The following is a 102,837-nucleotide window of genomic DNA, read 5'->3' as shown; positions in this document are numbered from 1 at the left end:
ATGTTGAAACTAAAATCCTGACAATTTCTGGTTAACAGATCAGGATCTTTGTTACTTATAGTGCCAACATGAGTGGAAGATGTCAGGTTGAGATATGCTGGTTTACAAAGTTATACTGAATTGCCTGGTAGAACATTAAGTCATAAGATAACCAGAGCTTATCCAATGCCATTTTCCTGCAATGCTTAGGCAGGGAATCATGGGAGGAGACAGCAAGTTTTCAGGAATTAATTTTGCTTTGCTGAGTCATTGCTGGGCTAATTTCCTAAATTAGGAAATTAGGAAATTCCTAAATTTCTAGTTTCCTAAAAGTAATTGGATTCCTATATTGCTGTTTTTCAGTTGTTCTGGTCTTTTCCAGCCTGTTTCTTGCTGTTAGTGCTGGATGCGCCTCAGTCACTCGGGGAGACACGTGACCTGCTCTCTGCTCTGAGACACTGGCCTGGCCCACGCTGCAGCCAATGCCGCTGCTGTTGCCAGGCGTGAGTGGAGCAGTGTTGCATTGTGGCTCCATGTCATAATGGGCTCCAGGAGGAGGAGGAGGAGACCCCATCTCCCCCATTGTGAAGTGCGTTAAATTTCACTGTGCTGCGCAAGGCGCTGCAAGAGCAGCGGGTAGGCCACAGAGGCGGCAACAGCAGCAGCAGCGGCCACTTCTCTTCGCAGCAGAGGGATGAAAGGAGGGAGCCGCAGCAGAGAGTTAAAAGAGCCACATGTGGCTTCGGAGCCGTGGATTGCTGACCCCTGATCTAACCTAACTAACCTGATCTAACTAATCAAACAAACAAACATTTGATTTAATCTCTTTGTTACTAGTGAATAACTTGAAAGATACAGCATGTATGATTGTTCGCATATATGAACAATTGTAGCTGTAACACTAAGGAATCTCTTTTCCATAATTTCTAAAATCTAATTTTTTCAGTGAAATGAACGCAGGCATTCAGCTACTGCCAACCCTACTTTTACAATGATTGAGGAACAATGAAATCATAACTCTTAGACTTTGATCAGTGAAATGTTTTATTGTATTCTGGTTTTTGGCTTTAATCTCGTGCTGTGCCCCACCCAGAGTTGCAAATATAAGATTGATGACTATATAAATTGATGAAATACATACATAAATTATGTCAGGGCACCCTAGGTAATTTATTCAAAGCTGATATACTTAGAACTGCATTTGAATTTGTAAGTATAATAATTTATAAAACACACTGTATCAGCATCTAAGTCTTGCTACAGAGTAAAATGAAAAATATGTTAACCTCAATTCTTTATAAAATGTACAGAGAATTATATTTGAAAACAACATCCCTTGGTTTTTATATTTGTACCGAGAAAATATGATGTGATTTTTTTTTTTTTAGAGTTGGCCCCAATTTTCCTGCCTGCAGCCTAACATGAAGCCCTACCCAAGAAAGCAAGGCTCTGCTTGTTTTTGCATAGCAGATGGAAGCCGTCATGGTAGAAAGTCCATTCTGGGAGAATATATTGAAATTGAAACACATAATAACCAGCTGCCATGCCAGCAAATAAATAAAATAACACACAGTATTAATATTTATCTTCATTTGTAAATAAAGTGAAGAATGGCATATTTAAAAGGCAAGAGCAAATGAGTTCACTCTCTTTGATCTTTAATGTATTTCTTAAATTGAATTAATCCCTATGAATTGAATTCTATTTAGTTTAGCAACTTATTCCCCTATACACATAATTTAGAACTCCCCAATTACTCTGGGCTGCATCAACTTCCTATTCAGTGAAAAAGGCTTTGCGTCTCCAACCACTCATTGATTTTGAGTTTTCTTTCTTGGGAAAGGGATGTTTGCAATATTTGCATGTTTGCAATGTTTGCATTTCTTACATTCCCATGCAAGGGAAAGTTAAGTATCCCTAGTTTTCTGCAGCAGTTTTCCAGATTCCTCCTGTTTGTCACTTCACCTGTTATGACTCTTGTTAAGAAAAAAAAAAACCTTATATACAAAACCAATCTTGTATAACTCAATAAACCCAAGTCAAAGAAAGCACATTGTAGTTATTTCTGTGGAGGGAAATAAAAACAGTTCCCACAAATAGTCCATTGTTAAATCTTGGCTAATATTTCTTCATTGAAAGCTCAGGGATTCCAGTTCACTGAAACAGGATACTTGTTTTGATCCAGGTATTTATAATGTGTCTTAAAGTTGTTTTATTGCTCAGGTGCATGAAAATGTATAGTACAATTCAACTGCTATTATTGTAGAAAAATCCTCTATTAATAAATCTGATAAATTGGAAAAATACAACCCAGAAGACAGAAGATTTATTCTGCATGCCAAATGTCCCATGTTCAATCCTGGTATCCATAGCAGGACTGAGACCTCCCTCCTACCTGAAACTGAAAGCTCTCTACCAGTTAATGAAGCCAATTCTCATTAGAGGGTCTGTCATACAATGAGTTTTCTATGTACCCATTTCCAAAGGCTTTATTATAATCTTAGCATTATTCAAGGGGGTGGTTCACTCTGCCACTCAACTTTACATAAGGTCCAAAATTCCATGCAGCTTAGGTAAGTGTATTTACAGATTGCTTCTTAAGAAGCTGAATAAAAACAATTGAATGGTATTATACAGAATTTTGGAAAGCACTCAGAAGAGATGTCCACCAGCGTTGGTTGTTACCTTTATGATCTGAAATGATTATCTTGACGTTATGTACTTTCTTCACTAAAAAAAATGAATGTCCCATTTATTGCAAGAAGTGTGCACTAATAGTTAATAATGTTCTTGCTCTAGAGATTGCATTTCTAACTGACACATTTCCTCATTCGGTTTTGTGCTGCTTCCATATATTGGCCAAATGCATAAATAGAAAAGTTCATAGCTCAAAGATTCTACTGGGATGTGAGTGGGATTTAATATTAAGTGCTGCTAAATTTTATCTTTCTCAAAATAGAAAATATATTTTAGTTATAATTTCATTTTACTCAGTTACAGATTCAAATATTAATTCAGCTTTTAAACCCAACTTTGTTTAACTGCTGTCTTTTTAATCCTTTGTTAATCTGACGTCTTTTGAAGGCCCACAAAGAATATGGAATAAATAATTAATTTAAAGACCAATTTTAGGTAGTTCCTTGGACTACTACAAAATCTGCCTCTTTGGCTTATTCTTTTGTAAGAGATCCCCACTGATGTATTGTTAATGGTTTCTGATTTGAAACTCCCTACTGTATCAAGGTTTATACTATAGGGACAGTGCAGAGGTGAGATTTTTCTATCTCTGAAAAGGCTATCAAGAATTTATGAATTAATATAATTGTTAGAATCCAGTCCAAGGCAGTCTATACATACAAGGGATAATTTGAACTGGTTAACACAATACACTACTTGTTTTGCTCCTTGTTCCTGTTTTCCTGCAAACAGAATTTTAGCTTGTTTAGATTGAAATGAGGCCAATAACTTGATCCTTTAAATATGCTGGAATGAGTATAACTTTATTCAGGCTCTAAGATATGAGGATTCTCTAAAAAGGAGTCAGGACAGGATAAAAACTGAGTCCATACAGGACTAAAATCTATGAAATTTTAATTAAAAGCAATATAATCATCCTTTATAATGGTCCACTAAATGCCCATAAAAATAGAGTGCCCGTTTGCTTGTATTCATTCGTTTGGTTTATTGTTTTATATTCTATCTGTTTCTTTGCTCACCCAAATCAAAACCCATAAAAAGGCAGGACAGCCAAAACTTTTTTTCCAATGTCATCCTCTTGCAACAGGCAATTTACTAATCGAGGGAGTCCATGGAACGATAAGTGAGTTCATAAATTGCATAATTTGTGTTGCAACATCATTACACACATGACATTCTCATGGCTTATATTAGATCTCTAAGACTGCAATTTTGATCTGAGCAAACACAGCTGGCAGCCATCATCCAGGAGGGCTATTTATCTTGAATCAGAGTGAATTAACAGTAGCAGTAATAATATAAAAGAATTAAAGTCCCCCTATGGGACCCATCAGCAGGCCTTCTCTGTCACATTACTGTCTTCTGGAATGATGTACCCCCAGAGATTCAGATGGTCTCCACCTATTCACACAAGCTCTTACAACTCTTGCTGCTCCCCCAGATTTCAGGCTAGCATGGGTGATACACACCTGTGGAATGTTTGCGTTTATAATATTGGTATTATTTTCCCCTGATGTTTGGTTCTGTATTTAAATTGGTTCAAATTGTATACCCCTAGCTCCATGATGGAGTCAGGCAGTCTATAAACACATAAAAATTGAAATACATTTTATTTATTTATTTATTTATTTATTTATTTATTTATTTATTTATTTATTTATTTATTTATTTGAATTTCTATACCGCCCTTCTCCTTTCGGACTCAGGGCGGTGAACAGCCAGATAAAAAACATCTATACAAACATCACAGTTAAAAAATAAAGTTAAAATAATTTATAAATTTGGCCCATAATTTAAAACTTGTCAATTAAAATAAATATTAAAATTTTTAAAACTAACCCTAAAATCAGGACAGACCGGCTAGCTGAAAAAAATAAGTTTTTAGGGCCCGACGAAAAATCCGGAGGTCGGAGATCACTCGTATCTCTGGGGGTAGATTGTTCCATAGGGTAGGTGCCACCACAGAGAAGGCTCTCCTCCTGGGGGTCGTCAGCCGGCATTGTCTGGCCGACGGCACCCTGAGGAGGCCCTCTCTGTGGGAGCGAACCGGCCGGTGGGAGGCTATTGGTGGCAGAAGGCGATCCCGTAAGTACCCTGGCCCTAAGCCATGGAGCGCTTTAAACGTGATCACCAACACCTTGAAGCGCACCCGGAAGTCCACCGGAAGCCAATGCAGCTCGCGCAGGAGAGGAGTCACATGGGAGCGCCCCGTCGCTCCCATAATCCCCCGCGCAGCTGCATTCTGCACCAGTTGGAGCCTCCGGGTGCACCCCAAGGGGAGCCCCATGTAGAGAGCGTTACAATAGTCCAGACGAGAAATGATGAGTGCTTGAGTGACCGTGCGTAGGGAGTCCCGGTCCAGAAAGGGGCGCAACTGGCGTATCAGGCGAACCTGACAAAAAGCCCCCCTGGCCACCGCTGTCATATGCCCTTCTAAAGACAGCCGCGCATCCAGGAGGACACCCAATTTGCGGGCCCTCTCCGTGGGGGCCAATGATTCGCCCCCAATAACCAGCGATGGCGTCAGCTGGCTATACCGGGACGCCGGCAGCCACAGCCACTCGGTCTTGGAAGGGTTGAGTCGAAGCCTGTTTCTCCCCATCCAGACCCGCACGGCCTCCAGGCACTGGGACATCACTTCCAAGGCATCATTGGGATGGTCTGGGGTGGAAATGTACAGCTGAGTATCATCAGCGTACTGATGGAACTCCACCCCAAAACCACGGATGATCTCACCCAGCGGCTTCACATAAATGTTGAACAGGAGGGGCGAGAGGACCGACCCTTGCGGTAAGAATTCATAGTATTCTAATCAGCTAACTTTGTTAGCCACTCCCAGCTCTGCTAAATTAGAAAGGGTTTGTGTATGTGTGTTTATATACACAATACAAATTTTATTTTTATTTGTAGCAAACTAAAAGAAAAAAGCAATACATAAAGATGTGATTATATAAATCTAAAAAATAATCTAAAATAATATGAAGACTTGCTGAGCAATCAGATTAATTGCTTTTGCTCCAATTTTGAAATTGTACATCTGAAAGTTCAGTGTTTACTTTAAAACATCATTTACATTTTTTCAATAACTTGAATATTTTGATCTGGAGCCAGTTAACAATCTGAATTCTCTGTTCTAAGGCCCAGAAATTAGAGCTGCTCTGTTTACAGAGTACTGATTATTCTTAGCTCAGTTGCCATGGGAGAAAGCCTGGTTAAATCCCTGCGCTGAATCAAATACAATCCCCTCTTTTGAAATCCTTTTGCCTCTTTCATTGCAACTTCCAAGCCAGCATTTCAACACAAGGAATTGTCATATCAGTGAAGCTGAGAAAAGATCTACATGACACCTACATTATACAACTGTACATCAACCATTTTGAATAAAGGCCTATACTCCCCTTCCAGTCCCACTTGCTACCACTTTTTAATTTATTTCGTTGATTCGTTTCATTTTGTTTGTTTATAGTTTATCCATCAAAATAAAGTTCTGGGGTAATTCACAGGTTAAAAGTAACTTTAAAACCCACCCAAAAAAATAATAAAAATACAATCAATTATTATAGGGTGAATCTGAACTTGGACTTATCGCAAATGGGGTTTCTCCTGTTCATTGAAGGGATTCCACTGGCAGAAGAATGTCATTTTTGCCGATTTGTCATTCTTCTTGAAGTTCTTCCACTGTTCTGGCCACCTGCTTTGCTAACTCTTTGGAGCAGGCATTTGGGAACACAAGGGAGGGCTCGCAGAGAGGCACAGCACAACTCTGCTCAGATGTTCATAGGAATAGAATAGAATAGAATAGAATAGAATAGAATAGAATAGAATAGAATAGAATTGAATTGAATTGAATTGAATCGCGTAGCATAGAATAGAATAGAATAGAATAGAATAGAATAGAATAGAATAGAATAGAATAGAATTCTTTATTGGCCAAGTGTGATTGGACACACAAGGAATTTGTCTTGGTGCATACGCTCTCAGTGTACATAAAAGAAAAGATACATTCATCAAGAATCATAAGGTACAACACTTAATGATAGTCATAGGGAACAAATAGGCAATCAAATCATATTAGGAAACAGTCAATATAAATTGTAAGGATACCAGCAACAAGGTTACAGTCATACAGTCATAAGTGGGAGGAGATAGGTGATAGGAACGATGAGAAGATTAATAGTAATGCCGACTTAGTAACTAGTTTGACAGTGTTGAGGGAATTATTTGTTCAGCAGAGTGATGGCGTTTGGGAAAAAACTGTTCTTGTGTCTAGTTGCAGTGCTCTGTAGCGTTGTTTTAAGGGTAGGAGTTGAAACAGTTTATGTCCAGGATGTGCGGGGTCTGTAAATATTTTCACAGCCCTCTTTTTGACTCGTGAAGTATACAGGTCCTCAATGGAAGGCAGGTTGGTAGCAATTGTTTTTTCTGCAGTTCTAATTATCCTAGCAGAACAGTTTGAATCCAATCCAATTGCAATGCCACAATAAAAAAGGAGATATAATCAAAACTTACCAAACAGAGGTGTTTTTCACATAATTTTACTACTGGTTTGCTGTGCACCGAAAATGTGACCCAGATTGTTGTGGGCAATATGCTGGCTGTGTAAAGTGTAAACCACCTAGAGAGGGCTGTAAAGCTCTATTTATTTATTTATTTATTTATTGGTTCGATTTATATGCCGCCCTTTTCCGGAGACTCAGGGCGGCTTACAATGCGTTAAGCAATGGCCTTCATACTTTTGTATATACCTGCTTAGTAGGGCTTTCACCCCCCCCCAAGCGGTGTTCTTTTTTATACAAAGTCACCTTATTGCCCCCATAAACTGGGTCCTCATTTTACCTACCTCGAAAAGATGGAAGGCTGAGTCAACCTTGAGTCTGGTGAGATTTGAACTTGCAGTAATTGCAGGCAGGCTGGTGTTACTTAACAGTGCTTTAGTCTGCTGCGCCACCAAGGCTCAGCATATAGTAGACCAGTGATGGCTAACCTTTTTGCCATCGTGTGCCAAAAGCGGGGGGAGTACGGGGGGGTCGCGCGTGAGCATGCCAACACCCATAATTATATGCGCCCCGCCCCCGCACATGTGCACACTCCTCCCCCGCTCCTCCCGCACTTCCGTTTTTTGCTCTCCCTAGAGCCTCTCTAGGAGTCTGGGGAGGGCAAAAACGGCCTTCCTCACCCCCCCGGAGGCCCTCCGGAGGCCAGAAACTGTCCGTTTACCAACTTCCAGTGGGACCAGAAGGCCGTTTTTTTTGCTCTCCTCAGACTCCAGAGCCTCTCTAGGAGCCTGGGGAGGGTGAAAACGGCCTCCCCCCTTCCCAGGCTCTCTGGAGGCAGGAAACAGCCTGATTCCCTACTTCTGGACACCTTTTCAGAAGGTCCGAAAATCAAGTGGAGCTGAGCTCGGGTGCCCACCCATATGGCTCCGCGTGCCACCTGTGGCACGCGTGCCATAGGTTCGCCATCACGGTAGTAGACTATATGAAGTGGTATATAAGTCTAACTGCTGTTGCTGTTGCTATTTTTTAATTGAAATAATAAAAGAATAACAGCCACAATAAGCTTTAAACTAGCCAGAAAGCATAGCATGATTATAGCTGTATTATGATCTTCATAAGCTGTTGTTGGTCCTTTAGGTATGATTCTCTTGCACGGCATGCTTTTAAACACTGGGTGCAAATGAAACTGTGGAAGATTTGTGATAAATGCAAGAAGAAAGGCACTCTATAATAGCAATCTGAGAATTCAAGTGTAGAGATAGAAAGGGTTTCAGTAAAATATCTGAGGTAAATTTTTTGGGATAAATTAATAGAAAAATATTGGGGCATGGAATGAAATTTCTTTTTCATTTGCCCTGGTTTCTTTAAACTGACTAACCCCAGTTCCTAAGTAGGGAGCTATTGTTAAATGTCTGCAAGCTTTCCATATAGATGCTTATGGCATAAGTAACTAGTATATTTAATCTTGCTCACTTCAAAAGCTAGTACCAGCAATCTCAGTGTAAAGATATATGACCAATACACTGAGCTACAACTGCTGTGTTCTATGAATAGTAATAATTGGCCAAAGACAAAAATAGGTGAATACATGTGCACCACCTTCCATTACAGATTTTGTATTCAAAAGTCACCTATTCATTATTTCCAATGGACCTTCATACTCATTATTGTCAATTATTTTTGGCATGACAATTTCTGAATGTATTTATAATTTATTTATTTATAAAAGAGTCCCTTGGGAGTTGGGCGGCATAGAAATGCGACAAAATAAATAAATAAATAATAAATAATCATTTTCCATCTTAAAGAAAATTCTTTATGTTTTTGAATGAGTAACGCTCAAGATTTTTGGATGATAGCTAAGCCTATTGTTTTTGAAGTGTTAATATATTCTCTTTAGAAACAACTGAAAATAACATCATGAACAGGCTCCAAGGGTTTGCTGAAAATTGTAAAATAGGTATTTGAATTCTACATTTTAGTTTAAAACAATTTAAAAAATTATTTTAAATAACTGTCCAGCAATGCAATAGTAGGTGAACTTTTGTCCTTTAAAAATATTGGTAATATTTTCTCTCTCTCTCCCCCCCCCCCCTCACTTTGCAGGGCTCTTGTAGGGAAAATAGGAAATATTATGTACGTTTCTCAGCTTGAGTTATTTATAAAAAATAAAGGCAGGATTAAATATGAGATATGATGAAAGAAAGAAAGAAAAGAAAGGAAGGAAGGAAGGAAGGAAGGAAGGAAGGAAGGAAGGAAGGAAGGAAGGAAGGAAGGAAGGAAGAAAGAAAGAAAGAAAGAAAGAAAGAAAGAAAGAAAGAAAGAAAGAAAGAAAGAAAGAGAAAGAAAATTTATGGCAGAGGGGAATCATCATAATCTTATCTCCCAGTGATGTAGTTCTATGAAAGAAAAGTATTACTATTTGTAAACATGTAATACCTGAAACAGGGTCATTCACAGAATGATCTACTATATGAACCCCTGGAGTCTTGAAAAAAATCATCTTATGTCAAGAGCAAGAAATAGGACTTTTTCTTTGTTGATCCCAGTATTATGAAACACTCTTGTTAGAAATACGCCTACACCTATGACTGTTCTAAATTAGATTCTTAAAATTGGTTCTTTAGAATAGCTTTTAGTTTAATTGAGATTGACTGTGGCTATTAAAGGAAGATTACAATCTTCTTGCCAATTCTCAGCAAATTTTGAAGTTTTTACTATGAATTTGTATCTTATTTTTATTTTAAATGTTTAGATTTTAATATGTGAACAGTCTTAAAATAATTCTGCCACTGAAAGAACTAGAACAGTGTTTTATATATGGTTATCAATATACCTTCCAAAGTATGTTACAGGTAGTTCTTGACTTACAACCATTTATTTAGTGACCATTCAATGTTACAACGGCACTGAAAAATGTGACTTACAACCAGTCCTCACACAACCAATGCAATAGTCACATGATCAAAATTTAGTTGCTTGCCATTCAGTATGTATTTACAATGGCTGTAGCATCCTGGGGTATGCGGCCATTAACAACCTTTGCAATCAGCTCCTGGCAAGCAAAATTAATTGCGAAAGCGGGATTTGCTTGAAGACCGCAGGGCACACTTAACAAATGCAGTGATTCACTTAACAACCATGGCAAAAAGGTCACAAAACTCACTTAACAACCATCTTGCTTAACAAAAAGAAATTCTGATCTCACTTATAAGTTGAGAACTACCTGTAGTAGGCAGAGAACTTGCTTATTGTATAGCTATTAAAAATGTAGCAGACCAGTGGTGGGTTCAAACCGGCTTTACTACCGGTTCTCTTCGTGCGCACGCTTTGCGCAAGCGCGTTAGCAATATTCCCAGCTGAGGTGCGGCAATCCACTCTGCCGCACCTATCAGCTGGGCTAAAACTAAAGAAATATAAGGTAGGAATAACACGGGGGAAGGCGGGAGGGCCAACTCCCAGACAAAGAGAACCGGTTTGGTGACGTCATATCGTCACCGCTACCGGCTCAGCTGAACTGGGCCGAACCGGGAGGAACCCAGTACTATAGCAGACCTTTCCATTAAAACACTCTGCATAGGCAGGTGCCAATCGGTGCTTTTGAGTAATTTGGTATCAAGAAATATTTTGCTTTCCCCACAATGTCCTGAAATCCAGGTTTAATCTGCCGATAAAAATAGGAGATATACAAGAGACTAAGGCCATCCACTCCTTCTGTTTGGCAACTGAAGTAACTCCAATCTTTTCCTAAAGCCAAAACTTTAGTCATAGTAAAAAATGAGTAGTAGTGTTATATATAGTCAGTCATAGGAAGAAACATCATTACATCTGAATTAATGCTCCATTGCAAACAACATATGGGCTGAAAGTAAAAGTTACATAGCTTGCTCAGTAGCTAAATATTAAAACATTCCATTTATATTCATTGTTTAGAAGCACTTACTGTTCCACAACATTGAAGCCAATCTTGTTTAGAATAAAGGATCCCTGAGTGCTTTTGAGAATACTTCTACAAACAGAAGTGGCCAGTAGTGAACATTCTTAAGTGTTCTGGCATTGCCTGCCTACGCATTCCTTTGCAACAAAATTTGACATTCTGATAAGTCTTTTGGATTCTGTTCACAGATAAAACTATTTAAATGCCAAATAGAGAACTGATGTGCTATATATGAATTGTAGCACTAAAACTTATTTATTCAACCAAGGTGATTTTATAGCAGTATGTTAGATGTCAAAGGCTTCTGTTAAGTTTTTGTAGATTCCAACAGATTCCAAGAATTGTGTGTGTGTGTGTATAAAATGCTTGGTGCCTATGCACTGTGTGTATAAATATAAAAAATTCTAATTGTTTAGATTTTCTAAAATAATTGGTAATAAATTTTAAACTACTGTAGTGTATATAAAGCCTATTAACTGATGACTGAAAATATTCATGAGCTTATGGAGAATAAATGAGAAAACAAATATAGCTTCACAGTTGGCATATTTTTTTCAGTTATGCAATTTGAATTTAGATATTTTAGACAAACTAACAAGCTATTGATAGTTTTTATGAAATCGTTAGGCCCTTTTTGAACTGAGACAATTCCCACAACACTGTCAAAGTACTTACTAAGACTGTATTACTATTATTCTTCTCTTCCTTCGTATTACCTATCTCCTCCTACTTATGACTATAACCATGTTGCTTGTATTTTTACGATTTATATTGTTCTGCTTGTTTCCAAATATGATTTGATTGCTTATTAGTAACCTATGACTATCACTAAGTGTTGTATCTTATGATTCTTGATTAATGTATTTTCTTTCTTTTTCCTTTTATGTACCCTGAGAGCATAAGCACCAGACAAATTCCTTGTGTGTCCAATCACACTTGGTCAATAAAGAATTCTATGCTATTTTAACATACGTATGCTCTGTTGGTGGTCACAGAAATTCCAGATTCTGTTAAGTTTTTAGAAGCTAAATTAACAATTTAACAAATGAAGGCTTTTATAAGTTAATAATGTACATGAAATTTGGAATACTTAGGATACCTGATTCTAAGTCAACAGCCTCAGACTTTTAAAAATGTTTCGTATTATCTTAAGATGAAACTAATTTGGGGTGACATTGGACTCCTCAGCAAATATTTAAAAGGATTGGCCTTCTATGTTGAAAGAAGTTTTGACTTGGTCATGCCCTCTGGTTGAATATTCTTAATATTGTAAGTAAGTTTTTAGCAAGTGTGTTAAGATTCAGATATCTGAATGTTTCATTGTATTCCTAAATTGTTATTACAGAATTACTACAACAGCAAACATTACATGGGAAACCTTTTTTCTTGGGAAAACAAATAACCACAGTGCAGCCATTATTTTGTGTAGCTGGCTTGCTCTATTTTCTGGTCGTTATAAATAGTTTCACTCATTGCAATAAATCATGATTAATTGGTTGTATTGGTAATAAGCCATAGTGTAGTTAGTTTGGGCTTGTTTATTATATTAATTCAGCTATTGTGATTTGTAAACTATTTATAAAATAGTACAATGTGGATCCAGCTAACTGTTAAATACAAAACACTATTAACAGAACAAACGATAATTGTAATTGGAAGAGTCAAAGTAAATCAGTTACATACAACAGCTAATACACTGCATGTGGTTTACAAATTGCAGTGGTAAAGTTCCACAATACACTAAATCAAAACCAAACAAATGACATTATTATTTAGTCAGTATGTCATCTAAGTATTTTTAAATATTTTAAAATTTAGGTATTTTAAGTATTTTTCTATTTTGTACTAATTAGGAAACAAACCACTTAGCTGTGATGCAAGCCAGAAACTATATATCGTGGATCTCTAGCAGAATAAATTAAAGATACTTGTAGCAAGCATTACAAGTAAATTATCACTTTTTATATAACTCATATATATAATTTATTAATTTTTTATGCTGTCCATCTAACTGATGTAGTGGGTCTGGGCAGGGTAAAATATCTAAGAGCCAAACTCCTTCACAAATATAATTCTTAAAAGCCAATCAATGTAGCTTTTTTAAAAGCCATGTTTTAGACATTGAGAATTGGTACACATTACTTTATTCTCATTATGTAAATCCTAAATCCAATTTCTTTCATATCTTAACTCAGTGAAACATGACAGATTACTGAAATGGTTTTTAGTTTAAAATATTTGCAAGTTCTAGGCAAAGAGCATGGGAACAAATATGGTAATGCTATAAAAGCTAAGATTACTTCTACATTTTTTTAAATCCAATTATTGTTCAAAGCATAGTGATGCTGTTACCTAAGTATCTCTAGGTGCAAGTAGAGCTCTTACATAATCTTTAGGCTTTAACATTTAGCTGCATATAGTCTTTGATTACGTCAACATATACAGAATATGTCATTATCTCTTTCTATTAAAAAAAATCCTGGTTTTGAAGTGACAAATACAATCCCTAATGAATGAAAGGCTGCTCACTAGCACAATTTTGCAAATTCTTATGATTATGAGTTCATCTTATGCCATTATGAACTTCTATACATTTTGCATTAGCAAAGTATCTTTGGTTTTATTTTTTGCCTATAAAGCTGTAATGTAAAAAATAAATACGACTGCCTCTAGTAGTAAAAAATTATGTTTGGATTTAACTCAATATATCCAAGAACACCACCAAGCACTGAAGTATCGAAAACTGTGATCTAAATGTTTTCTCATCTCAAAGTACATCAGCCAGAAACTCTAATCCCCCACCCCCTAAAAACATATTGAAGCCAGCAGCTCTGTACAAAGCATATTATAGGACAATATATACAGTACTAGAATTGTATCTTGCTGCTGCATCTGACACCATTTATATTGACATTGTATACTTATTTAGAAAATTGAGATCATCTGTAATATTACTGAATGTTATATAGAATCTGAATTTGAATCAAGCAGCCCTGTATTACTGTAAACAATGCTGGAAATATGTCGATGGAACATCAGCTACACATACAAGTGAATAATTCCAAAACACAATTTTTTTTATTGTTAAATGAAAATTCCTTGAAAGCAAGACAACACATATACACTTCCAATACATTTGACGGTACTTTAGTTATTTTACACAGGTTGTGTTCTAAATACAGCAAGAAAAATCTTAACTATTTCAATAACCTAAGCAATTCATTGAAATGGGAACTCAAGTACATATTAAAAATCATAACAACATACAACTGCAGGCAAACAAGATAATTTCATGCAAGGTTGTTTCAGGATTCTCAAAATACAAAATTGGATTTGGTTGGATAAATTGCTAGAATTTCATTTTTCCAGCTGAATATTTTCCATTTTTATTCCTTTCTGTTTTAAAAGTGACATTCTGTGCAATCTAGAACAAGCTTATTAATTTGGCAGTAGTGCTGCTATTTTGGTAATTATAAAGGTTACATTGCAACACAGTTAAGCAAACACAAAACTGTTTAATTAATTAGTGTCTTAAATGTATTTAACGATGCATCAAATTGTTGCCATCACATTTACTGTATGCTGACATAGTTTTATACACTGAAATTCAGCATCAGTGTCTACATTGCCAATGCAATATATTTGGAATTTCTTAATTTTCAAAACCAAATTCATTCACTTTGCAGTTCATTAAGGAATTCTTTTGATGGTTCAGCATTCTCCTCTGGCACCTTACCAGCTTCTTCACTCTGCTGGCTCTGATTAGGTGGCTCAGAAGCAATTTCCAACTGTTTTTTATTGACTTCTTCACTATGGCGGCTTTGGCAATGGGTTAGATGTTTCTTAAACCCTCTAGGGAAATTCGACTCAAAATTGCAACGTGGACATTTAAGCAAACTCTGACTATGAGCAGCAACATGATTCTTAAGGTGAGATTCCAAAAGAAATGCCTTTCCACACACATCACATTTGTATGGGCTATGCACATTATGTTTATTAACCAAATGGTGCAAAACAGCTCCCTTTTTCATCGCGCGGCAGCAACAGATTTTACAATAGTATTTCCCTTTGCCACGCTTCATATATTTTGCTATCTCTTCTTCTGAGATGAAAGCTTCCTTCTCTTCTGTAAACTGCAGCACACACTGAGGCTGAGTAGGAGTAGTATCAACTTTAGTTTCTTTATTTTGGTCAAGAGACTCTGTATCAAATTGTTCCTGATCACTATTGGATTCCTGTTCCTTTATGTCTGATGTTTCCATCTCAGTATTTCCACTTTCACTACTATTTAACTCTGTATTAGAAATCTCTGGATTTTCTTTCTTGGCTTTCTTCTTTGGACAGGTATATATTTCTTCTGTAGGTTCCTTGGGTTGTATGGGCTGTTCTTTTGGAATTAACAAACTACTGAATGGATTTTCTCCTTCGGGAGGCTCAGTAAAGAAATCTTTATTACTAGATTCATTATGAGTTTGCAAGTCTGAAAAAACAGGTGCAGCAGGCTGACTGAAATCATTGATAGTTTTGTGAACTTCTGTGCCTGTTGTTTCAACTGGTTTGTGGGTATCTGTATTCTGTATTGGCTTCTGATCTGAAGGAATTGATTTCTGGATCTCAGGTGAAAGTGAATGTTTTGGGGGTTCTGCAAAGAAACTTTGTTTCTCGAGGGAATCGGGAGATGACTTCTGCAGTTCAGCAAAGGTACCATGTTTCTGGATTTCAGGAGAAACTGCAGGAGACTTTAGCAATTCATGTGAGAGACTAGGTGATTTCTGAGAATCTGAGAAGGGAGCATGCTCCTGAATTTCAGGAGAAACAGCAGCATGTTTCTGAGAATCTGGGAAGAAGGAATGCTTTGGAGCATCTGGGGAGACAGGAGTTGGTCTATGAGATTCTGAAAATACAACCTGTTTTGGGGTTTCGGGAAAAGGTATGTGAGCTTCATGGAAGAACGAACGTTTTTGTGTGTCTGTGGAAACAGGAGGTACAGATTTTTTGGATTCAGGAAATAGGGCCCGTTTTCGGGATTCACAAAACAAAGCACGTTTCTGCAACTCAGAAGAAACAAAAGTAGTTGGCTTTTGAGTCTCTGGAAAGAAAGGAGATTTTCTGGACTCGGAGGAAAATTTCCAAGGATCAGGAGATACAGGAGGAGCAGGCTTACGTTGCTCAGAAAAGAAGGGCTGTTTCCAAATGTCAGATGACACAGGGGGGCCAGGTTTCCTCAGCTCTGCAGGCATTGGAGGAGGAGCAGGTGGTGCTACAGATGGTGATGGCCTCCATGTGTCAGGAGACAAAACAGGTTTCCAACCTTCAGGATAAACAGAAGAAATGGGTTTCCATGGTTCTGAGGAAGCAAGACTAGATTTTGGAGATTCAGGCATGGAGGTAGATTTCCAAGTATCCGGCATAAACTTCTGAGATTCTGGGGTCATCATATTTCCAGGCCTTCGGGGTTCTGAAGCAGGTTTCCTGGGCTCAAGTGACATTGATGAAGGTGGTTTTGGGGACCAAGGTGAAATAGTGATAGATTTCTGCTGCTCATGTGAAATACTACCAGCAGATCGCCAGGTTTCTGGAACAGGTCTCCAGGGATCTGGAGACAATGGAGGGTCAGGTTTACGTGGTTCAGGTGAAAGGGCTGAAGCAGGCCTCCTCATTTGAGAAATATGCCTACGAGGTTCTGTGGATAGACCAGCAATAGGTTTCTTAAGCTCTGGAGACACAGCTGGTGAGTGCCTGCGGGGCTCTGGAGACACAGCAGGTGAGTGCCTACGGGGCTCTGGAGATACATTCGGAGAGTGCCTGCGGGGCTCTGGAGACACAGCTGGAGCAAATTTCTGTGTTTCAGACATAACCACAGGTGGAGATGCAGGCTGAGCAGACTTTTGGGCCTCTGGCGATAGAGGTGGGATGGGTTTCTGTGGTTCTGAAGATATAAAGGAAGCAGGTTTTTCTGATTCTACAACAGGGAAGGATTTTTGTGTTTCAATGTATGTGGGTGTCACAGGTTTCTGTGGCTCTAATGATAAAGCAGGGAGAGATTTTGGTATCTCTGCAGTCTCTACTGAAGCAGGCTTCAGTGGTTCTGGAGTGACAGAAAGAGGGGGTTTCAATGTTTCTGAGGACACAAGTGGAACAGGAGTTGGAAGTTCTGGTACAACAGGAGCAGGTTTTTGTGCCTCCAAACATGCAACCGAAACAAATTTCTGATGTTCAATGGTTGTTGCTGAAGTAGGCTTCTGTGTCTTGGAATGTAGTCCCACATCAGACTTTAGCAGTTCAGGGGGAGCAGGCTTTTGAGAATCGGGAGACCCAGTACATTTTTGTGTTTCAGGAGACTGAGAAGGCTTTTGGGGTTCCACAAGGACAGGCTTTTTGAGGGACTCAGTTTCCAACACACTTTTCTGGTTTTCCTTCTGTTTGTCTGATAATGAGTGTTGTGCCGTGATATGATAATAGACATTACAGTACATTTTGCTGGTAAAAAAGCATTTGTGGCAGTGGAATAGCTTTGCACTTTTCTGGTAAAATATTAGTTTCCCCAATCCTGCAGTATCCATTTCATCACAGAACTCAGGGTGAATAGTACCCATATGAATTTGTATGTTCTCATAATCAGAGCCTCTGAAATTACAGTGATCACATTCTAGGCGTTCAGTTGTTTTATGCAAAATCTTCAACATGTCCATTTTTCTACTGTCAGCTTGCATAACACTACACATGTTCCAAGCTGCAAACTGCACTATACCTGAAATAAAAGGTTTTTTTTAAAAGATTAGTTCATAGATTGTTAAAATATAATTTGACTCTTAAATGATTGCTCAATTATTGTTAAAATATATATATTTTTTAATGACAGCCCACCCAAAGAAAAAAATTAACTGTTATACTTCCACAGCCCAACTAGAGAGGAACATGTTAATATTGTCAACCTTTCGTTCTGTATACAAAGTTTTAATATAAATCTCTCCACTGTTTACAGAAGCATCAACATGAATTTAAGCTGTTTTTACCAGCTCCACAGGGCTCACTTCGTTGCAGAAAGACTAAAAAGCAAACATTGTATAAAGAACACCCAGCTAGTTCTAGTCTCTAAAAGAAAAAGAAAGAAGCTATTATTAATAGATTGCTCTTTATCCATTGATTTAAATACGTGGGTTGTGAATTAGACTTAAGAATGTTGTTCTCAATTTGCCTGTTGATGTACTTTATACTATTTTTGGAGGGGGTCATATAAGCAGCCTGATTTAATGTTCCATAAACAAATCCCAGATGGATTAATATATAACAACTAATTTTATGTTTGCAACTTGCACTCAATACCAAATATATTTAAAAGTATTATATTTGATTTAAAATAGTGAAACATATTTTGATGAGACCTTATTTCAGAATTGGCAATTATAGCTAAAAAACCAGATTATTTATTTAATGTTTATATTGCTTCAAACTTATCCAACTCTATTAGAATGGATACCATAGTGCTTATTAGCACAACATAGCAGATTCACAAGGCAGAATGGAGATGGAAGGGAAAAACAGAGTGTTGGATTGCAGAAATAGAAATCTACTGATGCTATGTTAAAAATAATAAAAAATATCTAAATTATTTTCTGCAATTATATACAATGCATCGTTTTATTATTCAATATATATTACACAATGTGTACTTATCTTCTTCAGAAGGTAAGTAATATATACTTCACATTATTAATGTACACTCAAGTTAAGTGGAACTTGAGACTATATGAACACTATATACTATATAGACCAGACACTGTATCTGATTGGATGTTCATTGCTTATCTGATAGTCTTATTTCAGCATTAATAAACATTTCATGTTAACCAAATGACCTTTGCACCATAGCCTTGCTTCAGATTCAAAAGAATATCAAAATGGTCAAAAGTTTTGAATTTTTTGTTCTCCTTTACAGAAGAAATACTGTTTCTTTTACACAGTTCAACCATTTAGAGATTAAAGCATTTAAGAGTTTAATTTACAGAAAACAACTGTAAACAGTTTAGTTTACAGAGAACTGTAATGAGCACTTTCAGTTACATTGCTATTTATAATGGTTTTGCTGAAAATTAGTGTTTACTTGCGGTGTCCGGCAAAAAATAGCCCATATAGGTTTGCTTAATGACTGCAGCATTTGCTTAACAACCACCATATAAGTCATAAAGGTGGACTGGAGTCACGTGATGATCCATTTTATGACCATGACTTAATTCCATAATTGCCAGGTTCATTTATAGTCATAAGTTGAGGACTATCTGTAATAATAATAATAAAAAAACCCTGCCCAGTTAAACTTCTTTTAGATTGGTTTTTTTTTAAAATCAGACTGTATTTGGAAATTATACTTCAGTTTACTTTTTTGTTATGACAAATTTTTAAAAGATTAATTTTAGTATCTTGAATGTTATCATAAGCAATAAAATAATGCAGCCATCTGGAGAAACAGCATATAGATCGTCTAAATATGTGAGGCTGTATTATGTGCAGAGGACAATTGGACAGGAATTGCTGGTAGTGGTAGACGAATGCTCAATATCTAATACCTGAAAATGTTTCCAATAAATTTATGCTATTTTGGCACCATCAAATTAATTCCCACACGTTGGCTCAACAGGTTTAGAAATGGCAGGGTTCAATGCCCCAAACATTTCTCATTCTTTGCAGATTGGTAATTGATCTGCAGCTCAATTTCTGAGTCCTCTGGAAAATCAAATAAACTGTTTCAGATTATGAGCTGTAAAATACTAGACAATATTTTAACCACATTTGCCTTATGGTTAGCTTTTAAAATATAATTAAAATGTTTTGAAACAGGGATAAATCTGTTTTTTCCTAAGGAGTTTTTGGGGAGAGGCAAAATGTTGAGAATAGTAGAAAGGTGTGCAATATTATACTTTAAAATATTTTAAATATTTGCTGTATGCTGCTAAACTATGAGTATATAATATCATTTTTGCCTGCTTAGGTAAACATTTAAAAACAGAACACTGTATCTGAACATCAACACTGCAGTAAATGAAAGAAAGTTATATATTCCAAATTTTAATTCTCCATGAGATTTTTTAAAGACTTGGTTTAAAAAAAAAGATAAACCACAGAAAATACATTTATAATGTAAGATATGTCAGACTAACTTTCCGAATCATTATCATTTTCTACTTTTTGTCTTATTTATTTTGAAGATTTGTCTACTCTATACTGAGAATAGTTTCTGTTCCTTCATATTACTTTAATTCTTGTGATGGGGTAATTTCACTGCATAGAATAATGTATTTCATTATCTTTACGAATCATTTAAAACAAAATTAGAAAAGATTTAGTTTTCCCAAAGTTTTCAGTTTTTCAGAAAACAAACAGAGGAATGAAAGGAAGCCCCATTTTCCTTGTATTCCTCTGTATCAATATGAAAATTGATACAGGGATATATCTAGTCTTAAAATTAATATTTTATACTGCAAATAGACTTGGAAAGAATGTAAATTTTTCACATAAGCAATACTAGGTTTGAAATTTCCAAGTGTTAATATCTAGATAACCTCGATCTCAAAAAAACGTTAAGTACTGTAAATCATCCTAGTTAGTGCTTTACTGGGAGACTGCCTATAAACTAGATTAGGAAATCATGAAAACATCCTAACAGATAGGAAAGGCAAACCTCGATTCTGCACAAAAGAAAAATATTCATATCCGTGTAGCCACTAAGAATAATTTAAGGAACATTTTAATCAAGTTTTCAAGACTCAACCATAAAGAAATAAAGTAGTATTTTTTTGTGCATATGTATGCACACCTTGGGAATCATTCTTCATTCTTAAGGACTATCTAGACAACTCCCTGCATTTTCCTTTTTTAAAAGTGGTTTGTCCTTGCTTTCTTCTTAGGGCTGAGAGGAAAAGTTACCTACCTGGCTTTGCATTTAAGACAGGACTAGAATTAGTGGTTTTCTGGTTTTTAGGGAGATGCAAAATATTGTATACAAATTGTTCCAAGGGCAGAACAGTCAGTTTTGAATAGTTCAGGCCCTACTAAAATATACATAGTTGAGGCTGGATCCAGGCCGGGAATAAAATGGGGTTATTTTAATCTGAGCAGATGTAGAGATGGGGAACAAGGATACTGGTGGTTAAAAGAGGGAGTAAAAAGTGCTAGGAAAGTCAGGGATTTGCAGCCTGGTGGGATATGCTGTGCTAAAATATGGACAGAGCATGAAGGAAGGGAAGAAAAGTCAAGGGAAGATCAGAGGTGGACGAGTTCGTGGGATATGCCATGTTGGACACTGGTGACAACCTGGGAAAGGGAAAGTAAGTATTGGAATGATGGGGGTTACATGAGATATTATGACCCATTGAAAGCTGATGAGGTGGAAGGAGGTTTGACCTAGTCTCTCACCTGAAATTTGCTTCCCCCAAACCCAGAATAAATAAAGCATTCCAGGTTCAGTTCTGCCAAAACAAAGCTGAAGTTCAGCAAAAGTCCTGTCGTTTGACATTTGACCTTAGCTTTTGACTTTTTTCACCATTTCTGCAAGTTACATTATTTTTTAAAAAAACCAAGTACTCAGGTCAACATAATTTAGTGCTTATATACCCAATTCTGCAGAAAGTAACATTTCTTTTTAAAACAATGGATACGCGTGGTTAAAAATAGCTGATGGAAGCCAGGTTTAAAGGTTTTTTTTTTCCCCCATATGTAACGGCAACGGATCCTAAAATATTTGTGACTTCGCCTAAGAGTAATTTAACATATAATTGATCATATATGCATGATAGTTTAAACCAGGAGTCCCCAAACTTGGCAGCTTTAAGGCTGGTGAACTTCAACTCCCAGAATGCTCCAGCCAGCATAGCTGGCTGGAGAATTCTGGGAGTTGAAGTCCACCAGCCTTAAAGCTGCCAAGTTTGAAGACCTCTGGTTTAAACGCTGCCTGAATCCTTGCGCCCTCCAGATACGCTAGACTAGAGCTCCCGCGTTGGTTATAACATGGCTCACCAAGAAGAACGAGGGGAGCTCTAGTCTGGCGCAGCCGAAGAGCCCCCAAAGCCAGAAAATGTTTCTTATACTCTAGATGCAAGAGAACATGATGTAATCTGACACCATTCTCCTCCCCCCCCAACCCCCAGTGTCGGAAATCTTATCAATCGCGCCGTCCGGTTAAATTTAAACTCATATTGAATTCTAGCAGGGATCCGATACGGCCCTGCATTGAGGGAGGGGGGGGGAGTAGCGCTCCCGCGACTCCTGAAGAGAAAACGGGAGGGAAAAAAAAAAAACAGCGCCTAAACCTGGGCAGTTTGCGTACAGAACGCGCTCTGGACGGAAAAGCGAAAGGGACAAACCTGGCGCGGTGGGAACGCGAAAAGCGGAGTAGGGCGGGACGGGGGGGGGGGGTGAGGTGCGGGAGGGAGAGGGAGACTCAGAGCCACGCTGAGTCCGAGCTTCGCAGAGGCGACCTTCCCGATTCCCTTTTCCCCAGGCAAGCGAAGGGCAATCAATATACCTACCAGGAGAAAACGACAGTTTACGGAAGATTGGGGAGAGAGACAGACGCTCTGACCGAACAGCCTGTCGACAATGGCGACAGAATCTACAGAGCAGGGAGATGGGAGCTGGGGGCGGGGAGCGGGGGGCGACCGCAGTGGATGGGACAAAGAAAAAGAGGGCTGACGCGACCGAAGAGCCGTTTGTTGATTGGCTAGCGGCGCCCACTTGATTTCACCCAACGGCGGCGGCTTGGAAGTTGCCCCTCCTCCGCTATGAAGCTTGGCGCAGGCGTCAGGCAAAAGAGGACAGCGCCCCCTGAGGGCGAAGGAAGCTCGTGCGCCTTTTGATGGGTGGCTGGGTGGGTAGATGGGAGGCCGTGTGGGGTCGTGTGAAGCGTGCCTGTTCAGCCCGTGGGTTTGTTATGTTCACGGGGTCAGTGTATTCTGGGGACCCTGAGCATTTGGGTTCATGAAGTCGTATTTAGGAATCGTACTGAGCACCTCGTGTGAATGCCGTCGTAGTAATGGCCATCAGTTTGAAAGCTTTTAAAAAAACGATTAGAGAAAATGAAGAATAAGTTTTTCTCGAGGAATATTATTATTGATGAAACTCCTCATGAGCTGAATACATTTGAATCCAAGTATCCTAAACAAGGCTTGCCATGCACCAAGGCGAGATACTTAACGTTTCATTGGTGAATTCACTAGTATTTAATTGGGGCTCTATTTTCAAATTATATATGTATGAATGAGGTGCTAATTAATGCTTAAAAGCCCATTAAAGTTTATACCACAATAAATTTTAGTGTTTTAAATGTCACTCTGCTTTGGTAACTTCGCACAAAACAATTTTACACAATGAAGATTTGACTGGCTTACTACCAGTGTGCCTCTAGAACCTGCCATTAAAAAAAATGAACATGACAAAAATGGGGGGGGGGGAGAGTTTAAATATATTTTAAAATTAAAGCTAGGGATTTTGTCCCATCTGTTAACTATTCAACTGCAACCTCATGCAGTTTTACAAATGCAATATATTCAGAGTGCAAGTGTGGCTCATGCTCTAGAAAAGTTTGTTTGTTTAGTTTGATACATGAATCCAAAATTGTGGCTTATAGCAAATGAATTAGCAAGCATATTGTGCAAATGCAGGAAATTGTATACAGGTGGTCCCTGATTTACAACCACAATTGTCAAGGGGTTGGATGGAATCAAGTGAGCCTTCAAGTGACAATGCCTGATTATATTAACATTTTTGCTGTGGTTATTCAGTAAATCGGACTTCCTCTATTGACTTTGCTTGACAGAAACCCACTGGGAAAGTTGCAAATGGTAATCATATGACTGCAGGAGGCTACAACCACTATAAATGTGCAGGTTGCCAAGAACCCAATTTTTGATAATGTGATGGCAGGGGGTGCTGCAATGGTCATAATTATGAGGACTGGACATAAGTCACTTTTAACACTGTCATAGTTTTGAATGGTCACTCAATGAATGGTCATAAATTGAGGACTACGTGTATCAAGGCTGGCTTTCATGGTGTGAGCATCAATCCAATGGCAACGAGTTCCATACCCAATTAGTCCGGAAGCTCATCACCTTTGGACCAGCAAATTGAGGGGGTGGTGGTTAAACCTTAGTAAATGGATTAGCATAATGTATTAAGCCAATCTATTTAGGACTGAATTGTAAGGAAATAAATTCAGGGAAAAGGAAAGAAAATCTGGTTTCATGTATCACTCAAGAAAATTTAAAAGATAATCTCAGAATTCTGAATAAGGACTAATTGCTACATAGAAACTCCATTTCAAATCTGGAATAAAGTAAAAGCCTACACATTTTTTTTAAAAAAAAGACAGTTGTATTTTCCAAGGCTTGTAAAACTGGTATGGCCATAGTTACTATGGTTAATTTGGTTTTACTTTTCCTTTAGGTAAAGAGGGTTATCCAGGTTTTTTTTGGTCGACTAAAGCATAGTCTGCTGACCTCTAGTGGCTGACAACTTTACAATCAATAGTAAACTACTAGAACTGAAGTACTGTACAGATTGGTCTGAGAAATTAGATACGCCTATTAAGAGATTTTTTTTCTCTTTTACTTAGATAAAACATTAAAAGAAAAAGTATGTGTCAGTGTAAACAAAACAATATTCAAAGTGTAGAAGTCACATATATGTCTGGACCTGAGAATTATTGTAAGTCCCTTTTAAAAATATGCTATGATTTATTTTATTTATTTATATCCCACCTGTATTATTTTTACAAATTAACTGAAAACAGCAAACATATCCAACACACTTTCCTCTTCTTATTTTCCCCACAACAACCCTGTGAGGTGAATTGGGCTGAGAGTGTGTGACTGGCCCAAGGTCACCCAGCTGCCTTTCATGCCAAGGCGGGAGTTGAAGTTACGGGCCTTTGCTTTCTAGCCAGGTGCCTTAATCACTAGACCTAGGCTCTCTTATTAAAGTCCATAAACTTATACCATATGAGTGAAAGAATTATTGTAACTGGAAGACTATGAGTTCTAGTCCTGCCTTGAACACATAGCCAGTCAGATGATCTTATGTTGGTCACTTTCTCTCAGTCCACTTCTGAAAAACCTTGCCAAGAGCCTTGTCTTAGCAATCTCCAAAAATTGGACATGATTGAATGGAAGAAAAAAAATCTATTTGTGTATTGCCTTTCTGGAGTTCAAGATAATGTTCAAAGGATTCATATATTTTTTTCTGAAACCACCTCCCTATGACGATGGTTAGGTTGAGAGTGACTAGCTCACACTCTCAGTGAGTTCCCATGGCTGGGGTGGAGCTGAAGGTAAACCTGGTACTTATCCAAAACCATTCTAGAAAATATTTCTAATCCTAACTACAGCAACATAGAAGAGAACTATTGATATGATTGAGCCAAGGTTAAATATTTCAAACTTCCATTGATTTCAATGGAAGCCATCAACTACATGCAATTAACTATGTCAAAAGTTGAATTGGAAGAAAGAGCCCATGAACTCAGTAGCAAGTTCAGGCAAGTTTGTTTAGCAAATGCTAATTTGGTCTGCAAAGTTGCCATTTTAAGTTTCAAGGTTTGAGTTGTATCTTACTGTAACTGGGAATCTCATATTGTACTGAGTTCCTTAAATAAGCAGTTTATTTTTCCCTCCACAATTCTTGGAGACTGCTTGGACAAGACTCTTGGCAAGGTTTTTCAAAAATGGTTTGCCATTGCCTCCTTCTGAGACCTGATCTTAACTAATTATTTAATTTTCTGCATCTATGTAAGAAGATGGCCGCTGTGATTAAAAGTATGATTATGAACCATCATTCCAAACATTCTTCTAACTAAGCTAAACCAGCTAGCAGTACCTGAACACACTTGTAAGTGGATCATAAGCTTCCCAACAGACAGGAAGCAGCAGGTGAAGCTAAGCAGAATCACATCAGATACCTGTACAATTAGCACAGCCCCCACCCCAAGGCTCTGTGCTCTCCCCACTTCTCTCTATATACCAATGACTGCATCTCAAACAATCCATCTGTTAAACTACTGAAGTTCGCAGATGACACAACAGTGATTGGTCTCATTTGAGACAATAATGAATCTGCATACAGATGGGAGGTTGAACAACTAGCCTAGTGGCGCGACCAGAACAATTTGGAACTGAACATGCTCAAAACAGTAGAAATGGTGGTAGACTTTAGGAGAAACCCTCCCCTACTACCATTTCTTACCATACTAGACAACAGAGTATCAACAGTAGAGACCTTCAAATTTCTAGGTTCTACCATATCTCAAAGGGATGTGGTGGCTCAGTGGCTAAGATGCTGAGCTTGTCGATCAAAAAGTTGGCAGTTCAGCAGTTCGAATCCCTAGTGCCACGTTGTGGCCCGTCAGCAGCCTATGCAGCTAGTAACTGATTCCAACAGCGAGGAGGCTGGTGTGGTGCTGCGCCAGTAGCCTGCGCAGCTGGCACTCGAGTTGGACACTGAGGAGGCTGGAGAAGATGTGGTACCAGAGGCGGGGATTCAGCCAGGGCCTTCAGAACCTCCAGAAGCTTCCATAAGTGAAGAGGAAGAAGAGGAGGAGCCTCTTCTCGATGCATGGGCGCGCAGAGCTGCCAAAAGGCAGGAGTGGCTCCTCAGGAGGAGGTCTCCTCAAGAGTAAGGCTTGGGACTAATTGGCCACTCCCTTAGCCTATTTAAGGAAGGAGGATTACTGCAGGGAACAACTTTCGTTCACTCTCTTTCGCATCTTGATCTTAGTTCTCTGCAAATTGCTTCTGGACTTTCTGCCAACCATAGTAAGATTACGATTGTTTATTCTTTGGATTCTTGTAGGCTGTTAAGAAAGTTAATTAACAGCCTTTGTTTGAAAAAGACTGATTTAATTTAGTAAACTAAGGTTTGTACAGACTTTGTGTGTGCTGCATTCTTTGGGGTCCATAGCTGGGGCAGAACACACGTAATGGGGTGAGCTCCTGTTACTTGTCCCAGCTTCTGCCAACCTAGCAGCTCGGAAGCACGTAAAAAATGCAAGTAGAAAAATAGGGACCACCTTTGGTGGGAAGGTAACAGTGTTCCATGCACCTTCGGCATTCAGTCATGCTGGCCACATGACCTTGGAGATGTCTTCGGACAGCGCTGGCTCTCTGGCTTTGAAACGGAGATGAGCACCGTCCCCTAGAGTCGGGAACGACTAGCATATATGTGCGAGAGGAACCTCTACCTACCATATCTCAAGATCTAAAATGGACACCTAACATCAAAAGCATCATAAAAAAAACACAATAACGAATGTTCTTTCTGCACCAACTCAGAAAGCTCAAACTGCCCAAGGAGCTGCTGATACAGTTCTACAGAGGAATTATTGAGTCTGTCATCCGCACCTCTATAACGGTTTGGTTTGATTCTGCAACCCAACAAGACAGATACAGACTTCAGAGGATAATTAGAACTGCAGAAAAAACAATTACTACCAACCTGTCTTCCATTGAGGACCTATATACTGCATGAGTCAAAAAGAGGGCTGTGAAAATATTTAAAGACCCCTCATATCCTGTACATAAACTCTTTCAACTCCTACCCTCAAAACGATGCTATAGAGCACTGCACACCAGAACAACTAGACACAAGAACAGTTTTTTCCCGAATGCCATCACTCTGCTAAACAAATAATTTTTAAAAGTGCCAAATTAAAACACTCTTCTAGACATTGTTAAAATGCACAATACATTCCCTAGGCTTATTCTGATCCCGTTTTGGAATGACAGTCAACAGCAGCTTCTAGGAATAGCTACAGTTGCTTGTTTAAAGTGTTTTAATAGCTTGTGACTGTTATATCTACTAAAGGTACCCATTTTGTCACTGGAATATGGCCAGTGAAAAAGAAAGTGGTTTTGGGTAGGGAAAGGGGATTGAAACTTTGTCTGGTTTCTTTCTGCTTGCTTGTTTTAGCTGTGTTCAGCACACATTTGGTACATCTTTGTCCAATGAAATGGATATTTTAGATAAATTTTGAAGAACTGGCTCTTCCACAGATATTGGGCTAAGACATGGTGGGGTTCAATTTTTTTTTTTTTTGTTAACAGTATTTGCTATCTCCTGTTTGAACCTTTCATTTTTGATTGTTGTCTGACTTATGTTTTGAATTTGTACATACCCAGAGTCACTTTGAGTGGTTGGTCTACAAATGTGATAAATACACATATGTTCCCTAGAACTGGGTAACCTGGAGCAAAACACTATTTCTCAGCCGAGGAAGCAGGCAATGGCAATCCACATGCCAAGAAAACTGACAAGTCCAGGTAGTCAGGAATCAAGATTGACTTGAAGGCAGGCAGGCAGGCATTACTGTACTGCATGGTGTTATTTAAATCCCCCCCCCACGGCCAATTCAAACATTAAACCGACCCATAGCTTTTCTTTTTTGTTTTTACTATTGCCCAACTGGTGATGAAAACATTCACTGGAACCCTCCTTAGGTAAAGAAACAGGTCTCAGTAACGTAAACACAAGCCAGCCATTTATTTCTTGAGCATATAAAATAGGCTGAGTTCAAGCTCTACAGAAGGCATAGAAGCAACTTTGGGACACAGAATGTCTTCACTACTGCAGGAGAAACTTTGTGAAATTCAAACTCAGGCTCCCGCTCCACAGAAAGATTTTCACTACTTCACCATCACAAAAACTGAGGTAAAATGGCATAGATCTCATTATTCTGAAATTAGAACCTTTACTGTATATTTGAAGAAAAAAGTGGAGATATGAGAAAACTGCACTTTTTGATCTTCTGTATAGTCAAGCATCTGTTAAGTCAGTTAAGAGACCAAAATCTTAAGTAAAAGAGATAGCAGTTCCAAACAGCCATTCTGGCAGATATGTCGAGTTATGTCTATATATATAAATCTGGTGGTGGGTTGTAGTCATGGACTCAAAAAGAAATAACGGCATTCGTGTGTCTTACCACTCTTTTCCTACACAATGTAATTCAAACACAAATGGTTGCAAATGATGTTCTCAATTTCTTGCTTTTTGTTTAGATTTTTTTAAAAATAGGAAAGGGATAACTTACTGTACTCTTTTTAAAATTCTCAATGCTGTAGGTTATCTGGAGATCATGGCAAATTACTTACCGACCTAATCAAGAAAAGATTTTCCCAAAGGAATTGAAGAGGACACACAGAAATTTTCTATTGGATGAACAATTACATAGCAAGTATTAAGCAGGAAAATAATTGTGTATCTCTCTTTATTTCTCTATACATGCACGCACACACGGTCACACTGCATTCACTCAAGGTTCCACTTTTAAAAACCCAAAGCCAGCTCGGCAGAACCTCTGTCAGCTCTGGAAGCCATCTTTTCTTTCGATCTTCAGGGCTGCCACATTTAGTGCTGTCGGAAACTGGGAGGGGGGATTGTGTGGAGTTGGGGAGATATCTAGCCATAATAACATTTTCTCTGAGAGTCAAGGACATTCTGCCCTGCACTTGGAGTGATGTGACTGGGAGGCATCTCCAGTTGGGATGGTTCATTGATTGGACCATGTGATGGACATGTGGGTGCAAGAACTTGGAATTTCTTTTGGGTGGGGAAAACCTGGAAGCTTTCAGATTCGGGTTTTCCCAGATGTGCCAATATGACATCTCTAATAAAATGGAACTTTGAGGAACTTCTAGCTTCAGAGTCTTCTTTCGTTGGGGATGTTACTTGGAAACCTGACAACCACATTCCTAAAATGAAATTAGAACTCAGTTTCCTAGCTTCTAGCCTGATGCCTTAGCCATTAGATCAGACTGGTTTTTTGTTATTGTTTGTTAATGTTATTGTTTGTAGCACAGAGATTTGATCTTTGTTGCGCTAGGATTGCTGCAGGAGGTAAAGTCAAACTTCCTACATGTTCCCATATAAATCACTCGAAGAAATTTTACCTTCTGAAGGTACACATAAATGTAAACGGCATTTACCAGCATAACTCATCTTTTCTATAACTCATCTGAACTTACGAAGATCTATTTTTGCATACTATTTCTACTTGTCTCTTATTCTTGTCACTTCTTATAACACCTAATTTCTTTTGAAGCTGTTTTATGTTATTTGTAAATCTGGGCCTCATGTTTTAGTTTAGTAGTGTATGAAACAGCAGTGGCCCAGCAGCATTAAAGCAAGCCACAACTCTCCCAAATTTCCTTCCCTTGGGTGTCACAGATCCTGGATTTTGGAAACATTTTGTAAGTTAGCCTATTTGAACTACCTAGGTTCAAAAATTGTTGCCCTACAATGTAGTGTTTTGCCCAGGTAAAGGAGTTTCAGTAATGTATAGATAGGATATTTTCATCTATTAGCTACTATAGCAAGATGGCCACCATATAAATCTTATTAAATAAAAATTTAAAAAGTAATGACAGAATATATATATTAGCAAGCCTTATTTCTTCCAAGAACTACTTAACACTAATGAAATGCAGTGCCAAGCAGTTAGTAGATTCTTTCCATGGAGTTCATTTAATTTTTTTTTAATCTCTTTGTTTCTGGGGCACTTATTCATTCCTTTTATAGAATCAGCTGTTTGTTCTGCTTATGTACTTAATGACTGGTGCTGCCCCTGCACGGGGGTGGTTACTATAGAGAAATCTGTTCATCATTCCAAATATCTTAAGTACATATACTGAAGCAAAGTCTTGAATCTTTCATGATAAATATTGTAATTATACTTCAGGACAAATTCATTTATATTTGAAACTTTAAAACTCTCAAGAGTGCAAAGTACTGCTGTATGTATATCTGTATTGCTTATGTACAAGAAATGCTTTAGTCATAATTATCCAAGGATAAGAAGAAAACTTTCATATGAAGTACACAGGCAATCCAGAGTTAGCATTTTCTTTCATCAAGATCATGACACTTTGCTTTTTATGTAGTGCTAATATGTTTCCTTATGTATATGTTAATATATCTTGGGTGGTTTTGGTACTAAGATATCTGAATTTGGTATTTATATATCTAAATAATATTTGAATAAATAAATAAATAGGCTTTGTTCTGACAGATTTACAGGAACATAATTTCCAACAACTTGTATTAAATCATTGTATTAAACCATCTGATGGCAAATGCCAAATAGGGTGAAGCAATTGGCTTGTACACTGATGACCACAGATTATAAACTATAGAGATATCACTGGGGGCACGTCTGATCTAGCAGAGCATCTTAAGATGTTATTAATATAAGACCTTGACTATAAATGCTGTTGAAAAGCAAAATTCACCCACTGTATATAAATGGCTTGAGTCTTACAGTCTTATAGTTTCCAGCAGGTACTTTTTTAGATTATTAATGGCTTTTCTAGTAACTGGAATCAAAAATTCTTATCAAGAGCTATGTCCTTGCTCTGCCTTCAAGCCTTCTAGTTCATATCAATCTAAGTGAGGCTTGACAATCTGGCATGTTTGTTTTTATTTAACTTTTATATCACCAATATTTTATTCTACACTGGTGTACAATAAAGGGTTGACATAAAAATGCCCTATTGAATAACCATATCCCATACTAAAACTATCAATAAAAATATCTGTGATTGACTAGGTGTCAAAAATCTATTTAAAAATATAGGTTTCCATCTCAATATCTCCTTGAAATATGGTCATGGTATGTATATATAACTAAATATATTTTAGATTTCTTTGCCATGATAAGTCATACATTTATTAGAGTATTTATAGTAAAGGGGGAACCTACTGTGTCATCTTTCATACCACTTTTTACCAAGTATTGGTAAAACACACATAAGACATAGAAAAGGTAGGTTCTATCTCATCTACTCAGAACGACAATTAACACTTTATGTAATAATAAAATTCTTACAAACAATCATATTTGTAAACATAATTTTCCAGTTCTCCAAATTTCCCCTTCCAATTAAAATTACAATTCTGTTTGATATTATGTAATTACAATATGATATAAGTTGCTTTATCATTGAAGGGACACACCAAGATTTCTTCATGCGAATTGGACACAACTGAGACATCAAATAAAACTGATAAAATTTAGCTTTACTAACTCTTTAAAAGCAGTCTTAAATCAAGTATTATATATATCCTAATGACTAGTCCCTCCAGAGTTCTCATCTCCCCCTCCCCACTAATAGGATTCATTTTATATCAATATCAGGTAGTCTTAAACTCTTCAGATCTACCAAATAACAATAATTCCAATCATTACAAGCAGAACAACTCTTTCCATTCAAAAATAAACCTCATTGTGTTCCATGAATCTTATTCTTTTGTAAATACAACCAAGTTTTATTGCTGTCTTCCATCTTTTAATATAGTAGAGTTTTTTCTCTTTTCATTCTTTGTAGCTTCTTTTTCCAAATTATTTCTCCTCAGTTGTAGATATTTAATTAGGAAGGCTAACGTATCAAAGTTGAAAAAAACAATGCAGTACAGTTATAGTTTCATTTAACAACCATCTCCACAATTTATGAGATGATGAGTGTTTTGCAATGACCTTTATTATTAGAGTATGAATTTGCGCTATGTTGCTCTAACCATAATACACAGCCTTAATAGTGTTTATTGTTGCAGCACATGTGCTAAAAGTGTCTCCCCTTCCCCCTCTATTTACTTCATTCAGAGCAAGTTCAAAGCATTTTTGGGAAAAGCATGCTGAAGTACACTCTCAACTTGTGTCAAGGACACTACGATTTCCTAGTTCGAATGCCTGAAAATTTGATTGTTCATATCATGTCATTTCTTAATCTGGAGGATATTGAACAGTTGTCAAAAACCTGCAAAAAGTTTCAGCAGGTAACAACTTTCATTGTTATTTTAAAATAGATTTGCCGTTTTAAATAATTGCCATAATATAGCCTATAATTTATACGGTGTGGTACAGAAGTTATAAGTTAAGTCAACTAATACTATAATGTACAAAGAGAAAACACTTAGCTTTGAGATATATCAAAAAACTAAGAATTAATGCAATGGAGATGAGGTATAAACATCTATTTTGATTAAGATGATAATTTGATTTACTCATAAGTAGCATATAATAAGCATTGTAGATATTTATCTTTCAGCTGTGTAACACCGATGAATTTTGGGAAAGAATAAAAAAATTGCAAGATAAATATACTCTTGATCTACAGTCAGCCAAATTTCCAGCTTATGAAAAGCAAAGGAATTTTCATCAAAGAAAAGGCTATCTGACACAGATGCAGAGAAGGCACACCACATTCTTCTAAAATGTTGAGTTCATATCTTCTTAATAAAGACTGTACTATTCAGACTGCATAACATCACTGGACCATAAATGTTTCATAGCACCTGTGACTTCTGCCCCTTTCTTCTTCATTCTTCTACTGTATACGCTTCTCAAGATACATCAATTTATCTTTTCAGATGCCTGTATTATAACTTAGAATTTTAATCCTTTAGCTGTATTAGCTTGGAATTCTGGGAGATACAGTTTCATACTATATAAAGGGTGCCCAGATAGCCTATTGTGTTTAGTTTCCAGTTAAATGAGAAATGATTTTCCCAGTTAAATGAGGATGACTCTTCAAGAGCTTATAATTCATATTTTTTTAAAAAAAATTATGATCAGTTCTTTAAACAGAAACATTATGCACTACAGGACAACTCAACATACAATGGTTGTATCATCTCCCCCAGTTAAAAGAGAGAACAGCTATTCAGAAAACAAGAAATTATATAAACAGCTAATGGACAAGTTCATCGATCCTATAAATTATTTTCCATACACATTTTTGCACCAGAAGTTAAAAAAACAAAGCAATCCAATATTTGGATGACTAGATTTCAGTTTAATCTTCCAATGACTGAAATTAACAAAAATGTATTTTATTTACATTAAAACAAATGTTGATAATACAGTAATAAAAAATCAAAAGATTAAAAAGTAGTTAACATTATCAACATTTTTGATTTTATGACTTGCCCTTATGATATAATTTTTTTCACAAAAAATGAGAAGATATATCTTATCACAATGTATTCTAATAGCATAATGAACAGAGGGAACCTGTGGCAGGTACAGTGCATTCTGCTGTATAATCTATTTATAACCCAAAATAGTTCCATCAATGCCATGTAAAAATATATTTCATGAAATATTTATATACAAAAAACAACTAATAAATCCACATATTGAAAAAAGGCAAAAGGTTTTGAAAATGTCATTTCATGAAAGGCCAATGTTGCATTATAGATTCAGACTTGAGTCAGCCTTTTTTCAGGTAATAGAATGAAAGGTAAATGCAGTTTAAGAAAGTTAAAAATAGATTTGACACTTACCCAACATTTTATGACACTGAAAAGAGGCTAAATATGATAGGGTAGACCCATTCATCACAACTCTGTTTTCTCTGAAGTCCTATAAAGAATGGCCAGAAGCTAGTGCTGACCCTTCCCTTGTCCACATACCCCCCATTGAAAACTATTTTGCTTAAATTGTTGCTGTTCTCTTGGTGGATGTATGAGGTTGGAGGGCAGAGATGAAGGTCCTGAAAGAAATAAGCCTTAAACAGCTCTTTTAATCACATGAATGTTGTGCCATTATATCCTTGCAAACTACCTTCATCAACCTCTTTCTGTAAAGGTATCTTTTAACCATGATCCTATAGCAGATTAAGCACTGTCCTACGATAATGATGCAAACATTGCATTAATTATAAACATATTGATGATTCATATTAAGAGTTGTAGTTGCTGTAATTATTACATATTGGGACAAAACTACTGACAGGACCAAATCTAAGATACTGTAATTTCTTTCTTCCACCCACAGATATAAATATATTTTGTACAACACTTTTTTGTATATACATACAAATCTGGGAGTGTGAAAATGTCTATGGAAACATTTGAAACGCACCTTTGGGACTGCAAGTGTATAGTTAATGTAATTTGTAGAAGATAGTAAATACATTTCAGTGAAAATGTCTGGAAATAAATATCTTATATATTCCTTTTGTTTAGCAGATGTGGCAATTTCTTAAAAGTTTTATACAAAACACAGCAATTTAAAATATGTTTGGGGTTACTAGAACTTCCAAACTCTACCTTCTAAAATCTAGCATAATTTTCAGCTATATTGCCTCAAAATCACTTCCCTATGTCTCAAATCAAAATACCCTTTGTGTATATAGAAAAACAATTTCCATTATGCAAAGAGATGCACATTTGAATGTGCCAGAAGTTAGTGATGCGTATAAAATTAATCCTAGCACAAATACATACAATGACCATGTATGTATCTATAGACATTTTGAAATCATATTTTTTCCAAATATGCTGACAGCATACTATTCTCATACATGGAAAAAGAAGAGAACCACCTTTAATTTGATTCCAAGGCTGACAAATCCTTTCCTTTTTTAAAAAAAAATCACATTCATATTTACTTTATGTGATGTTTCATGAGGTCCAAACTCCGTACAGAAAACTTTAAAAAGGAATGAAATTGCTCTACTAGAATTTTCTTGGCCATGCCGGCCAAGTTCTAAGAACATTCAGTTCTCTGTAGGGCACTAAATCTTAAAGCTGAATGTCCATTTTATTCTACATCTTCACTCTTCTCAGAACTACCACCAGCTGAGTTGTCTGCCTCATACCTCCTGTCATAAACTTCTTGAGAAGTTTTTTCAGCACAGTCATAGAACCTACTTGTAGGTCCCATATGTGTTCGAATGCGAATTCCTGGTTGGTACAGCTGCATGGCTGGGCGATCCTGTGCAGAAAAAAAAAGAATAAAGAAAGAATATAAAAGCTCTGAGAAAACTATTTAATTACACTGGGGATCTCAATGCAGCCTAGATGAATGAATATATAAAGAAATATTTCTGCTACTACTTATATTTAATAAGAACTAGTCTCTCTCTCTCTCTCTCTCTCTCTCTCTCTCTCCCTCCCTCCCTCCCTCTCTCTCTCTCCCTCCTCCCTCTCTCTCTCTCTCTCTCTTTTTACCACTGAGAGGCAAGTATTCAAGCAAACTAAAAAGATTTTGGAGAAAACAACCTAAGAAAAAAGTGGAGGACAAATGGCACCAAACTAACCCATGGAAAATTTTTGAGTACCCACTCATGCTCAGTAGAACAATTGCTAGTTAAATTCATACAAATATGGATATAATAATATTCAAACAAAAAATACTTAATAGTTTCTGGCACACACAGTTAACAATTGCAAGCTAATCTAACATTGGCCTGTCTAGCTAATAAGCATGGAGATCAGGATATAAGAGTGCTACAGAAATGTATCATCTTGCAGCTTTTTGCTCAGTGCTGAAGAGTCTTCATAATGGAATGGAGGAGAAAAACAACAACTCCGATGTAATCCTATAACCAATGGTGTAAGATTAATCCACAATTTAAAAGACACTTACTTGAGGTGGGAATGTACTTCTTGGAATCAGTTAGATATGCTTCTCAAAAAACATGTTTAAAGCAAAGCTTCACATTCCTGATAAATTAACTCATTATAATCAGGTTGCAACTGACAAAGTTGCGTGATCCACAATGGATAGTACTGTCGTTGCTGCTACATCATCAAGGCAAGGCATTCTTTTTGCTGCAGCTGCATACAGCCAAAGAATAAAGTGCCATATCAGAAAATACCCATCTTCTAAAAACAGAAGTATCAACAATAAGGCTCTTACGGAGTAAGTGTTCTTTTAAAACGTTTGGAAAAATAAATCTCTGCCTTTTTTTTAAGGGATAATTTGCCCTGGCACTCACATGAAATTGCTTTGTGCTTTGTTATTTATCAGCACCAGTGTTATTAGACTACTATGGCTAATAGGCTTTTTAGTAATAGTGTATTAATAGGTAAGGTCAGGATTTTTTGGAGTGGATTAGGTCCTGGTAAATTCTCATTAAGACAGCAAGCACTCAGTTGTGTATAGCAGGTGAATATATTTTTTTCTTTTAGGAAGAAAAAAAAATCATAAGAAAAAGGCTTTGTAATAATTTTATTTTAAATGTAAATAAGCAGCAGGGGTATCTTAACTGCTTTAGTTTATAAAATGTGGATTTTTTTCATGTTATTTTAACATAGTTGTTAAAAGTTTCATGCTGAGATGTCAAAAGCAAATCCTCTGTGCCCCTGATATAATTTTACTAATGAAAGATTATCCTAAATGAATAAAAGAACCTTATTTCTTATGCGCTCCTTTTTGGATGCCATGTCATCACACTTGTCCTCTTTACCCAGTTTGTCTACTGTGTCCACAGTGAAGCTGTAGTTGTAGTTCACTTTCTTTCCTCGGTCTTGGTTGTACCCTTTCTCCCACTTCGGTTCATCTTCATTCCGTCTCACATATTTGTCAAATTCATAGTGAGTTCTGTGCTTTCGGCCATCTTCCAACCGATACCTTTGTCTCTCAGGTTCTTTTTCACGAAATCTTCTCTCTGAATCTCTTTGTTCTTTATCACTGTCATTTTGTGATCTGTGTTTTAAAGATGAGTAAACTTGAACAATTAATCAAGTGAACATAAGTTTGGTTATATTATAGTTAGTGATGCCACAAAAGGAGAAGCTGTTGGCTGGAGATGGCTGGTGCAATAACAGAGAAGGCACCACCACCTTTCAACTCCAAACCTGTGTTTTTTTCTTTTAGTTTGTTGTAATCTTTTGTTATTTTAAACTCTTTTTATATTTATAATTATTTTTATAGTCGTATGTTTTATTACGTGGCTGCTCAAAGATACCTTGAACCTCAAGTTGAGCAGCATATGAATTTAATGAAGAATAATAATAAAAGGAGGTTTGCCTGCATTTAATTTTATATTTTGCATTCAGTTGAAAAAGGAAATGATAAAAAATAAAGGTGTATATTGTAAATGCTCATTCCAGAATTTAAGCATTTGGTTAAATCTTTTTTGTAATACTTTTTTTATTTTTCTTTCTAATCCTCTGATATTAAAAGCTATGGAACTGACTGAAAAAGCAAAAGAAATTGTGGTAGTCTAATGGGTAATACCAAAATTCCCATGATCAAGCAATATTTTTGCTAGAGTCATCCAACTTTTTAGTAAATAGTGAGCATCTTTTTGAATTAATAAGTACTGATTCTGAAGAACCCAATTAGAAATTACATTCTAATTTCATTTATTCCTAATTAAGATAATGTCCCACTATAAGTTGTCAGAGAAAGGGACACTTTACTGAATCAGATAGTAAGGAGACTCAGGAATAGTATATAAAGATACCTGGCAATTTAAAAAGGTAAATTAATCTAGATTTTTTTTAAAAAAAGTAAATCAATAAATAAAATAAAATAAAATAAAATATAGAGGTACGGTATCATATTCTTCTAATAGAATGTGCAAATATATTTTAATCTGGAGGAGCTAGTTAAACAGTTTTGAGATAGAGAGATGAAACAAGAGATTGCTACATTCATTTCTTTTCCTTAAGAAGAATGTTTTTGCTTGAAAGAAGTTAAGATTTGGCATTTTCATTACAGAATTCTAATAACCACACTTCTGTACTTCAATACAGTGGGATACAGCTTCTGCTTCATATCTATGCAAAAATTTGAAAAAGAGAAGAAATGTGCTAGAAGGAAAAAAATTCAACAGACTACATGCCGATTGTGAATTTTAATGTCTACAAGTGTCTTACCGCAATCAGGCCAATGACTGAGATCAGTTAACTAAGCTTATTTTAAAAAATTATACCCCATGTTTTAGCTGGAAAAGTTCCCCCTACAGTTTACAGATCAATAAAAAATATTTCTGCCTACATGTCTTAAAATAAACGACGGAAAAAAATAAAACACTGAAATGAGAAAAGGGAACAAATGTTCAGGTACCAACTCTTAATATTGTAAGAATCTTAGCACCTCTCACCATCTATCCAGCCGTCTGTCCATCTGTCCAGCCAGCCAGCCAGCCATCCTCCATCCTCTCTCTCTCTCTCTCTCTCTCTCTCTCTCTCTCTCTCTCTCTCTCTCTGATAAGTCTAGTCTAGTAGAATGACTCTTGAATTATTATTGGACTGCCAAAGTGTAATTGAATCAACTTCATAAAATGGCAACAATTTTACTTTCTTTCTTTAGCTCTGCTACAGATCTGATGGTTGAAGCATTAAGTACCAAATATTTTTTTAAAAATGAACATTTTCTTATTTTCATAATGTTTCTTCATTGTAATCAGTCTGCAAAGTGACATATAAATTATCAAATATTCTATAATCATGAAATGAGAATTGTAGCTTTACATTTCTATGATCTAGGCCAGGAAAATAAAAGTTAGCATATGATGGCTTCTTCTGCCACTCACCATACAAGAACTTCAACAAAATGATTTACTGTAGGAGTTAAATTAATATATTGCTGTGCAGTTTTAAAAATTTAATTTCACAGGATTAAAGGAATTAACAAGATTTAAAGCAGCGATCAAAAGTGTCCAATAAAGAAATACTCACTTTTCCTTAAGTTCCTTTAGAGGAACTTCCAATGGCTTGGATTTTAAACTCCCATGTCCTGGTGATTTCTCCCATTTGTTGTCTTCAATATCACCTTTTTCTTTTTCTCTGTGCTTTTCTGTAGTCTGTTCATCTCCCTTTTCAGGTTTCTTAAGAAGCTAAAGAATATTTGAATATACATGTAGTTATTATATTTATCAAGTAGGTAACAAGGCAGTAAACCATAACTGAGATGAGGTTCAGGGGATAGAATTGAGAGTCCTTTCTTATACCATCTGGGTGTTTTTACTGATCTTTTTCATGTGTTTCTTATAAATACGCATAAAACTGAGTTTTATCCATTGCTTTTGGTGAAATTAGTTATTTGTTATGTTGTCACTATTTAGTATTATTTGCCAAATAGTCTCCTAAACCCCATACATACAAAGAAAACAGCTCTACTGTAGGCCAGATGTAAGTAACCATTAATTCAATTGTTCCTCATTATTCCCTCTGACAGCCAATTCCATAGATTTCTGGAAACAATGGATTTAAATTGGTAAAATTAAGATTCATCTGGATCTCACGGCCAAGCTCATCTAATATATACTCTACAGTTTGTCCTCTAGTATCCATTTTTTTTGTGTTAACAATACCTTGAATGCTAGGATAAATGACTTTTTAAAAATAAATAAAATGTTCCAGTTGCCATTTTTCCACCATTGTCACCTGAAATGCCTCTAATGAAGCATTTGAGATGAAGGAAAAGCAAAGTTGGAAACTTTTTCCCCATGAGCTCTCTTAAATTAATTTATCTTAGAATGCAACTCTGCCTTGAGTAATGGGACTTTTCTATAAAACTCCAATGCCTCATCCTCATCCTCATTCAAGAAGAGTAGACAGGAGGAAGGATAAGAATACACTGAAATAAGCTCATCTTACAAGCTAAACCAGCCCTGTGATACTTGATATTCCAAATCCTACTGAATTCTCCACAAATCTTTACGATTTGTAGAAAGTTAACAATATATTAATAACATAGAAAATAACAAATACCATGTTTCTCTGAATTCCCGTCTTATATTTTTTTGAACCCTGAAATAAGCACTTGGCCTTATTGCCATGCGCTCAAAAGCCCGATTGGGCTTATTATCAGGGGATGTCTTATTTTGGGGGAAACAGGGTAACATAAATCAAGTATGCCATACAGGACTTTCAAATGAATCAGAGGTGCTGAGTTTCCTAGGAATAATTTTTACGTCTGGCAGTGTAGTGAAGGAAATGGTTTCCCTTCACAATTATCTTGCATATGGAGGAAATAACTTCAGTTTTGAAGATAAATGTTATTTCTGGCTCTCCATAATAAAACTTACAAATCACTTTTTTCTTTGCAAGGGAAATATTGCATAAATGTATTTATCATTTTAAAAAATGTTTCACAAAAACATGAATTAATCTGAAAGTTTAGTACCATTAAAGCACTGAAAACATTCTGAAAAATATATTTTCAGTTTCTGCATTACCTTAATCCTTATTTCTTTTTCAGCAATTTTCTTTTGTTTCTCAGCTTCTTTTCTTTTGCGTCTTTCTTCCTCTCGACGTTTCCGTTTCTCATCTTCTCTTAGCCGTTTTTTTTCTGATTCTCTTCTCCTTCTTTCTTCCCTTTTCTCTTCTCGAATTCTCTGAAATATTGGAAAAGGTTAGCATTGATTTATATTACTATTACAAAAATCTGAAGTCAATATTTAAGCTGTAGTTCAAAATGCTAACATACCTGTTTTTCTAATTTTCTATTTTTAATATATTCCAAAAGTGGGGTGGTTCTTCTAGCTAAAACACAAAAAATGTGATGTAGTGTTCCATTCCTAAAATAAGCATGTTTTATATTTGTTAACATATAAGATTTAACAAGATAATTAATAAGACATAATTAATAATATTTCATTTAATCCATGGGCTACTAAAGAAACATTTGTCTATATTCCAATTTATCAGATTGTTAAGGAGTTTAAAAAGCAATAAAATAAGCCTCATAGTTGCAATACCAATATAGAAATCTTAATAATTTTTATTTTTTCCAACAAATATTTTTCCTTGTTATTTTCAATAATTAGAGTACAAAAAAAAACCATTTATTTCACCTTTGATCTGATGGATGAGATTTTTATACCTTATAACTCTTTTATTTATTTTTAAATTATTAAAGTGCACATTTGTGCAAAATGTAGGCTTCAAATTTCTGTAACAGTACGCCATAGCTACTGATAGCTATTATTAACATTAATAACAATTAACTGCTGAGTACAATATAGAAAAAAATCACTTGTGTATGCTACTCTTTTACTTCAATGGGAAAAATAAGGAAGAACTCTTTGGCAGAGTTATAATAACAATCAAATGCAGCCATGGAAAAAAACTGGAAATTATTTCTATATCAATTCATTATAGTTTTATATATTACTGAGGACAAAGTTCCATTTCAAAGATAAGAGATCACAAAAGGATAGCTATTAATGGTACCAATGTTAATGTCTAGATGACTGCTATTTAGAGAGTTCAGGTTAAAACAATAACCTATTATTTTATAACTCTTCCCTAAAAACTCAAAGCATGTAACATGAAAATACTAATAATCAAGTATTTTTTTTTATTATAACCCGGGTGGATTGGGGTCACAAGCAGATTTGACTGTGGTTGCAAATGGTGTGGAGGGTTGGATTGCACACACAGAATATGATCAACGCCAGAACATGTTTCTGCTTTGTTTGGGCAGGCACTTAACTAAAACGCTAACACAATCTGATGGGCTCCAATTTGCTTCTAACTCTAACCCTAACCCTAACCCTAACCCAATCCTGCCTCCAACAGCTAGTGTTTGCTCATCTCAACATCCTATTCACAATCTTTCCCTTCAGAGAATGTTAATGTAAGTTAGAGGGACACATGGCATTGAATTTTCATATTTTAGTTCACTACTAAATAATAATATACAAGACTCTCAATAGGACTTTGCTCAAGGCCAATATCTCCACAGTGAGTGCTCTACATGCATCCATCAAATGGCTGTACCATTAGAGAGGCAACTTGATAAATATCAGCCCACAAGTGTAAATAACATGAGGATAGGGAACAATTTTAAAAGAGCTGATGACTCAAGGATGGTAAAAGAAATCACAGCCATTTTGGTCTGGGGAAATGAAAAATTAATAATCTATAGTTGGGGGACAGTTCTATACCTTTTGAAAAATACTTCATATCCTCCATTCAATGTATGGAGGAAGCCAGCTTTGAAGCAAGTCATTGCTGAGATTTCAATGATAGCTCGCACACGCAATCCCACAGATTTTGCTCATCTAAAACTGGATTCCGGCTTTGCATGGAGAATCCATTTGGCTTGCACATCCATAGCTAGATTGCTGATTCTAGATCAGAACTTGCTCTGCCTAACTGAAAGGACTATCAGCTTGTTAAAGCAACGTGGAAAAAAAAGAGCAAAGTATAATCTTATTAGCTTCCAGCTTTAGGTGCAGAAGTTGCACAGCATGTGCACCCAAAACTGGATCTCTGTTAAAATTTACACCCACTCTGTCCAGACAAGTTGACAAAACGATTAGATTATTCTGTAGTAATTGCTATAAAGAGATCTAATCACAATAAAAAATAACTACCATAAAAATAAAAGTGGTACAAGAAGTGAGGCTGGCTAGCCAAAAAATATATATAACTCAGATTTGAGAAATTATGCAAATTGAAGTAAGCTCATCCTTTTCATTTAAAAATATTTCAATGCTTTGTTGTATAGCAGCAATGAAAAGTATTATTTTATAAAGCTGTCAGGTTTTTGGTCATATTATTTGATATATAGATTATAATTTAATTGTTAAAAATGGTATATTTATTTCTTGTCCACTCCTAGGCAAAATGAAATTATTCATTTTGTAAAAATGGGGGAAGGATATCAGATAAACTAAATTATCATTTTAAGAGGTCATGGCAAGTAATGTTTGGGAACCTTCATATAATCTAGCTAGCTTTTTCTACAAATATGAAGAGTCATAAAATGCTAAAATTAGTACTGATTGATTATTAATTCCTTGCCTTAGCAACTGAACATATATAAATAACCACTATCTAATGAAATGACAAATTTAATGTTGGAGTCATTTTTCTGACTCTCTCTATCCTTTTAGATATATTTCTAAATGGTATGTTGACATTATTGTCCAAAGCATATTCTTATTTTTTTCTAACTTATTTTAATTATGGGTTGACTTTATGTTAATGTCCTTTTTATGAATCTTAACATTTATACAAAAAAGGAAGATAGCACTGAAATACTACAACACAATTGTAGGCACCTGTGCTATGAAATAACAAAGATCACAGGAAAAAAATTCTACTTAATTGGTGTAAAGGTAAAGGTAAAGGTTCCCCTCGCACATATGTGCTAGTCGTTCCCGACTCTAGGAGGCGGAGCTCATCTCTGTTTCAAAGCCAAAGAGCCAGCGACGTCTCCGTGGTCATGTGGCTGGCGTGACTAAACGCCAAAGGCGCACAGAACGCAGTTACCTTCCCACCAAAGGTGGTCCCTATTTTTTCTACTTGCATTTTTTACGTGCTTTTGAACTGCTAGGTTGGCAGAAGCTGGGACAAGTAACGGGAGCTCACTCCGTTACGCAGCACTAGGGATTCAAACCACCGAACTGCCGACCTTTCAATCGACAAGCTCAGCATCTTAGCCACTGAGCCACTGCGTCCCTCTCCACTTAACTGGTTACATTTACTCAAATATCAAAAACAAAATTACTGCTGAACATTCAATTCATAAAACTTATGTGTATTTAAGTGTCTTGTTATTAGATTTATTCAGGATTTAAATACTATTTTATATATTTCCTAGACTAGCCATAAAATATTTCTATGGATAATCCCCCAAATTCATCAATACGTTGTCTGAACTTAGTGCAATGTCCTTTAGAAAGCATGAGCGAGTTTTTTTTAATTCAATAGAAGAAAACAAATAAAAGCTGCCATGATCATAATTTTTCATATGACTTAAGAGGTTCAATAAGCAAGGTAAAACATGAACATCTAATTAGAAAAACTTTTAATTACTGAATGGAAAAAATTAGCTTAACAAACCAATGAGTTCTCTTGTTTTTGCTTCTATTTCTCCCAGAAGTGTTTCAGGGTTGGCACATATTTTTTCTTCTTCAGCACAATAACTTTCTAAAAATTTTCTATATTCTGGATCTGTGAAAGAAAAATACAGAAAGCAAAGTATTGCAAAAGAAGCTCATCTTAAATTACAATAAGCAAGTTTTACCGCCAACAAAAAAGTGTACCATCTTCTATGCTTCCAGATTTTGCATCTTTCTTCTTTAGCTTCTTTTTAGAAATCTTTTGGAATGGTGCAAATTCAACAACAGCAGGATATTCCAAACCTTTAAAGAATCACAAAGGAACAGAATTATAAAGGACAATTAATTTTAAAACTGAAGTTCTTTTGAGAACAAATGTCAGAATCAAAATTATCTATCCTATTTTATCTGATTCAAGCTTATTACACATAGCATCAAACCAGGAAAGGAAATCAGTACACAAGAGCAAATTTCTATGAATCCACCAGATCTACAGTAACTGATCACATCAGGATCTCCTTCATATTGCTTCAAAGAAGTTTCCTTCAAGTTAAGTGTTACTCAAATGACATCAGGAAGGTCCTTTTTTTAAAGCAACCATATGGAAATACTGTACATTACCCTTTTCTGAAGTGATTTTTCTATTGTTGAATTTAGATTAGACTTCTGGTAGTCCAGGTAGTGTCCTCTCAAAGTACAGTACAAAGCAATTGATGCCAATGAATATTTTTGTAGCAGTCACCACAAAGGCACTAACTTTTATGTAAGATATATATATATCTTACATAAATATACACTTCACTTGAGCTCACTTTCAGTCATATAGCCAAAGCTTTAAGTGTTAGAAAAGAATGTAACAAAAAACCAAACACATTTAAATAGAATTTTGCTTTCAAGAATTCAATGGATGGTCATCAATGAGATCCATTGTGGATCCAGGTAGTCCTTGACTTATGACAAATCATTTAGTGACCGTTCGAAGTTACAACAGCACTGAAAAAAGTGACATGACCATTTTTCACACTTATGACCATTGCAGCATCCCCATCATCATTCAGATTTACATTTGGATGTTTGACAATGGGTTCATATTTATGATGGTTGCAGTGTCTTAGGGTCAATGGGGAAGCCAGATTCACTTGACAACTGTGTTACTAATTTAACAACTGCGCTTAACAAGTGTGGCAAGAAAAGTCGTAAAATGGGGCACAACTCACAACACATTTCTCACTTAGCAACATAAATTTGGGGGTCTGTTGTGTTCCATACATTTGTATTGATCCTTTATGAGTAATTTATGAGTTACCTTTATTGTCAATGAAGACATAGCCATCAAAGCGATCTCTAAAAAGAAGGATGTCATCAGGATTTCTAAAATTAATATATGCTCTTGAGTAGAGGTGGGGATAAAGACTGCAACAAGAGTGAATTTCAGTTACTTGCGTGTAAGTTCTAAAAGGAAAATTATACAAATATATGTCTCAAAGAAAGCAACCATTATATCTATATATTTAATGAAAAGACAGACCATCAGAAATGCTATGCGTTATAAATTCTTAATAATCATTAACCTCTATGCAAATGTGCTATTATTCAACCAACCTAGTTTTCACAGACTTCACCTTCAAGGTTTGAAAGCTACTATAACTTCATTCCTACTTTGGCTGCAAGTAAATTGAGCAAAAAAGGCCTGGGAAACAATGGAAGCAAGTTAGATCAAATTAGGCCTTCCATTCAAAGAGAAGATTCTGAGCTATAGATCAAGTGATGAAAATTAAAACTTCTTTTTGATACTGATTCCCAATGAACTCCAGTTTCCTAGTTACATTTTATACTACAGTGTGATTAAATTTTTGTTTATTAATAGATTGCAACTGTTTAAGTTTGTACAAGATATTAAATAATAAATTATGCTCTAAAGCCACAATACTGTATGACAAAATAATGAAATCGTACTACTGCGGTATATGACCCTAGTCTGTGAACACAGGTATATGATAGTGATAATGTTATACAATGCTATAATAAACAAGCAACTTAAGATTTTGTATTTGGATAAGAAAAACAAATCTGTGGTTTTTCCCCTTTTCCCTTTCCTTTTGCTGCCTTTCACAATCTTGCACACTTATGATAATATAGGAAAAAATTATACATTGGCAAAATTCAATCTATTTTGTACTAATAATCATGGTCCTCATGAAGACAGAATCAAACAACCAGAATGCTGTAAGCAGAGTAGTTGTGCTATTTGACATTACAAAGTTTTCTCTAAACCATGAACGTTTCAATTACTTTTTGAGAAACACAACATCATATCACAGAACAATGATCCATTAACAATCCAGATTTTAAAAATTTACATTCCAGTCTCTGAAATGGCCATAACAGCCTGATAACTCATTAGAGAAGACAGTAGTAATATATGATGTGATTTACTTTTATTTAGTTGCAACTCTTCACATAAGAAGATATATGTGAGAACTAGTTTGAGCTGGTGGCTAAAGAAACAGTATAGAAATTAAGGGTTCTAGTGCCACCTTAGCCATGAAAGCCAGCTAGATGACCTTGGGCTAGTCACTCTCTCTCAGCCCAACTCACTTGATAGGACTGTTGTTGTGGGGAAAATAAGTGTAAGAAGATGTGTAGGATATGTTTGCCACCTTGAGCTATTTGCAAAAAATAACTCAGTTATTTTTTTTATAACTCAATAAAGGTGAAATAATGAATGGATGGATGAATCTCTCAGAAGATCCACTCAATCTGGCTAGAATGGTCAAATGTTGTCCATTCTTAAACTATTTTCAGTTAGAAAAAGTAAATTTTAATGTCTCAAATATGCACGAGAGAATATTCCTAACATATCCAAACCCTACATGATTCCTGCTCCCTGCTGTGAATCTCCCACAAATCAATTTCATTGATTTGAGTTCTAGTGCCATGATAATTACAGCAGCACAATCTGTACAGAATGAATAGCATTAAATATGCATTAATGAACAATAGAGTACTGTTATACATCCTTTGTATTAGAAACATTTTAACTAAAATGCATCCTAAGTTAATAGCAACAGACAAACATGAAATAAACAATTGTCTTGGTTTATACAAATGCTTCACCTGGGATCAGAGGAACAAAATTCAAAATAATCATGAGCTGGAAGTGGATGGAGTTGTTCTTCTAGCTGCTCCTTAGTAAAGTTAGGAGGAAGCCGGCGAATAACTACCTGCAAAACAATACAGGTAAAACCGGACATACAACAGTTTTTCTCATGTCAGTGCCTGCAATACACTCAAAACAAGCTTACTGTTGCTGATCTGCATTTTTTTAAAAAAAAATACACCTCCCATTAGAAATATTATTATTTTAAATAATATTCCTGAGAAGCACAATGCTGTCCACATGCCATTCAGCTATAACTTTGGGCCCTTAGCTTATCTCTCAGCCTCCCTCATTCCTGACAGTTCTGTCTTGAAGTGGGTGGTGCTGCATTAATCCCACTTGGATGGCCACCTGTTTTCCCATTTTAGAGTTCTGAGGGTACATGATGTAAAGAACAAGGATGATCATCATGATGAGATGGCTGCACTGATTGCTTCTGTCCTCATGAGGATTTGAAAGAAGGGTTCTATTTGCTCCAGGCGGACAAAGCAGGGGACCCGTGAGGGGTCCTTGGTGCTCTCTGAGCTTGTTTGTTTTCTTGCAGATGTTTCATTACCCAAACTAGGTAACACTATCAGTGCTAAATGTCTACGGAGATTCTCAGTCATCCAGGGCAGGGTTGTCCCAAAGGTGCTTTTTTTCAAGAGGCAACTGGACTTTCTGGTTTTTCTTTGAAGACGTTTCGCTTCTCACCCAAGGAGTTCTTCAGCTCTCCAAGCTCTTCAGCTCATCCAAGAGCTGAAGAAGCTTCTTGGATGAGAAGTGAAACGTGTTCAAAGAAAAAACAGAAAGTCCAGTTGACTCTTGGGGAAAAAAAAGCACTTTTTTTAAAAAAAAATTTGTTATATGCAGCCCTTCTCCGGAGACTCAGGGCGGCTTACAATGTGCTAAGCAATAGCCTTCATCCTTTTTTATATTTATACAAAGTCAGCTTATTGCCCCCACAACTGGGTCCTCAATTTACCTACCTTAGAAAGGATGGAAGGCTGAGTCAACCTTGAGCCTTGGCGAGATTCGAACCTGCAGTAATTGCAGGCAGCTGGTACTATCAGTACCAGTACTGATAGTCCTTTGGGACTATCAGTGCTAGTACTGATGATGTCACCTAGTTTGGGTAGTGAAACCTCTGCAAGAAAGCAAGAAAGCTCAGGGAGCACCAAAGACCCCTCATGTCAACCCTGAGGGACAATATCTCCTTTACAAAGCGGACCGTGTTTCCTGGGCAGGACGGGGCTGGACCCAAGCTATGGAACCCGGAGCCCAACAGCCCTTTCAACATCGCTCCGTCCCCTCCGTGTGTCCCGGGCCGCGGTCTCGTGCGCCCCCACCCCCGCTTTGTCCCTCGCGAAGGCCCCTTAGCGCTTCAGGTGCGGTAGCTCCTCCCACTCCCCCCCCCACCTCCGCCGCCGCTCCTTCCTCGAGCTCGCTGTCCTTGGTGCTGGAGGGAGCCCCTCCCTTTGCCCGCCGGCCTCTTACTTTGCTCAGCGCCGCTCTTTTCTCTTCCCGTTGCTGCTTGCCCGGCGGCAGGTTGGAAGGCGGGGGCGGCGGCGGGGGCGGAGGCCCCGGAGAGGAGGACGGCGTCTCTGACACGCGACGTGGGGATTCTCGCTGAAGCGGAGCCTCCATGACTCCGGCTCTATTGGCCGAGCCTTTGCGATCGTTCGCTACTCCGCCGCTTTAAAGCTTCAGCCCGGTTTCCTTTCGCTCCTCTTTCAACCGCCAACCTTTGCTGGGAAACATCGCGAGAGCAGCCCCCGTGCCCAAAGAGGGTCTCGCGAGAGCTAGGGGATCGGGCAAGGGGTTGGGGTTGCTAAGGGATGTCCCAGCAGCGCCCAGGCTCTCAAGTCCGATAAGCGGCGTCTCGGGCGTGCTGGACCGGTCGTCTTTCATGGCTGCGAAATTGGTCCAATTTCTTCTAAGCGCCCGATAACCCATCAGGTTCATAATGTATGGCACGATCAAGATTTCTAGCTACAGCCTCTTCTCAGTTTGTACCCCGGATTAGAAAAACTTGAGCCGATGGTGCTTTTTGGTTTTCTTCCACACCCATTTTCAGGATGCATGCACGTTTGATGAGCTTAGGAGAGAAACACAAAATAATGTACTGCAAGCCCACCTGTTCCATCCCATTTTTTTCTTGCAACAGCCTATCTACAGATCTTGTCCCCCCCCTTTTTTTTTTTAAATGAAGAATGGAAAACAGTTAAACAGTAGGCTACCCTCTTTGAATATGGCTTTAGGACTATAGTTGAAATTAAATTTCAGAACTATAATGAAGCCTTGGTGGTGCAGCGGACTAAGTGCTGTTATGTAGCACTTAGCTGCCAGCTGCCTGCAATTAGTGCGAGTTCAAATCTCACCAGGCTCAAGGTTGACTCAACCTTCCATCCTGCCAAGGTAGGTAAAATGAGGACCTGGATTGTGGGAGCAATAAAATGACTTTGTAGAAACACTGCTTCTGGGGGGCCAAAAATCCTAATAAGCAGGAATATACAAAAGAATGAAGGCTATTGCTATAAATGCATTGTAAGCCCCCCTGAGTCTTTGGAGGAGGGTGGCATATAAATTGAACTAATAAATAAATAAATGCAATTCTTGTGTTGCCACAACTCAAAAAGCATTTGGATCTGGCTTAACAGTATTTATATTACAGCTTTCAATGGAACCTTTACTTTTATGTGAACTGGTCCCGAAACAAATGCTTCAATATGCACTGCCACCCATAACTTCTCAGTCATTAGGGGATTCATATTTGCAAGTCTTGCTAGGAAACTTACTGTGTTAACTGCAGGGGTAACCAAGAACACCCCTTCCTCTTCTATCCCTTCTCTGAAATTTTTAACCACCTGTGTTTGGCTTCTGAGTTTTTCTATGGTTCCACCAAACTGTTTTGTCCCTTTACTGATAACTCAGTACTTACAACCCTACTCCATCTTTGAACTTTAGTAATTGCTTAGATTGTTGCAAAAATACATGAATGATGTAGTCACTAATCTCTCCAGGGTACGGGAGATAATCAAGAAACCATAAAGTTGAAGAAAGTGACAAATATTTAGACAGACAACACATTTACTATCACAGTAAAAACGATTTGCCTACAATTCAGTGAAAAAAATGAATTCAGTTGATAATTTTTTTAACAATTATCAAAGAGATCAAATGAAAAATTTAATTCTGAATTAAAGAATAAAATATAATATCAAAACTGTACTTTTTTTCAGGACATTCTGACACATAATTAAGATGGAAAAAGGCAAAGCAGCAATTTATCAGTTCATGGGTACAGAAATATATATATTGTAATCCAATTTGATTTTTTGCTTGTACATTCACTGTCTAAATAGCAGTCCCACGATGCAGTGAAAGTTAAAAATACATTATTTTGAATAAAATTGCTATAAACAAAACACACCATCTTGGACAGTTCTCTGATGGCCACATGGTATATATAGTTATATAAAACAACAAATTCAGAAAGGGATGAATGACAAATTACTTAATGATTCTGCACAATGATAAATCTGCACCAATATTTTAAGGTCATGTACTATGGTCTGACATGGATGTTTCTAACATCATGTCACTTTCATTCATTTCAATTTCAAAAGTTTCATCTAATGAAGGAGGGTCTTCTGTGGTTTTTCGTTGATGAGGTGTTTCCAATGCCATATTGCTTTCTTCTGTAGTTTGCCTTTCTATATCAAATTCCAATGCACCCCATGCAGGGGAGATGATGTTCTTCAATGTCTTCATAGTATGCACATCAAAATCATAGCATCTGAGTTTATCCTTAATTGCAGTCCCTAAAAGAAATTGCTTAGGTTAATTTTTCATATAATTAAAACCTGTTTGACATGTCTTTCACTGTCCGATTATTCTTTTTTGTTCCATGTTGTGGGGCTTGAGGAGACTGTTCTGTGTGTTCTTAACTATCTGATAAACTAATCTACTGATAAATGTATTGGTAGTGAAGGAATCTTATTTCAACTTGGTTCATACTAAAATATGTTTTTGCAAGTATAATGTTCGTTAAAACTTTAAACAAGAAGGTAAAAGATAATACTAACAGATAGCAAGATAGGAAAAATAAAAGAGAAAGCAAGAAGAAAGCAAAAAGTGCAAAAAAAGGAGAAAAGTTAAAGAAAAATAGAAAAGAAAAAAGTATCAATAATAATAATAATAATAATAATTTTATTTCTATACCGCCCTTCTCCCGAAGGACTCAGGGCGGTGTACAGCCTATTTAAAAACACAAAAAACACAACAACAATTTAAAATTTAAAATCATTAAATAATTAGGCTCCAATTAAAATCCCAGAAATTTAAAATACCCCAATTTAAAACGTTATGTTAATAGCCCTGCCTGGCGGAACAACAGGGTCTTCAGAGCGCAGCGAAACACCCGGAGGTCGGAAATCTTTCGTATTTCGGGGGGCAGTTCATTCCACAGGGCTGGGGCTCCCACAGAGAAGGCCCTCCCCCTGGATGTCGCCAGCCGACATAACTTGGCTGATGGCACCCGGAGGAGACCCTCTCTGTGGGAGCGGACTGGTCGGTGGGAGGCTATTGGTGGCAGAAGTCGGTCTCGAAGGTACCCGGGTCCTATGCCATGGAGCGCTTTAAAGGTGGTAACCAACACCTTGAATCGCACCCGGAAGACCACTGGGAGCCAGTGCAGCTCGCGCAGGAGGGGTGTCACGTGGGCGCAACGAGTTGCACCCATAACCACCCGCGCGGCCGCATTCTGGACCAGTTGGAGCCTCCGAGTGCTCTTCAAGGGGAGCCCCATGTAGAGAGCATTACAATAGTCCAACCGGGAGGTGACAAGGGCGTGAGTGACCGTGCGCAAGGCGTCCCGATCCAGAAAGGGCTGCAACTGGCGAATCAGGCGAACCTGATAAAAGGCCCCCCTGGCCACGGCCGTCATGTGCTCTTCTAAAGACAGCCGTGCGTCCAGGAGGACACCCAGATTGCGAGCCCTCTCTGTGGGGGGCAAAGATTCACCCCCAATAGTCAGCGATGGCACCTGCTGACTATATCGGGGCGCCGGAAGCCACAGCCACTCGGTCTTGGAGGGGTTGAGTCTGAGCCTGTTCCTCCCCATCCAGGCCCGCACGGCCTCCAGGCAGCGGGACATCACATCAAGGGCATCGTTGGGGTGGTCTGGGGTGGAGATGTACAGCTGAGTATCGTCAGCGTACAGATGACACTTCACCCCGAAACCACGGATGATCTCACCCAGCGGCTTCACATAAATGTTGAACAGGAGAGGCGAGAGGACCGACCCTTGCGGCACTCCCCATGCGAGATGCCTCGAGGTCGACCTCTGTCCCCCTGCCAACACAAACTGCGAGCGGTCGGAGAGGAAGGAGGAGAACCACCGCAAAACGGTGCCCCCTATTCCTAACCCCCTCAACCGCTGCAGCATGATACCATGATCGATGGTATCAAAAGCCGCCGAGAGGTCTAATAGGACTAGGACAGAGGAGCAGCCCCTGTCCCGAGCCCTCCAGAGATCATCCACCAACGCGACCAATGCCGTTTCAGTGCTGTACCCCTGCCTGAAGCCCGACTGGTACGGGTCTAGATAGATAGCTTCATCCAGGTGCCGGGGAAGTTGTCGTGCCACCACGCTCTCAACAACCTTCGCCACAAAACGAAGGTTGGAGACTGGACGATAGTTGGCTAATTCAGCCGGGTCCAGGGAAGGCTTCTTGAGGAGGGGCCTCACTACCGCCTCTTTCAAGGCGGTAGGAAAGGCACCCTCACTCAGAGAAGCACTTATAATCCCCTGGAGCCAGCCTCGTGTAACCTCCCGGGAGGCCAGCACCAACCAGGAGGGACACGGGTCCAATAAACACGTGGCGGCACTAATCTTACCCAGAACCCTGTCCACATCCTCGGGAGTCACAGGATCAAACTCCTCCCAGGTAACATTCTCAAGACCTGCCCTTGTCTCCTCCCGTGGACTCATCCAGTCGGAGTCCAAGCCATCCCGAATCCGAGCGACTTTATCGTGCAGGAATTGCACAAAATCCTCAGCACGACCCTGCAAGGGATCTTCCCGCACTCCCCCCCGGAGGAGGGAGTGGGTCACCCTAAACAAGGCGGCTGGGCGGTTCTCTGCAGATGCGATAAGAGCGGAAAAGTGGTTAGACTTTGCCGCTTTTATCGCCACTAGGTAGGTCTTGATATAAGACCTCACCTGTGTCCGGTCGGAATCGGATTGGCTAGTCCTCCAAATGCTCTCTAGGCGTCTTTTTCACATCAAGAAGTGGCTTATGATATTCTTCACAGCAATTATAAATATAGTATATATTAAAATATATTTTCTCTTCCTATGATGATGATGATGATGATGATGATGCTACCTGGTCAACCATTCATTATGCCAAATAACTACATGTCATAAATGTTTGTTTGAGGCAACCACCACAGCCAGTCTGGGAAGATAAGAAAAAATATGAGGAACAGTACTCAAATAACAACTTACCAATGTAGGCTTCGGAATCTCCAATATACATTTCTATGCAATGTCCAAGCATAGTAACTGAAAATGTATCATCCCTCCTAAGACCAAGGGCCTGTTTTAAAAGAACAAACAAACAAATAAACCCAACTTTTTAACTATCTTTAACAGATTAAAATTCTATAAATGTATGCCTTTTATAGTCAAAATAGCATCAGTAACATACAAGGGAGAGGTATCAGCATGTTAGGAAGAATTCTTCACATGATTTGCCACAGACCAGGGTCATTTAGAAATATCCTAGTGATAATTCATTTCTCCCACCAAACAACTTAAGTGAATTAAGCAGCATGTTGAATACAAATTAAATGTTAATATAATGTTGATGGGAAGGGAAACATGTAAGAGAGTGGTGACAAATCCTGAACATTTTGATATCCTATGCTTTGAAGTTGTGGTTCTTTACTGCACATTTTTGCTTGAACAAATAAATGTATACTAAATAAAATATACACATACTGTATGAAAATAATCAATTGCACTTTCAAAGTTTCCCATCAGACTATGTATGTATCCAATTGCAGAATACGTGGAAGCATTTTGAGGGATCAAGACCAGAGCTTGACGATGGTATTCAAGAGCTTCTTCATATTTCCTTTTAAAATAAAGATAAATAATGCATTTGACAAATTACTACAATACATAATTAGCAAGATTCTGTAGTATTTCCATTATATATATATATTCTCTGGGAACCAGAGAAAACTGGATCGTTAACATGCATTCAGGCTGCAGCTAGTATAATGAAGCATGACCCACAGCTTCTAAACTGATAATAAAGGCCTGAAGATTACAAGGTAGAGACCTTGTCGAAACGTTGCCTAACCTTTAAAGTGTTGGTTAGGATTTCAGCCAGAGTTTTTGAAAGACCTTACAAAGGGTTTTTGTTTGGGAATTTAAAGGATTCTGAGCTAGGATCTTAGCCAGGATTTTAAACATTTTAACTAACAAACTTATGACGCGGGAAATACACATACACACACACGTTTCCCCAAAAATAAGACCCTCTCTTATATTTTTTGAACCCCAAAATAAGTACTTGGCCTTATTGTCGGGGAGGTCTTATTATTTCTCCCTAACTCTAACCAGAGAAAATGGCGGGGACCGGCTGTGCATGCGTTTAAATATTTTAAGGGAGGGCTTATTTTCAGGGAAGGGGCTTATTTTAGCACATGTGCTCAAAAGCCCGATTGGGTTTATTATTGGGATATCTTATTTTCGGGGAAACAGGGTATATATACATATTCTGCATTCCTCCAGAAACTCAAGGCAGAATACACAGCATTCCATCTTCTACATTTTTTCCGCCCTCAGTAAAAAGCTGGGCTGTATGGGATGTGAGTTTTTATGGGTAAGGGATACAGGAATATTATTTCTCTTGATAGTGAGATAGATAGCATATACATTTGAAAGATAGTGGATATGCAATCATAACTGTGCACACCCTCTTATAGGTAGGGATGTCGCTATATTCAGAATGAACCAATCACATTCAAACTGATGTTAAATAGTAGTTAGTAGATTCTTGTGAAAAATTAAAGTGATTCTGATCAGGCCCATAAAAAGTTCAGCTGTTCTAGTAGGATTTTTCTGACATTTACTCAGTTGCGTCTCAGAGGTAAAGACGTGGTCTGTAAAGAACTTAGAAAGCATCAAAGGGATCTCATTGTTGGAAGGTATCAGCCAGGGGGAAGAGTACAAAACAATTTCCAAGGCATTGGATAAACTATGAAACACAGTGAAGACAGTCATCAAGCAGACAAAATATGGCACAACAGGGACATTATCAAGTACTGGATGTCCATCAAAAATTGATGAGAACACAAGACGAAAACTGGTCCAAGAAATTGCCAGAGGCCTACAGCAACATTATAAAGAAGCTGTAGGAATTTCTGGCAAATACTGGTTGTGTACTACATGTGACAACCATCATGTCTGGACTGTCCAGTAGGGAGGCAAGAAAACCTTTTCCTTTGTGAAGCATCATAGTGGCAACATGATATTTTGGGGCTGCTTTTCTTCAGCTGGAACTGGGGCTTTAATCAAGGTGGAGGGAATTATAAATAATTCCAAATATCAGTCAATTTTGGAACAAACCTTCAGATCTCTGCTAGAATGCTGGAGATGAAGAGGAATTTCACCTTTCAACATGACATTGGCCCAAAACATACCTCCAAATCAACAAAAAAAAATTGGCTCTACCAGAAGATCAAAATTTTGGAATGGCCTAGACAGAGCCCAGACCTGAATCCAAATGAAAATCTGTGGGGTTACCTAAAAAAGGCTGCACACAGGAGATGCCCTTGAATCAGACAGATTTGGGGCTCTTTTGCAAGAAAGTGTGGACAAAGATTCCCAAGACAAGATGTGCCATGCTGATAGGCTCCTATCCCAAAAGATTGAATGATGTCATAAAATCAAAATGTACTTCAACAAAGTATTAGTTTAAGGGTGGGCACACTTATGCAACCATGTTATTGTTATTCCCTCCAAAAAAGATTTGACTTTGTTTTTCAATTGTATTGTACATCTTATATGTTATATTAAAGGTGGAAAAAATTCTGAAGTGATATATCTTGGTCTTGTTGTTTTACATCTCAAAAACTGGCATTTTAACGGGTATAGACTTTTTATATGCACGGTAGGTAGGTAGGTAGGTAGGTAGGTAGGTAGGTAGGTAGGTAGATAGATAGATAGATAGATAGATAGATAGATAGATAGATAGATAGATAGATAGATAGATAAGAGATAGATTGATTGATCTCCTTAGTCAAGTCCAACAGGAAACAAATAACTAAAATAACAAAAAATAAATAAACAACACTTCACCATTATAGCACACCAACTCTTATAATACAAGAATATTTTGCCTTCACCTTCTGCAATGTTTTTTTCCACTCTACCTATACATTGCTAAGATTTTCTTAAGTTATAGAACTGGGACTAACATAAACTTAGTAACTACTATTTAAAAAGTTTCTCCCCTTCAATCTCCACATGCACATACTTACTTCAGTTTTCTGCACACATGACCCAAGTTATTTAGTAAAGGTTCCCATTTATCTACAGTCACCTGTAGCAAAAGAACATCATATATGAAGAAATATCATTCTGAGGAAAGCCCCCACTTAAATAAGATAGGTTATATTATTATGTCAGAGAGTATGCATGTGCGTATAAGGAAATCTTCATATGTATGAAACCCTTTTAAAATGCCAAACTATACAACATATTATAAACGGATAAAGAATTCATTATAAATCCTTTCTCAGTAATGTATAACAGGAGCCAGAATATTTGGAGTTTCTTCATGGATATTTTCCCACTGAATAGCAATCAACCCCCTACATCAGGGATGTCAAATTCTATTTCATTGAGGGCCACATCAGGGTTGTGTTTGACCTTGGGGGCTGGGATGAGCATGGCCAGGGTGGGCATAGCCAGCTCAACATCACTTGTGTTGGGGGTGCCTGTGGTGGCCCAAGAGCTCTGCCAGCAAAAATGGACTCCCAGGCTCCATTTTTGGCTGCGACGGCCTTCTGCAACCCTCTGCCAGTGAAAATGGAGTTCGGGAAGGCCATGCGAGCTCTGTTTTTGGCTGCGATGGCTTCCTGCAGCCCTCTGCCAGCGAAAATGGTTGGCAGAGGCATCACAGGTGGACTTTCACTGTTTCCAGGGCGGCCCCATGGGCCAGATCTAAGCACCCTGTGGGTTGGATCTGGCCCTCGGGCCTTGAGTTTATATAATGTCCTGCCCTACATTACATGTTCTGGTTAGATTTATTGAGAGGTTTACTATGTAGCATTGGGCAGTCCCTTTGAGCATATTATTATCTGGAAAAAGACAATATTGGTTAACAAAAATTTAAACAGCAAATTAATAAAAGTTATAATGACCATGATTGTGCCCATTTGTACAAATATTGGGATCTGCAGCTATGTCAGTCCTGTATTGCAATATGGATGAGGAAAATTGCTGTAGGAATTCATTTGTTAGTTTTGGTTAAGGTATGTTGCTGATACCTAATTGTACATCACCACTCTTTGGCTAGCCAGACACACTGTGGAGATTCTAACCTATGTGTCTTGATACCATGAGGACTAGATAAGTCATAACAAGCTCAGATTAATTCTGATAATGGAGTGAATAATTGTAGGTAATAAATCTGTCTTGATACAATTCCCTAGTTCAGCTCTGGTTCCATCCCCTTTAAAGAAGCAGATCACTAATTTGGGGGCCTTCCAATATAGTTGCTGCTCAAATAGCAAATTGAGGGAGTAACCAGGGCATTTGCCCAGCTTTGATGGGCATGCAGAGATTTTTGATGTAGAAAACCCATCTGAATATGATTCATGCCATTGTCACCTCATGCAACATACTCTACCCTTGAAAATGAATTGGAAGCTGCAGTTGATATTAAATTCAGGGAGTTGGCTACTAACAGGAAAAAGTAGGTTTGGTAACATTATACCGTTCTTCAGTAGTTACATTGGCTACTTATACGCTTCCAGGTTCAATTCAAGGTGCTGGTTATCATCTGTGAAGCCTTAGTTGAATTGACACGATACTTACAAGACCATATATATGCATTCTGAAGTCTTCATAAGCTGAATATTGGGGGTCAAGAGATCTTCTATACTTAATTTTAAAACAGTACTAGCTTGTAACAGTATTAGTAAGAAAAATGTATATAACTAAGTACCTCACTTCCAATAGCTTTGATCTTTTCTAGTGCATCAAGAAACCATTTTTCTGAAGTTTTCCAGCTGAAAGAAAATAAAGCACTTCATATGAGATGTTTAGGTCTTTTCAATTTTTTTAAAAAATTATAAATGAAAGGATATTTTATTCTGTGCATAGAATAGATGATGTCTCAATTATTTATATTTTATCAGAAATAATTAGGTATTAATCCATTCTATCATTGTTCATATTCCAAGGCGCTGGTGAAAATGTAATAATCACAGACTTAATTAGACTATTTTTTTATGAGCGTGAAAGGAGACCAAGATGCTGAAGTCAATGTAAGACCCCTCCAGCCACATTTTAATAAAAAAATACACGTGGGTATTGCTTTAACAGATAAATTAATACATAATTTATAAATATGTATAGGACAAAGTAAACCAAACTTTTTCAATATGGTTGCTCATCCAAAATGCTAATAGACTTTCTTATTCCTTTGTTTCTCTTATTGCCTTGGGAACTTATGAAGTGTGTATGAAGCACTGATACATTAAACATGATGTCTTAAAACACAAAATCCATCCACTGTAATATCTTCAATGCATATGAAATAAATGTGTCTTTGATTTTCTTTCTTTTGTTTTTAATTATGTTAATTATGTTAAACACTTTGGAGGAAAAAATGAATTAAGAATGCAGCACGAAAAGTATCTTTTTTAAAAAGCCAACACATTTACGTGCTTTTCTAAAGTCAGCAATTTGTGAAATTATTGGGGTGGTTGGGTAGTTCAAGAATATATTGACTACTTAAAGTTGAGAGAAATAATTCTCAGGTTTTAAAAATAACATTTAAAGTCATTGCTCTCTGTCAGCACATATTTTCTTTGGTATATTTAATAGCAGTAATAAATGCTGCTATTGTAGTCCTGTAATTTAATCTAGTATGTAGAATAATATGCAGTATACAGCAGTATGCTTTCATGCGTACAAACTGTCACAAAAAAAATACTTACTCCCCATTCTGAAATGCTACCACCCCAACTTCATGCATAACAAAAGGATCCTCGGGTGCAATACTTAAAGCTTGGCTGAAGAAGCGTTCAGCTAATTTTGAATTGTTGGTCAATCCATATTCTAGTCCAATGTACAACATCGGCAAATGGCAACTGCAAAAACAAAGATATTTAAAATAAAAGGAACAAAAATGCATTTACTTTTCAGCTACAACACAAAATTTTCTTGTTTTTATGAAAGCATAAATCTTACAAGTAGAATACAGAACCATGTTATAAAATATATTCCCCTCTAAATATATTCCACACACCAATTCATGAAATATAGTTACAAAGTTCAGTTAGACAAGGCTAATATGCAGTGGTGGGTTGCTCCAGTATGAGTCCAAAAGCTCAGAAGAGTAAATTTCTGGTTCTGGTGACCAACCCAGATTGGAACTTGCATTCATATTCCCTGGGAATTGGAATTGTGACATACCCCTTCATCAACTGGGCAGCTGTGAAATATGCAGCCATGGCCTGATCGTGCTCACTCTCAACTGCAAATGAGTGTCCATATGCTATCCATGCTGGCCCATATGTTCTCTCTAGTGTAGTGGCTTTACTGAAACAGAAAAAAAAACAATTTTCCAAAACAACAGCTTATTAAACTTGCAATTTTATAAATATTTAATAAATAATTCTTAATAGAAATGATATACTTCAAAACATAGATTCTAAGAATGACGAACATTCTTAGCTTGAAATTCTCAGGAAGTAAAACTTACCTGAGGTATCTTCTGGCATGTTCATTTTTATGGCCAACCATGAGATAATAGCATCCTACAGCAAACCAAGACACCTAAAACCAAAAATTAAACATAGAGATTACAGTAATATAAATTAGAAAAGGTAACACTTCATGAATCTAATACTATAGTATATAAATGCAGATATGATTCTGTATCTATGCAAATGTTTATACTGTACTCTTCCCTTGTCATGCACTTGTCATGTTTTATCTTAATATTTTATTGATTTTATTGTAATTTATTTGTAGTAAGCTGTCCAAAATTGTTGAGAGACAGGTGGCATATAAGTTTAATTAATTATTATTACTGTGTTTTTAACTGTTTTGATAGCCTTGCTCTGACAAATACATATGTAGTTGCCAGTGGGTTTTTTTCTATACACTTTCTTGAAAATTTGCTCCTGTTTGAGCAAATTCCTTATTTTCGCAATGCTGAATTCACAGCATTTTGTTGCTGAGAAAATATTTTCTTAGTTAGCAAGCAGAAAGCAGAATGGATTCTGATAACATTATCAGAGTATTCTACATTAAACATGGTAATATTGGTAACTTTAGTTTAAATAAGAATATCCTACCAGAATCCTAGCTATGCCAGCATTCCATTCTGTGTTGCCTCAGAATTTTTCTGAGGCCTTGGAAACATAATTGCTTTTTTACATGATTGAATAAACAAAACATAGAGACAATTTTCACTTTTCTTTTTCTGATCTTCTCAGCACTGCATTGTTATATTACGTGCATATTAACAATGTCCTCTAGCAAAAAATCTGCAGCATCTGATTAACTAATGAAAATCTGTCATCATCTCACTCTTATGCAACCACAAACTTTCATACAACAACGGAATGGAGCAAATTCCTACTCCAAAGCCTAGAATAAGTATCAGAGACAAATGTTTAATTCCAAAGAATTGGAACTCCCCCGATACCTGACTAGAGAATCTAATGCCAAGGTCTACATTTCCTCAGAAATTCTTTACATGGCAAGGGTCCAAGGCCTGTATGCCTTCCCACTTTACAAAAAAGAATATTATTCCAATATACACTTCCACAATTATAATAGAGCTGACCCGCATCATGGCAGATTGATCAAATTCAAATATTTAGATTTATTGCAATCTTCTCACATAAATTGTGTCTGAACTGGAATGTTTATATTGGATACTTTCTTGAGTGTCTGTGTACGAATCAGCTTTAAAATCTCATTTAGATGTATCAAATTGTGTATTTTACTATGTACATATTAATGTTGGTCTTTTGTTTAACTTATCAGTGCTATTAAAATATATATATATATATATAAAACTTACAGGATTATTTGGATACAAATCCACCAGTTTATGAGAGAGATAGAAAAGTTCTAGAAAAATAGAATGAATATGTTCAGCACCATTTACATCAAACACAATAATTATATCAGTATGTAAACTGAAAAGAAACCAGACTAAAAATATTTTTTAATGATTCAAAATAACAAAATGACCAGAACAAATGGTAGAAAGTTACACTATGAAATCTAATTTCCAAATCTCCTTTTTCAGAGTTTCAAAAACATATAGACATCAGTTACTTTATCTAATTAACAGGATAACATAAAGTAAGAGCTGAGGTGGCGCAGTGGTTAGAGTGCAGTACTGCAGGCTACTTCAGCTGACTGCTAGTGCAGTTTGGCAGTTCAAATCTCACTGGCTCAAGGTTGACTCAGCCTTCCATCCTTCCGAGGTGGGTAAAATGAGGACCCAGATTGTTGGGGGCAATATGCTTACTCTGTAAACCGCTTAGAGAGGGCTGTATGAAGCGGTATATAAGTCTAAGTGCTATTGCTATTGCTATTGCTATAACATGTGAGCTACATATTAATTAAACAGTAGTATAGGTTTAATTTTCATTTGCTGGATTGACTTCCAATTTCCATTTTATAAGATGCCAACTTTTTTGTTAGAAACAAGTGTCTGAATGGGTCTCATTTCTACCAACTTCTTAAGTCTTGTTTTTTTCCCCCAATACAAATGAATCGATGTTACAATGTCTTCATGATTTGCACTGAAAACTACATGTTTACCTAGAAAACGGTGAATTAAATACGGTAAAATTATATGCAATATTGACTGATTTTAGTTACATATTATAAATTATAAAACACAAAATCATTTTTTTCTTGTAAAAGGAATTTTTTTAAAAAGTTTGTAATGCAGATCCAAAAGTTTGGTGCAATGATTTATCCATATTTGAAAAAAATAATTAAATCTTACAAGCAAACTATTGGGTTAATATTATTTATTAAAAATGAAAATAAATTAAATCACAAATAGAAAGGAAACAAAACCTCTCTCTGTCCATTGTCTGAAGTACAAAGAAGGGGTGGAAGCACATACTGCCTGCCCATCCATGTCCCACTCACTTTGCTGCCCAGGGGCTCCTCAGTAGAAAAAGTGGCAAGAGTGGGACTGATTTACCAGAGGGATTTGCAATCTCCTGCTGACTTCCCATGGATTTTGCTTGTGGGAAGCCAAAAGAGAAGATTGCAAATGGTGATCATGTGACTGCGGAGTGTTGCATGTTTAAGTGCAAGCCAGTTGCCAAGCATCTGAATTGCAATCACATGATCACAGAGATGCCGTAACTGCTGCAATATCAAGACCAGTCTTAAGTTCCCCTTATTTGGTATCATCATAACTTTGGTTGCTGAATTAGTAGTCATCAGCTGAGCACTACCTCTAGGCTGTTGTCCTGGTGAAGCAAATTTAACTTCATTATATCTTTAAGGGTTGGCTGAGCCACATAAAAAAGTTTTTGGGGTTCAGGAATTAATAATCTTGAAATGTGCCATACAGTCCCTGTCTTTCTCCAAAAGTCCTTGCATTTGTGGGAATTGGGTGCTGTCTTGGTGTGGTTGCTAGTTTTGTAGCTATAATTGCTGCTAAACTCCCAAGGCATGGGTCAAGTCAAAGTGCTTACAGTCTGGCAGCTGTCAGGATCCAAAACTAAGAATGACAGGTGATGATTTTTCAAAGCTGAATTCTTTATTGTTTATCTATATATAAGAATGTTGCCAGATTAAGCCTGGCAGGTCTCCACTATCTGCATCTACCATATATTCTGATAACAATTAGGAAGGTGCTGTCTCTTTCTTTCACACAAAATATCTGACTGCGTTGTCTCTTATTCCTCTGCAGTGCAGCCCTTCCCTCCTATTACATTCAATTACATCACCTTCCCCTCTGAAAACCCCTTCCTCCCCCTCCATTTTATTCTCAGTAAAAAATTATTTGTATCTTTAGATACAAAGTGCCTGTTCATGAGTTCACAATAAAAGCAACATCGGGAAAATAAAAATAAAGGAAATGCCTGGAAACTAAAAGTAATCTGCTCATTTTCAACATGCATAAAACAATTTCTCACCATTTGCTTTATTCAGCTCCACAAGTGTCCCAATATGTACAGGTAAACAACTGGCATGGAACGGATCCTTTTCCATTACTCTACAAATAAGCCCAAGTAAGATCTTATACTTTTTAGAAAGTCACTTCAAGTACAACCAAAACATTATTATTGATCTTCAGAGTGGAAACCCTAAAGGACTGCAGTTTCTTAAAACACACAAACCCAAATAATCAGTTTCATTCAAATTCCCTTAATTCCTTAGTCAGGAATAAAGATTCTATAGTTATGAAACCTTGGAAAGCCATGTCGATATTTATCTAAAGAAAAATAGTTGCGCCTGGTATGCTCATTTACAGCAGTATAAATGAGAAATGGAAGCACTTTACCTGTAGAAAACCCACTGTTCTTGAACTGGGATTCCAGTTTAGAGATACATTGCTAAAACGGTTGTACTTAAACTGGAGGTAAATTCATGTAGAGGCTATAGAGAATGGCCATGAAGGACAAGAGGAAGAGCAACTACCAAGAGCAACTACCTTGAGCGCAGGGCTTGGGCACATTTCAAGAAACTAATTTCATTAAACTCCTCGAAAAGACCCCTCCTTAGTTGACATGGAGAAAAAGTGAGGGAGTGGAAAATGCAAAATTCTGTTAGTATAGCTGTTACAATAAAGTAGTCTTGGCCTATATGGCATTGGTTTCTTAATCTGGTCTACCTTAAAGGGCTGAGGTTTCAATGTATCTTGATAAAGGAGCAATTAGTAATTGCTTGTTTGTGAATTGAGGCTCCAGTTTGGGACTGCCGCGGCCAAGATGCTTACGCAGAGTCTGCTTTTCTTTGTTAGCATAATGGCAGTATTTAAGACTGAAAAAAGTTTAAGTGGGTCAAACAGCTTAAGAACAACTGTCCCAAAGAATAAAAAGTATGAAAAGATGGATGACAGAGATGAATTTGTGCCCCTATAGAACTATTTCATCAATATTGTTGTTTAGAAGAGAAGACAATATTCCTTTTCCAGTTCCAGAATGCCACAGGCCAAATTCCTGATACTAGAAAAATGTTGGTAGCCTATCTTCATAGCATTTTCCCTCAGGACCTTCTGACATCCCCCAAAGTGGCCTTATCCTCATAGAGCTCTCCATGGGTGAAGTCCCTTTCCAAGACCAGAAGCTAAGGAAAGGGCATCTTCACTCATTCTAATTCTTTGCATGACAATCCCTTACTGTACTGCATTACAAATCCTTAACTGAATCCAACATAGCAAAGAATATAAGCACATAATTAATTGTTTTATGTTTATAAACTAAAACAGATAAGCTTTCAACCATTTTAATAAACAGGATAAACAATTATTTCACAAAGATACTAATATATGTAAGAATGATCACAAGTAAATTCTATTATCACAAATGCAAATACTTACACAGAAGTAAGTTTGTAGCACATTTTAAAATCACAGTTATAATAATGCCTTTCTGCTAGAGACACTACTACATCGAGATTATCTTGAAGACCATCTACAGACTCAGGAATCAGTGTTTCACTAGGTTTATTGTACTGAAAGGCATAAGAAATTTCAGTTGAGAAACAAATAGCACCTCAGAAGAATAGTAAAACTTATCAGAGAAAATGGATCCTTTTCATATTATCACCTTAGTTCATAAAGCCTGTTTCCTCTAGAAATATTTGTTTAGTAAGATAAAATACATTTATTTTATTTAAACCAAAGGATATGTTTACTGACATGGACTTACTCATCACATTTTAACCTTTCAACAGTTCAATTTTTCAAGGTATCATTTAGTATCTCCCTCAAATGGGATTGTCACAGGTAATACTCGATATCCTTACTCGTGCCCATCCTGTATCAACCATATTGTTTTGTAAAAACTGAGATTTTTGTTTCTCTAAGCCCCTGAGCTCTAGACAGTTCTAGGGGAAAAAAAACAATTAGAGGAAATGAAATCTGCCTTTGAACTCCCAGTTTTACTTTTTTGCACTTTCACCCAAAGTGGCCTCTGCCTAAATAAACCCTTGCTATGGCCAAGGGAATACTTTTCCTATCCTTTTCTTTGAATTTAATCTGATGCTAAGAATGTCCCTTTTAATAGAAAAAAGGAAAGCTGTATTTATTCCAAGTTTCAGGTCCTTCACAAACATCAATGCTATAGTGGAGGTGAGGTGGGGATGGCAATGATGGTCTGTGATCAGGGATACCAGTCTGGGATGTGAGTACCTATGTGTGAAATTGAGCCACAGGGATACACTAGAGATCTAGAGGTGTATCAACTGCCCAGCAGGATGCCTCTGGAAGACCGTCATGTCTCTGGGAGACCTTCATGCCCATGTCTTGTTTGCTATATCTGGTGAGGCCTCTATCAGTTTGTCTCAAGTAATCTTATGTAAGTGCCTCATTTTTTCAGAGATATTATGTGATCTGCATGTGAAGGGATTTTGGTCACCTTTTGCCATATTCAGATTATACCTAGAGATGATAATGGCAGCCACCTCTGTGAGTTGCACAGGGCCCTTTAGATGTCTGCCCCAGGTATCTGCTGGATCTGGATACTTTCCAGAGGGCTCCTGAGGAGTCCCCCGGTGCTCTAGCACAGAAGTCCCCAACCCCTGCACCGTGGCGTGTTCAGAACCGGGCTATTGAAATGGCGGGTGAGTGCATGCATGTGCAAGAAGCTTCCCTCATGCAAACAGTGGCCACTTGTACTTACACACAAAGTTCCCCTTGCATGAGTGATGGCTGCTTACACTTGTGCGCAAAAATCCCCTCTTGCAAGAGGTGGCCGCGCATGCACCCCACACACAAATGGAGCTGTACGTGCCTGCACGCGCCCACCTGCCACTCAGAACTATCCCCTCTCCCACCCTGCTGGGCCTCCAAGCCAGAAAGGTTGGGGACCACTGCTCTAGCAGGCAACTCTGCTCAAAATGTGGTAACCACTGGCAATAGAAGATGGATGAGACTGCTTTTATTTTTGAAGAGTTAAAATTTTGAATCAGCATTATTTACTTTTTATGCTTACTGCATATGTTTTGAATTGTGTTTGTTTATATTTTGTTAACCACTAAGAGTCTCTGATAGCTAGATAAAAATATAATAAATTAATAGATTGAAATCTCCATTTCTCCTATCAGCTTTCACCATTTGAGTCCTCACATGCTGAGTCACTATGGGCTGTAAAGCATTATTTCCAAGGTCTGGTAACTTTGAACAGTCATTAAACAACAAGTCATGAGTCAAGGATTACCTGTAGTATTTATTTTTAAAAATTACCTTTTTTAATTTGTTCTCAAACAGAAAATGCAGTAATACTTGTTCTTCTTCTGTACACTGTTTTCTAAGAGGTAGAGATTCAAGTAGTTCTTTTTCTGAAAGAAAAATGAAGTAGATAAAGATTTAAAAACTGTATAGCATCCAAATGTTCCTATTTTTTTCATTTATCAGGGTTTTACATTTCACTAGCATCTCAGCAATTTGTTTAAGGACAGAGAAAAAAAGCAACAATTGGCAAATCTTTCTCCTAATGCTCAGCAATGTCCTAAAATCAAAATCTTGTAAAATGATTAGTGAACCTACTTTGTAAATACTAACTTATGGGTTCTATATACAATATGTTGTATAAAGTTTTTTTTTAATTATGTGAAGAAAAAATATTATCCAAACCTTCTTCTGCTGTTAACATATGGTGTGATGTTAAAAGGTCAAATGCTTCAAAACAGTAAACATCAAGTTTCAAAGCCTCTTTGTAGCTGAATGTTGCTAGAGTTCTGTTATCAAGAGCATCATAGATCTTCCCTCTCAAAAGGCAAATCGAACTCTTGATCTAATAAGAAAGAATGGTTAGAATCCAGAAACTAAATCTGGGTTTTCAATTAGAAGTTGAGCCCAAATTACATCTGAGAAATACATTCTTTTTAGTATTCTTTATAGTATGTGCCTTTCAACAATTTTTTTTATATAAAGTTCTATAAACTGATTCGTTGTCTATTTAAATTAGGAAATAAAAAGATTATACCCACTTGAATCCTTTTACTGTAAAGATTGATTTTCCCCTCTTAGGACCCTCCAGTTTTGTTGAGAAAGGCTTTTTTAGAGGACATCAGACTGAAGTTGGTATGAATAAAGTATGGGTCTATGTAGACACAATGGAGACTCCTAAAATACTTTATTTTTATCTAGCTAAAGTTAGATCTTCCAATAACCCTCCAAAGCTTACTCCCAAGTAACACTTACTGACGTTTGTGAAATTTCCCAGTCATTAGAACAGTCTTTCACTGCACTTTCATCCTTCAAGTATTTTTCAAACAATCTTTTGTTGATTGGTTCTTCCATGTCAAGTATATCAAGAGCCTGCTGATATTCTTTTGCAGCATACTACACAGAGAAACTCAGAGTATGAACATTTACGATTGAAGCAGCAGTGTGTAGAAAATAAAGTACTGCTTAACCAATTCACATACATTACATACATCACAATTATATGTTTAAAGACAACTCTATCTTCATACATCTACCCACCCTCCATTGTACTAGATTTATGTCCTACCTCCTCTGTTTCATCATCTATACAATGCTTCAATTTCCATTCCCTTGTTCCATTCTTTGAATTCTAATTATCTTATCCATGCTTTTTAATTTCATTCCAAATTTCTCTAATTTCATCTAAAAATTAACACCTTCAGAAATAAACTGAAGATAGCTATTTATTTTCATGCTTCTATACCAACTCACATAGCTACAATTGAGTTGTCTTGTGGCGAGACGGGTGGCAACCAAATGTAATAAAATAAATAAACAAAATAAACAAAATTGTTCATATAAAATATTTATGTTAATTCAATGTTATTAATACTGTAGTTTTGTGTCCTTGCAAAAGGAAAACATTAAGAAAATTATAATGTTTAAAGTATCATCTGAACTGGAGCTTTTTAAGATTAGAAGATAGACAAAAATCAAATTTTTAAATTTTGATTCGTGAATTTTTTTATTCTCACTGGCAAAGAAATGTGTTGTAGGTCACTAAATACTTACATGACATCTAGCTGCAAGGTATTGACATGCTTCATGTAACTAAAGAAAATAGAACCTCTAATTAGTTTTCAGTTGAAGATGAACAGTATTAAGAGGACTTGATGTTAAATATGCCCTTTATATCTCTTATTTATTCAATTTATCCTATTCATTCTATTTTATAATTTTTTCTATAACTTAACTGAACTACCTGTTTGCACTTATAGGAATGTTTTCTGGCTTTAAGCAAAATACCAAAAGAATCCTGTATGCACCCTATAAATGAGAAACTTTTTACCAAATGCAAAATTCTAGCCCAGTGGAAGAGGTGTCCATGTGAAAGAGAGAAAAAGAAATAACAGTGGTAGCATTTGCATAAGCAGTGGTGTGGCTGAACTAATTTTTATCTCCAGCTTTTCTGTTGCTGGCATCAGGCTTTTAACACATTGCTCCTAGCAAATGTATTTTAACCAAGAAAAAAGAGGTTCTTACACATGTTATAAAGTAATTTTTAAAAAAAGATGAAGTACTATAGTATGCCTGTGGTCACTTACCTTATCTAATTTTCTTGACCTAAGAGCATGTGCTGCTCTGTGATACTGTGATGTAAGATAAAGACATTGAGCCAACCAATAAATGTCCTGTGGATCTTCTAAAAAATAATCATACAGGCATATAAAAAATAATATTTCACATAGCTTATCAGTCGTACTTTATTTGCATGTTACTATTAATTTACAATACAATACACACTTATTTTATTCACATTTCTAACATGTACAAATTGAGCTCATTTATAAATTCTTAGCATTGAAATTCATATGTATCTGCATAAACATTGCAACCATATGAAAGAAAAGTAGGTACTCAGTGTGAACTGAGTATCAAAAAACAGAGCATCCTTACAGAGCAACTATACTGATTCTATATGATATAGTGACGAGAGATCTAACTCCTACAAACCAATAACATTTATTATACAGATAGTCCTCACTTAACAACCCTATATGTGACAAGCAATTGCACAGCTAAGTAAGGCATTCACTAAGTGGGAAATCACATGATTGCAACTAGCTTTCCAGTTGGAAAGAGACAAGATTACCTAGTTTCACACTGTTGTTTGCCTCCTAACCATTCCCTCGCCTCTTGGAATGGTTAAGGTCAGCTTACTGTCTTGTACACATTAAAAGCAATGTAATCATGCCTCAGCCTGAGGCTGAGAACTGCAGCTAAACTATACAAATAGCTTACAGTTCTCTTTCTCCAATCTCTCCATTCTGGGGGAGGCGGTTAAAAAAAAACAAGTTAGTTCTGTAGACAATCTCTCCTTGCCTGACCTTTTCCCATTGCCGGCACAATCACATTGCTTTCAATGTGTAGAAGAACAAACAGCATATTTCCTTGAAATCTCCTAGTGCCCCAGGCTGCAAATACAACCACATTGCTTTTGATGTATAGAAGAGTAAACAGCTTATTTTCTTGCAATCTCTTTCCTCTCCAATTTCTCTGCTCTGCAAGAGGAGAAAGGATAAAGAAAAGAAGAAAAAAAACCACAGTCCAGGCATAGGATAACATATATGGATTGTAATGGTGATCACATGACTGAGGGATGCTATGAAGGTCATAAATAGACCATAAAATTACTTTTTAGTACTGTCATAATTTCAAATTATTTGTGAGGACTATCTGTATAGCTTGTCAATTCTCAACTTTCCCAGTTAAAATAGCCAACCCATCAAAATACAGTATATAGTAAGGGAAAATTAAAACGAAAGTACAAAGTAATTTTTTAAAACACATACACATATAAGATAAAATATTCAACTTACCATGGGACAATGATGCTACTTTATCTGCCCAAAATAGAGCACTTTGATACTGTTGCTGTTTTTAGAAAATAAATAGTTACAATTTGTTATTAGAATATATATTTATGTATATTATATATAATATTCATATTTTCTATTCAATAAGCTCTATACAGAATTCACCATTCCTTCCTGCATCTTATTTTTTGCACCAACCTAGATTAAGTTGAGAAATTTTGACAGGGCTAAAGATTACCATTTCATGAAAATACAGGTAGTCCTCAATCTACAAGCATTTGTTTAGTGACAGTTAGAAATTAAAAACAGCACTGAAAAGTGACTTATGACCATTTTTCACATGACCATTGCAACATCCCCCTGACCATGTGATCAAAATTCAGATGCTGGCAACTGGCCTGTATTTATGACAGTTAGTGTTCTGGGGTCATGTGCAACCTTTTACAATCTTCTGACAGGCAAAGTCAATGGGGGAAGCCAGACTGACTTAATAACTGTAATTACTAACTTAACAACTGCAGTAATAGACTTAACAACTGTGGCAAGAAAGGTCATAAAATGGGGCAAAACTCACTTAGCAACTGTCTTGCTCAGCACCGGAAATTTTGAGCTCAATTTTGGTGGCAAGTTGAGGACTACCTGCAAAGGAATTTGAAACTAAGCCTCTCTAGTATTTTGTTTACCATGTTAATCCCTATACCGAGCTATGCAGGAGACATTTTTCCAATGAACCTGTACTGAAATAATGATAATTCAATGTAGATTACATCCACGAAGACAGTGACAGGGATAGCTATCCTCAGCCCTGCACTATGTTTTTGTCAATGAAGTGAAGAACAGATGAGGAGACCAATTCAATTCCCCCCCAGGATTCAAAAACTCACCTGAAGGCATCAATCAATCAATCAATCAATCAATCAATCAATCAATCAAAGAATAAAAATCAAGGCCAGATAGTGCAAACCATGGCATTTTTATGCAGTCCAAGGCACATTCATTCCTTCTCCTGGAGTTCTTGCCTCAACAGCCCTTTGCTGCTCCTTCCAATTAACCAGGGACAAGGAAGCAACTTTGGGACAAGTGTCAGAGAGAGGGAAGGCAGAAACTCACCCGCAGCTCCCTGGGGCTTCGCTTTGGAAATTCCCTAAACCCCAAAGATCTTGCGAGGCCCCTGCCCCACTCCCGGGAACGGTCCCACTCGCCCCACTTCCCAGACCGCGTCCACGCGAGAAGCAGCCCCAGCCTCAGGACCGAAGCCCAAGAGGCGGCGGCGGTGGCGGCAGGCAAAGGGATGCTACCTCGAAAGCCTCACCTGGTCGATGTATTGCCGCACCCGCTTCCTCAGGCGCTCCAGATTCATGCCCTTTCCGTGCCCGCCCGCGGGAGGAACCGGGTGACCAGGCTGGCCCGTTCCCTGGAGCCCCCCACGGCGCTGCCGGACGCCTCGCAACTGCCGCTGTCTTCCCGACCCCGAGCGAGCCGCTTCCGAAACTTAAGACCCCGCCCCCTCCGCATTCAACGCGTTCCTCTCGCCATGGCTTCACGAGTCCGTTCGCAATGACGTCCCTCCCCAGGATGGCCCTGTGTGCCGTTCTCAATTGCACCCTTATGTCTCCGGAAACGCGGCCTCTGCGCTTGGCGTTCCGAGGATATCCGACCTACAGAGGATGAAGTGCCGAGGTTTTCCTTAGGAATGTGGTAGTGTTGTTGTTATTATTATTAATAGTAGTAGTAGTCGTATTTAATCATTTAGAGAACGGAAAGAAATTGTAGGGAAGAGGCAGCAGTTTTTGTATTCCGAATTTGAACGACATAGGTGGGTTCGAGAGTTATTACTTTTTATCTATGTTAATGATTTATACATTAAGGGTACTTGGTATTTTTTTTTCTTATAGAAAAAGTAATTGAGAAAGGCAAAAATAGAAGTAACTCCTGTTTGTATTCAGTGTAACTTACTTCTTAATAGGTGGACATTACTAGGCAGGGTAAATCATCAGCAACCAATAAAGGAATTTCAATAATTACAGTACAAGTTAAGTATTAAATTTACACCCCAGCTTTCAGATAGAAATACATAGGACTCCTTCCCCTGTTTTATACTGTTGAGTTTGACTGCCCCAAGCCACCTAGTAAACGTCTGTGGCTGAGGATGGACTTGAATTTGGGTCACACCAGACCAAGTCCAAAATCTTAACTGATACACTATGTCTCTTATCCACAGAATTACTGAATAATTGAAAGTGTTTTTCCTTCCAGTTTTCATATAAATTTAAGAAAGAAGTACAGTATGTGCAAATATAATGTTGATACTATTTAGATATGATCAGTTAGCATGGCCTAAAATAGGTAGAATTAAAGAAACCCTAAACAACCAATATGTAATAGAGGAATTCTATAGTAATATAATTCTAGAAAATACTGATGTGAAAGTTGGAAGTATTACTTTAATAGGAAGAATAGTACTAAAATGTGAAGTCAATCTATTTTCATGAAGGAGCCACATAGCCGCATGATGGTGCTATAACATGGCAAGAAATCATAAATCATTTCTGGGTAACATTTTTAGCTCAGAGAACTACATGCATCATTCACTGGCAGCTCAGAGGCTGTAGATGAATATGCATGTTCTCCTTCCTCTCTGCCCCACCCCAAGCACAGTTTAGTCTCCCAAAGCCTCATGCATTTAATTACCCTCCTATATATGCTTTTTCCCCTGCTTTCTTTATTTTCCCATTCTCTCCCCTACAAATCATTCTGTCTCCCCAAAACTGAATGAGGTATTTTGAAGTGCATGTTAGTGAAGAGAGTTTCACTAAAGTGAGTGAGTTTGTAACTAAACCTATACTAACTGTATGTGCAACAATTTTTCCCCCTGAATATGGGCTTAGAGTGAACATAGAGTGTAGAACAGGACTAGTATTGTACTGTTGCCACAGACTACAAAAAGAATAATTTAAACCATTATGTTTATGTTTACTAATTAGCCATCATTTTAATAGCATTCCATATAGTTTAGGTTTCATTGATGTTTAAATTTGTCTTCCAATTTTTTTCCACCAGAAAGCTCAAAGTAACCTAATGGAGAGATACAAATAATACCAGGTCATCCACGAATGCTTGTACTTTATATTGTTCTTTTTTATTATCAGACCTTTTATTTCTTGGTCTTTTCTGATCTGCCCCAGTAGCACTTCTAGAGAGTTAGTATAAATAGCAGAGGTGATAGAGGACAGCCTTGTCTTACACCTTTATTTATATTGAAATTTTCTGTTGTTTCTCCATTTATTATCACTTTTGCCATTTGGTTGGAGTATATTGTTTGGACCATCTTTACAAATTTCTCTCCAAAATTCATATTTTTAAATTGTAGTATCATAAACTGCCAATTCAAGTTATCAAACACTTTTTGTACGTCTAGGAAAATAAGTGCAAGTTTATTTATTTATTTATTTATTTATTTATTTATTTATTTATTTATTTATTTATTTATTTGTTTCATTTATATGCCGCCCTTCTCCGGAGACTCAGGGCGGCTTACAATGCTTTTAAGCAATAGCCTTCATACTTTTGTATATACCTGCTTAGTAGGCTTTTGGCCCCTCCTAAGCAGTGTTCTATTTTATACAAAGTCAGCTTATTGCCCCCACAAACCGGGTCCTCATTTTACCTATCTCGGAAGGATGGAAGGCTGAGTCAACCTTGAGCCTGGTGAGAATTGAACTCGCAGTAATTGCAGGCAGCTGGCAGCTAAATACTACTTTAACAGTAGTTTAGTCCACTGCACCACCAGTTGTTTTTCAGGATGAGCTTTATAATATTCCAGGACATTCATAATAATTTTCATATTATTTTTCAACTGTCTTTTGGGTAAATACCATTCTGGTCCAGATGTATTAATTCATTTAAAAGTCTTTTTAATCTTTCCGAGATTATGGAGGCAAATATTTTGAAGTCAACGTTTAATCGTGATATTGGCCTATAATTTTTTATCTGTTGGTGATCTGTGTCTTCTTTTGGAATTAATGTGATATATGCTTCTGACCAAGATTTAGGTAGTTTGGCCCCTAATAGTGCATCTTTATAGACCTCCAACAATAAAGGTTCTAGCGGTTCATGTATGATTTTTTTTTATAATTCTGCGGGGAGTCTGTCTGGACCAGGAGTTATATTGTTTTTTTTATTTCTTAAGTGCCTCGGTTATTTCCATTGCTGTTATTCTTTCATTTAGCATCGCTCTCATCATATCAATTATTTTGGTTAGACCAGCTTTTTCCAAATATTGTTTAGTGATGTCTTCTGGTATATTATCTTGGCTATACAAGTTCCTAAAAAAATCCTGAGTTATATTCTTTTTATCTTTATTCTGATGGTGAAGGATTTCCTTCTCATCCTTCAATTGGTGTATTATTCTCTTCTCTTTTTCCTTTTTTAGCTTACATGCTAACCATCTTCTGGTGGTGACGTCACGACGGAGCGGAGCAGAGAAACAGGGCTCCGTTTTCCTTGTCTGATTTTTCCTGCCTGGAGATCCTAAATGGGCAACACTAACCTCAGAAGGGTGGACAAGACAGAGGGGAAGCCCTAAACACGGCGTGGAGAAGGGTGATCTCCCGCTAGATTAAAGGGAAAGCTCCTCAACATCAGCAGGAGAAAAACCAGCCAATATGGCAGATCCGGAGTCATGACAGCCAGGCGAAAATCAGGAAGATAAAATTAAGAAGTAACACAATCATACTGGTGAGGATCTATACTTCTAATGCTTTGCAGAAGATTTATTTTGGCTTAAAATAGAAGTAGTGAAAGTGGGACTCCAAAATATTGGAGCAAGTTTGCTGCCCCAAGAGAACAGCGGCGATCAAGTGGCTGGAACTTTTTGATAGCTTTTGACAGATTTGGAGAAGAATATAGGAGACCTATCAAAATAGAGAAGGGGAAGCCCAGACTAACTTTTAAGAAATATATATATACCTTTACTTCTCATTTGTTCTGATCATGACTGAGTGTAAAACTTTGGAAAGAGTCCCTATAAGTAGTACTAAAAAAGAAGAAGAGCGCCATCTAGGGATAAGAAGATTGGTCAGAGGAAAGTGACTGATACAATACTTATAAGAGCTAAAGAAAGGGTATCTGTGATATTTTGTCATTTTGTGGACATTAATGAGGAAGAAGAGAACTCTTGGATAAATTATAAATCTCATAGATATCTAGATATTCTTTTGGAATTTGTGGTGATTTGGGGCTCCTATGGATTATAAACTTTACTAACTCTAGGATTACCAAAAGAACTATAATAAGGGGACAAACACATTGTGGACTGTGAACTGGATCATTAAAGAAAGAAGAAGAAGATTGACATATATATATATATATATATATATATATATATATATATATATATATATAATTGAAGACGTTTGAATAATTTATAGATTGGATAAAACATTAACTTCTAGTAATTATAAAATATTAAGTGGCAATTGTTTATAGATACTGCTTATTCCATATGTGATTATATTATATTATATTTATATTAGATCTATACTATATTATATATATTATACTATATTCATATACTTATATACATATATATATAAGCTGATGAAGGGAGGAGAACTTGTGGTTCAGAGGTTAATACAACTGCCTAACATGCAGGCAGCCCAAGTTCGAATCCAAGTAAGGGTATGGCTAGTTGATGAGAGCTAAATAGCTTGCAATAGATCTATACTAGTCTCCCTTTATTTCTTTAACAACGAAATATAAATTTGATACATATATACTTATAATTTATACCTATATTGTCATAATATTACTATAGAATAATATAATAATGAGGTGTGGAAGAGTTATAGTAGGGGAAGCGGGGAAACCCAGAAGGGAAGTATTAATTATTGTATGTTATTTTGGAAAAATACTCTTCGATTTTTGAAGATGACAAGTACTTCAACTATCATAAAAATAGGAAAGAAAGCATCATCAACTCCAACATGTGCAACATCATCCCCATTGAGTCAGCGGTCAATAGAAAGCATGTTAGGCATGGAGAAATCAAGTTCCATGCAGAACATGCAGGCAATGTTGCTTACGATACAAGAAATTATGACAAAAACCCAGGAATCTATATCGAGAAACCATGAGGAGATTAAAAGTGAGATGGGAGAAATGAAAAGAGACCAAAAGACATCCGAAAGATGAATGACAAAATAGAGAACATCCAACAAACAATGACCAAGAAAGAACAAAGAATACAAAATGTAGAAATAAGAGCTGAACAAACAGAAAAGAAAATGGAAGCAATGGAACAAAAGCTAACTCTGGCCAATAGGAACTTAGAAGAGACAATAGTCTTTCTAGAAATGGAAAAGGCAGCTTTCTTTCTGAGGTTCCGGAATATAGTAGAGGATAAAGAGGAAGACCTGGTTAAGGGTATGACAGATCTGCTGGCGGCTATACTACAGAAAAACAAGCATGACATACAAGGAGACATTGACGAGGTTTTTAGAATCCACACTAACTACACAAGAAGACACAAATTACCAAGAGAAGTGCACATGAGGTTCACTAAAAAGACAATAAGAGACGAAGTATATAAAAGAACGAGGGATGAAGCCATGATGTACAAAGGGAGAGAAATCCAAATTTTAAAACAGATACCTAGGAGAGTCAGAGAACAGAGGAGACGATATCAATTCTTGTCCACACAGTTGATCAAATACAACGTGATGTTTAGATGGTTGATTCTGGAAGGAATGCTGATCTCATGGCAGGAAAATAAATTTAGGATCGATACACTTGACAAAGCACACGAATTCTTTGAACATTATTTCACAACAGATGAAGACCCGGAGAGTAGGGAGGAAGTAGAAAGAAGTGCCAAGAAGAACATTACCCAGAAGAAAAAGATGTAGAGCGAGAGCAAAGTTCATGTTAATTCTTAATATGGTTTGGTTTAGGATTATTCTCTTATGTGAACCAGAACTAGATTAGTGTCTTATGTGAACAAGGCTATTGTAGTACCCTTGTTGTATAGCAACCTGCCTGCACGTGCTCCTTGATTCCATAAACGAATTGGTGATGGAGTTTTGTAGGCTTATGGTTCTGGGGGACTTCAATCTGACTTCCATGGAAGTGAGGTAAGAGACAGTTCAGAAATTCATGGCTACCATGACAGGCATTGGCCTGTTCCAGTTCATCCAGGGTCCAACAAGCATCAGTGATTTAATGCCAGGTCTGATTTTACTGTCAGAACGGGGGCAATGTGATTTGGAGCTGGTGGAGGTATCTGTTGCTTCCCTGTGATGGTCAGATCTCTTTCTGTGGAATATCATACCTCCAGGGGTTAGATTGGCCCAGACTCTACCTGCCTTCTTCAAGGCTTTAAAAGCTTGACTGTGCCACAGGTTACAATTCCCTAACCCTAACCCTGTCCCTCTCATTCTGATAAACACACCTTCTCCAGCAAAGATAGTCTCTGGCCTGGTTTACTGTGGACTTAATCCTCACCTTATTCATCTTCAGTGCAGAAAGCCATTGCTGAGTCTAAGGAGAAAGTTATTTGATTTAGATTTACAAAAAACAGATTTAAACTGTATATCACCATTTGGCAGTATATCTTATACCATCTCTTAAATATTTTTGTAGTAGTTTTCCTGCTCTTTGTAGAAGGGCCTTCACACTAGAAAGGCATTCTATCCTATTCTCAATGGTCATGGAAGGGGATTTTAATTATATCCCTTACCAGGGGCATGTATATCTGTGTGCTTAGAAATAGACAGTTGCACATGTTTTACTGAGTTGTCTTTTATACCATGCCTGGTGTGCAGAGCTGAATTTTTTTCCATATTAGCAAATGCTTGGGCTGATCCTAATCAGAGACTTTAAGGTTGTTGTTTTTTTAATTAAAGGATTCAACTAGTGAAATTTCTGGGAAAAGGTTAAAAAAATTGTGCCATCCCATTTGTTAAGCAAAGGCATTGAGTCTAAGCAAGGCACAGACAAAAATGAAATCTAGTGGTTTATAAAGTTTGCCTTTTATGATATTTTTCCATGTTAAATTGATTTCAGGTACATCATTCTAATTTCTATCTAAAAATAAATCTATGACTGCAAACAAGCAATCACCTACTCCCACACAGAAGGCGTTTGGAAAGTAAAGTATGCTTTTTTAAAACAAACAATCAGCTTATTACAGAAAGTCTATTTTAATGATGACTGAAGTACTGGAGAGTTTACTTATGTAGCTTTCTGCATTACATTTCAACTTTGATTTTTTTTTTTGAGGGGGGTGACATAAAACCCTTGTTGGAATTTCTGCTTCTGTATATTTTGGATCTTCTCAGACCAGGAGCCTACTGTCAGAATTGTAAATCTATTCATGTGTGTGGTTTTCCTTAAGTGAGGGAAATGACACATGATCCATCGAATGCTCTTTAATCTCATTTAAGAACCCAACACTGCTGATCAAAGCATGTTTATTCAGGAAGAAGGATTACAGTTTGCCAACTGTCATTTCATTTTATGATGTGTTTGTAATTTACTTGTTCTTTGTTTCTTAATATAAGGTACTTCAACACTCTTATTTGTTGAGCTATAAATAGGCCTCAGCCTATGGTTCCATTTCCTAGGCAATGATCAAATATATTTACATACAAAAGTAATGAAGAATTCACATTGCCAAATGTTTACAATGTGCACTGATAAAAGGAACACACACTATTGCAATTATATACTGTTTGTGTTGCACAAATCAGACAAGGAATGTGCTAAAACTTCTGAAATGGGTTCAGAGGAATGGGACCAATACATTGATGTATATTTTTTGATACCTACTTGAATGTGGTAAAAGAATCCAGTGTTAAGGTTAATTGTTGATGCAGATCCTAAAAACCACAAGTGTTTAAATTTTCATATTATAGCATGATGATTTTACCACTATGTGGAGTAGATTCAGAATTATTTATAGAGTTGAAATCACTCTCTGCTTTGTAATTAAATCTGCATCCATTTTATTTAACCAGATAAATACTTCATATACAGTATGTTTAACTGCATACAATATGTATTTAATCCTCTGAGGCCAGCTAGATGGCAGTGGTGATATTGAAAAGGTGAAGTTAATATTAAAATAAGAAACCCTCTGGGAATTCCAGGTCTATACATTAAAATTCTATATTATCAAGAAAACTACATAAATGTATCTATGAAGTCACCAAGTTTAGTTTTTTAAATTCATATTTCACACAAGTAAAACATTGGATTGCATTGCGAGTAGCACAGAAAATGGCACATTTCTGAATCTCACAGTTCTGACAGTATAATTCAGAATACTTTTAAAGGAAGGCCACTAGAAGATGTGAAAAAATATGACAAGCATCAAAATTGTTTTATTAATGAGCTATTGCTTATTTAATATATTAGCATACTAAGAGTATAATTCACATAAGAGATTTCTGTTATTAACACATGTTAGCACAGCCTTAAATATCTGTCCAGTCAGTCAGCCAGCCAGCCAGTTGTAGTTTTTATTAATACTGTTTTACATTTGTTTTAGAAAAGAAGATTCTGGCTATCACATAATATTCAGCCTTCAGTAGTGCTCTTGTAAATTAATTATCATTAATGTAAATGACTTAGGCTGACCAGCCTAATTAGCTTGCTAATATGTTCATACTTAATAACTGGTGTGAACATTATTCACCTACGAGACATATTTAATATTTATAACTATAGTAATTTCCCAGTAATTATATCCATACATCAAGAATTAAAGCGTGTAACTTTCATTGTCTGGACTGCCAATGTAAGAATTGAAATTAAGCCTTTTCTATTGGATTTTCACCTTGATGATCCTCAGTCACTTCTTTGTCTTCTTGGTGGATTAGTTCTACTCCTTGTTCTTGCTTATCTGTCAGATGTTCAATTTTCAGTTTGTTACCTTTCAGTCTTTTTTTATACATTTTCTTATGTTGTCCCTGTGTGATTATAAATGATAAATTAGTAGTAGATAAATTAGTAGTTAAAAATAGCTTCATTTTCTTAAAACAAAAAGGTGGATTTTCAACTATCTTTGAAAATTTTACAAAAGTTAACTACTTGATTATTTTAAATCAATTAACTTGATTATTTAAATACAAATTCTATAACAACTATAACAGCTGCAAGATTTGACAACATTGGTCCTTTTCTGGTTGCTTTTCTGGTTGTTGAGACCTTGTCCCAATGCTATTTAATTTATTTTAATTGAACTACAATTCAACTGAATGTATTGGTATTCACAGGTTTGGGAATTATTTACATTATTTCTGTTTTCTTGCAAAAGTTTCAGACCCTTGACTCAGGAATGTGTACTTTAGAAATGTTTTGAGATTTGGGATTAATGTAAAGCAGAGAAAGCATTGCAACTTCACATTTATTCCCTTCAAGCTATTTGTTGCATGAAGATAAAAGTCTGAAAACCCTTTTGAAGGAAAGTGCCTTCCCATGCTTCTAACATCTAAGAGTTGCTTTTGTTGATCTTTAAAGCAGACCAGGATTTTAGGTATTACTTGGGTACATAAAATCTGACCTTAGAGGGATGGGAAAAGTAAGTGGATTGCATAATTTCAGTGCTACTGGTATGTTATTTTGGACAGAAAAAAAGACAAATAATATTTTATATAAAAATATTGATTAATTTTCTATTCTAAAACTTGGGTCCCATACCCTTAAACTTAGTGAAATGTATATATGTGCAATTTTTTATGTATGGAGCTTCACATGACCAGTCAGTGGATTCATTCCAAATCTTGACACCATGCGCATCAGTTTGAACTGATTTTATTTTGTTCCCTTAATGAGCATCTCAAAAGGGTCAATCATTACCTATGAATTACCAAAAATAATACTGTGAAGCAACAATTATTTTCATATGCATACAATGCAAAATTTGCCAATACAAGGATTGCTTGTTCATTGGTCCTATGTAACTGAAATGTCTTCTCTTTTTTTCTCATTTGATACTTTACATCTTTTCTCCTATGGGTGTTTTTTCCCCTGCTTTAGAAATCATCCATCCTATCCTCTCCTCTAGCAGGAACGTCTGCCTCATTTTCATTTCATTCCCCACAAAGTTTACACTTTGCCAGCATCTAATGAGAAAAAGAAGAAAAAAAAAAACACCTTTGCTAGACCAATTCTCGAATACAGCTCATCTGTCTGGAACCCGCACTGCATATCAGATATTAATACAATTGAGCGAGTCCAGAGATATTTCACGAGAAGAGTACTCCACTCCTCTGCTCACAACAGAATATCTTATGCCACCAGGCTTGAAATTTTGGGCTTGGACAACTTAGAACTATGCCGCCTTCGGTCTGACCTAAACGTAGTATACAAAATTATCTGCTACAACATCCTACTTGTTAATGACTATTTCAGCTTCAACCGCAACAATACACGAGCACACAATAGAAATAAACTTAAGGTAAACCGCTCTAAACTCGATTGCAGAAAATATGACTTCAGTAACAGAGTAGTCAATGTCTGGAATACACTACCTGACTCTGTGGTTACTTCCCCATAACTTTAACCTTAGACTGTCTACTGTTGACCTCACCCCATTCCTAAGAAGTCTGTAAGGGGCGTGCATAAGCGCACCAACATGCCTACCGTCCCTGTCCTACTGTCCCCATTTATTTGTATCCTTATCCTGTATTCATAATCATGTTTATACTTATATCCGTTATCTTATGTATTTGACTAAATAAATAAATAAATAAACATAAAAAGATCCTTTACAGATTGTAGAAAGGAGAAGATGGAGAAGATGTGCAGCCTTAATGATCAAGCAGTTGGAAGAACCATTTGGCAGTTGAAGGGCAAGGGAGGCCCCAGGAAGGCCTGATTCTAGTCTGATGGGGCAGAATCAAGAACATGCATGTTGCCTTGATCTTTGGAGGAAGATACAAACTTAAAAAATAAGAATCTGTTAGAGTTTGCAGCAAACCAACCAGCACACAAGTAAATAATTCTGCAGTACTCATTTATATAAGAAACTTCTTTATGTACAATACCATACAGCAGAAGCCAGAACCAGAACTCAGAATCCAGAAGTACAGAATCAATAATCACAGAAGCAATAATGCAAGGACAAACCAACTCTTATATATAACAGTCAAGCTAAGCCACACCCAGGCTCCAAACTGTCTGAGACACCAAACATTGGCTGACCTGTTATCATGTCTATTCCAATTCATGACCTTTTATTCACTGACAGAATCTACAAATGAGACAAATGTATGCCTAGGTAAAATACAGTATGTGTCTGTGTGTATATATGAAAGTAAGCATCTGATGGGTAACTGCCACATTTTTCTTCTTATTAATATAAAATAAGAGGTAGTTGAAATATTCACTTTCACAGTTGGTCTATCAATGCTGCAGGCAGGAAAAATTAATCCAGGATTCCTTGGATCCCACAGCACAGAGATGATTGGTGATTTCCTCCAGATCCAAACATCCCATTTTTCAGAGATTAAGGGCCTCCTCAAGAAATCCATTCCAAACCCAAATCCATTCCTGGTTGTATCCTTGTACATTGAATTCTCTTAGCTAATTTTTTCATGATACTATTACAATGATATTTAATAGTAATTAAAGAAACCAAAATAGAGTCACATTAAATTCATTTAATCTTCATGTTAGCAGCTTTTTATATCCCATTTATTCATACTTTAATATATGTTTCCTAGCATCTTTTAAATCCATCTTTTATAAACAAAGTGAATTGCCATTAGAATTAATTAAACTACCTGAACTGAGCACGGGTTTAGTAAATGTTATTCGAGTTGTTAATAGCAGATATTGAAATTTAATAAATGAATAATATATAAGATAGGATATTTCAGTTCTATTATGGCTTTGACACCCCTCAGTTTTCCACGCTTACTGGAACAACTATGGAATTTTCCAGCTTTTCATTAGCACAATTTTTTTCTGCCTTAAAAACTGCAAGAGGTACAGCTTAGCAACAGAAGGCCTAGAGATACATACAGACCAGCAGAAATGTGTGGTATGTATATAATTAGCAGCAGCAATTACCTTTTGAATCTGCAACTCACACAGGCTTTGAGGATATCTTGTAATACTGCTCATGTAGTTTTTAGTCTTTCGCCAATCTTCACTCCATTTCTGGATACTGTACCGAGATTTACACTTTGCAATTCTTTCCAGAATGGCACAATTTTCTTGGTTTATTCTGAATAATTCTTGCTCTTGTTTTTCTCTGTTTAAACTAAAAGCGGGGGGGGGGGGAGGAGAGCTCTGTGCAATAAATTAATCATTCAAGCATTAAAAGTGAAATGCATTCTGTCCCATCTTCGAAATGGCAAATGAAAATAAGTTCTTCTTACTGCTCTAATTAAATTGAAATTAAACTGAAATCATGGCTCTTTTCTGTTACTGTCATATGGCTGTAGCTCACGCTACTGCTTTTCTTCCACTATGACTGGATGATGGAAGTTCTAATGTAAAACATCTAAAATACTGCAAATTGGCAAGGGCTGAAAAGCACTCCCCCCCCCCCAATATTAAATATTAAAACTTTCTCTTGGGCTATTGAACTTAACTGCTCAGAAGGAACCTTCCCAGGTTTTAATATAATGAACTTTAACTGATCTAGTTATGTGTGTAGCATGAAAGTGTCCCCTTAATTACGCTGGTAGTTATCACCAAAATAGTTATTTAAATTATTTATACTTTTTTCAAAAACTTAAGTATGCAAAGTTAGAAGATCAAAATGCATATACATGCATACAGTACATAAAGGTCCAGTAGTGTCTGATTCTAGGGGGTGGTGCTCATCTCCGTTTTCTTAACTGGGGGAGCCAGCATTGTTCTAAGAGACTTCCATGGTCATGTGGCCAGCATGACTATATACCAGTGATGGCTAATATTTCTGGACCGAGTACCCAAAGCGTGTGTGTGTGAGTGCAAATGCGTGTGTACACCTGAACCCCCAAAATCCAATGCACGCATGGCCCTGTGCATGCACCCCTCCCCCTGCACATGCACGCCTGGCCCCCTGCATGTGTCTTGCCCCCTGCGCATGTGCGTGCAGCCGTCCCACACATGCTCCGTCCCGCATGCGTGCACACCCCCCACCTCCTGCCCCCCCACACATGCACAGCAGAGACCTAAAGACCAGCTGGCTGGCGGGAGATACACGTGCATGCGCAGCAGAGCTGAACTGGGGTGACGGCTCATGTGCCATCAGAGAGGGCGCTGAGTGCCACCTCTGGCACGTGTGCCATAGGTTTGCCATCATGGCTATATACTGAGGCACAAGGAAAGCTGTTGCCTTATAAATGATACCTATTTATCCATTCTCATTTCTATTCTTTTGAAATGCTAAGTGGACAGGAGCTGGAGCAAGTAACAAGAGCTCAGCCTGTCACACAGGCTCAAGTCTCGAATCCGGGCTGTCAGCTTTTCAGTGATAAGCTTAGCATCTTTAACTGCTGAGCTATTGCACTCCTATATAGTCCATAGCAACCAGTTTTAACATTAGAATGTCTTTCTTGATTTTCCCTGGTTTAGCTCCCTAATAGCCATAATCTGTAATTATAGTATTGTTACACTTGCAGTAATGTCTCAATAGCATAGGGGTTATAATACAGTACACAGAAAGTTATCAATTTGAAACTTAGCAGAAATATTTTAGGTTTTTTTCCTGAAGTATCCTGTGTTTTGTTTTAGGTTGTTTTTTTTTTTTGGCTGGACTTTTTTATTAGTCCATTGATGCACCAGTGAAAGTTGGGGTTCTTTTTTCCCCCCCGACACCAAATAAATGAAGTAATAAATTCTCTGCTGTGAAGCGCAAGCAATCGGAGCCACTCATGAATAGCTTAACTCAGCAACTTTATTGATTTCTACTTATATTACAAGAATCTCCCAGATTTTTTGCCTTCCCCAGGAACAAGTAGATAAGGTTTCATGGATCCGGGCGAGGGGGAGGAGAGGGGAAGCAAACTTATGCTTCTAGTAGCTGCACAAGAACTCAAGGCTGATTCCCGACTTTTACCCTCCTCCTCCTACCAGTCTGGCTGGCAGTTTCCCAACATCTGCAGTATTGCTATTTGATCTCTTAACTTTGTAAGCCACATAACATTTTTCAGAAAGTATACATGTCTAGTAACCATGGACCATGGAGAGGACACAGCTGGAAGGCAGAAGGGCCCCAGATTATTATTATAGTTATTACAGATATATAATATTCGTCATTTTTACTCCAAACCTTACCTTTTGGTTATATATTCATTTTTATTATCTACTCTTCCTTCAGTCTTCATGATGTAAGATATCTTCTTTAGTAACAAATGGTTATCTCGTTCTATTGTAGACAAACGGTCCTTATCAAGCTTTAGGCATTAAAAAAAGAATATTTTAATAGATCATGTTTATATCCAATTAATATTTTCCTCCCCCCATCCCCATTAATACTACCTATACAATGGCACTGAAAAAAGTGGCATGACCATTTTTCACACTTATGACCATTGCCGCATCCCCATGATCACATGACTTACACTCGGATGCTTGACAATTGACTCACATTTATGACAGTTGCAGTGTCCCAAAGTCATGTGATCCCCTTTTGTGAACTTCTGACAAGTATAGTGAATGAGGAAACCAGATTCACTTAACAACCATGTTACTAACTTAACAATTGCAGTGAATCACTTAATAGATGTGGGGCGAAAAGTCGTAAAAAACTCACTTAACAAATTTCTCACTTAACAATATAAATCTTGGGCTCAGTTGTGGTTGTAAATTGAGGATTACTTGTATTTCTTTCTGACTCAGTATCTATATCAACATCATTTCTTTTATGCATGACCTATCTATATTTTGCTTGGTGTATTTCACAGAAAACATCAAGCCAAATGGCACAGTTCACAAACAATGGCTAGATTCATACTACATACTGATCCCTTACACAAAGCCAAAACCAATCAAATCACATGTTAGCCTGAAGTGTTCAAAAAATGAGATTCGGGACCATATGTATTTGAAAATTACTATGGGTAACCTCTAACGTACTTTGACCTAGTGCAGTTCTACTCAATTCCTATATCCAGATCAGAGCAAGACGATGCACTATTCACACCAGCTAGCAAATGAAGTATCTTGAAAATTTCTTCTTAAGTAATCCACCTCTCATAGTTTCTGCTAGATTTGTATATTTAAGATATCTTCAAATGGTAGAAAACTGTGCATTTTTCTGATGTAATGGTACGTGGGGATGATCTTGGGAGACAAGAGAAAATGTCGTAAGGACTTGAAAGACAGTTTGCCTGTACAACATTATGATGAACCACTGTTTGAGTCCAAAGATGAAGTTACAAAGGTGTCTCAAAAGGTACCATCCTAGTTTTCAGGAGAGTGAAAATGAGAGATGGGAGAACATTCAGTCTTGCAAGATTGTATTAATGGAATCTTGCAATGAAGATACAGCTAGTACTCCTGGATGTGTTTCTTGTCTCATTGAAATCTTGCAAGGCTGAACATTTAAATACAAAAATTTTAAAAAGACACAGAATAAAAAAATATTTTGATTGTAGTTCATAAATGTTTATATTATAATAGTGCACCTCGTGATCTTTTAAGCCCTCTTGTCTCTGTTTTGGATACAGCGAAATATAAATCGCAGCATACCTTAAGTTTTCTTAATTTCAAGTGAAGATGTCCATATGTTGGAGGAGCGGATGTGTCTACCACAGGCTTGGCTCTCAGGATCTGCAGCAGGTTAAAAAAAATGTGTTTAATTTTGGTGTTTAATTTTCACTTGGCATGAATGAATCAATAAGGCTCTTACTTTTAGTTTGATGTTTAAATTCTGAAACTCCCAAATTTATTTCATACCTGAAGTAGAACCCATTGGCTCTTAGTAAGGAACAATTCTTTATCTCTCTCTATTGCAATTAGAATTCTAATGGTGGTGACAGGATTACAGATATTCGTCACTTAATTTAGTGACCAGATTTACAATAGCACTGAATAAGTGGTGCTTAGGACTGGTCGTTAAAGTTCTGGCCATTCCAGCAGTTGGTGGTCATGTGATAATGACCCAGGCATTTGTCAACTAGGTTGTGCATATATATCTTTTTACAATTCAGTGAACCTTACTCTCAGATGAATTACATGTTCACTCATTCATACATTTATTCATTATTTCTGGAAAAAAATTCCTACAGAAAAATGTCTCAAAATAGTGACATCTGACTAACACAGTTCTAAGTATGTTTACTCAGAAGTAAATCATACTTGTTTGATGGCTCTTAATCCCAGGATTCTACTCATAGGTTTACAATTATTACTCATAGGATTACACATTGGCAAAAAGATTCAGAACACAAAATACAAGCTGAGTGGACATGACCTTGTAGACAATCCTCACTCTGTCAAAGACCTTGGAGTACTCATATCTAATGATCTAAGTGCCAAAGCCCACTGTAACAACATCACCAAAAAGGCATTAAGAGTTGTAAACCTAATTTTGCGCAGCTTCTTCTCCGGTAATATTACACTACTAACCAGAGCATACAAAACATTTGCTAGACCAATTCTTGAATACAGCTCATCTGTCTGGAACCCGCACTGCATATCGGACACTAATACAATTGAGTGAGTCCAGAGATATTTCACGAAAAGAGTCCTCCGCTCCTCTGCTTGCAACAGAATACATTATGCCACCAGACTTGAAATTTTGGGCTTAGACAACTTAGAACTACACCGCTTTAGGTCTGATCTAAGTGTAGTTCATAAAATTATCTTCTACAATGTCCTACCTGTCAATGACTATTTCAGCGTCAACCACAACAATACACAAGCACGCAATAGATACAAATGTAAAGTAAACCGCTCCAAACTCGATTGGAGAAAATATGACTTCAACAACAGAGTGGTCAATGCCTGGAATGCACTACCTGACTCTGTGGTTTCATCCCCAAACCAGTGGTGGGTTTCAAAATTTTTTACTACCTGTTCTGTGGGTGTGGTTTGGTGGGCGTGGCATGACTTGGTGGGGGTGGCTTGGGCGTGGCAGGGGAAGGATACTGTAAAATCTCCATTCCCACCCCACTCCAGGAGAAGGAAACTGTAAAATCTCCATTCCCACCCCACTCCAGGGGAAGGAAACTGTAAAATCCCCATTTCCTCCTGATCATCTGGGACTTGGGAGGCAGAGAATAGATGGGGATGGGGCCAGTCAGAATTTTTACTACCGATTCTCCAAACTACTCAAAATTTCCGCTAGCGGTTCTCCAGAACTGGCCAGAACCTGCTGCAACCCACCTCTGCCCCAAACCCCCAAAATTTTAACCTTACACTGTCTACTATTGACCTCACCTCATTCCTAAGAGGTGTGCATAAGCGCACCAATGTGCCTACCATCCCTGTCCTAATGTTCCCTTTTATTTGTATCCATTTCATGTATTCAAATCATGTTTATACTTATATATGTTATCTAATACGTGCTTGATAAAACAAACAAACAAACAAACAAACAATTTAATGAGTTTGAACTGAAGTAAATGTTGCATACAGATACATGAAATTTCATCATCATCATCATCATCATCATCATCATCATCATCATCATCATATTTCTAGCCCACTCGATATCCCAGTCTCTTCCACTTAGAATGGTCACTCTCTATTACATGCCCCTATCTAGCACCTATTTATTCCTCTTTGATTCTTTATGTCCTTTATTGGTATAACCATTTTCTATCTTGTAGCTCATTATGGATATAAAGTTAGTTCTTACAAGACACATTCCAGAACAGTGTATTTATAGGATGCCTATTTATCATTTACCTTAAAAGACCTAAGGTCTAAGTAAGAACAGAATAATAATAAAGTAGAACTGTAATCAGTCTTAAGAAATAAATAGTTAAATGCTGTAGAATCAAGATGAATTATACTGTAGTGTCATGAAAGGGCACATTTATCAGAAGGTAATAGATCAACACATTGATTATGAATTTTCTCTAAGCCTGTGGTCCCCAATGGAATACAAGTAGTCCTTGACTTACAACAGTTCATTTAGTCACCATTCAAAGTTACAACGGCATTGAAAAAAGTGACTTATGACCATTTTTCACACTTATGACCTTTGCAACATTCTCATGTCCCGTGATTTACATTCAGATGCTTGACAACTGACTCACATTTATGACACTTGCAGTATCTCAGAGTCATGTGATCTCCTATTGCGACCTTCTGACAAGCAAAGTCAATGGGGAAGCCAGATTCACTTAACGTCCATTTTACTAACTTAACAACTGTAGTGATTCACTAAAAAATGTGGTATAAAATGGAGCGAACTCAACAAATTTCTCACTTAACAATATAACTTTTGGGCTCAATTGTAGTTGTAAGTTGAGGACTAACCAGTGGTGGCTTCGTCCCGGTTCGTCCCGGTTCTGCTGAGCCGGTAGCGGTGATGATATGACATCACCGAACCGGTTCTGCCCCCCTGCCCCCCCCTGCCCCCCGCCCCCCCCACCCCGCATTATTCTTACCTTTTATTTGGCCCCACCCCCAATCTGTTGCTGCCTCCTGATTCCCAGCTGATGGCTAGAGGGAAAAAAACTGTTTAAACTCTTGCCCGGGGCTTCAAAGGGCCGCCCTACAGCTAATCAGTGTTAAAAGAAAACAAATGGGTAGACTAGTGCCTGCAAAAATATATGAGTAGATCAGTGTCTGAAAAAATAAGTGGGTAGACCAGTGCCTGCAAAAATAAATGGGTAGATCGGTACAGCTCTGCAAGCAGTTAGAAGCCTGGTAGACCAGTACCTCTGCTAAATCCTAAATAATTGTCACATGACCATCAAGCCACGCCCACAAAATAAGCCACGTCCACAGAACCGGTAGTAAAAAATTTTAGAACTCACCCCTAGGACTAACTATAATCGATCTCCAGTGCTTATTTGTAAGTGTGCTCACTTGCCGAGAAAAAGAACTGTACAATATTTCTGCAAATGTCAAATTTTCTACAATCCTGCTACTCCAGTGTATGATTACTAGTACTTGAAAATTTCAAAAATAAAGGAAATCAATATCAATGTATTATTTTTCATCTTAAGAAGGATGGAAAAATCAAGGACATCTTTGAATTGAAATTTATGGATATGTTTCCTATTATCTTAATTTTAAAACAAACATCAAATTACATTGGCACTATATATGTGTTTTTACTAATTATAAAATGCGACTAATATAAAATCTATTTATAATAAAATTCTGTATCTTTTCAGCACTGATGATTTTTTTTGCATTAGACAATTTATTTATAAACGGACAGTGATGTGGCATATGTATTTTCCCCCACTATGGACATGTGATGCTGTATTTCTTGGAGCGTATTGTGGTGGAAAAAGGACCATTAATAAATGTCATCGATAATCACTTTAATGCTGTTTCGTCATGGAAATTAATAACTATGTCCAAAAAACTAATATAAAAAGTAGTCATACTTTGGGAAATATTACATTTTTACTTTGGGTAAAAGAAAATATTACCCTGAGTATTTTAAGGTTGGAAGGGGTTTTATACCTAAATTTTGAGTACTAAAATTATATTTAGTTTAAAATGTGAAGTTGAGAAGAACAGCATACAGTGAATACCTATAAACAGGAAGGTAAGAAGTGGCTAACAGACCCTACCCTTGGCAGACCACGGAGTTATTCCTTTCAACAAGTTTGTCTTTGTGCATATGGCTTTAGTTATCAAAAAGTTATGCTTACCTTTTTCTTATGCTCTTCATAAGTAGTTTTGTCCCACTTCTGCTGAAGGTATTTACTGCCACACGGCAGGATTGGCTGGTAGGCACGATGCATCTTAAAACAACCTAAAATATATCTAAATCTGGAGTCCTTCAAGAAGTATGAGTCATCAGCTGGAACCTTCTTGAGCAAAGCTCTAACAACAGTGGTGTGTTTGCAGCAAGTCATGTGAGAGTTGTCATGGCATCACTGTAGCAAAAATTGAATAGCTAGTGGTAGCATTTTAAACACTAAGTGGGGGAAATGACAAATAAGTGCTAAGAAGTAAGAACAAAGATCCAAACAATATCTTAGATTATGTTGATCAGTGGAACGATTACATTTCTGCGATCTTGCTTAGCAGTCCAAATTTAAGGAAAAGGACTAAAGCAGGTAATAATACATTTGATAACACTGTAGACAAATATGAATTTGCACAAATATGAATTTGCACAAATATGAATTTGCACAAATAAAACTTAACTTCTTAGTCTTTATCATGAAATCAGATACAAATGCATATAATTGTCATATGTTATTAATATATCTGAATAGCAATGTAAGTGAGAGCCAGGTTGATATACTAGTTAAGACAACAGGTTAGAAACCGGGAAACTATGAGTTCTAGTCCCACCTTAGGCACAAAGCCAGCTGGATGACCTTGGACCAGTTTATTTTCCCCAGGAAGCAGGCAATGGCAAACTACTTATGAAAAACCTTGCCAAGAAAACTGCAAGAACTTGTCCAGGCAGTCACTGAGAATCAGACATGATTGAATGGAAGAAAAATAAATAGCAATGCGAACTATATATGTAATGGTATAGCACCGTAAAAGTATACTCTATTTTCTAAAACAATTTATATCAGATTTCCTCATGTTTTGCGTGAAAATGGTCTCAGTCTCAGTCAGTGGTGGGATTTAAATTTTTTTCTACGGTTCTGTGGACGTGGCGTGGCTTGGTGAGTGTGGCAGGAGAAGGATATTGTAAAATCTCCATTCCCACCCCACTCCACTAACCTGCTTTCCAGCTCCGTTCTTCTGTACAGGCCAACAAAAGAAGACCCAGCCAATCAGGGACTCGGGAGGCAGAGAATAGATGGGGGTGGGACCAGTCAGAGGCGGTATTTGCCGATTCTCCGAACTACTCAAAATTTCTGCTACCGGTTCTCCAGAACTGGTCTGCTGAATATCACCTCTGGTCTCAGTGTCAGGAACTACTGATGTTAGAACAAGAAACTTTTATTTTCATTTACCTTTAAATCACAATACGTCTTATTTATATTAGGGTCCAGAGAGTTTGAAGCTGTTAAGTGTTGATCCAGACTTATTGCAAATAATTATGAAAACTAAGTACCCAGAAGAAACATTGGTTTTCTGTTACAACATATATGTATTTCTTGCCATAATAATATCTGGAAAACTACTCACCTAAATGCATACAGTATATCTCTGAAAAACAAATCTGCCAATATTGGGACAGGCAAAGATCTGATATTTTTAAAATAATATTGAATATTATTCATTCCTCCTTTCTAAGAAGTTGTATATAATTTTCCTGTTACTCTTGCTTTATCTGCAGCAGCTCTTTGAGGTATTTTAGGCTAAGAGCACGCGACTTCACACTAGGCTTGTGGTAAATCATAACTTCCCATAGCTTTAACCATTTACTCAGTATCCGACTACTGAGAAGGTCTGACATGACTCAGGTAGGTTAATATATTTATTGCAGATCAGAAAGAATCCATAACAACAACACAATGGTTGCTCTGTGTAGAGCAAAGTTTTCAGAATCTCTATATATCTGTGCTCTGAACATAAACTCATGGCTTATTCCTCCCACTTTTCTGAATTAATCAATAATTGGAGGTTTCTTTGAGCATGAGTAAATGTAGTATGTTTACGAAAAGTCCTTTCTAGCCTGAGAATTAGCAATTCCTATTTTGTCAGCTCTACAGAGACACAGAACAGGGTTCCCATGTTGTATTAAGTCATTATATAATTTAGCTGTGTTGTACATAACAAACAAGCCATTCTGGTTTAAAAACAGGTTATGGCTTAGAATGTTCTGTAGACCCAAATAGTTATGAGATTTACCCGTTAAATTATGAATAATATCAGGGGTGAAATCCAGCAGGTTCTGACATATTCTGGAGAACCGGTAGCGGAAATTTTGAGTAGTTCGGAGAACCGGCAAATACCACCTCTGGCTGGCCCCAGAGTGGGGTGGGAATGAAGATATTGCAATATCCTTCCCCAAGGGGTGGGGAGGGAATGGGGATTTTGCAGTATCCTTCCCCCGGAGTGGGGTGGGAGTGGAGATTTTGCAGTATCCTTCCCCTGCCACGCCCACCAAGCCAGACCACGCCCACCAAGCCATGCCAACAGAACCAGTAGTAAAAAAAAATTGGATTTCACCACTGAATAAAATGTAAAACCCAGCTATAAGAACTAGCATGGATTCATCGGTAAAACAGAAGAAGTCTAGCTTGATGTAGATATAATTTTTACTATTAAGTTGATGTTATTTTTATTATTTCAGGCCTAATTTGATACTCCAACCACTACTGTAATTATTAAGTTCTGAGTTTCTAGATTGGCATCAGATTCCATTTCAGTTTTGTCTCTGGTCAATCATTTTCTTAACTTGCCAAATTCTGCCTCCTCCTCCTCCTGTTCTCCCCACATACTGTGGGGATATTTCTATTCTGTTTTAGGTCTGGCCTGTAGCACAGGATGGCATTCCTGTCCATGTGTCTTCAATTTATTTATTGCATCTGTCTGGCGGAATGAGAATGCTTTATAGGAAGAGATTAAATGCCTGTCAAGAATGCTAAGGCTGACGTTTTGTTTTTTCTCCTTGCTCTTTCTCTCTTGTTTCTCAGAACATTAATGCTGGATGTGATGTGATGAATAGACAAGAAATATATACATTACAGCATATTTAGAACAGCGTCTTACATTAGACCTTTCCTATTCTAGCTAATAACATTCCACAGCTGAAAGACCAGATTCACAGTGTATATCTTCAAAAGGATAGTTAATACCCTCGAACTCTCTCTTCCCACCCCCTCCTCATCTCCCTTCTTTGGATTCTTAGCACCTGTAATGTGCAGCCATTAGATTCCCTGAACAAAGGAATGGCCATATAAGTGTGCAGCAGTTCATGAGCCTGGTTGTATTCTCTTAACTGAGCTACCCTTTCATTCATGTTCAAGTTCTGATATGTAAAATAATCATTAATTTCTTGCATGTTGACTCCATTTTTGTATTTACATGTAGTGTGGAAATGCGCATATTTACGGTATATGTTGCACCATCCCTATTTTTGCTAGAGAGTGGAATTTATATTAACTTTTTTTACTTTCAATTTCTCTCCTAATCTTACAATTTGGGGAGAAGGAACAAAAGATTAACCTTTTTGTCTTCACCTTCTCTGGGTAGCCTTCAGGAATCCCATGTTGGCAAGCTGCAAGCAGGATTTGAGCCACACTTTCTGACTTCTGATTGTAAATGTTTGTAATTGTAATTGTAATTTTTCATGGGTGGGTTGGCACATTACCTCAGTCCATAATGTGGTACATCTGTTTGTGCTTCACGTATATGATGAACCTAGCCAATTTTGATTTATTAAATAAATCATGGCTTAATATTAGCCATCACAGAGCTTTTTAAAGCCACTGACTTGGAACATAGCCACCAGGTATATGAAGCGTGGATCCTACTGAGTTTTCTTCCTATTCATACTCTAAAAAACAAAAGTGAAACCTCCAAAATATGTTTCCCTGAAAATAAGACCCTGTTTTATATTTTTTTGATACCTGAAATAAGCGCTTGGCCTTATTGCCATGCCCTCAAAAGCCCGATTGGGCTTATTATCAGGGGATGTCTTATTTTGGGAGAAACAGGGTAGTTTATTCACACATTATTTTCTTTACAATATTGAGCAAAGGCCTTCAATGCTTTTTACAGGTACATGTGGAATTTCAAGACAATCACTTCACAGTTGGTATAAAACAAGTTGGCAATGTCTTTTCTGACAACCATGTATGCTTATGTGAAAATCTGGATGGCCTGAGTATTGCCTTTATGAAGAAGTTGAATAGGAGCAGTGCAAAGGTCAGTCTTAATTGACACCCTAATAGTTGGAACGGTGCTTGATAAATGACCTTGAGGGCTGAGTAGCGCTTTTAGAAGTACCTCATGGAGGGGCCAAAGGACAGTTAATAAACACTGACTGATCAAAGCAGTTTCCATTTTTTTCACAGTTTGGCTCAAGAAATACAGGTTAGTGTAGACTTGACTTTATGCTGTAATATTATTCTTGTGTGATTAAATAAACATTGATGGCACTACACTGGATGGGATCTGTTGTCTATTTTGGAGAAAATTTAAGGAGGGGAAGGCTCAATGCATTCGTTTTGGCATTTGAATAGGAAAAGTTGGTCTAAATTCAAAAGTTAATTTTTGAAATTGCTTCATTCACTTTAGGGATGTTTTCAGACTGCAGAGGGAGTCACAAGTACTATTGAGTTTATGGTTTTATAAAATGTATGCTGCATTAGCAAATCAGAGTTAAGTTAACCACAGTTTTGCATATTATGTGAACACAGTCTAACAGGAAATACAGGAAAGGCTGCACACTTTTTTAGTTTGCTTCTCTGTATCATATACATTCACTTATGTCTCCTAAAATGGCATAAACAAGAATATTCCAAATAAAAACAGATTTGCCGTTTACCAGCAGATGGAGGAAATGCATTGCCTCTGTAACACAATGGAGATAGAAGTGATGTGAGGATGTGGGAATCCTCTTAGAAACAATAGTGAGAGAAAAAGATCAATGTCCATACTTTATTTCAATTTATATTTTTGTACCAACTGTGTATGCAATCTAACATTCCAAGGTGATTTTTTGTCTATGGAGCTTCTCAGTCATCCAGGTCATGGTTGACCCAAAGGTGCTTTTTAAAAAGGCAATTGGACTTTCTGGTTTTTATTTGAAGACGCTTCGCTTCTCATCCAAGACGCTTCTTCAGCTCTGACTGGATCATGGGGAATGGAAGGATTTATACTCCTTATACTGACAGTTGGTCATTTGCATTTTTTTTTTGTCTTTAAAGAAAAAACAAAAAATCATGTTGCCTCTTGAAAAAAGTACCTTTTGGACATGTTGGTTGTTTGGTTAAAAAGGTCTAATACCTGGAAATGTGGACTAGTTCAATTATGTGTGAACTGGTTTTTATTAGCTGTTGCCATTATGTTAAGGTAATTATAAAATCTTTTTACTTCCTCTCAAGGGAAACCTCTCATGTACAGTAGTTCATTGAAAGGAAGTGGTTTCTGCCTGGTAGGAATGAGTCACAGAAGAAAACAGTTCTTTGTGGAACTCTCATTGTTGTCTAATTTAGGCTTTAGAATCCCATATAATTTGAACACATGAAGTTCTAGATTGTAAATAACAATGAAACAATCCCTTTAGGGTTCCATCTAAATTATTTGACTTAATCATCTAATTGTTTCTAGCATAGAGAATGGTGAAGAGATAAACAAACTCCCTTACGTTATGTTGTCTCCTAAATATGGGCCAATAAGTAAATTTTATGTTAGGCAGTGCTTGATCCGTTGAATGAGTCCGTACGGAAGTTTCTTGTTTTTCTTAAATGTTTTATTTTTTAAAAAATTATACCCTAGCATGCCTTCTTAGAACAAACAAAAGGTTTTCTTTCCTCCTATAATTCATGTCCTGCTGCAGTTGCTTTATTTTTTTTCTTCTTTTATTTTTCCACAAGTAGAGGATTCACTTTATCTCAAATCAACAAAGTGTTGATCTATTGGTTGCAATGAATTGACCAACTGTCTTGTGGCCTAAGCCTGATATTGTGGGCTAAGAGAAAGTGATTGGTCCAAGCTGGCTTTGTGGCTAAGGCATGACTAGTACTCACAAACTCCTAGTTTCTACTCTGATGCATTAACCACTAGACAATACTGGCTCTCCATTGTTTATAACTTTTTTTTTGAAATGTATTCTGAATCTGATTGATCCAGAACAATTGAATAATTTTATTATAAATCCTTACATTTGAATTTAGTAGACATCACATCTTGGCACAAAAAATTATACTGTAGCTTAGTGTATGGTTTGTAAAACTTCCCAATAAAAGGACTTCATCATTAAAACTAGTATTGAAATGTTCCACCATATTCATTTTAAAAGTAGTGTTTATAGTCCATTTTTCAGTCATATACTGGATCTACATGGAAGCTAAATGAATCTCAACAATCACGAAAAGCAATAACAACAAAACCTAGAAAATGGAAGCAGCAAGGAAAAATGTTATAAATTAACCAGATAGTGTATAAAATATTGTACTTAAAATGCAGTCAAACTCTGTTAGGTAAGCTGATTTATGTGAACCCTCACTCTGTTGTCCTTGAATATAAGGAAGACAGCAATATTGACTGTTGGGAAGATATTACTAATAGCTAAATGGATGTGGGAGAAGGCAGTTGCTGCAGTACCTTAGAGCAGATGCCTAGATTGTCAGACTGGGTGAGAACAAACTCTTACTAAGGAAGCATGTGGGTAAATTAGGATGCAAACAAATTGGGGTATACCCAGGGAAATTAGCCATTCTCTTGACTTACCTCAAATAACTGTAGAAGAACCTTCAGATTAGCACATTTCAGCATTTTATTTTCAGTGCTCCTAAAGGACAAATATCAAATGATTCCAATAGCAGGAGCACACTCTGGTCTATAGAAGGAAGATGAGATAGGAACACTGGCCTATATTAAACTGCCTCTAGCTTTACAGGAAGCTTTGCTCCATTTTTAGAGTTTCCTTTTAATATCATCTCTGGGGATGTTACCTATTGGTTGTTGGGTTAGCAAGATGTGATCTCGGGCTCTGTTACCAGGTTCTGGACAATGGCCAGGCAAGTATATTAATGGCTGCTTTAAAAATGTTGGCTGCATGATTATGACAATCTTCAAATTTCTTTTTTAAGCTTGTACTGTGCTAATGACATTGCCACAGTTTATTTTATTGCTGTAGCTCCAAGTTATTTCATTATTTCCCATTTCTTTGCTTTAATAAACAAACAAGATTACAATCTCTCCCCTCATCCCCACAATACAAATGTAAAACACTTTCTGTTTATATTTACCCTGGCTAAATTCACACATTGTTCTAACCTCCGTGGGTTTGATAGATGCATGATTTATAAACCATAATTTGTAATAATTATACACACCATAATATAACCTGATGTGTAGAATAAAATACTATCATTTGTCCCAGCAGGACAGCATTTTGAAAAATAATTGTTGATATAACTAAATTAAAATTTGCTGGCAGTAGATCCTTCTTTTGTTATGCACCACCTTAAGCAGGATAGGCAATCCACAGACAATAGCACTTTTGGATCAGTCATTTTCTGATACATCCTGGAGGTAATCCCAATATAAAGTTTATTTTATTCATTAAATTTGTTTGCCACCTATCTCACCACGATGATAGTGAGATCCCTCCTTTAGTTGTGAAGAGAGAATAGAATCTAGCTGATAACTGCTGCGTATGTTATTAATTTTATTACACGCTCTTGCTTAATCACTGGCAAACACTTTTGCTGGGTAATCTGGCTTATTTGAAATGAGAAGCTGGAAGAGTTAGAATTCCCAGGACATTGTGTAACAACAACCCTGTATTTTCATCCAGTGTACACTTAGCAGGAGCCAGCCAATGTCAGCTATATGAATCATTCATGTTTTTAAATTGCTGATTGCTTGAATTGCTTTATCTATTGGTACATGATTTTAAAAGCTCCATTTTACAGGAAAGAAAAAATGACCTTGAATCTAAGATAGACTTCTACAATGAAAAATGTACAGAAAAAGAAGAAAAAAAAATCAGATTTCCATCACTTTATTTCCTAATGCTAATGCTAATTTAATACAACACACAATTTAGGGCTTATTTTTTGGGGGGTGGGGGTGGATGGATAACCATTGTTTACCAGAATAAGTGTGTGCCTTAATATGTTTTATGCAAATAACCCGTGAGTTGAATCTGGTGTCTTTGCTTAATTGTAACAAATGTTGGTGGCTATTATAAGAGTTCAGCGGTCGGCAGTTCAGTGGTTCGAATCCCTAGTGCTACGTAACGGGGTGAGCTCTTGTCCCAGCTTTTGCCAACCTAGCAGTTCGAAAGCACATAAAAAATGCAAGAAGAAAAATAGGGACCACCTTTGGTGGGAAGGTAACAGTGTTCCGTGCGCCTTTGGCGTTTAGTCATGCCGCCCACATGACCACAGAGACGTCTTTGGACAGCACTGGCTTTTCAGCTTTGAAACGGAGATGAGCACCGCCCGCTCGAGTCAGGAACAACTAGAACATATCTGCAAGGGGAACCTTTATCTTATAAGAGTTATGTAAAAATACAGTTAAGGTAGAGGTTTTTAATTATAGCATTTTTCATGGTGAGATCTTATTAAAATTTGTAATATAAGTAAGCATACTGTAGTTTATCAGTAAGTCCTTGAATAAGGATTTTTAGCACAGGATACCATAAAATAAGCAAGGTTGAGGCATCAGACTAAATTATGTGATTTGTTTTTGGTTTAGGATCAGTGGTGGGTTGCCCCCGGTTCGCACCGGTTCTATAGAACCAGTAGTAAAACCGGCGGGAGGCTTCGCCCACCAACCCTGACGTCATCAAAAGCTTGCACAGAAGAGTGCGTGCGTGTGAGGAAAGGAAGCGTGCATGTGCGGCCTCGCTGCGAACCGGTAGTAAAGGTAAGTAGAACCCACCCGTTTAGGATGTTAACTCACGATTTAGTGTGGAGTGTACATTTTCAATATAACAAATAAAAGACTAGAGGGTCATCATACAGGCCATACTGAGAATAAAATTTAAAAATCAATCAAACTTTTTAAAGAAAAAAGTTATCTGTAGCATACCACTTACAGTCCTTTGACCCACTGCAGTATTTAACTATTTAAACAGTTAAAACAGCACCCAGGTATTTCAGATCATTTTCAAACAAGGCAACCAGTTTTGTTCCCCTTTATATCTGGTACCCAGGAGGACCCCAGAGATGCTCTGACTATTCTACTGACAAAGTGAACTTCCAAAGGGAGGAAGAGGACAAGTGTGGGTCTTTGTGGGAGAGAAGTCAAGTTCTGAGCACAAATCTTAGACTAGAGAGATAGTTCCAGTGCATCACTTAACGCATATGCCTATTTTTTTTTTCTTTAAGCAATACAATAACAAAGTGGCTCTGAAAGACATTTGCGCACCACACCGCAGGATAAAGCGCGCTTTTAATTCGGGACGCTCCCTTAACATAAAGGAGCCGCGCAGACGAGGAAGCGGTCTGAAGGCTGCAGCCGTGACAGATGGCAAGGCAGGCCGCCGGTCAAGGCATTGCCGCCAAAGCCGTTTCCTCCGGCGTCCATCAGAGCCGTTCGCAAACTCGCCGGCCCCGCCGCCTCAGCCGCGCTCTCTCCAGCTGTTTGGTTTGCGCGACAAATCTCTCCCTGTTTCTTCTCCTCTCCTCCAATGGGGAGCGGGCCGCCCGGATTCGCCCAATGACGAGCTCCACCCGGCCTGCCGTCAGCCAATAAGAGGGCGGGGGTGGGGACGGCCGTTGCTGGAGATGTTCTCGCTCGTCTTCCCCAGCGGGGGCGAAGTGGGGGCGGTCGTGCGTCTTTTCCCCCTCTAGTTCGGGGCGCGTGGCGCATTGCATTTGCCCGGCGGCGCCCTCCGTCCCCCCCCCCTCAGCCTCTCAGCCCAGCGGAGCCGGGCTCGCTGTCCGTCGCGGCTGCAAGCATGGCGGTGGAAGAAGAGGGGCTCCGGGTGTTTCAGAGCGTCCGGATCAAAATAGGTACAGTGCGGGGAAAGAGGCGGCAGAGCAACAAAGGGAGCGCGGGGCGAGCCTCCTGCCATGTTCGCCGGGGACGGTCTGCCAGCCCCGGGAGTCAGAAGCGGAAGGTTTCCTAAGCCTCGCGCTCTCTCCCCCTGCCTTCCTTCCGAAGTACTTGGCGGAGAAAAGGGGGAACCTGAAGAACCCGCCGCTTTTCTCGGCTGCGCGGGGCGGGCCCGAAGCGTCGCTTCGCCCGGGCTTTGCTGCTTTTTGAGCCTCGGTCCAACCAAGGACGGCGGCGCGGGAAGGGCGTGCTGCGGGAGGATGGTGGCCAAGGGAAGTGAGGATGCTGCGAAGCGGGAGCGGGCGGGAGAGGAATCCGGGAGGAGAGGGTGGCTTGCCAGTTAGCCTCGAGCAGGCAAAATCGCCCTTTTGCCCAACAGAAAGCTGCCGGGATTGCCGTGCGAAGTGACTCCCAGCTCTTGCTGCCTCTCCCAAGCCCGGGCTCTTGGCTGAAGCCAGCCGCTCCGAAACGAGTTTCTCCTGCTAAAGATCTCTAGGTGATTATGAATAGCTAGCTAGTTGGGGCTTCTGTTGATCAAGTTTGACAAAGCTCTGCTCGAAGACTCCGGAGGTTCATTTTTGACAGCTGATGGGCAGTTCGCTCAATATCATTTCCACAACTTCTTGATGATCCTTTCCCCCCCACCCCTTTGCTTATTGACCTAGGAATGCTTTCTTTTCGTGGCTTCTCCATGCAGCCCTTTCATGCTTTCTGCCACCAGTGGTGGTGGTGGTGTGTGTGGCTGGGGGGGGGGCTTTCACTGTGCCATCCTGCCACTTCACAAAATTTTGAAAGATGTTCAAGGGACCATTATCTTTCATTTGTTATTTCTCACCTGTACCTAGTCTGCTTCTGTCATATTTTTCTCCCGAGAGAATCCTATGAAGGAAAGAAGGAACAGTTTATCCTGTTCTTTTGATTGCTGGTGCTGTATGTCTAGTACCCAATATGAGCTTATAACTACACTTATGTGTTCCTTTTGCATTCCTGCATCCCATAATTCTTCAGAG

General features: G+C 37.4%; 5 protein-coding genes across 6 annotated transcripts; 1 reads left to right on the top strand and 4 right to left on the bottom strand.

The window, feature by feature from the left end:
* Positions 1 to 14,165: 14,165 nt before the first annotated feature.
* On the bottom strand, positions 14,166 to 22,745 carry CHAMP1 (chromosome alignment maintaining phosphoprotein 1). Of its 2 annotated transcripts, none has more exons than XM_070943441.1 (2): positions 22,635 to 22,745; positions 14,166 to 17,860 (listed from the first exon to the last, which is right to left on the bottom strand). In XM_070943441.1, exon 2 carries the CDS (start codon positions 17,832 to 17,834, stop codon positions 14,781 to 14,783), a length of 3,054 nt encoding a protein of 1,017 aa, XP_070799542.1. In that variant the 5' UTR covers positions 17,835 to 17,860; positions 22,635 to 22,745; the 3' UTR covers positions 14,166 to 14,780. The 2 variants fall into 2 exon arrangements, with proteins under 2 accessions (XP_070799542.1, XP_070799544.1); XM_070943443.1 differs by lacking the exon at positions 22,635 to 22,745 and adding an exon at positions 22,470 to 22,501.
* Positions 22,746 to 28,707: 5,962 nt separating this feature from the next.
* On the top strand, positions 28,708 to 33,359 carry LOC139317201 (F-box only protein 36-like). Its single transcript, XM_070944179.1, has 4 exons — positions 28,708 to 28,803; positions 29,214 to 29,322; positions 32,750 to 32,922; positions 33,195 to 33,359. The coding sequence occupies exons 1-4, from the start codon at positions 28,708 to 28,710 to the stop codon at positions 33,357 to 33,359; spliced, it is 543 nt and encodes a 180-aa protein (XP_070800280.1).
* Positions 33,360 to 34,378: 1,019 nt separating this feature from the next.
* On the bottom strand, positions 34,379 to 49,582 carry UPF3A (UPF3A regulator of nonsense mediated mRNA decay). Its single transcript, XM_070943280.1, has 11 exons — positions 49,321 to 49,582; positions 47,802 to 47,908; positions 45,991 to 46,097; positions 44,889 to 44,987; positions 44,686 to 44,796; positions 41,318 to 41,373; positions 41,067 to 41,225; positions 39,565 to 39,722; positions 37,288 to 37,582; positions 35,751 to 35,866; positions 34,379 to 34,640 (listed from the first exon to the last, which is right to left on the bottom strand). The coding sequence occupies exons 1-11, from the start codon at positions 49,468 to 49,470 to the stop codon at positions 34,583 to 34,585; spliced, it is 1,416 nt and encodes a 471-aa protein (XP_070799381.1). The 5' UTR covers positions 49,471 to 49,582; the 3' UTR covers positions 34,379 to 34,582.
* Positions 49,583 to 50,999: 1,417 nt separating this feature from the next.
* On the bottom strand, positions 51,000 to 72,559 carry CDC16 (cell division cycle 16). Its single transcript, XM_070942768.1, has 18 exons — positions 72,411 to 72,559; positions 71,102 to 71,156; positions 69,827 to 69,924; positions 69,294 to 69,332; positions 68,496 to 68,636; positions 67,926 to 68,085; positions 67,536 to 67,630; positions 65,670 to 65,803; positions 64,264 to 64,343; positions 62,172 to 62,221; positions 60,840 to 60,913; positions 60,551 to 60,676; positions 60,073 to 60,225; positions 59,076 to 59,139; positions 57,385 to 57,446; positions 54,833 to 54,968; positions 54,338 to 54,428; positions 51,000 to 51,647 (listed from the first exon to the last, which is right to left on the bottom strand). Exons 1-18 carry the CDS (start codon positions 72,456 to 72,458, stop codon positions 51,385 to 51,387), a joined length of 1,869 nt encoding a protein of 622 aa, XP_070798869.1. The 5' UTR covers positions 72,459 to 72,559; the 3' UTR covers positions 51,000 to 51,384.
* An 8,239-nt stretch (positions 72,560 to 80,798) lies between these two features.
* Positions 80,799 to 91,974, bottom strand: CFAP97D2 (CFAP97 domain containing 2). Its single transcript, XM_070943570.1, has 5 exons — positions 91,882 to 91,974; positions 87,788 to 87,868; positions 86,372 to 86,490; positions 84,173 to 84,365; positions 80,799 to 81,066 (listed from the first exon to the last, which is right to left on the bottom strand). The coding sequence occupies exons 1-5, from the start codon at positions 91,972 to 91,974 to the stop codon at positions 80,908 to 80,910; spliced, it is 645 nt and encodes a 214-aa protein (XP_070799671.1). The 3' UTR covers positions 80,799 to 80,907.
* Between the last annotated feature and the right edge of the window lie 10,863 nt (positions 91,975 to 102,837).

The sequence above is a fragment of the Pituophis catenifer genome, unplaced genomic scaffold, assembly GCF_029215685.1.
Source record: "Pituophis catenifer annectens isolate HBS135680 unplaced genomic scaffold, rPitCat1.0.hap2 SCAF_4, whole genome shotgun sequence".
NCBI lineage: Eukaryota > Metazoa > Chordata > Lepidosauria > Squamata > Colubridae > Pituophis > Pituophis catenifer.
The sequence above is the reverse complement of the archived record's forward strand: the minus strand, read 5'-3'. Positions and strand labels throughout refer to the sequence as shown.

Coding starts and splice junctions, on each gene's coding strand:
- CDC16 (XM_070942768.1), bottom strand. CDS start 72,458: ATGAATCTGGAGCGCCTGAGGAAGCGGGTGCGGCAATACATCGACCAG. Junction 64,344..65,669: donor TGCTACAAACTTACTTCTGT/GTAAGTATTTGC, acceptor GCTTATTTGTAG/AGTAATGGAAAAGGATCCGT. Junction 60,914..62,171: donor ATTTGTATCCAAATAATCCT/GTAAGTTTTATA, acceptor TTTTGGTTTTAG/GTGTCTTGGTTTGCTGTAGG.
- CFAP97D2 (XM_070943570.1), bottom strand. CDS start 91,974: ATGCATCGTGCCTACCAGCCAATCCTGCCGTGTGGCAGTAAATACCTT. Junction 87,869..91,881: donor ATGAAGAGCATAAGAAAAAG/GTAAGCATAACT, acceptor AACCTGCTGCAG/ATCCTGAGAGCCAAGCCTGT. Junction 86,491..87,787: donor TGAAATTAAGAAAACTTAAG/GTATGCTGCGAT, acceptor TAATGCCTAAAG/CTTGATAAGGACCGTTTGTC.
- LOC139317201 (XM_070944179.1), top strand. CDS start 28,708: ATGTCTTCACTACTGCAGGAGAAACTTTGTGAAATTCAAACTCAGGCT. Junction 28,804..29,213: donor TCACCATCACAAAAACTGAG/GTAAAATGGCAT, acceptor TCAATGCTGTAG/GTTATCTGGAGATCATGGCA. Junction 29,323..32,749: donor ATTGGATGAACAATTACATA/GCAAGTATTAAG, acceptor TACTTCATTCAG/AGCAAGTTCAAAGCATTTTT.
- UPF3A (XM_070943280.1), bottom strand. CDS start 49,470: ATGGAGGCTCCGCTTCAGCGAGAATCCCCACGTCGCGTGTCAGAGACG. Junction 41,374..44,685: donor AAAAACAAGAGAACTCATTG/GTTTGTTAAGCT, acceptor TTTGTGTTTTAG/CTAGAAGAACCACCCCACTT. Junction 41,226..41,317: donor ATAGAAAATTAGAAAAACAG/GTATGTTAGCAT, acceptor CCAATATTTCAG/AGAATTCGAGAAGAGAAAAG.
- CHAMP1 (XM_070943441.1), bottom strand. CDS start 17,834: ATGTGTAGTGTTATGCAAGCTGACAGTAGAAAAATGGACATGTTGAAG.